The sequence below is a fragment of the Scyliorhinus torazame genome, chromosome 17 (genome assembly GCF_047496885.1).
Source record: "Scyliorhinus torazame isolate Kashiwa2021f chromosome 17, sScyTor2.1, whole genome shotgun sequence".
Taxonomy (NCBI): domain Eukaryota; kingdom Metazoa; phylum Chordata; class Chondrichthyes; order Carcharhiniformes; family Scyliorhinidae; genus Scyliorhinus; species Scyliorhinus torazame.
This window is the reverse complement of record NC_092723.1, coordinates 124,956,769-125,100,947: the sequence shown is the minus strand read 5'-3', so window position 1 is coordinate 125,100,947 and position 144,179 is coordinate 124,956,769. Positions and strand designations below refer to the sequence as shown.

General features: G+C 46.4%; 1 protein-coding gene across 4 annotated transcripts; it reads right to left on the bottom strand.

Moving 5' to 3' along the window:
* Positions 1-29,312: 29,312 nt before the first annotated feature.
* On the bottom strand, positions 29,313-136,866 carry LOC140394127 (lipase maturation factor 1-like). Of its 4 annotated transcripts, none has more exons than XM_072481004.1 (3): positions 136,649-136,866; positions 90,735-91,044; positions 29,313-29,575 (listed from the first exon to the last, which is right to left on the bottom strand). In XM_072481004.1, the coding sequence occupies exons 1-3, from the start codon at positions 136,857-136,859 to the stop codon at positions 29,545-29,547; spliced, it is 552 nt and encodes a 183-aa protein (XP_072337105.1). In that variant the 5' UTR covers positions 136,860-136,866; the 3' UTR covers positions 29,313-29,544. The 4 variants fall into 4 exon arrangements, 3 of the variants coding, with proteins under 3 accessions (XP_072337105.1, XP_072337104.1, XP_072337103.1); XR_011935822.1 differs by lacking the exon at positions 29,313-29,575 and adding an exon at positions 34,418-35,461; XM_072481003.1 differs by lacking the exon at positions 29,313-29,575 and adding an exon at positions 45,873-47,512.
* Between the last annotated feature and the right edge of the window lie 7,313 nt (positions 136,867-144,179).

Below are 144,179 nucleotides of genomic sequence, written 5' to 3'. Positions count from 1 at the left end.
AAGACGACCCTCACCAATTTGGTTAATCCAGTCTCTATGCAAATTAAAATTACCCATGATTATTGCCATACCTTTCTTACAAGTCCCCAGTATTTCCTGATTATATACTGAGCCCTACTGTGGAGCTACTATTTGGTAACCTATAGATTACTCCCAACAGGGACTTATTTCCCTTGCTATTTCTTGTTTTTACCCAGACTGATTCCACGTCTTGATCTCCAGTGCCTGTATCATTTCTTACTGCAACACTGATCCCTTTCTTTACTAGCAAAGCTGTACCACCTCCTTTTTCTTTCTGTCTATCCTTCCGAAATACGGAGTACTCTTGGATATTCAACTCCCAGACCTGGTCTCCTTGTAATCATGTCTCAGTATTCACCTCCAAATCAGACCCCTTTGTCTCTATTTGCGCTGTTAACTCATGGATTTTATTCCAAATGCTTTCTGTATTCAGATACAAAGCCTCTAAGTTTGTTCTATTATCATGTTTACAAACTCTTGTATGATTCCTTAGGTGCAATATGACGTTCACACGTTCTGTCCCTTCGTTTTATTTTCTGGTAACAATCAGCCTCATTGGTAACCTGCACTCCAGCTTCTCCTTTAACTTTGATTTTCTAATTTTCCACGCAACTGAGCCCTCCCCCTTATCTATAAAACAAAGGACTTATTTTAGCTTGGTGGCCTTTTGTCCACCTAAGAAAATTATTCACAACCAGTAATGTCCTGTTGTAGGAATCACGTATTTGTACCTTTCAGTCAATCTGAACATTTTTTCTGCCTCTGCACAGCCTGGAATTTTAACAAGGCTCTCTTGGAAACCATTCATCTTCATCCTTCACCAATCATCACCTCCTCCACACATATATACATAACTAAATAACTTGAAGGAAAAATATAAAATATTGATCTTGTATGAAGGTCCTTTTAAGAAAGTGTTTGTCACTGACATTTAATTTAAAAAAATTAAAACTGCATGATCATAATCTAAGAAAACTAATATTGCTACACTTGGTTCATTATTTTGGAATTACTATTGCCGACAAATCTCATCCAGGATGCCAGATAAGTAAATGCATGGAAACAATAACCAAACCATTTGAATAAATCAAAAACATACCAAACCTGACAAGACGACAAATGGGATGCACATTTTATGCATTAAATCTGATGGGGTTGACTTTCTCGTGTATAAATCAACATGTACTAACTAGGACTGGGATAAATCAGAGCCTCCAAGGAGGAGACTTTATCAAAAACGTACCATGTGCTTTGGGAGGTGCAGGAGGAGTGATAACATTCAGCAGTAATACACAGGCATTATAAATATAAAGTACTGTACAAGAACGTATCAATGATTTCTTGAGAAAATGCATCGGATTATTAATGCAGAACATAGCCACAATTGCTAGTTAACATGAAAGTTTTTACACCACTGGTCACATGTCAACAATCGCCTTGCAATTATGGATTAAGAACTGGACTAAGAAACCAGAGGTCATGAGATCAAATCTCACCATCATGAATTGAGAAACTGAAATCAATAAAATGGATAATTTGTGGGTTTGAATCAGAAAGGTGCCAAGAAAACTTCTAATCACTCCCAACCTGCTGTCTGGCACCTGATTCCAGTCCCACAATTCCCTCAGGACTGTTCAGGATCATAAACAATACAGTACCTTGTTGGTGTCATCCGCATCCCAAGAACAAAATGTAAATAACTAAGCAGCTGAGCAGGAGGCCAGCATTCCTGTCGTATTCGTGCAGTGCAAACCTGGAAATTTCAGGTGTAACAATGTTGTAGTTAGGTAGGATATTCTGTATATTTTCGCTTCTGACTACAGATTACATGAGATTGAATAGTTCCTTATCATAAGCCAAAATATCAAGTGTTGTACCCTCAATAACGACGCTTAGAGAGTAAACGGTAAAAAAGACTTTAATAAGCTAAGAACTAGCCTGGTGCCGAGACGGGTGCTGACTGAGTGCCGCCCACAAGGCGGCCCCTTATATACGACTCCCAGGTGGGTGGAGCCGGAGGCGGAGTCCCCCAGGGTTCCAAGCCCGGTCTTAAAGGGGACATCACCTTACATGATGATAAGGGTACAGTAATACAGTAACCGTTCATCGCATTCACCCCCTATTTTTTTTTTAAAAGTCCGGCGGGGGTGAAGTGCCATCATAAGTCCATTCGTTTCGGCGGCCTGATCGTCCTCATCGACCTCCTCAGCTCGGCCGGTGGTGTGGCGGACACGGACGTCTTAGTTGAGAGTACGTCCAGGAGCACGGCGGTCCGAGCCTTGGTCCGGGTCGGGGTAGGGGATCGGGGCGCAGGGGAAATAGTTGGGGCTAGGGGTAGCGGTGCCGGCACTGGCGGGGTGTGTAGAAGAGGGGGGGCGCGCAGTCGGTGTCCACCGACGGGAAGTGGGACCGGGGGGGGGGGGAGGGGTTGTGGGTGCTGGATCCCGCAGGGGAGCTGTGAGGGAGGGGGCTTCTGGAAGGGGGGAACCAGATCCCGGAGGGAAACCGCATCTTGCCTGCCGTTGGGGTACTCGACATAGACGTATCTGGGGTTCGTGTGTAGTAATCAGACCCTCTCGACCAGGAGGTCCATTTTATGGCTCCTCGCGTGCCTCCGGAGAAGAACAGGTCCCGCAGCCGTCAGCCAAGGTGGAAGCGAGACCTGGAGGTGGACTTCCTGGGGAAGACAAACAATCGGTTGTGAGGGGTCTCATTCGTGGCCGTGAAGAGGAGCGACCTAATGGAGTGTAGGGCGTCGAGTAGGACCTCCTGCCAACGGGTGGTTGGGAGACTTCTCAACCGTAGGGCCAGAAAGACAGCCTTCCAAACTGTCAAGTCCTCCCTCGCCACCTGCCCGTTTCCCCGCGTGTTATAACTGGTCATTCTGCTCGAGGCGATGCCTTTGCTGAGCAGTTCATCGTCCATGAACGATGTACCCCGGTCGCTGTGGATACAAGCGGGGAAACCAAACAGGGTGAAGATGCTGTGCAGTGCCTTTATCACGGTGGCTAAGGTGATGTTGGGGCAGGGGATGGTGAATGGGAAGCGGGAGAATTCATCGATAACGGTGAGGAAATAGGCATTGCGGTTGGTGGACGGGAGGGGCCCATGAAGTCCACACTTAGTCGCTCAAAGGGCCCCCGAGGCCTTCACGAGATGAGCCTTGTCTGGCCGGTAGAAGTGTGGTTTGCATTCCGCACAAATCTGGCAAGCCCTGGTCATGGCCTTGACCTTCTTGGTTGAGTAAGGTAGGTTGCGGGACTTGATAAAGTGGACGAGCCGTGAAACCCCGGGTGACAGAGGTACGTGTAGGTGGAGAGTTCGATCCTCCACCTCAAAATTTTATCGTTTTTCATTTTGCCCCGTTGTGCATTATCGAACATAAAGGCTACCGACCGTTGGTCGGTGACGAGGGTGAACCTGCAACCGGCTAGGTAGTGCCTCTAGTACCGCACAGCCTCCACAATGGATTGTGCCTCCTTCTCGACTGCAGAGTGCCGAATCTCGGAGGCGGTGAGGGTCCGGGAGAAGAACGCTACTGGTCTGCCTGGTTGAGGATAGCAGCCAGGGCGATGTCTGACGCATTGCTCTCTACCTGGAAGGGGATAGTTTCGTCCACCGCGTGCATAGAGGCCTTGATGATGTCGGCCTTGATGCGGCTGAAGGCCGATCGGGCCTCAGCCTACAGGGGAAATATCGTGGTCTTTATGAGTGGGCAGGCTTTGTCCGCATATTTTGGGACCCACTGGACGTAATAGGAGAAGAGCCCTAAGCATCGTTTGAGGGCCTTGAGGCTGCGGGGGAGGGGAGGCATGCGGTCGGGACCTAGGACCCCGTTTTCCACGACATAGCCAAGGATGGCTAGCCGGGTTGTGTGGAAAACGCATTTTTCCTTGTTATAGTTCGGTTGAGGGCTCAGGCGGTCTGGAGGAACTTTGAGGTTCGCGTCATGATCCTTTTGGTCATGGCCGCAGATGGTGACATTGTCCAAGTACGGGTATGTAGCCCGCAAACCGTACTGGTTCAGCATTTGGTCCATCGCCCTTTGGAAGACGGAGACCCCATTTGTGACCCCGAAGGGGACCCCGAGGAATTGGAAGAGCCAGCCGGCTGCTTTGAAGGCAGTATAGGGGCGGTCTTTAGGTCGGGGAGCTGGTGGTAGGCGGATTTGAGATCGACCGTGGAAAATATCCGGTATTGGGCAATCCGATTTACCATTTCTGCTATGCGAAGAAGGGGGTACGCATCGAGCTGCGTGAAGTGATTTATGGTCTGGCTATAATCCACGACCATCCGTTTCTTTTCCCGGGACCGGACTACCACCACTTGTGCTCTCCAGGGGCTGTTGCTAGCCTCGATGACCGCCTCTCCCAGTAAACGCTGGACCTCTGACTTAATAAAAGTCATGTCTTGGGCACTGTACCGCCGGCTCCTGGTGGCGACGGGCTTACAGTCGGGAGTGAGGTTCGCAAAAAGAGAGGGGGGTGCGACTTTCAGTGTCGCAAGACTGCATACCGTGAGGGGGGGAAAGGGTCCGCCGAACTTCAATGTCAGGCTTAGGTGGCTGCACTGGAAATCCAGTCAGAGCAGCAGGGGGGCGCAGAGGTGAGGGAGGATATACAGTTTGAAACGGGTGTATTCGGCGCCCTGGATCGAGAGATCCGCAATACAATACCCCTTGATTTGTACCGAGTGGGACCCGGATGCGAGGGCTATGGTTTGGGACACGGGATGGGTGCGCAAGGAGCAAAGCCTTACCGTCTCAGGATGAATAAAGCTCTCCGTGTTCCCGGAGTCGAAAAGGTATGGAGTGTCGTGCACGTTGACCTGGACGTTCATCATAGAGTTCTGCAGATGCTTTGGCCTAGGGTGATCGCTCCCAGTTGCGGGTAGTCCGAGTCCTCAGTCGAGTCGGTCTCATAAAATGGCCGCCGCCATCGGCCGCACGTGTCGGGTCGAGAAGATGGCCGCCACCAAGATGGCCACCCCCATGATTTGCACGAGGCACATGACGCGTCAGAAGGGGCCATGTCGGTCCGATGCACAGCCGCATTTCGAGGCCTGCGGGCCTACGAGTCTGATTTTCGGGCCTGCTGTTCTGTGTTTCTCTGGCCCTTGGGCCTGGCCAGGCAGACCCTCGCAAAATGCCCCTTTTTCCCGCAGTTGCTGCAGATGGCACAGCGGGCTGGGCAGCGTGGGCGTGGATGCTGGCCCTGCCTACAAGTAGCACGGTGTGCCCCCGGTCTGGGCGGGTCGCCGCGCGGCGCAGGCCCGTAATGTCTGGGAACTCCAAGGGGGCTCACAAGGTCCGCGGGGTACGTGCCCAAATTATGTTGGGCCACTTTCAGCGAGGAGGCGAGCGTGTCCTGGAGGTCTTTTGTAGTCAGCGTGTCCTGGAGGTCTTTTGGCCTGTTTTCGAGTAGCGGCTGCCGGATGTAGGTCGAGCGGATGCTGGACACAAAAGTGTCTCTGATGTGCAGGTTCATATGGATTTCCCCTGTCACATGCTGATGGTCGTAGTCCCTGGCGAGCGCGTTAAGTTTTTCTACAAATTCGTCTAGCGATTCCCCAGAGCGTTGCCGGCAGGTAGAGAGCAGATGCCGGGCATGTACCTTGTTGATGGGTTTGACAAACCGCTTGCGTAGTAACTTGACCACCTCTTCGTAGGTAGTTGCCTTTTCGAGCGTGGCTGAGATTCTGTGACTCACCCGGGTGTGGAGTAGGCGCAGCTTGCTTGGCCCCAGGATGGGAGTCTCTGAGGAGTTCAGGTAGGCCTCGAAGCATCGGAGCCAGTATTTAAAAATTTCCTTTGCCTCCGGTGTCCGTGCTTCCAGATTGAGCTTCTCTGATTTTAGGCCTGCGACCATCCTGATGTAGTTTAGCTTATTTAATTGTTGTACCCTCAATAATGACGCTTAGAGAGTAAACGATAAAGAAGGCTTTAATAAGCTAAGAACTAGCCTGGTGCCGAGACAGGTGCTTACTGAGTGCCGCCCACAAGGCGGCCCCTTATATACGGCTACCAGATGGGCGGAGACGGAGTCCCCCAGGTTCCAAGCCCGGTCTTAAAGGGGACATCACCTTACATGATGATAAGGGTACAGTAATACAGTAACCGTTCATCACACCAAGTCAAATACCTTTGACCTGGAAACAGTATAGTAAGGAACATTTGTAACTTTTTTGAAAATGTCTAGGGAATCTGTAGTGGCTTCAAGGACGTTTGAAAAGGGCTTGAAGAGTTTGCGTCAGTTGGAAAGAGATCAATTGTAATTTTCTCAAATAGTAAGAAACACTTGTTTGTGTGACCTAGCAATCCTTGACCTGGAAGCAGTACCAACAGGAAGGCAATTAAGATTTAGAAAACATGTGGACGGAGGCAAAGAAGAGGGGAAGAACAGAGAAGGCACATTTACCAGGAGCTCTTTGTGTGATACACCAAAAAAGAACAGATAGGGATGGAGCAGAGAATGTGAATTAGACAATTCTATGGCTCTGCTTCAGTTTTCTTCAGCTGACCGTACTGTTCAACGAGGTTTATTAAAGGAGTCAGATGAAGGAGTCTCTCGGGAATCTATGCGGTCAAGACCGTTGTGCATCTAGTCAAAGAGGTTCTGCAGAAATGTGCTATTTGGAGCATAGGAATATAAGAGCATGCCCCTTAAACCAACTCCACCGTTTAGCTAGATCATGGCTGATTGTCTACCTCAAAGCCATTTCCTGCATTTTCCCTTTATCCTTTAATGTCATTGCTCTCTGGAATACTTAGTTGTCAGAGTAGAGCTACTGTGGCAAGGGACTCAAGGACCAAATCCATTGAGTGGGTGATTCTGCATTCTGGAAGACCAGCTAGAAAGGCTGCAAGATTGCATATAGTGTGATAGCTCTGCGAGGAGTGATACAAATACTTGGAAATTTATTAGAGTCTTTATTGTGTTGTGAAAATGTATCATTTTATGATTCATATGCTATCGGAATATAACTTTTAGTTTAAGGATTGAAATTTTTAAACGTAAGATAATGGAAGCAACAGGCGAGAAGCTGGTAAACAAACCTAAAGTAATTGCAATTCAAAGGGTGGCCACAGAGTGGCAAGTACAACTCCAGACATTAACATGAACATTCAATAAATCATTGTTTCACCTACAATGATGGTCACTCCCCTGTAACCATCAATGTTTGCCAACTATGAAGTATACCAGTACATTTAGCTCTCTGATAAGCCAGTCTCAAGAAATAATGATGATGAACATAGGCATAAAGTTAAGCTAATATAATATGAAATATTTACACATGAAATTTAAATTTGAAAATACCTGAGCCACCTTTGTGCTCTCAATAAGTCTAATATGTTAATACAACGAGCTTGGCAGGAAAGTTGTGGCAGAAAAGAGCCTCCCTATTTTCCAGGAGGCTTTTTTATAGCCCAGCTGAAACCTGCTGCACTGTCAACTAGCAATGGGTTTCACCACTGAAAAGCTTTCTCCACTGCATGGTCACATACGTCTCCCATGCATGCCACCAGCACTTTTAATTTTTACCTGTAATTGGGTGGAAACCAGTAAAAAATAAAGAAAGCAAAAGTGACACCCTCCTGCTATCAGAATGGTGCACCGCAGATAACTTTTCACCCCTGCAGTGCTCAAGAGAGTTGGAGGATCATCTATCCAGATGCTGGTGGAAGGCTCCCAACAAATCTCATGGCTCAGAGAATAGCAGGAAAACCAAGGAGAATTAAGTGAATTTCTGAGAGCTGTGGCACAGCTTGGTTTGGTTCCAAGAGAAGTGAAGGAACCCTCAAGGTCCTGTACGTTATAAGGGAGCTCTTGGGTGAAGAATAAAAGTAGTAAAGGGAGTGTTCTGTTGAGATTTTCAGGTTTAAAGAATAAGTGTTTATGAAATATAGTAGTACTTACTTTGCTTAACTCTTGTACACTTTTGTTTAAAACGTGAACCCTTGTGGCATAATTCTTTCAGTTAATAACCGGAAGTTGGAATTTCTTTTCAAAAGTTAATCATCTCCCTCAAGATCATAACAGTTGTATCTGCTACTCCACGTGTAATTTGTTGTTAATACCAACCATCATTTGCCTATTAATTCATGTTTAATTTATGTTGATTCTGATTAGGGTTAAAAAAAAAAGTCGAATCTTGTTGGTAATTTCTTCATTTGTGGGTCATTCATTAAATTTGGTAATTTTGGTTTGCTTCCCCATAGGGATTGTAACAAACCTATCTGTCAGAGTTGAGTTGGGAACATAACCATTCAACATCCATACCAGTTAGGCTGCCTTTGCACTGAAATTACCAAATGCCACATACTAAAATGCTGTAGCAGGATTGTCCAAAGGTTTTATCTTTGGAGGCTGCCTACTTGCCTTGGTTCCTCAACCTCATTTAAAGCTGGAATCAATGTTCCCATTGATTTGCATTTACAGTATTTCAAAATGCCGATGCTTTGATGATCATATATCATCCAATAGGATAAGTACAGACCTCTACGATAATTGAACAGCAGTCCACCCAAAACTGCTGTGACGTAGCATTCTCTGACCTGCACTGCACTCAAAAGTGATCTGGGTGCATGGTTCGGAATTCTTTCTGCTTTGTTGATTCCCGAATGCTGGATTACTGTCACAAATCTGTCCGTCTCCTGTAGTCAGAATCTGATGGGTTACATTGAGCTCTGAATCCAAGTCACTTGTGCAAATTAGTAATATTGGGTATACAAACACCAATCTTTGGGGCACTCCCCTCAGTTTTGTCCCCTCTCCAAGTACGATATCGCTCCTCAACTAGGACATTGCTGCTTCCATCCCTTTAGCCATTTTTTATTGATAGCTCAGATTTTCTTTGAATTCCAACTGCCTTATAAATTGACAAAAGCACAGCATGAAATATTTATATGACTGAAAATTTGACAGAAAACATGGTTAAAAAGTATCGTTTAGTGCCTGGTCTATTATTTATGAAGACTGATAATCAGTGTCCATAATTTTTAATCCAACAGTTTCTATCAATATTAACTGGCATATATCCAATTTGGTTATTGTTCCTGAAGAGTGGTGGGTCTCGAATCAGAAAAGATTGTGTTTAAACCTTGGATTAGGTTACAGTGGTCATAGGTACATGTCTGTAGCTTTGAGTCCAATGTTGAAGCTAGAGTTCAATCTCAGTGCATAAAACAGTGCCAAATGTATCAGTTTGGTACTCCAGTTACTAAAACACCAATGCTCAAGAGTGCATCTTTGTATATAGAGTTCGCAGAGAAAGCATTTACAGCAGAATAGTGGGAGTGCAAGAGTTAAATAACCAGTCTGGAAACATTTAATGGGAATGTCCATTACCTAGGCCAGCACCAAGCTGGGTTTCTTTTAGTAATTGCTTCCTTAAGGCACAACTTTTAGCACTAATAGGTTTTATTAAAACTTCCAATTGGGTCAGTAAACCCCTCATTATGCTGTTTTTACAGCATGAAATTAAAGAAGAAGAGGCGAAAGGTCGAAACTAAAATTTGACACACAACTATTCTCCAAAGGTGATGTTATGATTAGAAACATAAGGGTTCAACTGGCCAGGCCACATAAACATCCGACTCCATCACTGCAACGCAAAAAAAAAAGTGACAGCGTGAAATATTAACCTACGCTTCCTTCTGACATGCTGCTGCAAAAGAAAACACTATGACCTGCTCCATAAAATGGAAATAAATTCAAAATAATTGAAATGAACATATCCGTTATGTTGATTTCAATAAAGAGCACTTTTCTTCAAATTTATTAGCAATATACCTCGACTCTAACATGTTGGTCAATATGCAAGCCATTCTGATAACAAGTTAATTGTAAAAAAACGAGATCTGACATAAATCCAGAGAATGTTGAAGCTCCAAACCAAGCCAGAGAGAGTTGGGACACAAGGTCATGCCCATACTTCCTCAACAGGGAAAGCCAATAAATAATCTTGGCTCTGCCACCGTAAGGTAGTACTCATGGAAGGTAGATCGTAGATAGCACTACAAACCCCTGCCCAGAAAAGGACTGAAATGTGTGTTTAAAACACACAAGCGCAGACACGCTTTTAAAAAAAACAATCCAATGAAATACTTCATGAAAATCTACAATTAATGCATGAAATGTGTTTCCCCGCTTGCACTTCAGCAAAAAAGTATGAGGACTTGCTTCCGTAGCAGTGGAGCTACCTTCTTCAATTGTACTAGAGACATAGTCTCATTCATTCTCTGCAGCTTTAAAGGACTAACATGGTTATGGGGTCACTTTTGTCAGCAATGCTTCTCCCAAAGTTCATGAGCAAGAATACAATCTATGTCAGATTGCCAACCTATAGTTTCCTAAGACAGGTGACAAAAGTCAGAAGCAAGATTTATATTGGCACAGAAAAGGTAATTGCCCATCATTTTCCTTCAGCTGTCTCATGAATCTGACATAAATTGCTTTGGACAGTAGAAACACAGGAGCAGAAATACGCTTTCCAACAGTTAATTAGATTGTCTCTGATCTATACCTCAACTCCACTTACCCATCTTTGCTCCATATGCCTTCAAGTGATTACCGAACAAAACAAAAATCAGGCTTGAAAATTTCAGTGGATCCAACAGCAACTGCCTCTTGGAGGACAAGTGTCCCAGATTCCCAATAACCTTTGGAAAATGCACTTCTTGGCCTGGGTCTCATTTTAGGATGGTGTCCCCTTGTTCTCAATTCCTCACTGGAGGAAACAGTTTCCAGCACCTATTTGTGAATTATTTAACCTGAATTCACACCTTAAAATCAATTGCAGAGCCTAATTTGAAGATTAGAGGAAGTTAATGTAATTAGATGATCTTGATCTAAAACTCCCAGCCAAGGATCAGTCTGTTGACAAATTAACCAAAACAGAAAATACTGGACAATCTCAGCAGGTCTGACAGCATCTGTGGAGAGAAAAGGGAGTTAATGGCCGGGATTCTCCGCCGGTGGGATTCTCCATTTTGCTGGCGCTCGGGGGTTTCCCAACGGCGTGGGGCTGCCCCACAATGGGAAATCCCGTAATGGAGAAACCCGCCGGCCGGTCAGGGTAGAAATGTGGCGAGGCGGGGTGGAGAATCCCGGCCAATGTTTCGAGTCTGGGTGACTCTTGCCAAATTAATGATATGCATGTCCTTAGTATGTAAATAAACCATCGCATTCATCCAGATTTTAACAACTCAGTTGATGTGCCCAATAAAACACCAATCTCAAAGGCCTCAGGAACAAATAAAGAACACAACTTCAAAACGTGGTGGTCATGAATATTATGTAGGTCACTGTATTAATGCAATGGTCAATTTCAAAATTAGACTTCCATGGCTAAGACAGCAGCACAGAATGCCAAACAAATAACTAAGTAATAATTATGCAGGTTATTCCTATTAAGGGTGGAACGGTGGCGCAGTGGTTATTTAGCACTGCTGCATCACAGCGGCAGGGATCCGGGCCCGATTCTGATTTTGACCTCGGGTGACTGACTGTGTGGACTTTACACATTCCCCCCATGCCTGCGTAGATTTCCTCCCACAGTCCAAAGATGTGCAGGTTAGGGACTTCCGGGTGCGGCGATGACCAGCTGAGTCGCACGTTTCGGCAGCTCCCTGTGAAACGGACTTTTGGGCTCTTGATAGGAGCCCCAACGGCAATTTTAACGGCTGAAAACACCGTGCGGTAAACCAGAAGGGTGTTCCCCCTGGACACGGATGGAAAAAGGAGAGGAAAGTGGCCGGATTGCAGCGGATCCTTTGGAACAACGGCAAGGAAGGCAAGCAGAAACCAAGATGGCGTCGGAAGGTGGCAGTTTCATATGGGGCCCTGAACAACAAGAGTTTTTGAAACGCTGCGTGGAGGAGATAAAAAAGGAAATGAAGAAAGAGTTGTTGGCCCCGATATTACAGGCGATTGAAGGGCTGAAAGAGGAACAAAAGACCCAGGAGCAGGAGCTTCGGGTCGTGAAGGCGAAAGCAGCAGAGAATGAAAACGATATACAGGGCCTGGTGGTGAAGTCGGAGATACAGGAGGCACACCAGAAACGATCTGTGGAGAGGTTGGAGGCACTGGAAAATAACGCAAGGAGGAACAACTTGAGGATTCTTGGCCTTCCTGAAGGTGTGGAGGGGGCGGACGTCGGGGCATATGTGAGCACGATGCTGCACTCGTTAATGGGAGTGGAGGCCCCGACGGGTCCGTTGGAGGTGGAGGGAGCATACCGAGTTATGGTGCGAGGATCGAGAGCAGGAGAAGCTCCCAGAGCCATAGTGGTGAGATTTCTCCGTTTTAAGGATAGAGAAATGGTCCTTAGATGGGCGAAGAAAACTCGGTGTAGTAAATGGGAGAACGCGGTGATCCGCGTCTATCAAGATTGGAGTGCGGAGGTGGCGAGAAGGAGGGCGAGCTTTAATCGGGCCAAAGCGGTACTTCACAAAAAAAAGATAAAGTTTGGAATGCTGCAACCGGCAAGACTGTGGGTCACATATCAAGGGAGGCACCACTACTTTGAGACGGCGGATGAAGCGTGGACTTTTATTGTAGAAGAAAAATTGGAATGATTGGACTACGAAAATGAATGTTTGGACAAAGTGGTGGGACGAGTGGGGGGGGGGGGGGCGAAGAGGGATTGTATGATTAATCCTGCGGTATGGTAACTTTTCTTTCTCCCACAGGTGGTGATGGGGGGAGGTGGGGAGGGAGAGGAGATGGGGCGTTGGCCATGGGAGGCGGGGCCGAGGGAGAGGCGCGGGCTTGGTTCCCGCGCTATGATAATTATGGCAGGAATAGAGAAGCAGGAAGGAGGGGGCGCCGCACGGGGCGAGCCATGATCACGGGGGGAAGCCGAGGTCAGCCAGAGTTTGCTGACTTCTGGGAGCAACATGGGGGGAGTAATTACGCTAGCGGGGGGTCTAGCGGGGGGGGGGGGGGGGAGGGGGGAATTACTGGGTTGCTGCTGCTGGGGAAAGGGGGGAGTGGGTACGGGAAAGGATGGGTGGGGGGGCACCGTCTGGGAGAAATACAGCTGCGTGGGAACTGGGCGAGAAGCTGGAAAAAGATGATGGCTAACCGGCAAGGGGGGGGGGGGGTGGGAAGCCCCCCAACTCGGCTGATCACGTGGAACGTGAGGGGGCTTAACGGGCCGATAAAGAGGGCACGAGTACTTGCACACCTTAAGAAACTTAAAGCAGATGTGGTCATGTTACAGGAAACGCACCTGAAACTGATAGATCAGGTTAGGTTGCGCAAAGGATGGGTAGGGCAGGTGTTCCATTCGGGGCTGGATGCGAAAAACAGGGGGGTGGTTATATTAGTGGGGAAGCGGGTAATGTTCGAGGCAAAGACTATAGTGGCGGATAACGGGGGCAGATACGTGATGGTGAGTGGCAAATTACAGGGAGAGATGGTGGTGTTGGTAAACGTGTATGCCCCGAATTGGGACGATGCCAATTTTATGAGGCGAATGCTAGGACGCATCCCAGACCTAGAGACCGGAAAGCTGATAATGGGGGGAGACTTTAACACGGTGTTGGAACCAAGGCTGGATAGGTCGAAGTCCAGGACTGGTAGGAGGCCGGCAGCAGCCAAGGTGCTTAAGGATTTTATGGAGCAGGTGGGAGGGGTGGACCCGTGGAGATTCAGTAGACCTAGGAGTAAGGAGCTCTCGTTTTTCTCCTATGTCCATAAAGTCTATTCACGCATAGACTTTTTTGTGTTGGGTAGGGCATTGATCCCGAGGGTGAGGGGAACGGAATATACGGCTATAGCCATTTCGGATCATGCCCCACACTGGGTAGACTTGGAGATAGGAGAGGAAACAAGAGGGCGTCCACCCTGGAGAATGGACATGGGACTAATGGCGGATGAGGGGGTGTGCTTAAGGGTGAGGGGATGCATTGAAAAGTACTTGGAACTCAATGACAATGGGGAGGTTCAGGTGGGAGTGGTCTGGGAGGCGTTGAAGGCGGTGGTTAGGGGGGAGCTGATATCAATAAGGACACATAAAGGGAAGCAGGAGAGTAAGGAACGGGAGCGGTTGTTGCAAGAACTTTTGAGGGTGGACAGACAGTATGCGGAAGCACCGGAGGAGGGACTGTACAGGGAAAGGCAAAGGCTGCATGTGGAATTTGACTTGCTGACCACAGGCACTGCAGAGGCACAATGGAGGAAGGCGCAGGGTGTACAGTATGAATATGGAGAGAAGGCGAGCAGATTGCTGGCACACCAATTGAGGAAAAGGGGAGCAGCGAGGGAAATAGGGGGGGTGAGAGACGAAGATGGAGAGACGGAGCGGGGAGCGGAGAGAGTGAATGAAGTGTTTAAGACATTTTATAAAAAATTGTATGAAGCTCAACCCCCGGATGGGAGGGAGAGAATGATGGAGTTTTTGGATCGGCTGGAAATTCCCAAGGTGGAAGAGCAGGAAAGGATGGGATTGGGAGCACAGATCACGGTAGAAGAAGTGGTGAAAGGAATTAGGAACATGCAGACGGGAAAGGCTCCGGGACCGGGCGGATTCCCAGTTGAATTTTACAGAAAATATTTGGACTTGCTCGCCCCGCTACTGACGAGGACCTTTAACGAGGCAAAGGAAAGGGGACAACTGCCCCCGACTATGTCAGAAGCAACGATATCGCTTCTTTTAAAGAAGGAAAAGGATCCGCTACAATGCGGGTCCTACAGACCAATCTTCCTCCTCAATGTAGATGCCAAGGTCTTGGCCAAGGTAATGGCAATGAGACTAGAGGAATGGGTCCCGGGGGTGGTTCATGAGGACCAAACTGGGTTTGTGAAGGGGAGACAGCTGAACACGAACATACGGAGGTTGTTAGGGGTAATGATGATGGCCCCACCAGAGGGTGAAACGGAGATAGTAGTGGCGATGGATGCCGAGAAAGCATTTGATAGAGTGGAGTGGGATTATCTGTGGGAGGTGTTGAGGAGATTTGGGTTCGGAGAGGGGTATGTTAGATGGGTGCAGCTGTTGTATAGGGCCCCAGTGGCGAGTGTGGTCACGAATGGACGGGGATCGGCATATTTTCGGCTCCATAGAGGGACAAGGCAGGGATGTCCTCTGTCCCCATTACTGTTTGCACTGGCGATTGAGCCCCTGGCGATAGCGCTGAGAGGTTCCAAGGGATGGAGGGGAATACTTAGGGGAGGAGAAGAACACCGGGTATCTTTATATGCGGATGATCTGCTACTATATGTGGCGGATCCAGCGGAGGGGATGCCAGAAATAATGCGGATACTTGGGGAGTTTGGGGATTTTTCAGGGTATAAATTGAACATGGGGAAGAGTGAGCTGTTTGTGGTGCATCCAGGGGAGCAGAGTAGGGAAATAGAAGACCTACCGTTGAGGAAGGTAACAAGAGACTTTCGTTACCTGGGGATCCAGATAGCTAAGAATTGGGGCACATTGCACAGGCTAAATTTGACGCGGTTGGTGGAACAGTTGGAGGAAGATTTCAAGAGATGGGATATGGTAGCATTGTCAATGGCAGGGAGGGTGCAGGCGGTTAAGATGGTGGTCCTCCCGAGATTCCTCTTTGTGTTTCAGTGTCTCCCGGTGGTGATCACGAAGGCTTTTTTCAAAAGGATAGAAAAGAGTATCATGGGTTTTGTTTGGGCCGGGAAGACTCCGAGAGTGAGGAAGGGATTCTTACAGCGTAGTAGGGATAGGGGGGGGCTGGCACTACCGAGCCTAAATGAGTATTATTGGGCCGCTAATATTTCAATGGTGAGTAAGTGGATGGGAGAGGAGGAAGGAGCGGCGTGGAAGAGATTAGAGAGGGCGTCCTGTAGGGGGACCAGCCTGCAGGCTATGGTGACAGCCCCATTGCCGTTCTCACCAAGGAACTATACCACGAGTCCGGTGGTGGTAGCTACACTGAAGATTTGGGGACAGTGGAGACGACATAGGGGAAAGACCGGAGCACTGGGGGGGTCCCCGATAAGAAACAACCATAGGTTTGCCCCGGGGGGAATGGATGGGGGATATGGAATGTGGCAAAGAGCAGGTATAACGCAATTGAAAGATCTATTTGTGGATGGGAAGTTTGCGAGTCTGGGAGCGCTGACCGAGAAATATGGGTTGCCCCAAGGGAATGCATTCAGGTACATGCAATTGAGGGCTTTTGCGAGGCAACAGGTGAGGGAATTCCCGCAGCTCCCGACACAAGAGGTGCAGGACAGAGTCATCACAAAGAAATGGGTGGGGGACGGTAAGGTGTCGGATATATATAGGGAAATGAGAGACGAAGGGGAGACTATGATGGACGAACTAAAAGGGAAATGGGAAGAAGAGCTAGGGGAGGAGATTGAGGAGCGGATGTGGGCAGATGCCCTAAACAGGGTAAACTCGTCGTCCTTGTGCGCCAGGCTAAGCCTGATTCAGTTCAAGGTATTACACAGGGCACATATGACTGGAACACGGCTCAGTAAATTTTTTGGGGTGGAGGATAGGTGTGCGAGGTGCTCGAGAAGCCCAGCGAATCATACCCATATGTTTTGGTCATGCCCGGCACTACAGGGGTTTTGGATGGGGGTGACAAAGGTGCTTTCGAAAGTAGTAGGAGTCCGGGTCGAACCAAGCTGGGGGTTGGCTATATTTGGGGTTGCACAAGAGCCGGGAGTGCAGGAGGCGAAAGAGGCCGATGTTTTGGCCTTTGCGTCCCTAGTAGCCCGGCGCAGAATATTGCTAATGTGGAAAGAAGCCAAGCCCCCGGGGGTGGAGACCTGGATAAATGATATGGCGGGGTTCATAAAGTTGGAGCGGATTAAGTTCGTCCTAAGGGGGTCGGCTCAAGGGTTTACTAGGCGGTGGCAACCGTTCGTCGAATATCTTGCGGAAAGATAGATAGGGGAGAACAAAGAAGGCAGCAGCAGCGGCCCAGGACTTGGGGGGGGGGGGGGGGGGCTGAGACAAGGCAGTTGCCAATTAGGGCTAGCTTTTATTTTTTATTTTTTTATTTTTTTGTTATTTAATATTTATTTATTTGTTGTTGTTTTTGTTTAAATTTAAAAAGGTCATTATTATCTGTATTGTTACAATGTTGTGTAAAAGATGCACAATGTACTGTGTTGGTTGACCAAAAATTTTCAATAAAATATTATTTAAAAAAAAAAAAGATGTGCAGGTTAGGTAGGTTGATCATGCTAAATTGTCCCTAAGAGTCTAAAGGTTAGGTGGGATTATGGGGTTGCGGGTATGCAAATGGCCTCCTTCTGCACTGCAGAGATCCTATGATTCTAAAATGAAAATAACATCCCAGCACACACAATATGAAACACAATTATTTTCTGCTGGTTGTACACATCAATCAACTTTCCACTTGAATACTGCCAAAGAAAAGAGACATATTGCCGTAAGCTTTTCATCTTGCACTCATCAGGACAAATGCAAGAATGCCAAATTTCATAAAATCATATAAATTTTCACCATACGAGAAAATAGTGCTAACTGGTTTGGAAGCCAACTCTGATTAGCTGAGGTGTTGCAATGGAGAAAGCACTTGCTGAACAATTGTAAGTGTGCTAATAGCTACACTAACAACCATCTTAAGATAAACAGTTGGGCTCGTAACATGTATCAGTGGATTGCTAGAAGCGACATGCATTCATATATGATTTCACGCCATCTGCAAGCAAAGCCTTGCACCTCTTTTGAATTACCTAGGAGCTTGCAGAGCCAAAATTTCTAGGTTTGTTTTCTCCATGGCAATGCCTCAGCCAGTCACCTTTGCCAAACAATCTGTACCCTTTTTTTCCTGTCGTATAAATCGTTTTAACCTTTTGAAATTTGGCATTCTTGAGTTTGTTTTGGTGAATGCAAGATGAAAAGCTTCAATGTGTTATCTCTTTTCAGCAATATAAATGTTTTCCACTGCACCAAATTCAAATCAACGTGCTCTATCAAGTACTCCAGAATTAAGCATTACGATTCTGTGATCCTGAGGCTAACTGTTGACACCATTGAAGATGCTGTTGCGTTTCTCGACAGCGACAACACGCCCTCAGGATCAGCAATACTGGCCCCTACAGGGAGCCAGCACGGCACTGGAGCGGTTCACGCCACTCCAGCTGCTGATCCCGGTGTCAACTGGGCGCCACGGGATCCGCGCATGCGCAGTGGTACCGGAGCCAACATGCGCTTGAGCAGTGGCTTCCTTCAACGCTCCGGCCCCGACGCAACATGGCGCAGGGCTACAGGGGCCGGCAGGGAAGAAAGGAGGCCCCCAGCCAGAGAGGCTGGCCCGCCGATCGGTAGGCCCCGATCGCGGGCCAGGCCACATCGGAGGGCCCCCCCGCCCCTCCCCCAGGGTCGGACCCCCCCTCACCCCCCACAGGCCGCCCCCCCCGGCCCTTCCACGCCGAGGTCCCGCCAGCTGAAAGCAGGTGTGGACAGCGCCGGCGGGACTAGGCTTTTTTACGACGGCCGCTCGGCCTATCCCGGGCCGAGAATCGGCAGGCCGGCCGGGTAGAGCGGCCCCCGACCGGCGCTGCGCCAACCACGCTGGCGCCAATGCCGCCGATTCTCTGCTCTGCGGAGAATCGCGTGCCGGCATCGGGGTGGCCTGGCGCGATTCGCGCTGGTCACGTGGATTCTCCAGCCGTACCCCGGGCTGAGAGAATCCCTCCCAGTATATATATTGTTATGCCCTAAAAGTGTGACATTAGACAAGAGCAACTCATGGAGTAAAATAAAAATATGATAAGAGCAAACTATTTCTGAAAGCTATATCATGGACCCAACACCTTTGTGTACTTAGTGTACTAATATTCTGTAGTAGTGGGATCAATCTCGCACACAGTTCTGTTCTCAAACTCAAATCCACTCCCTGTTGAATAAAAATTAAAAGGAGAATAGTTTCTCATGTGCTCTCATACAGTTCTATGGCTCAGGCTCCGAGCAGCACTGGTAGTGTCACAGCAGGCAGGCCAGTTACTTGTCTGCCACATGATCTGAGGAAATCAAGAGCATTAGGTAGGAAGTAGAACAAATTCCATATCACTGAAGGAAACAAAAAAGTATTGCTGAAGGGGATACATTATTGTGACATCAATACTGTAGCATTGTCACTTCAGTCGATGTGCTAACGTCATAGAAGAATTAAGGCAATTTATAGTATTTTTGAAAATAATGCAAAAGCAGCAATAAATACAACTTATTGAATTAGCTGTTAAAGCCATACCACAGAAGACATTGCAACCGTCAGCCCCCGTGCGGGTCAGCGCACAGTACAAAAGCTACACTTATGTTCATAATGTAAATACTGCAAAATACAAATTCATAGCTGTGAAAACAATTAATCCTTTCATCAATTAGTGTTGTTACTAATTAAAGTAACACTGAAGTATCCTACTTTCTTTGCTATAATCAGAATGGAATAGGAAGTAATATACATGTTCCCTTTATCCTTTACTTGTAAAAGTAACATGAATATATAATTTCCTAAGGCCTACACACCTTCACCTTGGGTTTGGGTTTTATTCCTCCCAGTACAAATACCAAAGAAAATTAATTATGAACATAAATCGTCTGTTGGTTCTAAATTACTTGACAATTAGCCCAGCAATGTTTCAAGCTGGAGGATCCGCCTGGGAATAGGCCTGATTGATTGTGGTGCTGATGGCAAAATTTGTCAGAGCCAGCAGAACTAATAATTAGACAGTTATTGATTTCAGAGGTGATGGTAGGAGTGGTGAGCTGACAGTAAACAGAACCAGATAACAGGCTGAGGACAAAAATCTCCCACTGACAGACCATTCATCAGACTGTTCAATGGGGCATAAACCCATTATGCATGTGGTTATGAGTACAGAATGTAGGCAAGGTTAATTTCATTCAAAGAAAAGCACTACTGGTGCATTCTTCTAACACATATTGTTGACAGTTTCAAATATGGCTGTTTCTGAAGTTACCGTGTAACAAATATTCTTGAACATTACCATATTTTGATTCCCAGATGAGCACAACCCACAGCCAACTCATTGCTAGACAAATCTAAAACTTGCTTCATTGTGCTGTGATTTTCCTGTAGCTTTCATTTTATTTTGTGAGGGAATGAAGACCTCATATTGCATATTTGTATTATATGTCCGTGACCCTTGAACAAAAAAGCTGGCTGGTAGTATCAATGGAACTTGCGCCTCTCTATCCCTGAAGATACACTAACAATCCCTTGTGGGCTGCAGAGACCAAATTCAAAGAAAACTATACTAAGGCCATGTGCATTTCATAACCCAGGTTGCCCAAATGGAGTCTACTCATCTGTTAGCACAGAGGGCCCCAACAACATTCCTTTTGAATCTTAATGGTTGAGACATGTATCTATCTCAGGGACCTGAGAGGTGGGAGTCATGTGACATGGACTTCTGGCTTGTGAAACCAGTAATATTGCCTTGTGATACTGCAAGCTTAGTCTGCTGATTACCATTCTACAAGCAGCCCCAGAGAAAAGGGGCGCTGCGCAGAAATGAATATCTGGCCCCATTTACTCGGTTTCTGCTACAACTTCTGCACCATCGCTAACAAGACAGAATTGTTTCAGCATGCTATCTCATCATCTGAAGTCAACTCCATCTGAAAAGTGATCAATGCAACATTGATTTTCAACCTCCCAACCTCCATGAAGCAATACACCATTGAACTTTGATTCTGCACTCTGGAACCCACGTGAAACACCATTTATTTTCTCTGTGCTCTCTGCACTATAAGTCTTTCTGTTCTCTATCGCTCTTTATCTGTATGAATGCAAAGGGGACAACGCTGAAACTCTCCTCCGCATTGAGTGCACACGAACAAACAAACCCCTTGAGTTCATTCTATCTCAGGTTTGCTGTGGGGTTGATAATAGAAATTGGATCGCACCAAAGCTGAGGGGTTGGGATATACACCACGGCTTATAATGGGGGAAGCAAATCAAAAACAACTTTCTGCTGAGGGACGGGTGAGTAAAGGAGAAATTAGTGCTGTTTAAATAAATGTCCTCCTGCTTGTAACACTTTGCTTCAAAATTTATGACATTTCGTCTTGAAAGATGCAATGATTGCTTCCCCAACCACCGCCTGTGACAAAGCATTCCATCCCCAACTAAAGATAATTTTCCCCAAGCTCCCGCCTCTTTTCTTCGTCCACAGAATCCCTGCAGAGCAGAAAGAGGTCAATCAGCCCATCGAGTCTGCACCGACCCTCTGAACGAGCACCCTGCCTAGGCCCACTCCCGCGCCCTATCCCCGTAACCCCACCTTACATGCACATCTTTGGACACTAAGGGGCAATTTAGCATGGCTAATCAACCCAGCCAGCACATCTTTGGACTGTGGAAGGAAACCGGAGCATCTGGAGGAAACCAACGCAAAAACGCGGAGAAAGTACAAACTCCACATGGTCACCCAAAACCGAGAATGAACCCAGGTCCCTGGCATAATCTTAAATTGATGACAATCACCCTCAACCAAAAAAAGTGTTTCTTCCTGTTATCACCATCAATTCTCATTATGACGTTAAATGTCTCCAAAACATTTCCTCTTAAGCTTCCCCGATGCTGTGAAAATAATCCTAGTATCACATTTATCCTCATAATTGTATATTTCATGCGTTATGCTGCTGAATCGACAAAGTGCATCTTAGGCTTAAATATCCTTGTCTAAATGGGAACAGATACAATCAATCTTCAAATACAATCTTCCAATATGAATAATCCATTTTTCCAACATATTAATCTACAAATTCAATTTTAATACACGTTTCAGGTAAAAATGCAATTATTTAGCCCAAGGACTAATTTCTTGAGATCCTTGAACCTAAATCTTTGAGCACAGAAATTGTTCCCCTTTCACATTTGGAGCTTGATTTATACCAAGAGCAATAAGTGTTCTTTGAGTCAGGTGATTTATCAAATAGGGAAAAAATGAGAATTTGCAACAAAGAACATTCTAGTGGCATTATTCCACACAGTGGTCAGCACCTATTAATCTAAAGCAAGCTTAGTTTCTATCATTCATATGAGAAATACAAATTGCCTTGAACAAATATTCTGGTGTAACAGATAAGGTTAGTCAAGGCCAACAGATACCTCATTGATAGTCTCCCCCACCTCTCCATTGTTGGTATCTGAAGTAATCAAAAATAGTCTCAATTCAGTATACCTCACATCACTGGTACCTCGTAGAATCACCTCTTGATGAAAAACTGAGATAAGCAATAACTTAGCAATCTCCCCTTGGGCAGAAAATTTATATGATAGATCTTTGACGAATGTTGCTGATAGATCTACATACAATGTTAGCCACCAGTCGCATTTGAAGACTGGCCAGTTAACTTGGAATTTTATTGGAAATATGAAATAATGGAGATGCAAAGTATAATTTAATTGCCTCACCATGTGGCATACTGGGGGGGGATGAAGAGAAAGTGAAGGAAAGAGGAAGTTGGAAGAGAATAGTCTGGAGACAAAAGACATCACAAGAAAGAATGGAAGCATCTGTGTCGGCATGCAGCAAAGCCTGGACAACATTCAGGTTTGAGCTGATAAATAGCAAGTGATGTTTGCGTCGAGATAAGCACGAGATAATGACCATCTCCAATAAGAGAGAGTCTACCCTCCACACTCAACAGCATTACCATCCCCACTATCAACATCCAGGGGGTTATCATTGACCAGACACTGAACTGTAACAACCATATAAATATGATGAACCAAAAAAGACCAAAGGCTCGGAATTCTGCAACGGCTAACTCACTTCCTGACTCCCCAAAACCTACCCACCATCTACAAGGCACAAGTTAGGAGTGTGATGCACTCACCCACATGCCTGGACACTCACCTAGAAGGACAAGGGCAGCAAATGAATGGGAACACCACAAAGTTCCCCTTCAAGCCACACATTAACCAGACTTGGAAATATACCGCCATTCCTTCATTGTCGCTGGATCGAAACCCTGGCACTCCCTAACTGGATGTTGGGTGTACCTACACCACATGACTACAGCGGTTCAAGAAGGCTGCTCATCACCACTTTCTCAAGGGCAATTAAGAATGGGCAACATCCACATCCTTTCAAATAATTTAAAAATGCAGTTCGAAAAAACATTTCACATCACATTTTCTGGTTACAAAAAATAACTACACTGTGAAGGAACACAACATAATCAGGGATTAAAATATGTTATTGGTCTCAAAACAGCCTTTAAACAAAGACATCAATCCAGCACTTATAATTAATTCGAAGTCATTTTGGAACCAAGGCTACCCAGATTATATTCAGAATCCATTTTCCTTTTTACTGCTTTTACTACTTCATATATTTTAAATGCTTTTTTCCCCACTGGCTCTTTGTATCAATAGTTATTGATCTTAGTCACAAATGAATGTTTTCTTTAAATTTGCCACCTATCAACTGGGCAAAAGGACTTAAAAGGAATGCATTCTGGAATACACAACCTAAAAATAGCAGGTCCCAGACCTCAGATCAGTGGAAATTCTTGACCCTTGATAGTGGAGTATTCAGTTCAAGTTGTGTGTTAGTACAGCTGCTCCTCACTTGCAGATAATCAGTCCACCTTTTTTGTTTCAAGTGATTTGATTATATAATTATATCCTGATGGGCAATTTATATTATCTGCAACAGATTCATCAAGATAGAAGATAGAACTTACAAAGGATTTCTCTAAATTATAACATTTACCAAGTTTGCTCCAACAGCTTTCAAAGATTCGCTTTCAATATTCACAGGAACATCCATAAATACCAGTAATTTGGAGGCAATTGGGAGCACAAGATTATTTTATGAAGAAAAAGTCCAGCAAGATCGTTCCATTTGGATGTTAAGTGCACACAATCACCTTCTCATCATAGTCTCGCTCCAGTAGTACATATAATTGGTTTTTTTTAAATCCACTGAAATGATTGGCTTCATTGACAGTTTTGCAAAATTCTTATGAAACTATATCCCTTTGAGGAAAGTGAAGTTCTTGCACCTAATTTAGTGATTCATAACTTTTAACGTGACATTGAATCATTCAACATTGGGAATTGGAACAGATCAATAGTGACATCCTCACAATTCTTGAACTTCGTCAAAACCAGGTACGAATCTCACGTTAAAAAAAATACCATGGCTGCTGCAAAACTGAAATAAAAACTGAAGATGTTGGAAATACTGAGCAAGTCAGGAAACAACTATGGAGGGACACAGTTCATGTTTCAGCTCGATAATCTTTCAACAAGTTGGGCAAAGAGACTCTCTCTTCATTCGCATAATTTGTGGTAGAACTAAATAGATGTACACATATGCATAGGATTAGTTTAGGATGCTACAATTTAGCATCTTTCTTCATTTGTTCATGGGATGTGGGCATCACTGGCAAGACCAACATTTATTGCCCATCCCCAATTGCTCGGGTAGGTGGTAAGTCACCTTCTTGAACCACTGTGGGCCATGTGGTGTAGACACACCCATGGTGTGTAATTGATAATATGGAAAGTTGTGTCATTTGGAACATGGAAGTCTGGCAATATCTGGTTTGAGAGAAACACGAGAGGATATAGGGAAAGATCCCACAAAGGGTTAACAGCAGCTGCAAAGAGCAGGATTGTAAAATGCAGATATCTTGGTCAAGCAGGCTTAGCAAACACACAGGATTTTGAATGAAGCCAAAAACAATGGCTCACACCTTCATTGAAAGTAACTATCTTAGTAAGCATCTGGAAAAGCATGGATGATAGTTTCAGTTGAGCTAGGTGATAAATGTAAACCTTTGAAGTTATAACAGTGGATTTTTAGCATACAGCTAAAAGCAATGTTTCACACCTTCGTTGAAATTAACGATCTTAGTAAGCAGCTGGAAAGGAAAGGATGAGGTTCAGTTGAATGTGGTGACAATTCTAGGTGTGATATTTTGCTAATACCAGGTAAATTAAAGAAAACTGGAGACTATCAGTCTACGAGAAACATAATTCAAAGCCAAAATCAAAGTCAAAATTATGAGCTGAGGACACAATTGGAAAATAAAACTATAGAAATGACAGGAACCAAACTAAAATTCACACCTCTTGAATCCAAAGCATTTTTGAATATCACAAAGGAACTTTGAACATCACAAAGGAAACAATGTAATCAGAGACCCGAGAGGTGATGTCATGTCAAAATGAATACTTTGTTGTATTAGAATGTTTAGATCAAAGATACTTTTTACAATTAAAGTGAAATAAGAGTTACTTTACAATAAAGTCATAAAAATTAGCTAACTGTTAGAAAAATATATAAACCTGAAGAAAGGGGACAGCACCAGAACCAGAACTCAGGGGAAAGCAGAGAAGGAACAAACAGCTCAGAGTCATATCACGGTCAGCTCGGCCATGGGAAAGGGACAGGGCAAAGCAGCAGAGCTAAAACAGCTAATACATCTAAAGAAGACGAGAATTTAAAGAGGAGGCAAAGTCAGCTCAGAGTCAGCTCAGAGACAGCCAGCAGAGCCAGCTCTCACAGCTCGGTACATGGGAAAGATAGGACACAGCAACCGAGCTCATCAGCGAATACATCTAAAGAAGACCAGATTTTTAAAAGATTGATTGTCAAGTTGGGCCTGAAGGTCCCTTCAACCAACCAGAAGGATCCAGAAGCAAGATCTTTTTACTTTTCTGTAAAGACAGTAATTGCAGCTTTTAAAAGAAAAAATAAAATAATAAAATAACTTAATTTAACCTGAAAAAGTGGTTATTCCAAAGTCTACTTTACTTACTTAGCAATGCGGGACCCAGGATCGATGCTACTAAATGGTAAGTAGATGAAATCTTTGGTGAAGGTATGGGTTATACCGGGGGATAACTTTAAAATATAGTTTGACCTGAATAGCACCCACTGAAGCCTGTATCGGTGTCGGGGAGTAAGAATCCCTGTTCACCATTTAGAATGTCGGCCCTTTTTGGTATAGGGGGACTTCTAAGAATAGTGGTGAGTTTTCAACAACATGTGTCAATGTATCAGCAATTGCATCGTTAAACTAATTGCATTGTTACAGATAGGTGATGACCATTGCCTCAACAATGAATGGACACAGCTGGAACAGTTGGGTGTGGGGAAACAGCCAAGCACTTGGCTGAGCTGTTGCAAGAATAATCTGGCTTAAGGTAAAAGACAAGCTTCAGACTTCACCATAGACTATTACTGGATTTAACATATAGTTCTGTTTAAAAAAAAGGGAGTTCCAGGATTTTGACCCAGTGACACTCAAGAAATGGGGATACATTTCCACATGAGAATGGTGTGCGACTTGGATGAGACTTATTTCTATGTGCCTGCTTGATCTTGGTTGTAGAGATGGTGGGTTTGGAAGGTGCTGATTAAGGAGCCTTAGTGAGTTACTGCAATGCATTTTGTAGATAGTACACATTGCTGCCACTGTGTGCCAGTGTGAAGGGAGCGAATATTTCAGCTGGTGGATTGCATGCCATTTAAGCAGATTGCTTTCGACTGGATGTTGTTGAGCTTCTTGCGTGTTGTGGAACTGCACTCACCCGGGCAAGTGGAGAGTCAACCATCACACTCCAAGGACAAGATTGTTAGGTCATGCCCACCCCCAAGGCTGGAAATTCGTGCCCAAGATCAATGGACCTTTAAATGGTCCGTCAAATTTTACATCCTGCCCATGATGATTCTGTAGCGGGTAGGACCGGAAAACTTGCCCTTGGTTTGTGCCTTGCAGTAGTTAAGAGCTGCATGCTGTAATATGACTTTAAGTGCAAACTTGCATTCTCCAAGTGAATGGTGCCGCTGGCAAAGCAAACTATATACTGTTAATGATAAAACATAAAATTGCTCTTCTGGTGTACATTTACACTTTGTCAAAACCTGCATCTTCAATTTTTCATAATCCAGCATCAACTTTAGATATTTTTGTGACCGTTCTGCTTGGCACCCAGGGCTTCTCCTGTTAGGTGCTACTGGCAAGAACTCAAAACACGTCAAAGCAACCAATCATTACAATACCTTTACAGCCCAATTTAAACTGGAGATACATTTAGAATCTCCAGAAGGGAGGTTTACGAGACCTGTCACTTCTGACATTGTGGTCTTTAGCTCACAGCCAAATTTTTAATCCCAATTCCTCGTGGTTTATCCATGATAGGTAAGCAAAAAAGAATTGGGACTAAAAGTTTGCCTGCGCATTCTAACGAGACATAGATTTTTTTTAAACATTTAATTCATTTATTCAAATAAATTTAAGCCTGGACTTTCTATAGGTAGTCGGTGGCAGAAAGTTTGTGGAATTGCTGAATGAAAAGTCGATTTAAAACACTTCAATTCTCCAGTTCTTCTGCTGGTTTATTACTGAATATGGAGCAGAAGATCAGGACGATCCTGCAGAAAATCTTCCAATTGTTTCTACGAATGTATAGTGTAGTACTATGCTTTGAACCAATCGTTTGGCAGTCGTACTCTTGACGACACTTAGGGAGCCGGAACCTACATTCTGTCAATATTTGTCTGAACTCCCAATTCCATAACCAACAATCAGCTCAGCAATCCTGCCACATCTAGTCGTGAGAATTCTCCACAAAATTACCCATCCTCAATGAGTCCAGCACATCAGTGCAAAAGATAAGAGTGATGCATTTGAAACAATCTTCAGCCAGAAATGCTGAGTGGATGATCCATCTTGGCATCCTCTGGAGGTCCCCAGCATCACAATTGCCAGTCTTCAGTCAATTGGCAGGATTACTGAGCTGATTGTTGGTTATGGAATTGCTTATTGCTATTGTCTAATCGCTTACTGCTTATGCTGTTTTGCAGGCAAGTGGTCCTGTGTCGTAGCTTCAACAGGTTGACATTTCATTCTTAATTCTGCTTGGTGCTGCTCCTGGCACATCTTCCTGCACTCTTCCTTGAACCAGGGTTGATGCTTGCCTTGTAGGTAATGGAAAAGGGGGGGATATGCAGAGCCATGAGGTTACAGAATATGGTTGAGCAGAATTCTGCTACTAATGGCCCACACAGCACCTTAAGGATGGGTTGCTATCAAAATCTATCCCATCACCACACAACACGATGGAGGGTATCCTCAATGTGAAGACCCGATTTCAATTCCAAGGACTGTGCAGTGAAGTCCCTCACCCAAAGTAATTTCTGTGCCCTTGCCAACCTCAACTGATTTGTCAGCTGAGAGGGAAACAGTACCTGGTTAGCAGGAGGTTTCCTTGCCCATGTTTTACCTGATGCCAGGTGATCCAGAGTTGATGTTGAGGACTCCCAGAGCAATTCCCTCCAAACTGTATATCATTATGCCGCCACCTCTGCTGGGTGAGACCGGACATACCCAGGGGTGCTGTCTGGACCATTTGCTGTAAAATTCCATGAGTATGACTGTCAGTTTGTTGCTTGACTGGTCTGATCCAGATCTCTCAATTTTGGCACAAGCCCCTAAATGTAAGTAGGGACTATTTTTCAGGGTCAACAAGGCTTGAGTTGTTTCCTTAATGAACCAGATGGGGTTTTTCAACAATAGTTTCATGGTCATCTTCTGCCGTGGTGGGATTCAAACCTGGATCCCCGGAGCATTGCTCTGGATTACTAGTCCAGTGACAATACCACTATGCCACCGCCTCCGCTTGGTGTGGATTTCCCAGTAACTTGGTTTGGACATGTTGCTACATGCTGATGTAATGTTCATATCTCATAGTCCTGTACCATCCTGCATAATTTCTCATGACTATGATAAAAACATTAAGATTTTATTTGGAGAGTCTTCCTTCTGCATTTGCAGGACACAAAAATGGTCATAAGAAACTACAGAAGATCTTTGATCCTTGATAATGAATATTGCAAATATATAAATACCATTAATAGCAAGGCACTCACCCCCTCAAGGAACAGACACCATAAATATCATGGAAGGAAGCGAACACAAGTAATTCATTCTTTGGATGTGCATCATTTCAATAATCTTTTTAATTTTTTTTTCACAATTAAGGGTCAATTTAGCATGGTCAATCCACCTACCCAGCGCATCTCTGGGTTGTGGGGGTGAGACCCACGCAGACACGGGGAGAATGTGCAAACTCCATACGGACAGTGACCCAGGGCCGGGATCAAACCCGAGTCCTCGGCCTCGTGAGGGAGCAGTGCTAACCACTGCGCCACCTAAGCTTTAACACATAACGTGCAACGGTTAGAACGTAACTGAAACAGATAATTTTATCACTTTATAATCAAGTTTCCTTTCAGCATCCTAGACCTCAAACAAAATGAATGGACATGTTTCACCAAGTGTAAGCTGGTCATTAAGGAAATGGTGTTTATGAATCATTCACATTAATTGCAGTGTTTTTACAACCACTGAAATGACAGATCGATATTATTAACACACAATGTGGATTACTCTATCACTCACCATTATTGCAACTGATATTCTTCATCAAGGTCATTAAGTGTTGATTTACAAATTGTGAACTAAAACCATGCTCTTTCTACTGTATCAGTACCATATAAATCTTCAAAATGTCTAAAATTTCATCCACTTACCAAACGAATACCTGGAAAACAAAAACAGACAATAGTATGTGTAACAAAATCATTAAAAACTTGTTTTATGCATTGAAATTTGATTTTAAGGGTTATTATTTGTCATTTCAACTATCCTGATAAAATGAAAATAACTAGCAATAGTCGATTACATAATCTCATTGCTAACGGGGACAACGGTTTGCAAAATATAATGGATGTGATGGGTTGAAGGCTCACATCCACAACACAATAGCTTTTGCAAACTCGAGTCCGGCACAGTGGGGTTAGAAAATGAGCAAAGTCAAGTCTTCTGTCCATACGTTGGGAGGGAAAATCCGTAACCAGTTTACTTTTTGGGGCAACTGTAATGCAGAGGTAATGGCGCAAAATTCTAGTCCACCATCTGAGGCAAGGAGGCTGTATGGCTTCAAGAGCAAACTGTACGTTAAAAGGTGTAATGACATCTGGGGAGAATTGAGGAAAATTAAGATTAAAAAATGAAATTGGAATAAAATAAAATTTGAAAAGGGAGTTGATAATGGCAGCTGTCTGAACAGGTTTTGATTTACGAATTAGCATACCAGTGGGAAAAGCAAGTGTTTACCTATATAACGAGGGGAAAACAATGGGGTATAGAAGAGGTAACTTCAAAGTGGAGCGATAAGGAAATTGGCATATAGATACTAAAAACCAGATCCACAAGGTGGGTAACATCAAAAGGAGAGAATAATATATCTACAGCTCAGTTACTGGAGAAAGGGGCACAGCAGCAGCTGCTACCATCACAGCCACACCCAGCAACAGAAAGTCTCCCAAACACAAGTAATTGCTAATCAGCAGCCGGTTAAGATGTGAAACTGAAAGGGAAAAGATTTTGCCTTTGCTGAAACTGAAGGCGGTTTTCCCAAACATGGACAAATAACCTGCGTAGAAATTATCTGCTGGTTATATAATATTGGATGTTGTTTGGGAACAAAGGGGTGTCTTGGAGTTCACTAAACGTAGGTAGTTATAAATCAAGGGATAATTTCATGTAATACTGTGTATAAAGCCATCAGTTTAGTTAGGTGTACTGTTGTCGTATATTATAGTCCTCCTTGCCTTGTGTTTTTCTTTTAAATTAATAAATATTCTTTATTAATTGATTATACAACAACTGGACATATAGATACTAAAAACCAGATCCACAAGGTGGGTAACATCAAACACTCCCTGGTTTGCATATCTTTTCTCACATCATGCCAAATTGAACATATACACCAGTAAAAGTTTGTGTTCCAAGTACCCTGAAACATGCGTTCAGAACTTCGAGAATTTTGTGACTCAATTACTGCCTTGTGGTATTTTTGTAGACTGGGCATGTGGAATAAATCTAATAGCTTAAACATCAAGCTGCTAATTCCGACATAAGTTTTTAAAATAAATTTAGAGTATCCAATTATTTTTTTCCAATTAAGGGGCAATTCAGCACGGCCAATTAACCTACCCTGAACATCTTTGGGTTGTGGGGGTGAGACCCACGCAGACACAGGGAGAATGTACAAACTCCACACAGACAGTGACCCGGGGCCAGGATCGAACCCGGGTCCTCAGCTCCGTGAGGCAGCAGTGATAACCACTGTGGAACGGTGCTGCCCTCGACATAAGTTAAAGATGAATTTTCACCACTATTAAAATAAAGAGAACACATCACTTTAGCCAAATGAAATTTTAGGAGGCAGGCTATATCAGCGTTAAAGCCATGAGGAGTCTGTTACAATTTGAAAATGCTCTAGATACTTACATTCACAGCACAAAAGTTCATAGTCACTTCTAGCCCATGCTTCCAGCAAAATGTGACCTTATGCACAATGTTACAGAGGACAGTGAGCCAAACAGTGAGCAGCACACCATTTTACTGACACAGAAAATAGTATAGGTTATGATTTTACTGCAGGCTTTGCATCTCTATCACTGTTAAGCTCTCACAGACCACACTCTTCTGATTCGTACTGACTACAACTAGGAATTAAATGTGTCAAATAAAGTTACCAGAGAAAACATTAAATTGGAAAACTTTACTCAAAAAAACTTTTCAAAATAGCAAATATCTCAAAACTCCAGATGAGCTTGGAGAAATCAAGATCTTCATTTAGACCAGGTGTCCATGAGATTAAATACACATGAAGTCAGACTAGTACATCATGTTCCAGAATCTCCAGCTCATTAGCTGCCTAGAAAAGCAGAGATTTTCTGAAGAAATCTTGCTGTGAAAATAATTATACCTCCTTTTTCCTTTTAAAGTCCTAACTGGGACAAATAAATGGGACACAATATGAACTTTCTAATTATTAACAGTTCAGATAACTAAATCAATGTTCAAAAGAAGAACTACCTAGCAGATTTTCCTGCAGAAAGGATCTCTGAAACAATAGGTAAATAACCTTTCCCCGACTAAACTGGCCAGCATGTCAGAATCAGGCAAGCCCATTTGAAATGACATTAGCCACTGTGTACTTTCCCCCAGAGGAACAAAAGGCAGCCTCCAGAGCATAAAGGAGAATGCCTGTTGCAATACTACCAATTGACAAATTCTCCAAACAAATATTAAAAGTCAATATAATTCGAAGAATGTAAAAACCACTAATTCTTTACAAGTCTTTCATTACCCATCAGGACACGAAGGAAATGCAGCTATCCATTTTTGTTGAATGGTACAGAGCATAATTTACTTTGAAAAATAACTGTTCAAACTTTATTGGCATATTACAGTGCATCATGAAGCAACAATAATTTCTATCTGTATCCCACAGACAACACTGCCACTTTGATCAACAGATCCAAATCAGCCAAGTATAGCAAGGCAGCACGGTAGCCTTGTGGATAGCACAATTGCTTCACAGCTCCAGGGTCCCAGGTTCGATTCCGGCTTGGGTCACTGTCTGTGCGGAGTCTGCACATCCTCCCCGTGTGTGCGTGGGTTTCCTCCGGGTGCTCCGGTTTCCTCCCACAGTCCAAAGATGTGCAGGTTAGGTGGATTGGCCATAATAAATTGCCCTTAGTGTCCAAAATTGCCCTTAGTGTTGGGTGGGGTTACTGGGTTATGGGGATAGGGTGGCGGTGTTGACCTTGGGTAGGGTGCTCTTTCCAAGAGCCGGTGCAGACTCGATGGGCCGAATGGCCTCCTTCTGCACTGTAAATTCTATGATGAAAGTCTTCTCAAAAGATTGTTAGAAGTATCCAACTGTATTCTGTATCGTTTTCTAATGGAGAAAGTAACTAATATCTTTCAATTTATAAAAACCAAGACACCTTCTACGCTGAAACATTAACACAGCTCGATTTTGAGATTAAAATATAGCAATATGCAGCGTGAAATTTCAGACTTTTTAAGCATATGCTGGAAGGTGGTGTAGAGAAAAGAAGCAGCAAATATAGGACTGAGAATACAGAGAATGAAAAGTGGCAATCAATAAAGACGAGGGGCTGGATTCTCTGAGCATCCGTGCCGAAATCCGGTTTGACGCCGCTCCCGCGATTCTCCAGTCGCCGGAGAATCGCTCGGGAGTCTCTCGCGCTCGAACTACGCCATTGACAGAGGCACCCCCCACGATTCTCCGAGGAAAACTGGCCATGTTCCCGACGGTGTGGTTCTAACCACCTATCGGCCGTTGGGAATGGCCAGTGGCGGCTGCGGACTCGTTCCGCGGCCGCTCTGGTGGGGGGGGGGGGGCGGGAGGATCGATCACCGGGGGGGGGGGGGGGGGACACCTCATGGACGGCCAGGGGGGCAAGCGGGCATCATGGACCTGCGGGTGCGCGCGATCTCGGGGGGGGGGGCTACATTTCAGGTGCGGCTCCGTGGTCCGAGTCTGCCGTGTCCCACAGGGCGGCCGCTGCAGGACCCGACCGTATGTAGGGGGCCCCATTATCCGTAGCCAGAGCTGCGAGAAGCACTCCGGGGCCCTGCCAGCCCCCTGCAGGTAGGAGAATCACTCAGGACTTTCTTAAGGAAAGTCCAGAGTGATTCACCAGCGTTATTAAGCGGGCGTGGGAACATAGCCCCATTATTGGAGAATCCCGCCCATGATATTTGCCTGGGAAATGGATGTTAATGAGGTGAACATATTCATTCACTCCCCAACAGCCAGAAAATATAGGTGATTGTAGTTACTTAAACCCCTCTCATGTTAATCAGAGAGCAGTTATAAAACTTGTTGACCACTGACTCCATTTCCTTCTCTAGTCACTGTCTCGTGTCGAGGCAGCGTACTTGAACAAGGTATCCGACATAATCCAGAGCTGGTGTTCACCCCACACCAGCTCTCCCCCACCCTCTCCAGAACCGCTATTATAAAACAGCCTAACTCCACCTCTGTAACATCACCAACCTTTGGCCACACCTTGGCCCATCCACTGTTGAACCCTTCATCCAGGCCTTTCGTCCTTCAGTCTTCATAAACTTGGGAGGCTCAGCACACACACAACTCTGCTGTCCACCAAATAGTCTGCAAGGTCCTGTTTGTCCATTACTGCTGTTGCATATGGGTCCTAAAATAGCTTGGAATAAACTGAGGAATGGTGTTGTGGTCACCATCAAAGCCAAAATCAAGGCCCCACCTCATGGCGACACTCACTCCCAGGTATGATTCCAGCAGAAGTCGGCCACTACCTGTCTGATGAAATTAAACCTTCGAAAATATATTTATTTTTTCGAGGTAGGTATGTCTGGGCCAGTGCAAGCAATGGGATAAGAGTAGACAGCCTCTGCTGCAAGCTAACCTGTCCCAATATCAATTTCTCATCCTCTTCTTCCACATTTCCAAAAAGCAAATTTCAAGTAGAGAAACACGCAAATCAATACACATTCAGAAATTAGATTGCAACAAAGGTTTCAGCAATATGGCCTTTTTATTGCCTTATTTTAAACTGACAGTTGAGCATGCACAGCACATTCTTCATAAGAAATTAACAGCACTACATGCAGTCTGTTTTAAATACCATTTATATTTTAAAATGATGCTCCCCAGAATGTACATGAGTATTATTTTTTGAGGGCAAGAAAATTAAGCCACACCTGATTCGAATGGGAATCCAGCGGGATGGACCCCTACCCACATTGCACTGGCACAACAATCCTGCCAACCAGAAAAATAAATCACACTTTAAAAATGGAAATCTCAAACATCACTACTGCAAATTTACTTCGGAAACGTTTGCAGCTGATCATAATGTGATGGGTTGACTACTTCCGAAAGTATGATCTGTTGGTATCCTAACGTCCACTAAAATTGTTTACAGTAAGGCTATAGACATAAAGAATCAACCCACCCAACAATATCATTCTGCCACCGAAAGTGATGGACATCTCTTTTCACTTCCTCCTTTTCTTCACTCCTTCTTTCCACAAGGTGTTGACTTCTTGGTGTGATGTAGTTCTAATAGCGTCATATGCCCTGCAACCCCACATTCATGCGGCCATTTGTTCTTGCATCTTCCTGATCTGTATGGTCACTAAACTATAATGGGGCCAATGAACTACATTTTTTAAAAAAGTTTGCATTCTCCAAATGGTGGACTTGTGGTCATTCATCAACAGTTTTACATTTTAGATTGTTCTTAATTACATTTTTGTTCTTTTTGAGTCCTGATCATAGTTAGATTTTAACTGCACATTACTTAACAGTTTATTTACCCAGTTTGTTTTTTTCTTATCTGGAGTCAACAACCTAACTTTGTACTGTTTTCAGTTAAAACTTAGTAACTGAAAAATTATTAATTCCACAATTGTTGCCGATTTTGCTGCTCGGTCAGATTGGCATTCTGAATTTGATCAGACTAAACAGACATTAGCTCCACATAACCTCTCTGTTCCCGAGGTTTCAGCAGATACTGCAATGACTGAAATGATAGGTTTGTGACCACGTCTGACTGATCTGAAGAGGAAAACAAACAACAGGGTTTAGATCTGTGAGTGGCATTATTTTGAAATAAATTAAAGAACTATTTCACTAAATGACAGAAAATGCCATCTCAACAACAAGCTAAATTACATATTATAATACCATCCCTTCACACAGTCAAATCTGCAATGGCTAAAATGTCACTGTTAAGAAAGATAGTCATGTAAACGTCTTGTAACTTTGAATTAACTGAACCAATTTCTCCAGAGTATATCATCACCAAATCACAGAACAAAAAATAACTACCAGCTTTAATGTACATCATTCAACTCAAGATTTGATTTCAGCAAACCATGGCGAAAATTCGAAGTGATCAATACTGTTTGCATTGCAATTTCCATTAATTCTTGAAATTATTTGGTTCTGTTTTACCAAGTAACAGACCAACTCTTCAGACCTCCACACTGCTAAACTTGTGAAAATATCCTGTAATTACTTTACTTTGGCAGGTTTATATGAAGTGACTATGGTTCTTGTTTATAAAAACAGCATGTACACTGCAAGGTAATATTTCTCCAATTACCAGGGCCCTGGAGTTCTTCAGCAAGACCCTTCCTTCCGTCTCTATAATCAAATACCCTAGAGGAGAAAGCTTCCTCTGCATTTCTTTTTCCTTCCTAGCAATATGGACAGTGTAATTACAGAGTTTAGGAACCCAGTTTGGAGAACTGCAACCACAACAAAGAGAATGCTGAAACCAGACAAGTGGTTTCATTTACCACCATTCCAGCTTATTTCCTCCCCTACGACTGTTGCAGAATATTTAGGTTTGGCACCAACTAAAAACAGCTGTCGAAGATGTAAATTATTTTTTCTTTGTCTAATGATGGTCTTCAGTTACATGCTTTACATGAAGCAAAAGTTTTTTTTCTAATTTTCCTTAAAAATCACCTTTTAATCCACTTGCATAGCTTGTTTAATGACCTTCTGTGAGCCATTCCAACACACACAGGGTGATTATTTTCACAACTTTTTGTTTTTAACAAGGGCATTGAGGCTTGTAATAATTACAAGGCATCCTAAATAGCTTTAACCTTTTGCCCTTACCCCCTAATAAGTGCTTCAAATGTCAATCTGTTTGTGACAGAGAGTACCCTGAAGAGGGCAAATGGTTAAATGTTCAAAAGCCATTTAAACCCTGCTCCACCCCTACCCCACCAGTTATTGTGCCAATTTAAGCAAGAATATGCAGAGAACCAGGTCAATTATTGTGCACAGTGCTTATGTGGTGCAGGCATCGCAATCAAACTTTTACATATAGATTCAAATTCAAATCAACATGATCTCAAATAAGATGGCAAACAAGCCTAGAAGCAAGAAATTTAGTTTTTTTTTCCACATTTAACTGGTGTCATTTTACAATTGAATATTGGACAATTCAAACTGAAGGAAGTTTCACAGCAGCAAATCTTTGTAGTTGCAATAGAGCAGAGGGAGGGTTAAGTTCCATATGGTGAATTCTTTGCCCTTTTGCTTTTAACAGACAACACAACAGGTGGGCACTGAAGGAACCCAACTTTGAAAGGGGAAGAACCCAAAGGTGCTGGCATAGCTGCTGAGAATTGACCACTGGAAATAGGCTCAGATTAACATCAGGATGTTTAATCCATGACTGCTCCAGGTGCAAGGAGTCAGCTACTTCACGAATAACTACATCTTGGTCATGACATTCCTTCTACATCCGGCACTGGAACAATCATACAATTCGCCAAAATCCTCAAAAGCTACATCAGAAATGTCTGCCAATTTGAAACAGAGATAGCATAACATCATTGAAATGTCTAGCACTGACGTTGGGTCTTGTTGTTTCAACGCTAATCCATAAACCATGCCTAAAACTCAATATGTTATCTACATAGTAAGAAAAGCCAGTGGGGAAAGAACATAAAATTTTGTTGTGTAGATTCCAGATTTTAAAAACAAGTCTTTTATATTTCTGTATTCCAACAGAAAATAAAAATACATTGATATTAGTGCATGGTTCACATTGCTACAAGATTCAACTACTCTTTACTCATCACAATGTCCATGTTCCACTGAACAGGTCCTCGCTGACAATTTATGCACAATCATGCACAATGAGAATAAATAACAGGCATAATGCAAACAAATGAAAACCCCCATGTATTAAAGTTTAAGCTTTAAGAGCAAGTTTAAGGAATGCTGTCTCTTAATTCTAGCGGATTACTCTTCATTTGTCAACTAAAGTGAATATAGGAATGCTCACAATACTTTCATAACTACTGAAAAATATTTAATAACACTTGTCTCTATTTCAAATCAGATCCATTATTATATTTTCCTTAGAACTATAGAATAGTATGGCACAGAAACAGATTACTAGGCCAATCAACTCCATACCAATGCTTGGCTAATCTCACTTCCCTACTGAAACATTAACTCTGTTTCTGTCCACAGATACTGCCAGACCTGTTGCGTGGCTTCAACATTTTCTGGGGGGGTTTTCAAGTTTTTTGTGAATATGAAAATGAAATGAAATGAAAATCGCTTATTGTCACGAGTAGGCTTCAATGAAGTTACTGTGAAAAGCCCCTAGTCGCCACATTCCAGCGCCTGTTCGGGGAGGCTGGTACGGGAATTGAACCGTGCTGCTGGCCTGCCTTGGTCTGCTTTAAAAGCCAGCGATTTAGCCCAGTGAGCTAAACCAGCCCCCTGGTTATGATGACAACCCTCTAAAATCTTAGCAAATGTATTTTTTTCTTTACCGAAAGTCATCTGTCTAGTGCTAGATATATTCCATTCTATCGAATTTGAGAGTCCTCTATTGTTTTTCAGTTGGTCAGACAATGGTTACGAATCAACAATCCACCTGACAGTGGCTATGCACCTCATAACTGCCTTCCGGTTTGAGTATTAAGTACCATCCAGATGGAAAACTCTTCAACCTCAGTTGCCTCTATGTCAAAACGAAATGAACTGACCACCATAGGCACACATGATCTGCAATTTGTAGGTGGCTGTAGCATCTTTGCCCACTTTGCAACCAATTTGCAAGTATTCTGCATATAAGAAATTCATGTTGCCAAACCAAAACACCCATCAAACCACATCTGGTCAGCCAAATATTCCATTCCCCAATATATGTTGAAGAGGAGACTGGAATAAGTTGAGCAATTCCCGGCAGCCACCTCTCTCAAAAGGCCACCAGTGACTAGGAAATCCTTACCAGATAAGCTATGCCAGCTCAGGCTTCTGTGGACTCCGGCAGTGGGTATTTGTCTGACAGCAAAGCCATCCCCAAGTCAACAAAACTCCAAGTGTACAGAGCAGTTGTAGTCGCCACACTCCTGTACTACAGTGAGACATGTGCATCAGCAACACAAAAGACCACTGGAGAAACTCCATCAGCAGTGCCTCTGTCACATCCTTTTGGTTGAATGGAAGGACAACTGAGCAAAAGCGAATGCCCTTCTTGAAGTCAGATCCACTAACATTCAGGATAAACTCCAGCAAAATCAACTTCAATGGACTGGACATTGTGTCTGGATGGTCAAAACCTATCTCCCCTGCCAAGTCCTGTTTTCGTAATTCAAATGACGAACATTTCGGGGGAAGACAAAGAAAACACCTCAAAGACACAGTGAATATCTTCTTGAAGTGCAGCAGGAGCTTACTACCAATCATTCGGAATGGTGACAGTTTGTCCATCAAGCTGCATTACACTTTTGAGTCACAACTCTGTAATGATGAGGCAGAGTGGTGACAAACATCGAAAGAGCATGGCCTCACGACGCGAGATAACTTATTCAATATATTTGGTTTTTTTTTACATTAATCATATTCTCAGACATTTAGTTTACAATATCAACATAAACTGTAACTAAATTTGATTCAATTGACAATCTTCATAATTTAAAATCAACTTATTTTACAAATGTCTTTATCCATTAATGATCCCATGAAAAGGTTCACAATAATACATCGCAGTGGAGGCCAAAAATGCAACTGAACTTTGGACAAACTTGAAGCCCATTCTAAAACAGATACCTTTCTCCTGCATTTCAAACAGGAGACAGACAAACCCACATCCTCTGTGGCGATAGAATGAACCCACAAAGCTGTTTTTTTTTATTACTAGGTTTAAGGCTATAGCCAGCTGCTCAATTTTTGAAACAACTCGTGCACTTTTTGTGCAATGAGACAGGACAATGCCATGGAATGAAACTTCCCCTCCCCATCCCTTTGAACTTTACATCTGGTGACTATACAAAATACTTCTACCGCAGGCATGATACAAAACAGCGAAGACATTAGGGGAAGCACTGTTATAGCCTGGGAGGGCAATTAATTTAAACTTGACATGAATATTTTCCAGAACGCAGACAGCAGTTGTTACCTGATTAACACCTCATCACTAGAGTTAGAAGATTAAATTAAGTTGATGTTGTGGAACATACTGTGTCAATTAAATGAGTTTTTTCTATATTTACAAATTAGTTTGGCTGTAGTTAGAACACTGTTGTCCAATATATTACCCGCTGCCCACATGTGGCTAATTAGGACTCCAGATGTGGCTAGTTGCATTGCTAATCAGTAAATACAAAATGCGTAATAGACACGTTATTGGGCATTTGATCTCAATATATTCACACAGCATTTGAAGTGCTTTTTTGCTCATTTGTTGATAAAATGGGAAGATGAAAAGCAGAGCTTACATGGGTTGTTTTTATTTTTTGTGTTTTACACTTCCTTGGATATTGAATGGTGATAGGCGTTCAAGTAAATCCTCGCATGAAAATTATCTGCCGGTATTGTGTGAATGTACACAAGGCAATTTAACTAAAATAGTTGCATGGGGCTAAAATAGTGTCACTGCAGCCACACCTTTGCCCAGTCAGCAATTTCTACACTGACTTAGAATTATAGCCATGATGTGGAGATGCCGGCGTTGGACTGGTGGTACTAGAATTATAGGTTCTAGGTGCCTACTTTAGGAAGGGTGGTTAGGGCATGAAAAGGACAATTCGCCAAGGGAGAATAATATTCTTTATGAAGAGAGATAAAGGAAAGAAAGAATTTCAATTTAGATAACACCTTTCACACAGTCAGGATATTCCAAATTGCTTCATAGACAAGTACTTTGCAAATACTGATCTTCCATCAGCAAACATGACAACGCATTTGAACACAGCATGGTCCCAATGACAGCAAAAACCAGTCACTGCAATATGTTTCAGCAATGTTGGTTGAAGGTCATGCTTTGGTCAAAAAACTGGGGAAAGAAATTCCCCTGCTCTTCTTCAAATACTTACTTTTTTAAAAAAATTATCCCATCCTTAAAGTTACAAAGCCAATGCTCAGATTGGACAGGGCAAACCCTCAATCCAACTCATTGCTTGCTCCAAAAACCAATTCAAATTCAAATTGAACCCATTTCATGGTTGCCACAAGAGAGACATACAAGGTACAAGCTGACAAGAAAGGTCTTGCACCTCATCTTGGGCTTAATCTGACACTTGATCATAGCCAAAACGGCGAGAAGTGATTTCTTCAAATATTTACTGAACATCACGCTGAGTAATTAGATAATTGCCTTTTCAGCTTTGCCCATATCCTGAGAACAAATAAAAAGCACCATGGTATTTTTTATTTTTTTTTATTTTTTTTTAAATTTAGAGTACCCAATTCGTCTTTTCCACTTAAGGGGCAATTTCGCGTGGCCAATCCACCTAGCCTGCACATCTTTGGGTTGTGGGGGAAAAACCCACGCAACACGGGGAGAATATGCAAACTCCACACGGACAGTGACCCAGAGCCGGGGTCGAACCTGGGACCTCGGTGCCGTGAGGCAGCAGTGCTAACCACTGTACCACTGTGCTGCCCAGGAATTTTCTTTTTAGTCCTACTGACAAGCAGACAAGGCGGACCAGGTGCAACGTATCATCCAAAAGACGGCACCTCCACCAATGAAGCCTCAGGGTACTGCAGTCAGTGAGCTTTACAAGTCCTCAAACAGGGCTTGAACCCACAACCTTCTGACCAAGAGGCAACAGTGCGACTTCTGAGCCAAAGTGAGAATGGGGAAAGCTAGAACTCGTGCCGTTACAGCAGAGATAAAGTTCAGGAAAATCCATTCAAAGTATTAAAAATTATGAGGAGGAAAAGCTACCATTGCTTGGGGCGTTGGAAATTGGAAGCAGAAATTTATGATTGCCATCAAAAAACAGAAACATGAGGATGAATCTCTTTACATAGAAAGTTACTCAAACACAGAGTAACCTACCAGAATCAATGATGGAAGCACAATTTGCAATATTATTTTAAAATACTTGGAGTAAAGGACAGGCTACAAAAATAAGTACAGGTAGATAGATCAGAAAGCTAGCACTGATAGGCAAGCCAAACAATCTCCCCCCAGAACCGTAACATTTTGTAATTCTGATCATACAGTATGGCTTTCGTCAACCATTCACGGAGCAAGTCAGGTCCTGACCTTTTACAAAGACCTCCTCAGAGATTAAAGATTTAGTCACTTCTTCCCCTCCATGGGTTAAATAGGACAATGTTTTAGTGATTAAGAATCCATGATTGCAGAAGAACAAGACTATATATTGCCACATACAGAATACATAAGGCAGACAGATTATTGGACTTTTACTCAAATCATAATTAGATCTGAAGAAACCCAGAAATTACCATTAGTTATAACATCAATCCGTACAATTAAGCTTCAATAAACATGTCTTTTTACTACTTTGTGATTTTATTTTCCAAAACAGTTCTGCCACACGGTAATCAATCAATCAAATCAAACAGAATTTGGGCATTACCTTTTAAAGACATTTTAAGATACCATTCATTTATACCAATTCTGTTTGTGCTGTCTTTTATTAAAAACATATTGAGAACATGTGTCCTTAGCTCATCCGTGGCAGAAATTCAGACTTTTCTGTGTCTGCGTACCTCATAATCACATTTTCATCTAGTCTGTTTGCAATCTGATGTATACTGTGTATGGAATTTTCCTGTAATTTACAGCTAATTATTTTCCAATAAACTGGCAGTTAAAAAAAAAAAAACAGCATAGCAGGGGCTTTAAAATGCTTGGGGGGTGCTGGAGTAGTCACTTAAAAATGAGCGAAAATAATTCAATTTTATGTTCGGAGGAGAGGAAAATATTTATAAAACAACAACAGAAATGAACCAAACATACCTTGGAATTCAGCTAACATTAGCAAGCTTCTGGATTGAACACCATTCCTTGAGCAATTAGATCATTTCATTATTTTCAATGTTGCCCATATCCTGAGAACAAATAAAAAGTGCCAAGAGATTTCGTTTTTAAAGTCCACCTGAAAGTGAGGGGAGGCCTTGGTGCAACATAAACCCACAATCTGCTAACTGACAGGCAACAGTGCTACTTCCGAGCCAAAGTGAGAAAGGGGAAAGATAGAACTCATTGCATTACAGCAGAAAAAGTCAAGGGAAATCCAGTCCAAGTATTCAAAATGATGCGAGGAGAAGCTGCGGAGAGTGGATGGCTTAGCAATAATGTTACTGCAATCGTAACCCAGAGGCCCTGGCTAATGTCCTCAGGGTTTTGATCCTACCATGGCATCTGGTTGAATTTAAATTCAATTAATAAAATCTGTAACTGAAAGGTGATCTCAGCAATGGTGACCATGACAACTATCATCAATTATTGTAAATGCCCATTTGGTTCATTAACGTCCATCGTTTTGGGAAGGAAATCTGCCCACCTTCCCTGGTCTGGCCTACATGGGACTCCAGACACACCGCAGTAAGCCACTTAGCGCACAGGCAATTAGGGATGGGCAATAAATACTGGCCTTGCCAGTGATGTCCATATCCCATAAAATAAGAAAAAAAGATTACGTCACATCGCATTTTAAAATCGCAGTCTGGGTCAAAGGTCAGACTGGAGTACATAATAAAGGTTTTTTAGAAAGTGGGACGAGGGTGAGATAAATCAACTTGTTTTTAAACGCCTTTAACATTAGAGCATGGAAACCTAAGAGAGGTAAAGAGTTCTGAAGTTCAGGTGTGTTGCAAATAAATAACATTCAAGTGACTCCAGCCTGAATTGGAGATCAAAATTCAAACCCCCAATGTGTTATTATTAAAAAATTCTAAATCGTAAGCTGTTGATTATTTGGCCCACAAGAATGCTCTGCCATTCAAGACCATCATGGCTAATCTGACTGTGGCCTTAACTCCACTTTCCTGTTGCCCACAACCCTAGACTCACTTATAGATCAAAAGATTTGTGCCAACTCAGCCATGAATATATTCAATGACTCAACCTCCTGTGCTCTCTGGAGGAGTAAACGCCAAAGGCTAGCTGCTCTCAGAAGGAATTCCTCCTCATCTCATTGAAGTTTAATAACATCCAACCATTTATGACTACAATGCTTATTTCAGTGATCATCATTTTGACATAATCTCAACCACTTGATTAGAGTCAGCGTACCTCGAAAGGAATAACTGGCCAACTGAAATGAAATGAAATGAAAATCGCTTATTGTCACAAGTAGGCTTCAAATGAAGTTACTGTGAAAAGCCCCGAGTCGCCACATTCCGGCGCCTGTTCGGGGAGGCTGGTACGGGAATTGAACCGTGCTGCTGGCCTGCCTTGGTCTGCTTTAAAAGCCAGCTATTTAGCCCAGTGTGCTAAATCAGCCCCAGATCCATTCTTAGCAATCTGATTGCATGTAAAACAAAAATCACAAGAGTGAATTTTGAATAGTTCATAATGATCACCAGGACCTTGAGATCAGACAACAGCTCTGAACTTTCCCCAAAGTATTGGAAGAAGAATCTGTGTTCAACATTGTAGGCTGCTGGTCATTTTTGTTCCATAAAGCAGCAACACCAACTAGCTGTTGATCTTAAATCTTCATTGGACTCAGGGTTTGATTTGGCCCTCTTAAGAGCGTATGTGTCTTGCACTTCTGGTGACGATGTAACCATTCTGAAAATTTGAGGACTTCTTACGATATACATCTCTCAAGGTCAGGTCAGTGGCTGATCTCTATTCAGATGGCGCATTTGATCTTGGCCTCCTTTGTTCTTCAGTTCTTCCATTCCTGCACCAGTTTTTCACTAATACGAAATTCCCTCGCTGCAGAGGTTATGGATGAGTTATCAAATGTTATGACTTTTAGCTTGAAAACAGCTTCGTATTTTGTTCTTTTTGCTTGAGAATTCATTTCTGTTCATCACTTGCCATGTCGTGTGCGGTGTACTGTGTATGGATGTGTTTTCAACTCCCATGCATCTTCTTTGCAACACAATCAAAATCGCCTCAGTCCAATGCACTGATTTACAGTATAAGCTGACAAAAGCATGTATTTCTAGGGTGAAAAATTGAGACTGACAACAAATGCAAGTATAGCATGTCATGACTGAAAAGAGGGGTCAACTTATACGCCTCGTTTATGCAAAAGCATGAATTTTGGTGCCCAAAAATTGCATAATCTCATACCCTGGGTTGTGTTTTGCATAGCGAACATAAAAATTGTACATTTGTATGTTGACAAATCGTCTTGCTTCCTTTTGCCATGACCCAAGACATGATGAGGTATGTCATATCCAGTAACCCATGTCTTGTACCATGTGTCAACACTCAACATCACAACTGCACACCATAATATCTGCCAGGATCAATTACAGGGTCTGACCTGAAGAAGTTTAATTTTTTCAAGACAGAACTGCCAAACATTTCAAACAACAACCACAGCAATGTGTTACCAATGACAACAATGAGTCTGGAAGGATCATACTGTACTGAAAAAAGATTTCTTCTTAAAGCAAAGAAAATGAAACACTTGGTTCAAATTTAGATATGGTAAAAGGTTGTTTCACAGAATTTAAAAAATAAAGTCGCATAGTCCCAGATGACCATGGGCTGCTTTCTCCTTTGAGGGGGGAAAGAGCTGACTGGTGGTGATTTAACCTGAGGACCACCACAGCACTGAAATAGGTCACTCCGCCCAACTGGTCCATGCATGTGTTTATGTTCCACACGAGCCTCTTCCATCCTATTTTGTCCACTCCCAGAATATCTCCTGCTGCCCCTTTCCCCCTTAGGAACTTATCCAGCTTCTCCCCAAAGTGCATCAATGCTATTTGCCTCAACAATGCCATGTAATAGCGAATTTCAGTTTCACAGGCGTGATATAAACTTCCACAACACGTGATGTGAATACTGAATGAAGACGCTGAACTGAACACTCACTGAAGTTTGGACAACCAGCTACCTTGAGCAATAGAGGTCCATCCCAGAGCAAATTCAAACAATAAATAATTTGAGATTCATTATTGAGTTCCTGAGATACACAAAAGCTCTGAAGTGCACAAATTGTAATTGTTACATCGCATACTTTTGCACATAATGTACAGAATGCATAGGTCATTTCCTCCTGCCAGTTGGAATTGCTAGTAAGGGACCTGAACCAGTGAGCATATTAACACTGATTACTTTTATTATCCAGGGATCTACAACAGACTAAACTCCTGTAATATCGCAGAAATACGCATGACATTTGTAGCGTGAAAGGGGTGTGCTGGCTGGTGCCAACCAAGGCAATATCCAGTCCCAGCCACATCATTTACATATTTTAAAATAACATTCATACATTTGTTACAGATTATTTTTTTTAAATGAATGGTGGAACTAATCACAGGCTGAAACAATAAGCCCACAAAGCCTCACTTTTATGGGTTATAATGTCATTGGAACCACTTGTAGTAGCTTTCATTAGCACATTGTTTCCTATTTGTTGTGGCTGGTTGAAGACGAGGAAAAGTTCCACATACTTGGTTGAACATGAAATATATGGTGTGTACAATAGACTGTTTATGACTTCAAGTTCTTTGTTTAATTTCCAAGCTACATGTAAATAAAGAGAAAATCCATTTACTAGCAAAAATAAATTCTAACACTCCTTCACACATAGAAACCTGAAGACTTAAAAGTTCTAGCTTTTTAAGGAGTAACAAGTTAAATACCCTCCTCTGTTGGTTTCAACTGTGCTTCTGAATCAGAATATTATGGATTGAACTCCACTCCAGGACCTGAGCACATAATTCGAGCTCAGTGCATTACTAAAAGAGGGCTGCAATATCATAGTGTGATTTGCCCGTACTGATCATTAAGGAGGCAATAAAAGTTCCCACAGCACCATTCAGAGATTTACGATCAGGAAGTCTACCAGTGTGAAAACGAACATTTCAAATCTCACAAAACAAAATTAATATGCTATTTATTTTGTTCTCCGAGGCAAACAAGTGCTCATGTTTGGCAACATAACAGCAGTGGTCCACACACAGTAATTCACTGCCAAGCACTTACAGATCTCGGGCATGCAATATAGCATCAAACAAATGTAAGATTATCTTTCTTTGTGACAAAAAAAATTCCCATTGAAAGCTTTTTTGTTTAATGGTTCATGGAGTGCGAGGGTCAGAAGTCGTGGCAAGTCACCTTCGTGAAGCACTGAAGTCAGTGTGGTGTAGATATACCACAGTGCTGTTAGAGAGGGTGTTCCAGGGTTTAGACCAGTCAGGATGGTGTGTGGCTTGGAGGGCAATTTGCAGGTGGTGGTGTACCAATGTACCTGCTGCTCTTGTTCCTCTGGTGGTAGAGGATGCGGATTGGAAGTTGGTGTCGAAGGAGCCTTGGCAAATTGCTGCAATATATCCTGTATAGTCCACAATGCAGCCACTGAATGCCGATGGTTGAGGGAGTGAATGTTTCTGTTGGTGAATAGGGTGCAAATCAAATCAGCTGCTTAGTCCTTGATGGTGGAAAGCTTCTTAAGTTTTGTTGGAGCTACATTCATCGAGGCAAGTGGTGAATATTCCATCACATTCTGGACGTGCGCTTCGTCAATGGTGGACATGTTTTGGGGTCAGGAGGTGAGTTACTCACTGCACAACTCCCAGTTTCTGACTTGCGTTTGTAGTCACAGCGTTTATATTGTTGGACTAGTTTCTGGTCAACAGTATTCACCAGGATGTTGATTGAGGATTTGGTGATGGCTGCATTGAATTCAAAGGAAAGATGTTAGGACCTCTCATTGTCTGGCACTTGCATGGTGCATAGGTTACTTGTCACGTCTCAGCCCAAAGCTGAATGCTGTCCACGACTTGCTACATGTGGGTCAGGACCACTTCAGTATCTGAAGTTTCAAATGGAACTGAACACTGCAATCATCAGCAAACATTCTCATTTCTGACAATATGTTGGAGGGAAGGTCATTGAAGAAGCTGCTGAAGATGTGTGGACCTAGGACAATGTCCTTGGGCTGAGACAATTGACTTCTAACAACTATAACCATAATCCTTTGTACTAGGTGTGACTCCAGCAAGTGGAGAGCTTTTTATCTCATTCAAATTGACTTTAAATTTTAATCGGACTCTGAAATGCCACATGCTACCTTCAAGTCAAGGGCAGTCACTCTCACCTCGCCTCTGGACTTCAGCTCTTTTGTCCAAAGGCCACAAAGGGACCTGGAGCTGAGTAATCTTGATGGAACCCAAACTAAGCATCAGTGAGCGAGTGCTACTCAACAGATCTGTTAATGACACGTTCCCTCACTTTGCTGATGTATAAAAGCAGACTAATGGTGTAGTAACTGGCTGGATTAAATTTGTCCTTTTTGTGGACAGGACACACTTGGACAATTTTCTGCATTGTCAGATAGATGCCAGTGTTGTACTGCACTGGGACAGCTCAGCTAGTTCAGAGGTGCGGCTGGTTCTGGAGCAAAGGTCTTCAGCAGATGTAAGTGAGGTATGTAGCCTTTGCTATGTCAGCGATTTCTGGATATCATATGGAGTGAATGGAACAGGGATGGGGACCTCAGGAGGGGGCCAAGATGCATCATCCACTTGGCATTTATAGCTGAAGATGGTTGCAAAAGTTTCAGTGTTGTCTTTTGTACTGAAGTACTGGGCTACATTGAGGTTAGGGATGTTTAACTGTCTATTGCCATTTAGATTTAAATGTTGCAGGACAGCAGAGTTTTTGATCTAATCTGTTTTACATGGGATCACTTAGCTCTCTGTCGACAGCATAATGCTTCCGCTGTTTGGCATATACATCATCCTGTGATATAGTTTCACCAGGTTGGCATCTCATTTAGGTATGCCTGGTTCTTTGGCCTAATGGTAATCAAAGAATGGGAGATATGCAAGACCATGACATTGCAGACTGTAGCGGAATACAATTCTGACCCACAGCATATCACGGATTCCCAGTTTTGATCTGCCAACTATGATCTGAATCTATCCCATTTAGCGATATCAGACAACATGATGGATGGATCCTTAGTGGGAAGACGAAAGATCATCTTCACAAGGACTGGACGGTGGTCAATACTGCCATCGACAGATGCATTTGAAATAGTTAGATTGGAGAGGACGAGATCAAGTCAGTTTTCCCTCATGTTTTTCTCTCAACACCTGCCACAGGCCCAGCCGGCAGAAATGTCTTCCAGGGCATGGTCACCTCAGTCAGTAGCGGTGTTACCATGCCACTTTTGCTGGTGGATATTGAAGTCTCTCATTCAGAGTACATTGTGCCCTTACTATTCTCAGTATTTCTCCTAAGTGGTGGCCAACATGAAGATGTACTGATTCACACGCTAAGCGAGGGCGGTAGACAGTAATCAGCAAGATCTTGCCCTTTTTTTTTAACCTGATGCTATGAAACTTTGTGAGGTCTGGAGTCACCGGGGAGTGGAAGTAGACTGGACCCAGAGGGGCGCAGCATTGGAGCAGCGAGTATAAATAAGTTACCTTGGGGATTTTATCATAATCATAATAATAATCTTTATTAGTGTCACAAGTAGGCTTACAGTAATTACTGCAATGACGTTACTGTGCAAAACCCCTAGTCGCCACATTCCAACACCTGTTCGAGTGCACTGAAGGAGAATTCAGAATGTCCAATTCACCTAACAAGCACATCTTTTGGGACTTGTGGGAGGAAACCGGAGCACCCGGAGGAAGCCGTGGGTGGTCAAGAGCAAAGTAGGCCCACTAAAACCTGAAAATTAAGATAATGCCGTGTTTTGTGGCCACGTTGATCACGAGCGAGAGCGCAACACAGCCGGAAGATCCCGGGAGTGGCCTCTCGCGGGCTTTCCAGCAGCTTTCACACCTCGCGGGATCTACCCAAGTCCCGCGAGGCATCGGAACCTGAAGCAAGCCCAAAAGGGCATGACCAAACTTCACATGCCGAAATTGGTTTTAAACCTACTTAGACGAACTTACCTGTGTAGCCATCTGGGATGGTCACTTCCACAATACAAAATGGATGTTTGCAAAGACTGTAGGGAACTATGGACAATGTTAAGAAAGCAGGCAGGCACAGAACCTTTATGCATATTGGAACCGCAGCTCCCAGACGAAACTGAAACTGTAGGTCTATTAGCATATTGATGGCCCATCTCCGGGAACAAAGACAAGACACTCAAGCAGCCGATCTAGCTCCAGACCTCGCGGCGCCAGTTTCCCAAACCGAAAGCATAAACAAAGCCAGGCCAACGGCCACCTAGGACACGCCCAGCCATCAGGGCACCCACCCCTTTAATGGTCAAGATCAAAACGAGTGCTCAAGATACGGCCCAATTAATTGGGGCCAAGTTCAAGGCCCGCCCAAAAGCGCGCGAAACCCCTTCGGGTACAAGAAGGCCCCAAGAGAGAATCGCTCTCTTGGAATCGGCTCTCAAAGCGGAGAGATCCTTCCACCAGCTACACCAGAAGCAAGTAAGTCCAAGGTCAACGCTTGCTACCAGACGGACGACCTTAGCTGTTCTCTTGTACCACTTCGACCCCAGCAGCCTCAGATCCGAACAACGGCCATTGTTCCTCTGAGTGAGTGGCACCCGAAGCTAAGTATAGGCGTTAGTGTTAGAGCTAGTTTAGTTTGTAGTATTTTGTGCATGTGTAGATCTTACTGTGTGTGTGTATAAATAAATAGTATTGACTTTGAACTAACTAACTGGTGTATTGGCTCTTTGATCAGTATTCGGGTTTGAACCTTGTGGCAGTATCGAAAGATACTTGGCGACTCTAAAGCAAACGTAATTAGGATTAAGGAAGGCAACCATATTGACCGCCAGATTTAGAACCAAATAAAGATAGCAATACCTGGTATATAACGGCCTCCCGGGATCTACCAGCCTCCCCATGGAAGCTGCAGCCGGGTGCCGTTCAGTACTGGTCCACACAAACATGGACCAGGCTGAATGGCACCTGGAGAGGGGGAGGGGGGTCTTCCGTTTAATTGGGGACACCTGGGTGGATAGCGTAGGGTACCTCCCTTGCCCTCCCCATGGAATGCAGACGCCTTGGCACTAAGGTGCACAGATGGCACTGCCAAGCAGGGAGGAACACTGCCTAGATGCCAGGGAGGCAGTGCAAGGCTGTCTGTCTGCCAGAGTGTCACTGCGAAGGGTCAGAGCCTGAAGGGGGCCATGCCCATGAAAGGAGGGTGAAGGGGATTTTGAAAGTTGGGGGGTGCATAGCAGGTAAGAATGGCCCTCTGGGAGGTTGGGTGGGGTGACTGGAGGGCATCCTGCAGGGTTCTCTTTAAGGGGGCCTGTAGAGGGGGGAGGTAACAGGGACCCCATAGCAGGGTGTCCTCACATAGGGGGTGTGGGGTAATGCCCATGTGTGTGTGGGGGGGTGACATTGCCCATGGGTGGGGGTGAAGCTCACCACAATGGTGGCTTAACATCTGAGTTCAACTCCCCAGAAATGAAAAAAATTCTAAGTCTGTGCTAAACCAGTGATAAATTCCCCAGGGCCCCCAAAAAGTGACAGGGGCTCGATTCAGCCAAATGTGAACAAAAAATGCCATAGCGAGCGTGTTTCGCCGTGTGTCTCCAGGCGCTCGCAGTGCCGTGAAACACATGGCTATACAACGGAACTCGCATTGTACAAGGGGCTTCAGTGGGGAACACGTATCCTCGGCTGCACATAACCCCGTTTTGTACACTGAGGAGCTCCGCTTGCCTGAACTACCCACTGCAGCAAGTGATCAGGACGCCATTTCTCCGAGGGCCCCGAAGCAAATTCCCAACCCCCCCCCCCCCCACACATTCAGCCCAAACGCACTATATGAGGGTCCCCGTTCCGACCCTGCGCCCCACCAACACCCACGCAGGCATATCCAGCCCGATTGCACACGCACGCAGAAAATACCAGCTTGGCATCTTGGCAGTGCCAACCTGGCACCCTTAAGAAGGGTGAAATGGTGGAACCAGGGAATTACAGACCAATGAGCCTAACATCTGTGGTGAGGATATTGCTGGAGTCTACATCAGGGATGGGGTAACTGAACACCTTGAAAACTTTGGTCGATCAGGGAGAGCCAGCATAGATTTGTGAAAGGCTGGTCATGCCTGACAAATCTCATTGAATTTTTGGAAGAGGTGACGAAGGCAGTGGACAGGGGAATGTCTATGGATGTTATTTATATGGACTTACAGAAGGCATTTGATAAAGTCCCACATAAGAGACTGTTAACTAAGGTGGACACCCACGGAGTTGAGGGCAAATTATTGACATGGTTAGGAAACTGGTTGGGTGGCAGGCGACAGAGTGGAGATAATGGGCTGGTTTAGCACACTGGGCTAAATCGCTGGCTTTGAAAGCAGACCAAGGCAGGCCAGCAGCACGGTTCAATTCCTGTACCAGCCTCCCCGAACAGGCGCCGGAATGTGGCGACTAGGGGCTTTTCACAGTAACTTCATTTGAAGCCTACTTGTGACAATAAGCGATTTTCATTTTCATAATCGGTAATTACTCTAATTGGCAGGATGTGACTAGTGGTGTACCACAGGGATCTGTGTTAGGACCTCAATTAGTCACAGTACTCATTAACGGCTTGGATGATGGCATAGAAAGTTGTATATCCAAATCTGCTGATGATACAAAGTTAGGAGACATTGTCTACAGTCCAGATGATAGCATAAAATTGCAAGGAGGTATTGAGAGACTAGGTGAATGGACAAAATTGTGGCAGATGGAATTTAATGTAAGCAAGTGTGAGGTTATCCATTTTAGACCAAAAAAGGATAGAGTTTGAAATTTACTAAACGGAAAGAGGTTAAGGACAGTGGATGTCCAAAGGATTCCGATACATAGATCTTTAAAATGCCATGGACAAGTGCAGAACACAGCCAAAACAAGAATGAGAAATCAGAAGAAAAATACGGTTTCTACAAAAACAAAATCATGGATTATTATAAAACAGCGGGAGGCCATTTGGCCCATTGTACCTGTGCTAGCTCTTTGATAGTTATTCCATCAGTCCCATTTTCCTGAGCTTCCCCAACAGCCCATTCACAGAAGGAAATATGAAATTTAGCAGCAATAAAGTATCGATATTCGGATGCACCTTGAAACCTAAAGTCAACTTTAAACTTCATGGTGACTGGTTTGTCAATTTCCCACACGCTGTTCCAGGAAACCTCTCAAGGAAGATGCATAACATATGTTCCTGTATTTTCCACTCACCATCTCCCATTTCCAGTTATTGTCTTAACAATTAGAGAAAAATAACTGGATCCTGCTGTCACTCAATGCAATAAAGTACTCATTTCCAATTTGTGAAAAGAATCCCCTCTACCGTCCCGCCACCATGAACATGAAATGAGAACCAAGAAATGCTCAACTAATTTGATTACCAAGTGCAACAACTCATCTTGTGGTTGATCAATTGACATTTTTTGGCCTTAAATGTTCAAAATGTTGAATCACAACATGAAGCTGAAGCATCCAACAATTGAAATATCTGCATGGGATAATCTAAGGAACATAATTTGGAGCAGTGTGTGCAGTCAGCCAGTATTTGAGGTTTCTAAATCAATTATGACTTAATCTATACATCTCGGTCTTGAAATTTTTACTTGGCTGTTCTGTGCTGTTCCAACAGGCATCCTCTTTTATGACAAAAGAAGTTGCCAGAAATACTTAATTTCAAAAAAATCTGTGGTTTGGGGGAAAAAAAGTCATGAAGAGGCAAGTTCAATGGCAATTTTTTTCAAACAATTCTTTCAATGATGAATAATTTTTTGATATCTGTCCCAAAATGCCTAATACTAGCATGTGCCTGATTCCAACAGTTCAATTTCAACCAATATTTCAACTTAAAATTGTCCTCTACATTCCCCTTTGTTTTTATAAAATCACCTAATGCCTCTTTCCTATTCTGAAAAACGCACACTTTTCCGGTCTTTCTTCAGAACTCAAATCCCAGACCATGTTGTTTTTTTCCTCCCTCTGCAGTGCTTCCAGTGCTCATTCACATCCTATAGAGCTCACTGGCTTGCTGTCAAGATCATTTGGACTTGACGATATCAAAGTGAACTTCCTTTCAATTTTTTTTTTTGGTCTACAAAATAGGGAAACGTTCTATTTGAGAGCTACATATTCTTCATCAGCGATATATATAAGTGTAATTACTACCCAGAACGATTGTCTCAAAGTGTGGAGTAATGTAAAAAGCTATACACGGTCCAGCAACATGAGTTTGCAAATATGGTCGTCTGGAGAATATGGTTGGGAATGCACTAATAACAGGAAATTTGAACATTCATCAAAACTCAATTGAGATATGTTCAATCATCGTCTGAATCTAATGCAATGTAATTTTCAACGCTGACAATAATGAAGAATGAATGCTATAGCCTAGTCGGAAAAGCAACCCAGAAATCAAGAGTTTACATCGAACATGAAAAATTGTGATATTGAACTCAATAAATCTGATAATTTGTAGGCTAGCATATTAGAAAAAGCTAACTGGCTCAATAATGTTCTTTTGTGAAGAAAACATGCATCCCTGTCATGTGGATTAGCCTATATGTTACTCCAGTCGCACACTACGAGCACGATTTACTGGTCACATCGTGCCCCAATGGAACTACCCAAGTCCTGTGAAGCGTCGGGATCGGGAACCCGCCCACAATGGATGGCACCAAGCCATGCTCACGTAAGTAAGCCTGAAATCTACTCAAGGCCGACTTACCTGGTACCTATCAGCTTCCTAGGATCTACCGGTGTCCCCAGAGAGGTCGCAGCCGGGCGCCATTCAGTACTGGTCCACAGAACGTGAACCAGGCGGATCAGCGATCGGGGATGGTCTCCCAGGCTTTCGGAGGCCCCTGGGTGGTTAGGAATAATGCAGGGTGTCCCCTTGGAATTCCCCCAGAACATGGGCACCTTCGCACTGCCACCAGGGCAGTGCCTGGGGGGCACTGCCAAGCCACCTGGAGCACTGCTAGGGTGACAGTGCAAGAGTGCCAGGGTGGCACTGTCAAGGCTCAGAGCCAGAGGGGGGCCATACCCATGAAAGGAGGGTGCGGGGGTTATGGAGGGTGGGGGTATGCAGGACAGGTAAGAAGCGTCCTTTGGGAGGTTGGGGGATGTCAGAAGGGGGTCCTGGAAGGGGGAACCTGTAAGAGAGTGTGTTGGGGGGCGGGGCCTGAAGACGGGGACACCCAGGGACCCCATAGTGGGGTTTCCTCACTTGTGGGGGTAATGCCCATGTGTGTGAGGGGTGACATTGCCAATGGGTGGGGGTGGATCCACACACTCACTTGGGGCACCTTTTCAAAATGGCGGCCCGATCTTGATGTTTAACTACCCCGTGATGAAAAAAATTCTAAGTGTGGGCTAAACTGGTGAGAAACTCCCCAGGGCCCAAATATGTGACTACATGTGGTTACATAGCAGTGGGAAACCCGTCGGCAAAGCTGGCAGGAAACGCCCAGCAAAACCTGCCACAAATGACACTTAGAAAAATTTCCATTAAATCCTGCCCTACGTGTTTGACTTTTAATATCCTCCGGTTAACTGGGAATGAGCAACAAATATTAACTTGTCAGCATGGCCCACAACTGAAAAGCAAGTAAAAAAATGAGAAAAACATATACAGAATGAGCATTTTTTGAAACCACTGATTTTTCCAACACTGAGATATGGTGCCTTATGACAATGTTTTCTTTTTCTCCTCTTGCAGACTTGGTGGTTCAAGAATGCTTCAAATCTTTGCAAGAAAGATTTCAATGTACAGATTAATTTAAAAAAGGGTCTCCAGATTTTCCTGGGCTTATTCTTTAATAATTAGAAATTGTGCTTCCTAATGCATAAAAGCACTCAAATGACTCAGGTGACTGCCATATCCTTCCCATCTAAAGATGTACTTTTTGGACGGTTACATATGATCCAATTCACTCTCACGGGAACAAGGCCAGTGCTAAGTTTGTCATTGGTAGCAGAACCCAGATGTTGGAACTGCAGCGTTCAAAGAACAGAAATATATCTGAACAACATGAAGTGCAGAGACTGCACTCTCATTCTGCACAAATATTGCCCATTTTTTGTGAACAATCTGAAATGAAGGACGACTGCGAGATCCCAACTGAAGTCAAAACAGAGCAGAACGGAAAAGGAGGCAAGTCGGGGACTGATCATAAAATTCTAAATCTTGTTTTTTGAAGACATGGAGATCGTTAAGAGGAATTGAAAACTGAAGAACCACAGGATTGCATGTATTCAAAAAGACCAGTAAAGATGCTGTCAGAACTACCCTAGCTCTGGCAATGCCAAACTTTAAACACATATACTGTACAAGTCGGAATTTCAGACAAGTATCTGTGCATTTTGCTATTTCCTAGACGATAAAAGAAACATAATTAAAGGCAACTGATCTCAATTGTTCATTTCAAGATTTTTTTTTGTGGCACAACTACAAAGATCACACTGGCACTATTTCAGTTTTAAAATAAAAATTGGATTGACAATTAAACAGAAAGCACCCACAAGATAAAAAGCTTACAGTTCAATCCCATACCCTTCAGTTGCCGTCAGCAACTTCTGACCCACAGACTTCAGCACATTATCTGACCTTATTATCCCCTTCCCAATAAAACTCTTCTTTTCCAATACGCAGGAATGGAAAAGCTCCAATTAACCTAGCATCCGCAGCTTTTGGGGGGTGAAGATAGTTCCAAACTTTTACCACGTTTGTGTGAAAAGGTGCTTTCTGATTTTACCCTTGATGGACCAAGATCTAATTTCGCTAAGCATTTGCAGCACTGAAATATGCCTTTCACACCATCAGGTCCACCTTGGTATTTATGCGCGACATGAGCCTCCTTCCACCATTTTTCCCATCAACATATCCTTCTATTTCTCTCTCCCCTATGAGCTAAATCTAGCTTTGTCTTGGGTGCATGCATGCTACAGCTACTCCCTGTGGTAGCAAGTTCTACCGTCTATCCACTTTCCACATAAGAAGTTTCTCCTGAATTCCTTATTGGGTTTATTACTATCTTAATTTTCTGGCTGCTAGTTTGTGTACTGCCCACAGCTGGAAACATCTCTACATCTACCATGTCAAAATCCTTCATAATCTATCAGATCACCCCTCAGATCTCTCTTTTCCAGAGGAAGAGTCCCAGCCTGTTCAATCTTTTCCAGTGTTCTTGATTCCTCCACCACAGGAAATACTTTCTCCGTGTCCATCCTATCAAATTATTTTATTAAGGGCTAAACGATATGGAAAGCAAACACACTGAATCTGAACAAACAACATACACGGTGGGGCTCATTGCAATGTAGATGGCAGCAATTATAGCAGCAACAGGCAAAGACAATTCATTTGTGCATCATTTTCGCCTGAGACAGTAAATAGCACGCTAACTCAACATAGTGCATAATGGGAGATCAAATAAAACCTGGAAAATTACGATTTAACTGAAATCAAGCAGTGTCTGTCCTTTGTGTGATAGTGTTTAAAAATAATTATAATGTACTCAAATGGGTTAACGGTAAGTCCCTGGACGTAGAACATGGTAATGTGTTATTTGACCATGCAGTGACCTATATCAGAATGACTGATGAATAAAATAATTATGCTTGAGTGAACTGTAGCACGGATGCACAGTGCACAATTGTTTCCTTAACAGATTTTGATTACCGTTATATAGGTGTAATAAATGCTAAAGTGTGTGTGTAACTGACAATATTCATTAATTGCAAGCAATGGCACATAGCAAGTTGCATACAGAAAGGAAGCATGGCGCATTAGAATTACCCTTTTTCGAAGCGGTAGCAGCGATTTTCCATTTTCTAAAAAGTCACTAAAAATAAAAACCAAAATCTGTACAGGGTCTGTTTTCAGGATGAGTAATAATGAACAAAATCAAGTATGATGAAAGCCATAATCTTTCAGCTCATTCAGGAATTACACAGTGACAAGCATGACTTTTCACATTGAAACCATTCAGAATATTGTGCATGCACTTCAACACGATGTAATTGGTGTTTTAATCTGATAAGAATTTGTTTCGTCATGGAATAAAGTGCAACATGATGTGGGTTGCATATTTTAACTAGGGAAATCATTCCTCAGTTTTGCTCAAGAAAGCAGCTACAGATCTAGATGTCTTTAAAATAGATGTGTCTTGTAAAAAATATTTCCAGTGAGAGTTGTGCAGCAAATCAGTTTTCATGGCTACATTTACCACAGCATTATATGCAAGCAAAATCTTTAATGGCATTAAACCATGAAAGTCACTAAAATCAAAGAATAAACTGAAGCATTTAGGATTTTCATACGCTTTAGTTACCTTACAGCAAGACTTCCAATGGGTGAAGGGCATTTGCAAACATTAAATACTCTTGCACTACACTTGTGTGTACGTTATTTTACAAACCTGTCAAATCACCTGTAATTTCCTCTACTCTAACAAAAATTCCCTGTATTTTTCTGGTAGTATTTAGAATATAGACTGGTTTATCCAAACACTCTGTTTGTGTGCTGTCATTTCTAATTCTAAATAAAACACACAAGCATTGTTTCTCAAACCACCAACGCGCTCCTCACCTCCAACACTCAAAACTTTTGAAATCTTTTCGGCCACTAATTGTACTATAAGAGTCTGCCACATATAGAACATAGAACATAGAAAATACAGCACAGAACAGGCCCTTCGGCCCACGATGTTGTGCCGAACCTTTGTCCTAGATTAATCATAGATTATCATTGAATTTACAGTGCAGAAGGAGGCCATTCGGCCCTTTGAGTCTGCACCAGCTCTTGGAAAGAGCACCCTACCCAAACTCAACACCTCCACCCAACACCAAGGGCAATTTGGACATTAAGGGCAATTTATCATTAGCCAATTCACCTAACCCGCACATCTTTGGACTGTGGGAGGAAACCGGAGCACCCGGAGGAAACCCACGCAGACACGGGGAGGACGTGCAGACTCCGCACAGACAATGACCCAAGCCGGAATCGAACCTGGGACCATGGATCTGTGAAGCAATTGTGCTATCCACAATGCTACCGTGCTGCCCTTAAGAACAAATAAATCTACACTATATCATTTTCCCGTAATCCATGTACCTATCCAACAGCTGCTTGAAGGTCCCTAATGTTTCCGACTCAACTACTTCCACAGGCAGTGCATTCCATGCCCCCACTACTCTCTGGGTAAAGAGATAAATGGAGATAACATGGGAATAAGTACTGTACTGCCTTTACAGTGATATAAGAGAACACATGACGCACACCTAGGGGTCGGTCTAATGTTGCGTAGAGCCATGAACACAAGCAAGTATTAGACAGCGCCTAGTTTGAACGTTTTACTATATACATGTGCATAGTTCTTGTACTTAATACATATAGTTAACATAAAGACTACAAAGACTTCATTGAGACTTACAGAATGCTATCCAACAACACAATGTCCGGGTCCCCCAGCGTCGCATTTAGGGGATACCCCTATGATGCGCTGGGAATCTCCTTGGAGGTTCCAACGCAAGGGTCTACCCAGTAATTGCCCAGAAGAGCTAACTTCTTCTGGATAATTGCACTGGGCTGAGAACCATCTAACAGAAGCAATTTAAATCGCTAATTTTAGAATGGTTCCAGCAGTTCCCCTGACCGGACTGAGCCCCATCCTTTTCTCATAGATCTGCCTCCCCTCCCGGATCCCTCCGCACCCATGAAAAGAGGGAATGACTTGGGATTGACTGACCTGTCTGCACCCCAGTTACTCCACAACGATCCTGCTGGGGTTCAACTTCCCTGCTCCTGTCTACCCCAGCCTGAGTGAGGAAGGTAGAGCGAGACAGGAGGTAGGAATCCCAGCACAGGCAAGTCTGACGAGATTGCCACTCTGTAGAAGTTACGGACCATAGTATCAGTGAATTGAAAAACACAAAACCTCACAAAAATGCAGAGACAAACTAAAGTCCTGCAAGACTAAAGAAAAATTTGACAAATCATTCTGACCTTAAGAAAAGTTCAAGAAACAGACGTTGCGGATAAAAAGCGCCAGAGAAAAGCTCCAAAGAAAGGTTTGGAAGCTGAAGGCAAAAATTTAAAATTTCTCACTGCAGCAGAAGGCTCTGTGGGATCTCTTGGAGTTCTAGCTTCAATTCCCAATGTGCAGAGTCAATGAACCTGGCATGGGTGGGCTAAGGCATTTAAATTCCAGGATACAGCAAGTCTTGAGAAACTTTTAAATAGCTCAGTGCTTACAAGTTGCCATTTAAAAACTCCTCTGGTGAAAACAGATTCACGAGTTCTTCCAAAAAGAAAATATCAATTAATTTGGAAGAATCGAAACTAAAGAACCAACTTTAAAGACTGGCAATGGCCAGGATGCAATGTTTACGTAACCCTAAAGAACAGCATTGAAATGCAAAAGCTTGGCGCTAGTCAATCCAATCTGCCACTGTTTAAAATATTTTCAAAGCTGAGCATGAGCGTCTTTTCAGCGGGAACTCTCCAAAACCAGCAAGCACGGGTAAACCCTGCCACTTCAAACGAATAGTGGTGCCATCATGAATTTCAACGGCTTCTTAAAAGCTGAACTAAGATGAAAATCTTTTAACCATGGGTCTGAAATCCACTCTTCCAAATCAATTTGGACTTATCCAAGGCTTACGTCATTCAGGTAATGAGGGACATTGGAGAAAAAGACTCCTTAGATACAGAATTGCTTCAGATCTGGATAAAAGGGCAGAACGTAAGCACGTTAACATGCGGCTTTATTCAGTAGGGCCGAAGGTAATAACATTATTGACAGACAAGGAATTTATAATTTAAGAAGTACTAAAATCATTCAATGTTTACTTTAAACCAGCAAGTAACAAGATCTTCAAAAGAGCTAAATTTATTAAGCATGCCCAGCAGTCAGGAAAACCTACTGATTTCTAAAGAATGACTGAATGCTGCAAATATGGAGACTTAAATTCTGAACTTATCAGTGACAGAATAGTTGTAGCAGTGTACAACACACTCTCGGACATGCTGAATGTGAAAGGTGAGCAAACCCTTGAGAAAGATATCCAGATTGTTAGGCAGTTTGAACTCCATGTGCAGCACAGGAACAGGGCGACTCCAGGCTAAGGGCAGCAATATACCCTGACCAGTAGAGCGGCCATGACAACACCGTGGAGCAAAGCACACCCACAGACAAGATCAGTGTCCTCCAGTTTCAGCCCAATGATTCCAATATAACAGAATTTAACACTTTGGCAAACTGCACAAGCCCAAATGATCTAAATGCGCAGAAGACCAAACACAGGACACAGCCAGGCTTCTTGGATGACATCAAAGATACAAGATTTTTTGTATTGGATGTGGACGTTTTCGTTAATGACCATCTCACAAACTTTAAATTGGACATTGGAGCCAGTGCTACTATCTAACAGACAAAGAACCAATACTGTGGGGCCTCTGGCTTCAAACAACAGACTCGCCACTCTATGGGCCTGTGGGAATCGATTTCAGGCCACAGATATGATTGAACTGCTACGGTATGATGGTAAAGAAATTTTTGAGCTGATGTAGGTTACCCGTAAACTGTCTTTTTCTCTCTTGGGCAGATGCCTGTGTAGCTCTGAATCTTCTGAAAATGGCAGATGTCAACACAACCACAGTCATAAATTATACAGAATTGCAAGTTCCCAACAGCTCAAATAGGAAAGACTATTGTGATTGGAACTTTGGCTCTGAACTGTCTTCTCTCTTTGCAGAGCAGGTTTGTCCATTTCAGTACAGGTGCCAGAAGTCTCTCATTTAGCATTCTATAAGAACCTTTGTGAATAAGGCAAATGCAGACAGGTAAGGCCAGACGGGTTCCCAGTAGAAAAAAAGGATAAAGACCGGTGGAATGTGGGTCGTACCACGTTAATTCTTTACTTAATGTATACGGCAAGATATTGGTTAAGGTGCAGCACTGAGGCTGGAACCAGGTCTCCCTCAAGTTATTGGGGGTGATCAGACGTGTTTTGTTGAAGACTGGCGTGCGGCGATTGCTAAATATGGTGCTTTCCCTGTCTGAGGGGCGGATTCCGAGGTAATCGTTGCATTTGATGCCAAAAAGACATTCGATAGAGTAGAATGGGGGTATAATTTTGTGGTTTTGAAGAATTTTGGGTTGGGGCCCAAGTTTATGCCTTGGATACAACTGGTGTACAAAGCCCCATGAACTAGCGTCCGCACCAATAACATGACCTCAGGGTATTTCCAATTAAATAGGAGAATGTCGGTGTTTATCAATCTTCTTTTCCGGGGACCCAATTTTACCAACCAGCCAACCTTCGGGACCCACGCCAGCTGACCTTCGCAACCCACCATTTTATCTTACCTTTAATGCGAGAGGTGAAACTGCTTGGTCCTCATGATCTCACTGCAATCAGGTTCACAGGAGGAGAGGTAAGACATAGTTAGCATCCAAGTTTCATCAGCAAACGAATCAGCCAGAGAGGGCAATTTCTCGAGGAGGAAAGCGTGGATTTTGTACCTCAATTCGTAAACTCTGAGCAGCTCCCCTTTAGACTGATCATTACAGTAACTCTTCAAGCGGATGAAATTCATCATTGGGATTGACTGGACACTGTTTTGATTCAATGTTTTAATGTAGTCGAAAAGGTCAGCAAAAAACTTATAGCCACCCTTCAGTACACAGAGGACGAGATGTGATGATTTCCGCTGGTTTTCATTATATCCCTTGCCAAACATTCAGTTGTGTCCATGATTAAACCATGAGGAATATATACCCTCTCCAGGTCATTGGAGTAATGTTTAGGGATGCAAAACAGATCAAGGTCATAGCCTTGTTCATTATTGGTGATCACCACGCAGTCAGCCACCGCCATGTTGCTCTCGCACTTTTGACCCTGGGTTCAGGTCCCAACACTCCCGGGCCGCATGTACACTGATAGGCGGGCACGCATGCGCAGTGCACCCGCATTTGTTTAGCTGGTCGCAGCTGTCAATTCAAAGTCGCTTGCAGCCGGCTGTGCGCGTGAATTCCCGCGATCGGGAAGGCCGCGATGGGCGGCTCCGCGGCCCTCGCGACACCCGCCCGTAACCCACCCATGGGTCACAACCACCACTTTTTAAATGCCTGCCCTATGTCCCTCCTCTTGTTTGCATTGGTAATATAGGGCCTTTGGCCATCGCCTTGGGGGCATCAGATATGTGGAGGGGAATAGCGAGGGGACGGGTGGAGCACTGGGTGTCCCTGCATGCTGATGAACTCCTTATAAGATGTACCCGGTCCGCACCATGTTCGATATATTGGAGCTGCTGAGGCACTTTGGCTCTTTTTCCGGGTACAGGCTAAACTTGAAAAAAAGTGAGTGCTTTCCTGTTAATCCCCGGGTAAGGGAGTTAATCTAGGGGTGCTACTTTTCGTATGGCTGGTTCCAGCGTTAGGTATCTGGGGGGTTCAGGTAGCCCAGGATTGAGCCCAATTCCATAAACTGAACTATATGAACTTAGTAGGCAAGGTTAGGACCGGTCTGCAAAGGTGGGATAATCCTCCCCTGTCCATAGCGAGCAGGTTTAGTCAGTCAAGATGGACATTTTGCCAAGAGTTTTGTTTTTGTTCCAATGTTTGTCGGTCTTCTTCCGTATATCCTGTGGGGAGTCGAAAAGTTGATTAAGTCCTTTTTATGGGCAGGCAAGATCACGAGAATTCAGAGGACAGTCCTTCAAAGGGATAGGCAGTCAGGGGCTTTGCGTTGCCGAACTTGAAATTTTATTACTGGGCAGCGAATGCCGAGAAGGTGTTGGGTTGGTATAGTGATCCGGGAGTTACGTGGGTGCAGATGGAATCGAAGTCGGGTAGAGGGTCTGGGTTGGTGGCATTAGCGACGACCTCGCTCCCATTCTCACCGGCAAAGTATTCGGCAAATCCAGTGTTTGTCCCTCTTTGGAGATATGGAGACAATTTCAACAGCATTTTAAATTGGAGTCAGTGTCAAAGCTGGATCTCATTTGTGTGAATCATCTGCTCGACCCTGCGAGATTGGATGTCACTTTCTGGGGTGGGAGGGGAAGGGGTTGGAGCAAATGGGTGATCTTCTCCTGGAGGGACGGCTTGCCAGTTTAGAGGAACTGTCGGAGAAGTTTGGGCTCTCTCAACCTGACTTATTCAGATATTTACAAATTCGCACCTTTGCGAAACAGGTTTTTCTGAGATTCCCCATCGTAATGGAGAGGGTTCTTTCGCTCGCAGGGTTGGTGGAAGGGAGCACCTCCGGTATTTATGGGCGGATAATATCGGAGGTGTCAGTGTTGGTGGAAGAGGTTACATCCAGGTGGGAGGAGGAATTTGGGCCCATTTTAGATAACGTGGTGTGGAGCGAGGCCCTGAGGAGAGTGAACTCCACGTCCTCGTGTGCGAGCCTTGGTTCAAACCAACTCTAAGTAGTTTATAGGGCGCACCCGATTAGGTCTAGAATGAGTTGTTTCTTTGCAATGGTGGAATATAAATGCAAGTGCTGTTCAGGGGATCCGGCCAACCATATGCACAGATTCTGATCTTGCCCCAAGCTTGTGGGTTTCTGGGTCTCCTTCTTTCGCACCAAGTCAAGGATTGTGAAAATTGAACTGGAGCCCTGTCCTTCAGTGGCCATATTTGGAGTGTCAGACTCGCAGGAGCTACAGACAGGCGTGGGGGCCAACATCCTGGCCTTCACCTCACTGATTGTCTGGAGATGGGCACTGCTGGGGTGGAAATCTGCTGCTATGCCCAGTGCCTCAGAGTGACTCGGAGATCTGATAAGAGTTCCCATACCTCAGGAAAGTCAAGTACACCGCAAGGGGAGCAATTGAGGGGAGATGGCAGACATTTGTGTATTTCAAGGAGCTGGTCACCGTTAGTTGCTAAGTGGGGGAGGACGGAGAGGGGTTGGGACGAGAGGTTAAGGTTTGGGAGGGGTTAGGTTCTCTTGTGGGAGTTGTGTGTATTGGTGTTTTATTGTTTCGTTGTTTTGTATTATTTTGTTTCATGTGGAAGATGGAAACATTTGACCAATGAACCACTCAGATATTTATCCAGTAGAGGATAGACAAGAGAGCAACCAACAACCAGAGGAGCCTCAACCTTCTACTCTGATGGCTGTTGATGAGGTCAACACAGCAACCACAGAGCAAATGCTGCAACTCCCGGCCAGCATGGTAGTGCCACAGATGATGCTGGAACAAAGTAGCAGCCCTCCATTGAAGTCAGCGCACCACACAGCCAAATGCAAAGGGGAGCTTACCACAACACTACATCCGCACAGAGAACCCACACGACGAAGGAAGAGGAGGAAAAACTGACATAGAGATGATACAGGATGGAACAACAATCATCTCTCACCGCAGCTGCTGAATGCTGAATCAACAAAGAGCAATTCACTACCAAGGAATGGAAGACAATAAAAAAAATACCCAGATGCCAGAACAACCTCCATATCAATAAGAGTTTAACTGTAACAACACAGCTGAGTATGCCTCCAAACATAGTGCGAACTAAATATGAAAGGGGTACAAGGCCTGAACTTATGAACTCAGAAGCTTGAGTGGGGCGGGGGGGGGATTGTAATAGTGAGGTAAATACATGGGGTAAACTAGAATAACTTGAAGTACATTGGCTAAACACTTTGGTGGGGCACGGTCGTAGTTTGACGGTCTGGAACATTTAAGGTTAATGTGGAACTGAGTACAGTACCATCCACACAGTGATGTGAAAGAACACATGATCCACATGGAGGGATCAGTCTCATGATGGGCAGAGCCACGTGCACAAGCAAGCTTGTAGACAGCTCCGAGCTCAAATCCTTTATTATATATGTACATAGTTCTTGTAGTTAATAAATATATTAACCTACTTAAGACTATGGAGATTTCATTATGATCTACTATGATATCCAACACCCTACAACACTAATTGCAGGCAGCAGTATCGGAGTATTTTATTTGGCCCCCGTCACCACCAGGATCAGCTACTCCAATACTTTCTTGGCTAACATGCCATGTTCCAGCCACTGCATCTGTCCTGCAGTAAGTTCCACTTGACCAGCCTCTGTTCTCAATGACTTACACTAGCTCCCCCAATACTTCAATTTCAAAATTCCACCCTGGTGTTCAAATCCTTCCCACTCACCTCCTCCAGCCCTAAAACCCCACCCTTAAGAGATTTTAACAGCACAGCAAGAGGCCCATTAGTCCATCGTGTCCATGCCGGCCATCAAGCACCTATCTTTTCTAATCACATTTCCCAGCACTTGGTCTACAGTATTATATGCTATGGCGTCTCAACTGTGCATCTAAATGTTGTGAGGGTTCTTGCCTCTACCACCCTTTCAGGCAGTGAGTTCCAGATTCCTACAACCCTCTGGGTGAAAAAGTATTTCCTCAAATCCCCTCAATCTCCTGCTCCTTACCTTAAATCTATGCCCCCTGGTTACTGACCCCTGTACTAAGGGGAAAGGTTTCTTCCTATCTACCTATGTCCCTCATAATTTTGTACACCTCAATCAGGTCCCCCCTCAGCTTCCTCTGCTCAAAGAAAAACAACCCCAGCCTAACCAGCCCCTCTTCATAGCTGAAATGCTCCATTGTGAGCAACATCCTGGTGAATCCCCCTCTGCACCCTTTCTGGTGCAATCGCATCCTTCCTATAGTGTGGAGACCAGAACTGCACGCAATACTCTAGCTGTGGCCTAATTTGCATTTTATTCAGCTCCATCTTAACCTCCCTGCTTTTATATTCTACGCCTCGGTTAATAAAGGCAAGTATCCCATATGCCTTCATAACCATACCTGTTCTGCTGCCTTCAGGGATGTTTGGACATGCAGACCAAGCTGCCTCTGGTCCTCCTAGCATCCCACTGTTCGTTGTGTATGCCGTTCCCTCATTAGACCAAGCCTGCGCTTCTTAGGACGCCTGCCTCTTGTGCATTTCTCCTCCCTGTACATCTCCAGTTACCCTACTCCTTTAAGGCCCATCTTCAAACCAACTGCTTTGACCAGTGGTGAAATTTTTAATTTTGGCAGGGGTGCAAAACAGTCAATCAAGCCACACATCATACAACCAACCTACCAGAGTTTCGTTGTTGAAATAAATTGAGAGGAAATTGGGGTTGCAGCATATAATGGGCAACCAATCTGATACTGTCGGATGACAGTCTACCCCAAGTCTTTGGTCATCCCTTGATTTTTCCTTCTTTAGCTCTGCATCCATTTAGTTCCCTCTTACGTCAGTGAAGCATCTGAGAGCATTTTTCTATATTAGAAAGTAGTTTATAAATGCAAACTTTGTGTTTATAGAAATAAGGTTCTAAATTCCCTCAGAGGTCAAGGCAAACTAGATCATAGAATTTTACAGTGCAGAAGGAGACCATTCGGCCCATCGAGTCTGCACTGGCTCTTGGAAAGAGCACCCTACCCAAGGTCAACACCTCCACCCTATCCCCATACCCAGTAACCCCACACAACACTAAGGGCAATTTTGGACACTAAGGCCAATCCACCTAACCTGCAAATCTTTGGACTGTGGGAGGAAACCGGAGCACCCGGAGGAAACCCACGCACACACGGGGAGGATGTGCAGACTCCGCACAGTGACCCAAGCCAGAATCGAACCTGGGACCCTGGAGCTGTGATGCAATTGTGCTATCCACAATGCTACCGTGCTGCCCGGTTTAGGTTGCTGATTAGGTTATTGAGGCAGGTGGGGGGGGGGTGGGGGTGGAGAAAATTGCAAGTTCTCCAGCTAGGATGATATTTGTTCAATTGCGCACTCTTTTATTTAAATTGTCTGATCCCAGGAAATTCAATGGCGCCATTCCCATAGGTTCCTAATGGAGAAGCTGCATTGCATGAAAAGGATTATTAGGGAGGCCAGATTATTAATTACCCACCATGAAAACGGAAAGTAAATTACAGCATTTGTTTCATAGGTCGCGGATGTGCTGCAGCTGGTGATAGTTTCCAATATCGAGGTCCAGTAAGTCAGTTTTAGTTTGTGCAACAAAGGTTTATCATCAGACAGTAGCACGAGAGTGGAGAAGAATTTGGAGTTGTTCTCCTTAAGAAAGGATAAAGTTGAGACAAAGTTTGAAAAAGAAAAAAAAAACTCTGGAGACAATCTTTTAGTGGTAATATCATTGGCCCAGTAATCCAGAGGTCCAGCCTAATACTTTTTTTTATCTGAAAAGGAAGAATGTGCACGGTTACCAAGGAAAAGTAGGAGAATGGCATAAGTGATTCAGAGAGCTAATGCAGATTTGATGGGCCGAATGGTCTCCTTCTGTGCTGGAACAATTCTATGATTATGAATCTGTTTTCAGATTAAAATAATACACCACCCTAGATCCTTGCATTCAACTACTTAGTATTTCAACATTTAGGCCAAAACATGTGTACATGTATATTGCAATAAAACTACAAACATCTAGAGCTCCTCAACAGACACAATGATCCACTATCCAGTCTGAGAAGTGCTACAGATGGGGAGAGATGGCAGGATAACTTTACTCCTTTTTCCTTGTCTCTTGATTGTTTACAACAAGATATACATTTAGAAGGAATGTTTTAATCACTTTGAGTGCTGCGATTTTGAAGAATAGACACAAACAGGCTTTCTGGTAAGTTTGAATCAAACAAAAAAATCAATGTTTATTCACACAATACCCAAAACATGAGCGCAATGAAACTCCCTCTAACAACAGAAACGCACACACAAGATGAGTTCTAGAAATTTCACACGCACTTAGATGAGCAGAATTACAAAGATGAGCAGAAACAAATAAGGATAAAAAAACTTAGGAGCAGGATTAGGCCATTCGGCCCGCAGAGCCTGCTCCGCCATTTTATAAGATCATGGCTGGTTGTAGTTGTGGTCTCAACTCCAGTTTCCTGTCTGCCTCCAGTAACTCTGCACTCCCTTTCTATCAAAAATCTGCCTAACCCAGCCTTCAGTAAATTCAATGACCCAGCCTCCATTGCTTTCTGGGAAAGAGAGGTCCAGACCAACAACTCTGCGGTGAGGAAACAATTCTCCTCATCTCCATCTTAAAAGGGAGATCTCTTAATTTTAAACTGTGTCCCCTAGTTCGCTCCTCCCCCACAAGAGGAAATGTCCTCTGGATATTTACCCTATCAATTCCCCTCAAGATCTTACATATTTAAATTCTGATGAAGAGTCAGAGTGGGCTCAAAGTATTAACTCTGTTTCTCTCTCTACAGATGCTGCCAGACCTGCCAGCATTTTCTTTTTTTTAAATTTCCAATAAGATCACCTCTCAGTCTTCTAAACCATAATGGGTATAGGCCCAACCTGTTCAATCTTTCTTCAGAAGGTAATCCATTCATCCCACGTGAACCTTCTTTGAACTGCTTCTCGCACAATCACATCCTTTTTCAAATGAGGAGGCCAAAACTGAACACAGTACTCTAGATGTGGCATCACCAAGGCGCTTGAGAGCTGCAATAAAATATCCCTCCTTTTACATTCCATTCCCCTTGCAATAAACGCCAACCCAACATGCCATTTGCCTTGCTTATCATGAGTTCTTAATCAGTCCTTTAAGATAAAAACATTGCAGGGCTAAAGGGTTTCTCTTCCCTGGAGGTTTCTCGCTTTTCAGGCAAAGTTGTGGCTGAGCTTCATTTTGCAGGTGAAAACAAATTAACTCCTCTGCTCACTGCCTGAGTTGATTGCCCGTTTAGGCAGGATTCCTTCCTTCTACCTGGGGAGGTGATGGTCCCTTTGTCCTAAGTTGTCCCAGATTGACTTGCTCTGGCCTGTTTTTGGAACAACAAAATTTGTTATCTCAAGCCAATTTTGATATTGTGACCATAGAATCAACACTTCCAGTATCCACTCAAGTGATCCATTGCCACACAATGGGGATTGAACGGTGGCCATTCACATTTGCTTGCGATAAAATGGTTTCCCCACAACTCCCTATTGGGGATGGGCAATAAATGCTGGCCGAGCCAGTGACACCCACATCCCATAAATGAACTTTAAAAGCCTCTCTTTGTTAGAATTTGAGTTTGCAGATACCAAGTCTGGGGTATCTATTATATTTGAGGTTCTGCATATATCCAGCCAACAAGAGCTGTACATTCACCAAGTGATCCTGCATCATGAATGTCTTTTCATGGGAAGGTCCTCCACACAGACATATACATTTTAATGACTTCCCAGAGAGATGCACCATAGAAAAGTTATGGTGCAGAAAGAGGCCATTCAGCCCATCGTGTCTGCACAGTCAAAAAAGAAAAAAGTAAACTAGACGCTCATTTTAATCCCATTTTCTAGCACCTGGTCCATGGCCTTGCAGGTTACAGCACTTCAGGTGCAGATCCTGGTATCTTTTAATGAGTTGGGCATTTCAGCCTCAACCACCAACTTAGGCAGTGAATTCCAGATGGCTAAACAATTTCCTCATAGTCCTCTCTTATCCTTCTATCAATCACCTTAAATCTATGCCCTCTGGTGATTGATCCCTCAGCTCGGAGAAACAAGTCTTTCCTGTCTACCGCGTCTAGACCCCTCATCATTTCATACATCTCAATTAGATCACTCCTTAGTCTCCCCTGTTCTAAGGAAAACAATCCTAGCCTATTCAATGTCTCCACAGACCTGCAACATTCTTGTAAATCTCCTCTACACTCTCTCCAAAGTAATTATGTTGTTCCTGTAATGGGGTGACCAAAACTGTACACAAAACTCCAGCTGTGGCCTAACCAGATTTTTACACAATTCCATTATCACATCCCTGCTTTTTGTATTCAATGCCTCATCCAATAAAGACAAGCATTCGATACGCTTCTTGACCACCTTGTCCATCTGTCCTGCCACATTCAAGGACCTGTGTACATGCACTCCCAGGTTCTCTCACTTCCTCAACCCCTCTCAATATCTTCCCATTTATTGAGTATTGCCTTGCTTTGTTTGCCCTCCCTAAATGCATCACCCTGTACTTTACTGGGCTGAATTCCATTTGCCATTTCTCTGCCCACTCAACCAAACCTTTCTGATATAATTCTGGAATCAACAGCTATCCCTCTCCCCTATCAACTACAAATTACAACTACCATTTTATCGCACACAAATGCCAATTTTTGTGTCATCTACAAATCTCCCAATCATGCCACCCACATTTAAGTCTACATCATTAATATACAAGAAATAGCAAGGGTCCCAACACTGAGCCCTGTGGAACACCACTGGAAACTGTTTTCCATTTGCAAAAACATCAACCCTTTGTTTCCTGACACTGAGCCTGTTTTGGATCCAACCTGCTACCTGCCCCGTAACCCATGAGATCGCACTTTTCTGGAGAATTGCCGGGTCCGTGGCCACTCATGCGCTCATACCCCAGACTGTGGCGCCGCTGGACTGAGTCCGCAGCTGCTACGCCGAGTTCCCGACGAATGAGACCACATGCGACCGACGCGTCAGGAATTCGACCAGTCAGAGACGAGCATTGGGGGACGGGCCTCAGGCAATGTCCTGAGGCTGTCGATACATCGCGGCTTTGGATGGTGCGGAGCATCGCGAAAGTGGCGCCGCCCCCAATTTGGTCGGAAACTTTTGATTCTCCAGCCGATCGCCAATCGCGATTTTGGCATCAGGGACTGGAGAATCCCATCCAAGATCTAACAAACCATGCTGACGATCACTAATCAATCCGTGTCTTTCGCAGTGACAGTTTGTCCTGCCTGTACAGAAATCATAGAAGTCACCTGACCGCCAGACTGAACCTTGGGTCAAAGTAAATTGCCCATATTCCATGTTTTTTAAGAGGGTAAAAGTGTCCATCATGTTTATAGGTTCTTAGTTAGTGTGATAGTGTGACAGAAGAGAATATACTAGCCGAGATTTTCCCCAAACCAAACATCATAAAGATTTGGTCCCTTTCTCAATCTATTGAAACAATGGTAATTCAAATTGCAAAAGCATCCAAAAAAGAGCAACGAGAGATTAGAAAATTATAATTCATAGTTCAACATCTGAAACATGAAATGTGGACATTTGGGTTCACGAATTGATTTGCATACTGCAACCCTGTATCTCAGACTCAAAAGTCATCAACTTCCAGAGCTGCTGCATGGTCATACCTTCTAAACCAGGCATTTTCAAACTGAGGGTCACCACCCGCAAGTGAGTTGTGGAGCCATCCATCGCGGCGTTCCTGATCGCGTGAATTCAGGCACAACGGCTGCAGCAGCCGGTTTTTTAAAACGCCATCTGCGAGCGGCTTTAAAAATGATGGCCGCGATCAGCTAAAAAAATGCGGGTGCACTGCGTGTGCCTGCCGGCTCATCGGTGTCCATGCCCGGAGCCCAGGGAGAAACGGCGCCTCCTCCTGACATCAGCGTGCTGATCCAGGAGAAATTTTTTTTGAAATTCAATTCAGTCTTCCTGCATCTGTCTTGAATATGCTCAACGACTGAGCCTGCAGAACTCTCTTCGATATTGAATTTTAGAGATTAAAAAGATTCACAATACTTCGAGTTCAGTAATTCCCCCTCATCTATGTCTAAAATCGTCACATTGCAATTTACAGACTATATCCCCAGGCTGTAAACCACCCATCTGAGGAAACCTTACATTCTGCATCTGCTCTGTAGAGTCCAGAGAGAATAATGCCTGTTTCAATGAGATCATTTTTCATTCGTCACTACTTTAGACTGTAGAATATAAGCCCAGGCTCACCTCTTGCATTAAAGGTAAGAGAAAATGGTGGGTCCCGAATGTTGGCTAATGTGAGTCACGAAGGACAGCCGGCGTGGGTCGCGAAGGTCGGTAAAAATGGGTCCTGGGCAAAAATAGTTTGAAAAACACTGTTCGAAACTGCCCGCTTTGGCTTTTGTTGTAATGAAAAAGATTAATTTGTAACTCATTTGTTATATCTTTTTCTTTTTATCCCCACTCACTCCAAAATATCAAAATGTCCCAAAGCTTCATTGAAAAACTACACTGATAAGTGGGTAAGGGAATAGGGTGCGGAATACGGTAGGGTGGATAAGCAAGTGGGTAAGCGAGTAGGATGCGGAATAGGATAGGGTGGATAAGGTGGTAAGAGATAGGGCGGATAAGTAGGTAAGGGATTGGGTGGATAACTGGGCAAGGGTAGCAAGGAGGGTAAGAGCAGGTGGGTGGGTAAGGCAAAAAGGTGACAGACGGGTGTGGGTAGGTGCTTGAGGTGGGGTACAGTGGCAAAATAGCAGGATGGTAGGTGGCTGGCTCTCAACACTTCCACCAATGAGAACAGATTCTCTCAATCTACTTTGTCCCAACCAATCTTGATCTGATACACTTTCACCAAGTCTCCTCTGAATCTTCTCTTCTCTCAGGAGAACAATGTCAGCTTCTTCAATCTAACTGAAGTCAATCATCCCTGGAACCATTTTCATAAAGCTTTTCTGCACCCTCGCTCATGTCTTCCTATCCTTTTTCAAGTGTTTTCTAGAATTGGACACAATACTCCAGTCAAACTAGTCTTTTTATACAGGTTCATCAAAATGTCTTATTTTTATACTCTGCTTCTATGTATAATGTCCATGATCTTGTTTGCCTTATTACCAATTTTCTCAACCTGCCCCGCCATATCAATGATTTGTGCACATGTACCCCAAGTTTCTGTCCCTGCACCACTTTTATATTTGTTTTATATTACCTCTCCTAATTTTTTCGACCAAAACGTAACAATTCGCACTTATCTGCATTAAATTTCTTCTGCCACTTAACTGCCGTTCCACCAGCCTGCCCATTTTCTCTTGAAATCTATTACTATCCTCCACACAGTTTACAATACTTCCAAGTTCTGTCATCTGCAAATTTAGAAATTCTACCCTGTACAACAAAGTCCAAGTCATTAATACAGATTAAGAAAAGCAGTGGTCCTTGTGCTAGCCCCCTGGAGAAGCCCACTGTACATTTTCCTCTGGTCAGAAAAACAACTGTTTTTTTTGTTTCCTTTGACACAGCCAACTTTGTATCCATGCTGCCACACTCCCTTTTATTTCATGGGCTTCAACTTTGCTGACAACCTATTATTTGGCACTTTATCAACCACCTTTTTAAAATCTAGGTACGTCACATCAAATACATTACCTTCATCAAATCTCACTAACACCTCATCAAAAAACTCAATCAAGTTACTTAAACACGGTTTGCCTTTCACAACTCCGTGCTGACTTTACTTAATTAATCCACACTTGCTCATCAAAGTGACTGTTAACTCTTGGAAAATATAGGGCGTAAAATGCTCAGGCATGTGGTCTGAGTAAGCATCCAGCCTTCAGAGGTCAGCAGGAGTCAGAACTGTCCATTAAAGCCATGCCCAGGTGCAAGGACAAAGGAAAGTAATTGGGGAAAATTTTTATAAACAGCTCTAAAAGCAGCAGCAAGCCTCCATTTGCCAAATGTTGGCAAGAATCACCACAGGTAGGTGGAAGAGACGAACTCCAGTATGTTAATAACTCCAAAGAGATATACCCCCAACTGGAAAATCCAGTTTTGAATGCAACATGGGTGCCAAGGCCCAGGCAGATTTTAATGCAAAGTGAAATTAGACAACTTTTTCCAGCGAGTCTCATACAGCTTCAAGTCAAGTTCTGATGCCAAATTTAGGTAGACACTGCTAATGCATTACAATGCGAATCTACCCTTCAATAACAAAAAAAGCCAAGTGTGTTCATGGGCACTTTGGCCATATTCTGATAACATTTTAATGTATTCATTTACAGGATGTGGGCATCAATTGCCCTTGAGGTTTTTCAGGTTTTTTGGGTCGGTCTTCACAGTGGAAGACACAAATAACATGCCAGTGACTGATGGAAATGAGGCTATGACAGGTGAGGACCTTGAGATGATTGTTATCACTAAGGAAGTAGTGATGAGCAAGCTAATGGAGCTAAAGGTAGACAAGTCTCCTGGCCCTGATGGAATGCATCCCAGAGTGCTAAAAGAGATGGCTAGGGAAATTGCAAATGCACTAGCGATAATTTACCAAAATTCATTAGACTCTGAGGTGGTCCCGGCGGATTGGAAATTAGCAAACGTGACACCACTGTTTAAAAAAGGAGGTAGGCAGAAAGCGGATAATTATAGGCCAGTTAGCTTAACTTCGATAGCAGGGAAGATGCTGGTGTCTATCATCAAGGAAGAAATAGCGACGCATCTGGATGGAAATTGTCCCATTGGGTAGACAGCATGGGTTCACAAAGGGCAGGTCGTGCCTAACTAATTTAGTGGAATTTTTTGAGGGCATTACCAGTGCGGTAGATAACGGGGAGCCAATGGATGTAGTATATCTGGATTTCCAGAAAGCTTTTTTTTTAAATAATATTTTATTGAAAATTTTTTGTCAACCAACACAGTACATTGTGCATCCTTTACACAACATTATAACAATAGATAATAATGACCTTTTTTATTTAAACAAGAACAAAAAAAAAAAAAAACAACAACAAATAAATAAATATTAAATAACAAAAATAAAAACTAGCCCTAATTGGCAACTGCCTTGTCTCAGGCCACCCCCCCCCCACCCACCCCATCCCTCCCCCCCCCCCCCCCCCACCCACCCCATCCCTCCCCCCCCCCCCCCCCCCCCAAGTCCTGGGCTGCTGCTGCTGCCTTCTTTTTTCCCCCATCTATCTTTCCGCAAGATATTCGACGAACGGTTGCCACCGCCTGGTAAACCCTTGAGCCGACCCCCTTAGGACGAACTTAATCCGCTCTAACTTTATGAACCCCGCCATATCATTTATCCACGTCTCCACCCCCGGGGGCTTGGCTTCTTTCCACATTAGCAATATCCTGCGCCGGGCTACTAGGGACGCAAAGGCCAAAACATCGGCCTCTCTCGCCTCCTGCACTCCCGGCTCTTGTGCAACCCCAAATATAGCCAACCCCCAGCTTGGTTCGACCCGGACTCCTACTACTTTCGAAAGCACCTTTGTCACCCCCATCCAAAACCCCTGTAGTGCCGGGCATGACCAAAACATATGGGTATGATTCGCTGGGCTTCTCGAGCACCTCGCACACCAATCCTCCACCCCAAAAAATTTACTGAGCCGTGTTCCAGTCATATGTGCCCTGTGTAATACCTTAAATTGAATCAGGCTTAGCCTGGCGCACGAGGACGACGAGTTTACCCTGTTTAGGGCATCTGCCCACAGCCCCTCCTCGATCTCCTCCCCTCGCTCTTCTTCCCATTTCCCTTTTAGTTCGTCCACCATAGTCTCCCCTTCATCCCTCATTTCCCTATATATATCCGACACCTTACCATCCCCCACCCATTTCTTTGAGATTACTCTGTCCTGCACCTCTTGTGTCGGGAGCTGCGGGAATTCCCTCACCTGTTGCCTCGCAAAAGCCCTCAATTGCATGTACCTGAATGCATTCCCTTGGGGCAACCCATATTTCTCGGTCAGCGCTCCCAGACTCGCGAACTTCCCATCCACAAATAGATCTTTCAATTGCGTTATACCTGCTCTTTGCCACATTCCATATCCTCCATCCATTCCCCCCGGGGCAAACCTATGGTTGTTTCTTATCGGGGACCCCCCCAATGCTCCGGTCTTTCCCCTATGTCGTCTCCACTGTCCCCAAATCTTCAGTGTAGCTACCACCACCGGACTCGTGGTATAGTTCCTTGGTGAGAACGGCAATGGGGCTGTCACCATAGCCTGCAGGCTGGTCCCCCTACAGGACGCCCTCTCTAATCTCTTCCACGCCGCTCCTTCCTCCTCTCCCATCCACTTACTCACCATTGAAATATTAGCAGCCCAATAATACTCACTTAGGCTCGGTAGTGCCAGCCCCCCCCTATCCCTACTACGCTGTAAGAATCCCTTCCTCACTCTCGGAGTCTTCCCGGCCCAAACAAAACCCATGATACTCTTTTCTATCCTTTTGAAAAAAGCCTTCGTGATCACCACCGGGAGGCACTGAAACACAAAGAGGAATCTCGGGAGGACCACCATCTTAACCGCCTGCACCCTCCCTGCCATTGACAATGCTACCATATCCCATCTCTTGAAATCTTCCTCCATCTGTTCCACCAACCGCGTCAAATTTAGCCTGTGCAATGTGCCCCAATTCTTAGCTATCTGGATCCCCAGGTAACGAAAGTCTCTTGTTACCTTCCTCAACGGTAGGTCTTCTATTTCTCTACTCTGCTCCCCTGGATGCACCACAAACAGCTCACTCTTCCCCATGTTCAATTTATACCCTGAAAAATCCCCAAACTCCCCAAGTATCCGCATTATTTCTGGCATCCCCTCCGCTGGATCCGCCACATATCGTAGCAGATCATCCGCATATAAAGATACCCGGTGTTCTTCTCCTCCCCTAAGTATTCCTCTCCATCTCTTGGAACCTCTCAGCGCTATCGCCAGGGGCTCAATCGCCAGTGCAAACAGTAATGGGGACAGAGGACATCCCTGCCTTGTCCCTCTATGGAGCCGAAAATATGCCGATCCCCGTCCATTCGTGACCACACTCGCCACTGGGGCCCTATACAACAGCTGCACCCATCTAACATACCCCTCTCCAAACCCAAATCTCCTCAACACCTCCCACAGATAATCCCATTCCACTCTATCAAATGCTTTCTCGGCATCCATCGCCACTACTATCTCCGTTTCACCCTCTGGTGGGGCCATCATCATTACCCCCAACAGCCTCCGTATATTCGTGTTCAGCTGTCTCCCCTTCACAAACCCAGTTTGGTCCTCATGAACCACCCCCGGGACACATTCCTCTATTCTCATTGCCATTACCTTGGCCAGGACCTTGGCATCCACATTGAGGAGGGAAATTGGTCTGTAGGACCCGCATTGTAGCGGATCCTTTTCCTTCTTTAAGAGAAGCTATATCGTTGCTTCTGACATAGTCGGGGGCAGTTGTCCCCTTTCCTTTGCCTCGTTAAAGGTCCTCGTCAGTAGCGGGGCGAGCAAGTCCAAATATTTTCTGTAAAATTCAACTGGGAATCCGTCCGGTCCCGGGGCCTTTCCCGTCTGCATGTTCCTAATTCCTTTCACCACTTCTTCTACCGTGATCTGTGCTCCCAGTCCCACCCTTTCCTGCTCTTCCACCTTGGGAATTTCCAGCCGATCCAAAAAATCCATCATTCTCTCCCTCCCATCCGGGGGTTGAGCTTCATACAATTTTTTATAAAATGTCTTGAACACTTCATTCACTCTCTCCGCTCCCCGCTCCGTCTCTCCTTCCTCGTCCCTCACCCCCCCTATTTCCCTCGCTGCTCCCCTTTTCCTCAATTGGTGTGCCAGCAATCTGCTCGCCTTTTCTCCATATTCATACTGTACACCCTGCGCCTTCCTCCATTGTGCCTCTGCAGTGCCTGTAGTCAGCAAGTCAAATTCCACATGCAGCCTTTGCCTTTCCCTGTACAGTCCCTCCTCCGGTGCTTCCGCATATTGTCTGTCCACCCTCAAAAGTTCTTGCAGCAACCGCTCCCGTTCCTTACTCTCCTGCTTCCCTTTATGTGTCCTTATTGATATCAGCTCCCCCCTAACCACCGCCTTCAACGCCTCCCAGACCACTCCCACCTGAACCTCCCCATTGTCATTGAGTTCCAAGTACTTTTCAATGCATCCCCTCACCCTTAGGCACACCCCCTCATCCGCCATTAGTCCCATGTCCATTCTCCAGGGTGGGCGCCCTCTTGTTTCCTCCCCTATCTCCAAGTCTACCCAGTGTGGGGCATGATCCGAAATGGCTATAGCCGTATATTCCGTTCCCCTCACCCTCAGGATCAATGCCCTACCCAACACAAAAAAGTCTATGCGTGAATAGACTTTATGGACATAGGAGAAAAACGAGAACTCCTTACTCCTAGGTCTACTGAATCTCCACGGGTCCACCCCTCCCATCTGCTCCATAAAATCCTTAAGCACCTTGGCTGCTGCCAGCCTCCTACCAGTCCTGGACTTCGACCTATCCAGCCTTGGTTCCAACACCGTGTTAAAGTCTCCCCCCATTATCAGCTTTCCGGTCTCTAGGTCTGGGATGCGTCCTAGCATTCGCCTCATAAAGTTGGCATCGTCCCAGTTCGGGGCATACACGTTTACCAAAACCACCATCTCTCCCTGTAATTTGCCACTCACCATCACGTATCTGCCCCCGTTATCCGCCACTATAGTCTTTGCCTCGAACATTACCCGCTTCCCCACTAATATAGCCACCCCCCTGTTTTTCGCATCCAGCCCCGAATGGAACACCTGCCCCACCCATCCTTTGCGCAACCTAACCTGGTCTATCAGTTTCAGGTGCGTTTCCTGTAACATAACCACATCTGCTTTAAGTTTCTTAAGGTGTGCGAGTACTCGTGCCCTCTTTATCGGCCCGTTAAGCCCCCTCACGTTCCACGTGATCAGCCGAGTTGGGGGGCTTCCCACCCCCCCCCCCTTGCCGGTTAGCCATCATCTTTTTCCAGCTTCTCACCCAGTTCCCACGCAGCTGTATCTCTCCCAGACGGTGCCCCCCCGCCCATCCGTTCCCGGACCCACTCCCCCCTTTCCCCAGCAGCAGCAACCCAGTAATTCCCCCCTCCCCCCCCCCCCCCCGCTAGACCCCCCGCTAGCGTAATTACTCCCCCCATGTTGCTCCCAGAAGTCAGCAAACTCTGGCTGACCTCGGCTTCCCCCCGTGATCACGGCTCGCACCGTGCGACGCCCCCTCCTTCCTGCTTCTCTATTCCCGCCATAATTATCATAGCGTGGGAACCAAGCCCGCGCCTCTCCCTCGGCCCCGCCTCCCATGGCCAACGCCCCATCTCCTCTCCCTCCCCACCTCCCCCCATCACCACCTGTGGGAGAAAGAAAAGTTACCATACCGCAGGATTAAAACATAAAACCCCTCTTCGCCCCCCCCCCATTCGCCCCACCACTTTGTCCAAACGTTCATTTTCATAATCCAATCATTCCAATTTTTCTTCTACAATAAAAGTCCACGCTTCATCCGCCGTCTCAAAGTAGTGGTGCCTCCCTTGATATGTGACCCACAGTCTTGCCGGTTGCAGCATTCCAAATTTTATCTTCTTTTTGTGAAGTACCGCTTTGGCCCGATTAAAGCTCGCCCTCCTTCTCGCCACCTCCGCACTCCAATCTTGATAAACGCGGATCACCGCGTTCTCCCATTTACTACACCGAGTTTTCTTCGCCCATCTAAGGACCATTTCTCTATCCTTAAAACGGAAGAATCTCACCACTATGGCTCTGGGAGTTTCTCCTGCTCTCGATCCTCGCACCATAACTCGGTATGCTCCCTCCACCTCCAACGGACCCGTCGGGGCCTCCACTCCCATTAACGAGTGCAGCATCGTGCTCACATATGCCCCGACGTCCGCCCCCTCCACACCTTCAGGAAGGCCAAGAATCCTCAAGTTGTTCCTCCTTGCGTTGTTTCCAGTGCCTCCAACCTCTCCACAGATCGTTTCTGGTGTGCCTCCTGTATCTCCGACTTCACCACCAGGCCCTGTATATCGTTCTCATTCTCTGCTGCTTTCGCCTTCACGACCCGAAGCTCCTGCTCCTGGGTCTTTTGTTCCTCTTTTAGCCCTTCAATCGCCTGTAATATCGGGGCCAACAACTCTTTCTTCATTTCCTTTTTTATCTCCTCCACGCAGCGTTTCAAGAACTCTTGCTGCTCAGGGCCCCATATGAAACTGCCACCTTCCGACGCCATCTTGGTTTCTGCTTGCCTTCCTTGCCGTTGTTCCAAAGGATCCGCTGCAATCCGGCCACTTTCCTCTCCTTTTTCCATCCGTGTCCAGGGAGAACACCCTTCTGGTTTACCGCACGGTGTTTTTAGCCGTTAAAATTGCCGTTGGGGCTCCTATCAAGAGCCCAAAAGTCCGTTCCACCGGGAGCTGCCGAAACGTGCGACTTAGCTGGTCATCACCGCACCCGGAAGTCCTTCCAGAAAGCTTTTGACAAGGTGCCACACAAAAGATTGTTGCATAAGATAAAGATGCATGGCATTAAGGGTAATGTAGTAGCATGGATAGAGGATTGGTTAATTAATAGAAAGCAAAGAGTGGGGATTAATGGGTGTTTCTCTGGTTAGCAATCAGTAACTAGTGGTGTCCCTCAGGGTTCAGTGCTGGGCCCACAATTGTTCACAATTTACATAGATGATTTGGAGTTGGGGACCAAGTGCAATTTGTCCAAGTTTGCAGACAACACTAACATGAGTGGTAAAGCAAAAAGTGCAGAGGATACCGGAAGTCTGCAGAGGGATTTGGATAGGTTAAGTGAATGGGCTAGGGTCTGGCAGATGGAATACAATGTTGACAAATGTGAGGTTATCCATTTTGGTAGCAATAATAGCAAAAGGGATTATTATTTAAATGATAAAATATTAAAACATGCTGCTGTGCAGAGAGACCTGGGTGTGCTAGTGCATGAGTCGCAAAAAGTTGGTTTACAGGTGCAACAGGTGATTAAGAAGGCAAATGGGATTTTGTCCTTCGTTGCTCGAGGGATGGAATTTAAGACTAGGGAGGTTATGCTGCAATTGTATACGGTGTTAGTGAGGCCACACCTGGAGTAATATGTTCAGTTTTGGTCTCCATATCTGAGAAAGGACGTACTGGCGCTGGAGGGTGTGCAGAGGAGATTCACTAGGTTAATCCCAGAGCTGAAGGGGTTGGATTACGAGGAGAGGTTGAGTAGACTGGGACTGTACTCATTGGAATTTAGAAGGATGTGGGGGGATCTTATAGAAACATATAAAATTATGAAGGGAATAGATAGGATAGATGCGGGCAGGTTGTTTCCACTGGCGGGTGAAGGCAGAACTAGGGGGCATAGCTTCAAAATAAGGGGAAGTAAATTTAGGACTGAGTTTAGGAGGAACTTCTTCACCCAAAGGGTTGTGAATCTACAGAATTCCTTGCCCAGTGAAGCAGTTGAGGCTCCTTCATTAAATGTTTTTAAGATAAAGATAGATAGTTTTTTGAAGAATAAAGGGATTAAGGGTTATGCTGTTCGGGCCGGAAAGTGGAGCTGGGTCCAAAAAAGATCAGCCATGATCTCACTGAATGACGGAGCAGGCTCGAGGGGCCAGATGGGCTACGCCTGCTCCTAGTTCTTATGTTCTTATTGAGAAGATGGTGGCGAGCTGTCTTCTTGAACCACTGCAGTCCCTGCAGTGTAGCTACACCCATATTACTGTAAGGGAGAGAGTTTCAGGGTTTTGATTCAGCGACAGTGAAGAAACGGTGATATATTTCCAAGTTAGGATGCTGAGCGACTTGTGGGGGGACTTCCAGGTGGTGGGAAGTATTCCGGGGGTCTGTTGCCTGTGGTCCTTCTAAGTAGTAGTGGTCATGGCTTTGGTAGGTGCTGCCTAAGGAGTCTTGGTGAGTTCCTGCAGTGCATCTTGTAGATGGAGCACACTGCTGCCACTGTGCATCTGCAGTGCAAAGAGCAAGAATGTTTGTGGAAGGGATGCCAATCAAGCAGGTTGCTTTGTCCTGGATGGTATTGAACTTCTTGAGTGTTGTTGGAGCAGCACTCATCCTGGCAAGTGACTCCTGCTTTGTAGATGGTGGACAGGCTTTGGGGAGTCAGGAAATTAGTTACTTGCTGGAAGATTCCCAGCCTTTGGCCTGCTCTTATAGCCAAAGTATTTACATAGCTAGTCCAGTTCAGTTTCTGGTCAATGGTATCCCTCAGGATGATGATAGTGGGGGATTCAGCAATGCTATTACCATTGAATGTCAAGGAGCAATGGTTAGATTGTCTCTTGTTGGAGATGGTCATTGCCTGGCACTTGTGTGGCACAAATGTTATTTGCCATTTGTCAGCCCAAGCCTGGATATTGTCCAGGTTTTGCTGCATTTGGACAAGGACTGCTTTAGTGTCTAAGGGGTCGCAAATGCTGCTGAACATTGTGCAGTTATCAGCAAACATCTCCACTTCTGACCTTATGATGGAAGGAAGGTCATTGATGAAGCAACTGAAAATGACTGGGCCTAGGATTCTACTTTGAAGAACTCCTACAGTGATGCCCTAGCACTAAGATGATTTGACCTTCAACAACCACAATCATCTTCCTTTGAGCCTGGTATGACTCTAACGAGGGGAGAGTTTTCTTCCTGATTTCTATTGACTCCAGTTTTGCTCAGATTCCTTGATGCCACACTGGGTCAAATGCTGCTTCACCTCACTCTTACCTCACCTCTGGAATTCAATTATTTTGTCCATGTTTGAACCAAGGCTGTAACGAGGTCAAGAGTTGAGTGGCCCTGGTGGAACCCAAGCTGAGCATCAGTGAGCAGGTTATTGTTCAGCAAGTGAACTTCATAGCGCTGTTGATGACCCCTTCCATCATTTTGCTGATGATCGAGAGTAGACTGATGGGGCGGTAATTGGCTGGATTGGATTTTTCCTGCTTTGCGTGTACATGACATACCTGGGCAATTTTCTACATTGTCGGGTTGATGCCAGTGTTGTAGCTGTCCTGGAACAGCTTGACAAAGGGTGCTGCAAATTCTGGAGCACAACTCTTCAGTACTATTGCTAGAATATTGTCAGGGCCCACATGCTTTGCAGTATCCAGAGCATTTAGGCGTTTCTTGACATCACGTGGAATGAATCGAATTAGCTACAGACTGGCATCTGCGATACTGGGGACCTCCGGAGGAGATCGTGATGGATCATCCACTCGGCACTTCTGGCTGAAGATTGTTGCAAATGCTTCAGCCTTAGCTTTTGCACTGATGTGTTGGGCTCCTCCATCATTGAGGATGCAGATATTTGTGGAGCCTCCTCCTCCAGTGAGTTGTTTAATTGTGCACCACCATTCATGGCTGGATGTTGCAGGACTGCAGAGCTTAGACCTGATCTGTTGGTTGCAGAATTGCTTAGTTCTATTACTTGCTGTGTATGTTGTTTGGCACGCAAGTAGTCCTGTGTTGCAGCTTCACCAGGTTGACACCTCATTTTGTGCTATGTCTGATGCTGCTCCTGAAATGCCCCCCTGTACTCTTCATTCAACCAGACTGGCTGGTAATGGTAGAGTGGGGGATCTACTGGGCCATGAGGTTACAGATTAAGGTTAAATACATTTCTGCTGCTGTTAATGGTCCACAGTGCTGCATGGTTGACCAATCTCAAGTTGCTAGATCTGTTTTGAATCTATCCCATTTAACACGATGATAGGACCACTCAACACTATGGAGGTTGGGACAGGACATAAGCAGGGATGGTGATGGTGGTGCCTGAGACATTATCTATAAAGAATTATTTTGTGAGTATGACAATGTCAGACTGTTGCTTGACTAGTTTGTGAGGCAGCTCTCCCAATTTTGGCACAAAGCCCCAGATGTCAGTAAGGAGCACATTGCAGGGTCAACAGGCTGGGGGTTTGCTGTTTCGGGTGCCTAAGTTGATGCCAGTTGGTCCGTTCGGTTTCATTCCTTTTTATTGTCTTTGTGGAGTATAGAAATCCATTATTTCCTTCTTAAATATATTGAGTGATTTGGAGAATTCCACAGGTTCACCCAACCTCAAGTGAAGGGGTTTCTACTCATCTCAGGCCTAAACGGCCTACTCCTCGTCCTGAGAGTGTGACCCATGTGTTAGATCCTCCAGTCAGTGGAAATGACATCCCTACAACCAGTCTGTCCAGTCCTGTCAGAATTTTGTACCTTGCATAGAATCATAAAATTTATAGTGCAGAAGGAGGCAATTCAGCCCATCGAGTCCGCACCGGCTCTTGGAAAAAGCACCCCACTTAAGCCCACGCATCCACCCTATCCCCGTAACCCCACCTAACCTTTTTGGTCATTGAGGGCAGTTTATCTTGGCCAATCCACCTAACCTGCACATCTTTCGACTGTGGGAGGGAACGGAGCACCTGGAGGAAACCCACACAGACACGGGGAGAACGTGCAGACTCCGCAGACAGTGACCCAAGGAGGGAATCAAACCTGGGACCCTGGAGCTGTGAAGCCACTGTGCTACCGTGCTGCCCTTTCAATTAGATCCCCTCTCATTCTTCTAAATTCCAGGGAATACAGGCTCAACCAACCCAATCTCTCCTCAAACAACTATCCTGCCATCCCAGGAACCAGTCTGGTGAACCTTCACTGTACTTCCTCTATGGCAAGTATATCTTTGCTTAGATAAGGAGACCAAAACTGCACACAATACTCCAGGTGTGGTCTCATCAAGGCACTGCTGTAGTACAATATCCTCAAGTCTTCTTGCAATGAAGGTCAACATACCTTTTGCCTTCCTAACTACTTACTGTACCTGCTTGTTTGCAATGGCTGATGTATTAGGATACTCAAGTACCTTTGTCGGTCAATATTTCCTAATCTATCACCATTTAAATACTCTGCCATTCTGTTTTGCCATCTGAAGTGTATCACTTCACATTTATCCACATTATACTGCATCTGCCATGTATTTGTCCACTCACTCAACTTGTCCAAATTACTTTTAAGCCTCTTAACATCCTCCACACCGCTCACATTCCCATTAAGTTTCTGTGGTAGTATGCATTAGGGGTCATGTGGGACTGTGAAGCCGTGATGTCATTGGCTGACAGATCCCGGGTCCTGGTTGGCTGTTGACCTCTAGCTCCGCCCTGAAGGCGGAGTATAAGAACCAGGAGTTCTTCCCCCGCAGGCCAGTCTGTTGCTGAACTGCGGGGAACAAGTCACGCTTAATAAAGCCTCATCGACTTCATCTCTATTCGTCTCTCGTGAGTCTTTGTGCGCTACAATTTATTAAGCGTGCTTAAAGGACTATGGAGCTCAGGATCATCCCGGAATGCCTGAGGATCAGCCCCCACGCAGTGAACTCAGCAGCAGTTTTTAAACACTGGCAGACTTGTTTCGAAGCATACCTCCGAACGGCCCCCGGCCGGGTCACAGAAGACCAGAAACTACAGGTCCTGCACTCGAGGGTAAGCCCGGAAATTTTCCCTCTCATAGAAGACGCAGAGGATTTCCAGACGGCGTTCGCAGCACTAAAGAGCGTCTATGTTCGCCCAGTGAACCAGATCTACGCACACTACCAACTCGCAACGAGACGGCAAAGTCCCAGAGAATCGTTAGACGAATTCTACGCCGCGCTGCTAATTTTGGGACGGGCCTGCAGCTGCCCGCCGGTAAACGCGATTGAACACACGGACATGTTAATTCGCGCTGCGTTTGTGGCTGGTATGAACTCTCCCCAAATCCGCCAAAGACTTTTAGAAAAAGAGTCGCTAGGACTCTGAGGCTGGGCCCTTGCAGCCTCACTAGATGCGGCCGCGCGAAACGCCCGCGCCTACGGCCCCGACCGCGCGGCAGCCCCTTGGGCTCCGTGGACCCCCGTCGAGACAAACCCCCCCCCCACAGGCTTGCGCGGTTCAGACGCCAAGTTGTCCCGGAGGAGCCCGCTGCTATTTCTGCGGCCAGGCGAAACACCCCCGGCAGCGCTGCCCGGCCCGCGCAGCGATTTGCAAGACCTGCGGAAAAAAGGGCCATTTCGCGGCTGTGTGCCGGTCCCGGGAGGTCGCCGCTGTCCCCGGAGAACAAGGAGTCCTGCGCGTTTCTAGCGCTCCCCAACCCCCCCAGCGCCCCATGTACGACCCGCAGGCGCAACCATTTTGGGTCCCGGCCACCGCTGTCCCCGGAGAACAAGGAGTCCTGCGCGTTTCAAACGCTCCCCAACCCCCCCAGTGCCCCATGTGCGACCCGCAGGCGGCGCTATTTTGGGTCCCGGCCACCACAAGGGGAGGAGGGGCGCCGTCATCTTGGGACCCCCCAGCCCTGTGCGACGCATGGGGGCGGCCATTTTGTCCACCCCCGCCACCATCTTGTGACCCCCCAGCCATGTGCGATGCATGGGGGTGGCCATTTTGTTCACCCCCGCCGCCATCTTGGACGGCAACAATTGACCCCAGCATCGACGGCTCCACGGGGTTCGAGGAAGACGCTGAAGCACTACGACCACGTCTGGCCTCAATGACGCTGGACCAAGCACGGCCCCGGACGCTCCAGACGACGACAACAACGGTGCTGATCAACGGCCACGAGACACCATGCCTGGTCGACTCCGGGAGCACAGAAAGCTTCATCCACCCCGACACGGTAAGACGCTGTTTTTTGACCATCCGTCCCAGTGCGCAAAAGATTTCCCTAGCTGCAGGATCCTACTCCGTACAGATCAAAGGCTTCTGCATAGTGACCCTAACGGTGCAAGGGAGGGAGTTTAAAAACTACAGGCTCCACGTCCTTCCCCAACTCTGCGCGCCCACATTACTGGGATTAGACTTCCAGTGCAATCTGCAGAGCCTAACCTTCCAATTCGGCGGCCCAATACCCCCACTCACTATCTGCGGCCTCGCAACCCTCAAGGTTGAGCCCCCATCCTTGTTTGCAAACCCGTCGCCACTAGGAGCAGACGGTACAGCGCCCAGGACCGGACATTCATTCGGTCCGAAGTCCAGCGGCTACTGAAGGAAGGCATAATCCAGGCCAGCAATAGTCCCTGGAGAGCACAGGTGGTAGTAGTAAAGACAGGGGAGAAGCAAAGGATGGTCATAGACTATAGCCAGACCATCAACAGGTACACACAGCTAGATGCGTACCCTCTCCCCCGCATATCCGACATGGTCAATCGGATTGCCCAATATAAAGTTTTCTCCACCGTGGACCTCAAGTCCGCCTACCATCAGCTCCCCATCCGCCCAAGTGACCGCAAGTACAAGCCTTCGAGGCAGACGGGCGATTGTACCACTTCCTAAGGGTCCCTTTTGGCGTCACAAACGGGGTCTCGGTCTTCCAACGAGAGATGGACCGAATGGTTGATCAACACGGGTTGCAGGCCACGTTCCCGTATCTCGACAACGTAACCATCTGCGGCCACAACCAGCAGGACCACGACGCCAACCTCCAAAAATTCCTCCAGACCGCTAAAGCCTTGAAACCTCACATCCAACGAGGACAAGTGCGCTTTTAGCACAAACCGGCTAGCCACCTTGGGATATGTAGTGCGCAATGGGATAATAGGCCCCGACCCCGAACGTATGCGCCCCCTCATGGAATTTCCCCTCCCTCACTGCTCAAAAGCCCTAAAACGCTGCCTGGGGTTCTTTTCATATTACGCCCAGTGGGTCCCCCAGTACGCAGACAAGGCCCGCCCCCTAATACAGACCACGACCTTCCCTCTGTCGACAGAGGCTTGCCAGGCCTTCAGCCGCATCAAAGCGGATATCGCAAAGGCCACGATGCGCGCCATCGACGAGTCCCTCCCCTTCCAGGTCGAGAGCGACGCCTCCGATGTAGCTCTAGCGGCCACCCTTAACCAAGCGGGCAGACCGTGGCCTTTTTCTCCCGAACCCTCCACGCCTCAGAAATCCGCCACTCCTCAGTGGAAAAGGAAGCCCAAGCCATAGTGGAAGCTGTGCGACATTGGAGGCATTACCTGGCCGGCAGGAGATTCACTCTCCTCACTGACCAACGGTCGGTAGCTTTCATGTTCGATAATGCACAGCGGGGCAAAATTAAAAATGACAAGATCTTAAGGTGGAGGATCGAGCTCTCCACCTTCAACTATGAGATCTTGTACCGTCCCGGAAAGCTGAACGAGCCGTCCGATGCCCTATCCCGCGGCACATGTGCCAACGCACAAATTAACCGTCTCCAAACCCTCCACGAGGACCTCTGCCACCCGGGGGTCACTCGGTTCTACCATTTTATAAAGTCCCGCAACCTCCCCTACTCCGTGGAGGAGGTCCGTACAGTCACAAGGAACTGCCTCATCTGCGCAGAGTGCAAACCGCATTTTTTCAGGCCGGATAGTGCGCACCTGATCAAGGCCTCCCGTCCCTTTGAACGCCTCAGTCTGGATTTCAAAGGGCCCCTCCCCTCCACCGACCGCAACACATACTTCCTGAACGTGGTGGACGAGTACTCCCATTTCCCCTTCGCCATCCCCTGCTCTGACATGACAGCGGCCACAGTCATTAAAGCCCTGAACAGCACCTTCACACTGTTCGGTTGCCCCGCATACGTCCATAGCGACAGGGGGTCCTCCTTCATGAGTGACGAGCTGCGCCAGTTCCTGCTCAGCAAGGGTATAGCCTCGAGCAGGACGACCAGCTACAACCCCCGGGGGAACTGGCAAGTAGAGAGAGAGAACGGGACGGTCTGGAAGACCGTCCTACTGGCCCTACGGTCCAGGGATCTCCCAGTTTCACGGTGGCAGGAGGTCCTCCCGGACGCCCTCCACTCCATCCGGTCGCTACTGTGTACCACTATTAACCAAACGCCTCATGAGCGCCTCCTTGTCTTCCCCAGGAAGTCCTCCTCTGGAACGTCGCTGCCGACCTGGCTGGCGGCCCCAGGACCCATCTTGCTCCGGAAACATGTGCGGGCGCACAAGTCGGACCCGTTGGTCGAGAGGGTTCACCTCCTCCACGCGAACCCACCGTACGCCTACGTGGAGTACCCCGACAGCCGACAGGACACGGTCTCCCAGCGAGATCTGGCGCCCGCCAGCAACACGCACACCCCCCCCCGACACCAATCACCCCCTCCCTCCCACCGGCTCACCCCGCGACCGCCCCCTTCCCGGGAGGATCGGTCCTCCTCCCAGGTCCGACCAGAAGTGAAGCGGAAGCAGAAACCGTAAAGCTCCCGGAGACGACAACACTGGAACAAGCACCACCACCAACGAGGCGATCGACAAGGACGACCAGACCGCCCGACCGACTTGTGGCATCGGTGTAACACTAGAATGTTGTGGACTTTAACGAGAATTTTTTTTCCCTTTTTCCCTCTTACGAATACTGTAAATAGTTCAAAACAAAAAAAACCCTGTACATACTGTGATGACATGCAAAGGTTTTTCCTCCCAGGACCAGCCTTGTAAACCCCTATCACCATGCGAAGCACCACCCCGCCGGGTTCATTTTTAACAAGGGGTGAATGTGGTAGTATGCATTAGGGGTCATGTGGGACTGTGAAGCCGTGATGTCATTGGCTGACAGATCCCGGGTCCTGGTTGGCTGTTGACCTCTAGCTCTGCCCTGAAGGCGGAGTATAAGAACCAGGAGTTCTCCCCCGCAGGCCAGTCTGTTGCTGAACTGCGGGGAACAAGTCACGCTTAATAAAGCCTCATCGACTTCATCTCTATTCGTCTCTCGTGAGTCTTTGTGCGCTACAGTTTTGTGTCATTAGCAAACTTGGAAATATTACTTTTGGTTCCCTCATCCAAATCATAGATGTGTATTGTGAATGGTTGGGCCTCAAGCACTGATCCCTGCGGGGCCCCAATTGTCACTCCTGCCACTTCTAAAAAGGCTCATTTATTCCTACTCTTTTTCCTGTCTGCTAACTAATTCTGAAGTTAATCAAATACAATGTTGCCAAACTGTGCCTGTATCTAATGGTAGTTTTTAGACAGTCACCGTACCAGAACTACACCTATTGCCACATTCTCATGTTTTATTTCAAGACCTACAGGGAAAATCCAACTAAATCAGTGCATTTTTGGCAACATAATCTATTCTTAAGACACAATTTATTTTTCAATGACCTGGGTATTGTACAGTTGTTACAATTGTCTGTCTTTATATGGAATATTATGGTTCCATATAAAATTATATTGAATGTTGCAGTATCAAAACCGAAAACAAGGGCCTTGTGAAGTTTTTCTTATGACATAAATATGTCTTCTTGCCAAATCAAAGAAAATAAAACACAAAAATTATTTTCTATTAATGATAAAACTTTTTTAAAATTTCCTATGATGCTGTTCATACTAGATCATAGCATACACCATCTTATAAGATAAGAGCATTTTCCCATGCAACAGTACTATTCAACCAACTAATCGCGATAAAATATATTTTTTACTCTAACTATACAATATTATAGTCACTCCACTCACCAGATTTGGCCAATGTTCACCAACGAGTGATAGAGGATCCACAAAATAAGCATGATAATCATGTTGGCGCACCCTGTGAGTAGTATAAACACTGAAAGGCCCATTCCCAACAAGGCAATATTGTCAAGGTGTGCATCCATGTTAGGCCAATCCAGGAACCACAGAATGGTTGGTGCATAGCTAAAAGCCTCAAAACCAACTCTGCCCCCAGCATAACGTTGAATCTTCTGTAAATACAGTTTTCCTGGTAGCAGCCCCTTCTCTCCAAACAACTGTCTGTTTTGATGGTAGCCAACAGAGAAGGCCACAACTGCAAAGGAGAGAGACAACACTGAAAATAACATTATGAATGAAACATAACAAAATAACAAAAAAGCAATGTCTTTCACTATGAAGAGATAATTCAACATTGAAAGCAACAAATGCTGTGCATGAATTGTCATGAAACTGACAATTGTAGCAACTGTACAATACCCAGGTCACCAAAAAGATTTTGTCCAAGAATAAATGCTGCCAAAAATGCCAGCCCTACAGCAACAAATTTAAGACATGGTAATTTCTCTTTCATAATCCATTGTGTTTCTAGAGGTACTTAATAATGAACATTATAATTGTAAAGAACAAGCTGATCCTAGTTAGATCAGTGTCATTTATTTTGAAACAGAAGGCAACATGTACATTCGCAAATATGTCAGTACTGTATCAGGATCGTGAAACAAGTTAAGACTCTGAAATATTGTTCATTGTGTTTACAGATGGCACAAAACTTGAAGACTTAGTGTGTTTTCTATCTAACATGCATGTTTATCAAAACAAGAAGTCTGTCTCTCTTCAATAATCAGCTTACCTCAAGCAAATCCCAAGGGCTGTTGCACCACAAAACAAGATAGGATTTGAACATAGTTGATGACTAATTTTGCCAATCATATCCTTCCTTTATCTTGGAAATTTATGCACATGATAATTCAACAAAGTTTTGAATGGTCTGAATATAAATTGTTGTAAAACCTAGAGTATAATTCTACGCTCCACAGCTCAAGAGCTGTGTGCGAGTCAAAAAACCTTAAAATTCATACTCACTATAAAAATGTAATTACAATGTGCATTATGATCATATTCCTATACTAAAAATCAAATATCTCTGAAAACATACCATTTTAAATTGAAATGTACGATATCAAGTTTCTTTAAATAGAAAATAATCAAACAACCATTTAGCTCAGCATTCTAGAAAGAATTTAAAGGCTAACAGGATCCCCATTCATAAATTGTACAAATAAGATTAATTTAGAATATTAGTTCATGGTATATCAAGCCAGTGGTACAAAATTACATACATTTTAGTTTGCCCAAGGTAAATTCTAAACTGACCTCGGAAAAAGATCATGAGTGATGGAATGATAACAAATTGGAACATTCCAACAGTTAAGAGAGGGAACTCAGAAGCATTGGAGGAGTTTGAAAAGCAGCTGAATGCTATGCTGGGCAAGCTGAAGTGCTCATCGGATGAAACAATCTTTTTTCATCTTTGGCTTTTTCGCATGAACACAGGATTCACAATTTTGCGGAGAGGATTACCTCACTACAGGACGTAAGTTCCTGATACCAACACATAAAACATTAAATTTAAAAAGCACATATGCTTCAGCCACCTTTGAATGCCAATTTATTTTAAGAGTTTAAACTTTAAAAAAAAGCACCATAAAGCATTTATAGTGAAAAATTAACACTAAGGTCGCAACTTGGGGCATTCCACATTCTAGTTTGATCAAACATTAGTTTGCTTGCCTTACATTCATCTGAAAAATTGGAAGTCCAGTTGTGCTCATGCTTCCCTTAAAAAAAAACTCCGAACAAGTAAGTCATGGTGATATTTGCAATGGCCTGGAAACAATTTGCCTGCCTCTCTCAAGGTGACAGCTTGGTCCTAAGAGAGTAAAAGATTAGATTGAGAAGGGAGGGTGTCATACAATACAAACAGTTTAAATTGATCGCACAGTTTAATTGACAAACACAAACAATACATGAAAAGCTCACAAAAAAAAAACATGTTTGCGCTGATCAACCTTCAGGTCCACGTTTGACAGGAAGCTACAGGCACCAGTTTTTTTTAGAATTTAGAATTTACAGTGCAGACGAAGGCCATTCGGCCCATCAAGTCTGCACCGGCCCTAGGAAAGAGCACCCCACCCAAGCCCACAGCTCCATCCTCTCCCCGTAACCCCAACCTAACCTTTATGGATACTGAGGGCAATTTAGCATGACCAATCCACCTGACCTGCACATCTTTGGACTGTGGGAGGAAACCGGAGAACCCGGAGGAAACCCAAGCAGACACGGGGAGAACGTGAAACTCCACACAGACAGCGATCCAAGCTTGGAATCGAATCTGGGACCCTGAAGCTGTGAAGCAACTGTGCTAACTACTGTACTACTGTGCTGCCCCAGTAAACACAGAGGATGCCAGTTTACAAACTATCTCTTAATTTGCTGAGTTTCTGGCAACATCTAAACCCTGAATTACATTATGACACAGTAACGCACTTCAAGCCAATTTTTAAAAACAGAAACAAAATATAGTTGACAACTGTTTAAACAATGGATAGGTAGAACTGCAGGACCTTTCCCCACCTAACACTTCAATATGATGAGAATGACTGAGTCATAAAAGGAGTAACCCCAAGGAAAGCTGTCAGAACGTTTGGTACACACTTTCTCAGATCATGACAGTAATTCAAATAACCTTTGCACTGATCTCCTGGAGTAACATATGTCCCAACTGTCAAAACTACTTTCAGTTCAAGACAGAAACCACACCTGGCCATATATAATCAGTTTTTTGCCTGTCACCTGTTTGCTACATGTTAGTCATACTTGGTTTAAAATTAAAAAGGAAATTTCCATAATAAATACAATGTTATGGAGTGAGCTGTAAGAATTTTGATGTCAGATCTTTTAAATATCTGGTAAATAATGGACAAATGATCAACTGGGCATATGGACTTTTCTGCACAAACTGGGTGATTTTCCTGACGTGCATCATACAAAATAAAGAAAATAATCAAACTTTACTGTGCTCTGCACCTAGATCGTGAACTGGATGGGAAAGAAACAGGGTTCTTAAAACCAAGTTTTCTGTGTAAAACTACATGATGAAGTCTGTGGCCAAGTTACCATCAAAGGGTGGCACGGTGGCACAGTGATTAGCACTGCTGCCTATGCATTGAGGACCCGGGTTCGAATCCGGCTCCGGGTCACTGCCTGTGTGGGGTTTGCACATTCTCCCCATGTTTCACCTCCACAATCCAAAGATTTAGGTGGATAGGCCACACTAAATTGCCCCTTAATTGGAAAAAAACAATTGGGTACTCTATAATTATAATTTTTTTTAAAGTTACCATCAGATCGGGACTTCCGGTGGCAGCCACGGAGCGAGTGATTGCACATTTGGTGGCTCCCACTCAAGGTGGACTTTTTTTGGTCCTTCACCACCCGAATAGTGTGGTATTTGAGGGCAAAAGGTGTACGAGTGCCAGGGAAGGTAATACTCCTCTGACGAGGTCAGTGTATGGATCAATGGACGAGAAGTGGCACGAGAAAGAGAGAGCAGTTGGTGCAGGAAAGTTTTTGAGGTGCGGCACAGGTGGGGATGGCGGAGGGCAAGGTGGCAACACTGCCCACCCAGTGGTCGACGGAGGAGCTGAGAGTTTTTAAATGGCAAATTCCAGCAGGAGAGGAAAGAGGCCTTGGAGGATTTGGCCAAAGTGGTGGAGCCTCTTAAGGCGGCGATCGAGCGGGTAGAGCAGAGGCAGGAGGCTCAGGGTCTGGCGTTCCAGAAGGTGGTGGAGTCGATGGTGGAGCATGAGGACTGGCTGACCTCGCTGGAGGCAAAGATGATGATGAGCAGCCAGAAGAGGCTGAGGGAGAAGCTGGAGGACCTAGAAAAGCGCTCCAGAAGGCAGAAATTGAGGATTGTTTGGATGCCTGAAGGCATTGAGGGAGCAGAAGCCGGCAAGTATGTGGCGAGCATGCTAGTGAGGCCAATAGGGGAGGGGGCCTTTGACCAGCCCCTCGAGATGAATCGGGCGCACAGGGCACTGAGGAGGAGGCCCAGGTGGGAGAACTGCTGAAGGCGATGGTGGTGAGGCTACACCAGTTCCTGGATTCAGAAAAGGTTCTAAGGTGGGCAAGGCAGACCAAGAAATGCACCTGGGAAAGGAGTGAGCTGCGGATTTACCAGGATCTGGGTGTGGAGCTGGCGAAGCAGAGAGCCGGGTACAACGGACAAAGACGGCCCTCTTCAAGAAGGTAGGTGAAGTTCGCGGTTTTGTACCCTGTCCTCCTGTGGGTGATGCATCAAAAACAGGAATTTTATTTTGATTCGCCGGAGGAGGCGATGGACTTTATGAGAGACCATGGACTGGGAGGAGTGTGAGGATATTAAACTTTGGAGAGATATTTTGTGTAAATTGTGGGGCACATTGGGTGGGTAGATTGGGTAGATTTCGATGGAGGAGCAGTGATGGTGAGTGTGCCTTTTGTTTCTCTTTGTTTGTTGGTGGTTTGGAGGATTGGGGCGGGGGAGAGGGATTGACTGGATTGGTGAGGGAAGTCAGAGGCCTTGGGCAGAGGCCACCATGCAAGCTGGGCGGTCGAGTTAATGGAAGTGAAGTGGGGGGTTGCCAGGAGGAATGTGTGGGTGGGGGGATTGGGTTGTTTTTTTGTTTGGTTGTGAGGTTGGGGATGTGGGGAAGGATGCTGACGTGGATCTGGTTGGTGTGGAGCAGTTGGGAAGGGAGAGATGGTGGCGGACATCCGAGGGCGGGTCTGGAGGGGCACGTGACGTGGGCCGGGGCTGGCTTAAAACGGAATATGGCTGATCAGCAGGGGAGCGTGCGGAGGGCCTCCTGACTAGGCTGGTCACATGGAAAGTACGAGGGTTGAATGGGCCGGTTCAATGGTCGCATGTTTTCTTGCATCTGAGGAGCCTGAAGGCGACGTGGTGTTCTTGCAGGAGACACACCTGAAGTTGGGGGATCAAACGGGGCTGAGGAAGGGATGAATGGGGCAGGTGTTGGACATGAAGATGAGGGGGAAGGCGGTGTTGGTTAATAAGAGTGGCTTTTGAGATGGGGTGCATTGTGGCCGGTCCGGGGGATAGATATGTGATGGTCAGTGGGAAGTTGGAGGGGATGCCGGTAGTCCTGGTGAATGTTTATGCCCCGAACTGGGACTACCTGGACTTGATGAGGCGAGTATGAGGGAGGATCCCGGACCTAGACACGCATCGGCTGATTATGTGGAGCAATGTCAATTCAGTCGTAGATCAGAGTTTGGACTGGTCGAGTCCAAAGTCATCGAAGGTGTCGGCAGTGGTGAGAGAGTTAAGGGGGTAGGGCAGCACGGTGGGGCAGTGGTTAGCACTGCTGCCTCACGGCTTCGAGGGCCCAGGTTTGATCCCGGCCCCAGGTCACTGTCCGTATAAAGTTTGCACATTCTCCCCGTGTCTACATGGGTCACATCCCCACAACCCAAAAAGATGTGCAGGGTAGATGGATTGGCCACGCTAAATTGGCCACAGTTTTTTGAGGGGATGGAGGATAGGTGTGGGCAGTGTGCGTGTGGGACGGCGAATCATATCCACATGTTTTGAGCCTGTCCGAAGCTTGGGGTATTCTGGCAGGGGTTTGCCGACATTATGTCAGAGGTCTTGAAGGTGAAGGTGGTCCCGAGTCCAGAAGTGGCGATCTTTAGAGTATCATAAGACCCGGGAGTCCAGGGGGCAAGAGAGGCTGATGTCTTGGCCTTTGCCTCCCTGGTAGCTCGGAGACGGATCTTATTAGAATGGAGGGACTCGCGGCCACCAAAACCGGGGGTCTGGGTGAGTGACCTGGCAGAGTTTCTTAGACTGGATAAGATAAAGTTCGCCTTCAGAGGGTCTGTGGAGAGGTTTGCCCGGAGATGGCAGCCGTTCATTGACTTCTTTGAGAACAGTTAAGATGTCAGCAGTTGGGGTGGTTGAGGGGAGGATAAAATAGGGAAGTTGGAAAGCGGGATGGTGGGGTGTTAGTTATTTAGTTGGTTTGAATATTTGCAGTTGTCGGTGAATGTGCGTAGGCCACTTAATGTCACTATGATGCCCTCGGACGGACAGGAGGTAGAAGTAGTGGTGGCAATGGATGCGGAGAAGGCCTTTGATCGGATGGAGTGGGCATATTTGTTGCAGGAGCTGGGGCAATTTGAGTTTGGGCAGGGTTTGTGAATTGGGTTCAGCTAATTTACAGGTCACCGGTGGCGAGTGTCCGGACAAACCGGATGAGTTCTGGGTACTTTGAGTTGCATTGTGGGATGAGACAGGGCTGCCTCATCTCCCCGTTACTTTTTGCCTTGGCGATAGAGTCATTGGCAATGGCACAAAGGGCGTGGGGGGATTGGTATGGGATTGCAGAACATTATACTGTCTGGTTCTTGCAAGTTCTTTCATACTCCAATTTCTCCCGCGATCATTTTTTAGTCACTTTTTGCTGTTCGCAATCCTCAGGGCTACCACTAATCTTTGCAGCATTGTACATCTTTTCTTTCCTTACTTAGCCACAGAAGTTGCCACGTTCTCCAACAGTCTTTCTTCCTCAATGGAATATATCTTTGTTGAGAGTTTGAAGTATCTCCTTAAATGTCTGCCAATGCTTCTCTACTGACTTATCTTTCAATCAATTTTCCCATACCACTTTAGCAACTCCTTCTTCAACCCCTTGTAATCACCTTTATTTAGGTTTACCACATAATTCTATCATATTATGATCACTCCAACCTGGAGGATCCTTTACTGTAAGAATATGAATTAATCCTACCTCATTACATATTTTCTCTTGCTTCAGATACCATAGCCTAAGTGGGTTTGGGTAACCATGGGCCTCCACGCTAGCCATCATACATTACCAGCTCGAAAATAGCCTGATCCCCAGTTGGCTCCAGAAAGCAATATTCTAGGAAACTATCCCCAACCCACTATGAACTCAACCTCCATGTTATCTTTGCCAAATTAATTTGTCCAATCTATATGAAGATTAAAATTGTCCATGATTATTGCAATACCTTTCTAACAAACCCCCAGTATTTCTTGATTTATGCTCTATCTAACAACAGAGCTACTGTTGGGGGGGAGGCTTTAATTCTGTCATTTTACTATTTTGCCCTACTCTCACGTTATTTGCTGGTGCACTCTTACATTTGTTCACTCTGTCCCTTCTTGTCAAACTCTAGGTACATCACCCGCATCACTAGCATGCACTACTACCTTGTCATTTATCTTTAACTTTCTAAGTCTCTCATGTGAACCCAACTCAAACTACGCCCCCACTATTTGAATTCCTCTCTCCAGTCCTGGTCATAAAATTCAACATGACACTGGTCCCAGTTCAGTGAGGGCTATCCCAACAGTTCAGCTTCCTCTTTCCCAGGACTGAAGTCACACCAATCTTTCAGCATGCATTCAACTCTTTGACTTGCTTTACCCTATGCTAATTTGTTCATGACTCAGCTAGTAATCCAGAGATTTTGGGGATTTTAATTTTGCTCTCACACACTCAGCAGATCCCCTTTCTTAGTCCTACCAATGTCATTGGTACCCAATTGGACCACAACAACTGGATTCTTCTCCTCCCACGTCAAGCTCCTCTTCAGCCACAAGGAAATGTCCTTAGCCCTGGCATCAGGCAAGCACACAGCCTTTGGAACTCATGCTTTTGGCTAGAGAACAGTACCTACCTACCCCTAACTGGACTACATCCTACTACACGTACATTCCTTTTTACTTCTCCCATTTTAATACCTCCTGCACCATCGTGTTGTGGTCAGTTTGCCCATCTAAAGGCCTGTCTTCTCAACCTTTCCCCTCACCCGAGGTGTGGTGATCCTCAGGTTAAATCACCACCAGTTAACTCCCCCTCGAAGGGGAAAGCTTACGGTCATTTGGGACTATGGTGACTTTATCTTACCCATCCTCCCTGCAGTCACTTCTCTCATCCACACAAACATCAAGAACATCAAACTGCGAAAGTGATTCAAAATGCCAAGGCTCCTCTATTACTATTTTATGGATCCCCATACCTGCCTCTCTTAAAGTCATACAATGCGTTCCCTGACCACAGACCAAACCAAAGTAACTAACCTAAGGTGTCTGACTCCCCCGATCAATTGTGATACTGAAGCTCAGATTTCAGCTTGACAACTCGAGTTGAAGTCCCTACAATTGTAGACACTTAATGCTGCTGTGGTTGCCATGAAGCACACAAGTGTCCATCAGCTGCCACCTGCTACAGCTCCAACACATCACCTGCCCTGCCATCTTTATTGTGCATTATTTAAATAATTAGATTTCAAGTTTAGAAATATCACTCAAAGATTATCCATAGTTACATCATGGAGTTTAGTAACACAATAAACTGAATATAATGTTTATATTTCCACAATACCAGTTTAAACTACTGCCACAGTTTAGAGAACACAAAACATTAAACGCACCAATCACCTAGCTGCTCACCTAATTAATGCCTCAAAGCTTTAGCTCTCGCATCTCGCTGTCTCCTTCTTCCTCTCTTGAACCACTCCATTTTTATACCTTCACCCTCACTGCACCAAATCAGCTCTCTTATCAAGATTCTAGAGTAAAGCACTCGGCCTTGCTGCACCCAGACAAAGCTGCAAATTTGTGCCAGAACAAAAATGTATACACACACATGCACATTAGGTATGCTGATTTGCAAAAACACAGTAGCCTCAGATCTAATATTCTAACATACCTATAATGAAACAAAGCATTTTCAATACATACATTTGTGTTAAATGGATTGAGGGATAAAACAATTGGTAGCGGTGTCAACAGCAGAACTGAAATCCTTTTGCAATTAGTGCTCGAGGATAAACAGCAGCATGCAGCAATTATAACAAAAATCAGAGGCAGTCAACTGTGCAAAGCTGAGACAGGCAGGCTCCAGTTCCGCATACAGTCAGTTCTCACTTTCAACATGATAGCAAAGGACAAGTGGGTGGAATCTAGATGATGTGCCTCAGCAGAGGAATAGGGTGGGGAAAAAATAGATTAAAGGGATATTCTCTGTGGGCTGTGCTTGCTCATTTCCTTGCAACTTCAGTAAGCTTCTTAGTCAGAATGTTGTGGGTTAAAGCCCTATTGCAGTGCAACAACAAGAGGGTAATATATTGTGCGAGGTGCTGTCTTTCTGATAAATCATAGTCTGATTTGCATAAGCAGGGATATAAAGGATTTGATGGCACAATGCAAAGAGCAGGAAAGTTCCTGTGTCTTGGCCAACAAATAGCACCTCCAAAAAAAGGCTAACTGGTCATGTATTTAATTGCTTTTTGTTGGACCCTCCTGTTTGAAAATTGCCTGTAGCATTTATCTATGAAACAAAAGTGACTACAGTTCAACAGTGATTAATTGCCTGTGAAACATTTTGCAATGACCCGAGAACTCCGAATATAGTACATAAAGAAAAGTTCTTTCTTTAAATTGGTCACCAGTGAGAAACCAAAAAGTTGCAAGTATGCCTACCTGCTCTCTCACGCAAAGTATAATACATGCCAAGGACAGGTTAGTAAAGAGGAATTAGAGAAACAGAAAATAACTTACAAAGAACATAATCACAGCGACATTGTCCTGGCTTATTGTGCTGCGTGCTGCACACAAGCAATTTCCAAGCCTTTCAATAATTTCTGATTTTTTCTTCAACACCAAGTTTAAGCAGCAATTTGTTGCTCAGTCTTTCAACTTCATTCTCTTCTTCTAACTCTTATAAAAACATAGTTTTGAATACTGAATCCAGATTTATAAACATACATATCATTTAATTTTCAACTTAACTGGACTTTGAACAGGAAATTGAGCATCAAATACAATCTCCAAAATGAGATCAAACTAATCCGCAACAGTTCCTCTGAAAGTTACGTTCAAATTGCCGAAAGTAATGCAAAATGCAACGGTATTTGACAATTTGAAACTAATTTTCACTTGACTGTATTAACAGCTACTTAATGGCTGAAATACTTAATAGTCATGCTGCTTAAGACATTGCCCGACTTCAAACAGTCGTTGGTCTGTGCGGCGCAGAGCTTAACCACAGGTCACAATATTAACTGCATGGATTGTGAACAAAGGGGAAGATTAGGACAGGGCAAGAGCACCGTGGTACAGAAATTACCTTCAGTATTTGTGGATCATGGAAGCTTGATTCAGCATTCAGCACAAGTAAGCTTGTGAAAAACAATACAAAATAACTCTCAAAACCGACAGAAGGGGAATCACCTAGATAGGAGGATCAAACATGAAGAACTAAGAATAATCCTAAAACCGGGAACACCAGCTGTCAAGGACATTCAGCCTCCGATCTTCAGGTAAACATTCTCCAAGGCAGCTTTCAAGACACACGGCAACGCAGAATCGCTGAGCACAAACTGGTAGCCAAGTTCCGCACGCATGAGGACGGTCTCAACCGGGACCTTGGGTTCCTAAGACCATAAGACATAGGAGCAGAAGTAAGGCCATTTGGCCCATCGAGTCCACTCCACCATTCAATCATGGCTGATTTCAACTCCATTTACCCGCTCTCTCTCCATAGCCCTTAATTCCTCGAGAAATCAAGAATTTATCAACTTCTGTCTTAAAGACACTCAACGTCCCGGCCTCCACCGCCCTCTGTGGCAATGAATTCCACAGACCCACCACTCTCTGGCTGAAAAAATTTCTCCTCATCTCTGTTCTAAAGTGACTCCCTTTATTCTAAGGCTGTGCCCCCGGGTCCTAGTCTCCCCTGCTAATGGAAACAACTTCCCTACGTCCACCCTATCTAAGCCATTTATTATCTTGTAATTTTCTATTAGATCTCCCCTCAACCTCCTAAACTCCAATGAATATAATCCCAGGATCCTCAGACGTTCATCGTATGTTAGGCCTACCATTCCTGGGATCATCCGTGTGAATCTCCGCTGGATCCGCTCCAGTGCCAGTATGTCCTTCCTGAGGTGTGGGGCCCAAAATTGCTCACAGTATTCTAAATGGGGCCTAACTAGTGCTTTATAAAGCTTCAGAAGTACATCCCTGCTTTTATATTCCAAGCCTCTTGAGATAAATGACAACATTGCATTTGCTTTCTTAATTACGGACTCAACCTTCAAGTTTACCTTTAGAGAATCCTGGACAAGGACTCCCAAGTCCCTTTGCACTTCAGCATTATGAATTTTGTCACCGTTTAGAAAATAGTCCATGCCTCTATTCTTTTTTCCAAAGTGCAAGACCTCGCACTTGCCCACGTTGAATTTCATCAGCCATTTCTTGGACCACTCTCCTAAACTGTCTAAATCTTTCTGCAGCCTCCCCACCTCCTCCATACTACCTGCCCCTCCACCTATCTTTGTATCATCGGCAAACTTAGCCAGAATGCCCCCAGTCCCGTCATCTAGATCGTTAATATATAAAGAGAACAGCTGTGGCCCCAACACTGAACCCTGCGGGACACCACCCGTCACCGGTTGCCATTTCGAAAAAGAACCTATTATCCCAACTCTCTGCCTTCTGCCTGACAGCCAATCGTCAATCCATGTTAGTACCTTGCCTCGAATACCATGAGCCCTTTACTCAGCAGTCTCCCGTGAGGCACCTTATCAAACCTTATCAAAGGCCTTTTGGAAGTCAAGATAGATAACATCCATTGGCTCTCCTTGGTCTAACCTATTTGTTATCTCTTCAAAGAACGCTAACAGGTTTGTCAGGCACGACCTCCCCTTACTAAATCCATGCTGACTTGTCCTAATCCGACCCTGCACTTCCAAGAATTTAGAACTCTCATCCTTAACGATGGATTCTAGAATCTTGCCAACAACCGAGGTTAGGCTAATTGGCCTATAATTTTCCATCTTTTTTCTTGTTCCCTTCTTGAACAGGGGGGTTACAACAGCGATTTTCCAATCCTCTGGGACTTTCCCTGACTCCAGTGACTTTTGAAAGATCATAACTAACGCCTCCACTATTTCTTCAGCTATCTCCTTTAGAACTCTAGGATGTAGCCCATCTGGGCCCGGAGATTTATCAATTTTTAGACCTCTTAGTTTCTCTAGCACTTTCTCCTTTGTGATGGCTACCATATTCATCTCTGCCCCCTGACTCTCCTGAATTGTTGGCATATTACTCATGTCTTCTACTGTGAAGACTGACGCAAAGTACTTATTTAGTTCCTCAGCTATTTCCTCGTCTCCCATCACGAGATTACCAGCATCATTTTGGCGCGGCCCAATGTCTACTTTTGCCTCCCGTTTGTTCTTAATGTATTTAAATAAACTTTTACTACCACTCCTACTGTTACTGGCTAGCCTACCTTCATATTTGATCCTCTCTTTCCTTATTTCTCTCTTTGTTATCCTGTTTGTTTTTGTAGCCTTCCCAATCTTCTGACTTCCCACTACTCTTTGACACATTATAGGCTTTCTCTTTTGCTTTGATGCATTCCTTGACTTCCTTTGTCAGCCATGGCTGCCTAATCCCCCCTCTGATAACCTTTCTTTCCTTTGGGATGAACCTCTGTACTGTGTCCTCAATTACTCCCAGAAACTCCTGCCGTTGCTGTTCTACAGTATGCGGCATACAGTATACAGAATTGCGTACAGTTCCGATCACCTCATTATAAGAAGGACGTGGAAGCTTTGGAGCGGGTGCAGAGGAGATTTACCAGGATGTTACCTGGTATGGAGGGAAAATCTTATGAGGAAAGGCTGATGGACTTGAGGTTGTTTTTGTTACAGAGAAGAAGGTTAAGAGGAGACTTAATAGAGGCATACAAAATGATCAGGGGGATAGATAGGGTGGACAGTGAGAGCCTTCTCCCGCGGATGGAAATGGCTAGCACGAGGGGACATAGCCTTAAACTGAGGGGTAATGGATATAGGACAGAGGTCAGAGGTAGGTTCTTTACGCAAAGAGTGGTGAGGCCGTGGAATGCCCTACCTGCAACAGTAGTGAACTCGCCTACATTGAGGGCATTTAAAAGTTTATTGGATAAGCATATGGCTGATAATGGCATAGTGTAGGTTAGATGGCTTTTGTTTTCTGACTTCCCATGTCGGTGCAACATCGTGGGTCGAACGGCCTGTACTGCGCTGTATCGTTCTATGTTCTATGTACTGTCTTTCCCACTAGGCTCTGCTCCCAGTCGATTTTCGTCAGTTCCTCCCCCATGCCCCTGTAGTTACCTTTATTTAACTGTAATACCTTTACATTTGATTCTACCTTCTTTCTTTGAAATTGCAGACTGAATTCTACCATATTATGATCACTGCCTCCTAAGTGTTCCCTTACTTTAAGATCTTTTATCAAGTCTGGCTCATTACATAACACCAAGTCCAGAATAGCCTGTTCCCTCGTGGGCTCCATCACAAGCTGTTCCAAAAAGCTCTCCTGTAAACATTCAATGAATTCCCTTTCTTTGGGTCCACTGGCAACATTATTTACCCAGTCCACCTGCATATTGAAGTCCCCCATGATCACTGTGACCTTGCCTTTCTGACATGCCCTTTCTATTTCGTGGTGCATTTTGTGCCCCTGGTCCTGACCACTGTTAGGAGGCCTGTACATAACCCCATTATGTTTTTTTTGCCTTTGTGGTTCCTCAACTCTACCCACACAGACTCCACATCATCTGACCCTATGTTGTTTAATGCTATTGATTTAATTTCATTCCTAATTAACAAGGCAACCCCGCCCCCTCTGCCTTTTCGATAGGTTGTGAATCCCTGGATGTTTAAATGCCAGTCCTGAACCCCCTGCAACCACGTCTCTGTGATGCCTACCACATCATACCTGCCAGTCACAATCTGGGCCACAAGCTCATCTACCTTGTTCCGTACACTGCGCGCATTTAAATATAGCACCTTTAATTCTCTATTGACCGTCCCTTTTTGTTTTCTTAGTGTGGTGGACCTTGGTTTACTGAGCCTTTCCATACACTGTCATATTTTGTGAGATGGGGACGATCGTAACCTCTCCTGAGTTCTGTCTTTTCATGCTTTTTTGTATTCCTAAGCAGCTACGCTTCCCACTGATTACTTCACCTCTTGGTTCCCTGACTTTCCCTTCCTCCTGTCGCATTACATGTAACCCCCACCATACTGCCCGGGTTTGCAGAATCCTACTAACTGTCCTGGCTTGAGACTATTCACACCTCGATTACCTGTGATTATCACTCACTCCACTCACATGGTTTGTACCTTGTAATAATCTACAGGAGGCAGGGTTCCGTCACCACACCAGTATTTATTTGCAATAACTTATATACAAGAGCAGCTCCAAACAGTGCTGCTAGCATTCCAGTCAACTTAAGACTGCCTCACAAAGCCTACACAGGTGTTTATATGGGCCCCCTCAATGAGCTATCATTGAGGGAGCGCATACTCCAATTGGCCAACCAATAAAGCCAATTGGAGGTCATTACACCCCCCCCCCCCCCCCCCCCCCCCCCCCACACACACACACACACAAGGTCCGAGGAATTCCTGCCAGCTGGCAAATCTCTGAGCTTCTTCTTGCTTCTCATGTCCGGGTCTGTCACCTCTGTGTCGTCCGCTGGGTCGTTCTCCGACGTGGGTGGGGTGTACCTTATAGGTGCCCGTCTTTTCCTTGACGACCTCCTTGGAAGTTGTACTTCCTCCTCCTCGGGGAGAGGTGTCCCGGCGGCCTCGTCGAACGTGTCCATCTCCGACTCGGACGACTGGATGACGGGGTCTGGAGAAATTGCTCGGGGCTGGGGTGTGGGTATCTTTCCCGTCTGAGCTATCCCAGCTTGAGGCGGTCCTGCTTCGACTGCCTCCAGGTGTGGTTCCGCTGCCCTGATTTGGTCTAGGTGTTTCTTCAGCACCTTACCTCCTTTCGAAACTTTATATCATATGGGCCCTGTTTGGGACTCTACCGTGCCTTTGACCCACGTTGGTCCATTCCCATAATTCTTGACCCAAACCGGTGCCCCCACCTGGAAATGTCTCTGCTGCCGACTATTATCATGCCCCCTGTGTTGGACCTCCTGTTGTCTCTCCACTTTCCCCGTTAAATTTGGGAAAAGGAGACTCAGCCTCGTTCGCAGCCGCCTTCCCATTAAGAGTTCAGCTGGCGGTATGCCCATTGTGGAATGCGGTGTGGTCCTGTAATCAAACAGCCAGCGGGAGAGCTTTGTGTCCATTGAGTCCCGCTTTTAGTGTCTGGACCGCTCTCTCTGCCAGGCCGTTGGACGCTGGATGGGAAGGGGCTGTTTTGATGTGGCGGACTCAGTTTCCCTTTAGGAATTTTCCAAATTCCCCACTTGTGAATGCCGTTCCGTTGTCCGACACCAATACCTCCGGAAGTCCATGTGTTGCAAACGAGGCCCTGAGCTTTTCAATTGTCGATGCTGTGCTTGCCGCGTTTATCCGGTGGACATCCAACCATTTGGAATGGGCGTCCACTATCACCAAAAACATTGAGCCCATGAAAGGGCCGGCGTGGTCAATATGCAGGCGGGTCCACGGTCTGCCTGGCCATTCCCACGGATGCAATGGCGCAGCTGGTGGCACTCTTTGCCCCTGTTGGCACTCCTGGCACCGACGTACCAAGGCTGCTATGTCTATGTCCAATCCTGGCCACCAAACGTAGCTTCGAGCTAGCATCTTCATTTTAGACACCCCTGGGTGTCCGTGATGTAACTCGGTTAAGATTGCCCGGCGGCCCTGAGCTGGGACTATTACCCGGGCTCCCCATAATAGGATACCGTCTTCTACGGTTATTTGGTCCCTTCTGCTCCAGTATGGGTGCATCTGGGACTCCACTGGTCTCTCCAGTTCCCCTGTTAGCAGTAAATGCTTCATCTTGGCTAAAACTGGGTCTTTTTGCGTCCACAATCGATTATGTTGTGCGTCCACTGGTAGGGTGTCCAAAAAATTTAGAGTCATTACTGTCTCCTCTACTTTCGGTATTAGCGGCGGGGTGTCTGGGAGGGGAAGTCTGCTCAAAGCATCTGCATTTGCTACTCGCATTCCCGGTCTGTGCTCCAGAACGTATCTATACGCCGCCAGTAGCAACACCCAGCGTTGGATTCTAGCTGATGCAATCGGGGGTATTGACTGGTCTTCTTTTAATAACCCTAATAACGGCTTATGGTCCGTCACTATGGTGAATTTCCACCCGTACAGATACTGAAGTTTTCTTACTGCAAATATTACCGCCAGTCCTTCCTTCTCGATTTGGGCGTACTTTCTCTCAGCCATCGCCAAGGTCCTCGAAGCATAGGCTATTGGCCGTTCTTCCCCATTCCTTCCTCTATGGGCTAAGACGGCTCCTACCCCGTAAGGTGATGTGTCACACGTGACCACCAACTCCTTCCTTGGGTCATAATGCTCTAGGACATTTTCGGATGACAGCTGTTCCTTAATGTCCCTAAATGCTCGGTTTTGGCGGGCGGACCATTTCCATTCTTGGCCCTTCTTTAGTAGCTGGTGGAGGGGTTCTTGAATGGACGCCCTATTTTCAATAAATTTGCCATAATATGTTACCAATCCTAGAAATGATCGTAGCTCCTGGACCGTGGTGGGAGCTGGGGCTTCTTTTATTGCCCTTACTCGGTCTTCCAATGGGTGTAAGCCCGACTCGTCTACTTTATATCCCAGGTACGTCACGTGTGGGGACAGAAAAACACATTTTTCTCTTTTCAGTCGGACGCCTGCCTTTGCGAAACGCCTGAGCACTTCCTCCAGGTTCCTTAAGTGTTCCCGGTTTGTCCTACCCGTGATTAAGACATCATCCAAATAAATCGCCACCTGCGGTAGTCCCTGCAGAATATTTTCCATCGTATGCTGGAATATAGCGCAGGCTGATGACACTCCGATGGGTTGCCTAGTATAACGAAAAAGTCCCTTCAGGGTGTTGATCGTACTCCTAACTTGTTCCCTTTAAATGCTGAGCAGCTCCTGAATAGCTAAAGGGATCAAGGGATATGGGGGGGGGGGAGAGGCGGGATCAGAGTATTCAACTTAATGATCAGCCTTGATCATAATGAATGGCAGAGCAAGCTTGAAGGGCTGAATGGCCTTCTTCTGCTTCTATTTTTTAAATGTTTCTATGAACAGGCTTTGGGGGGTCAGGAGGTGAGTTACTCACCAGAGTTCCCAGCCTCTCTTGGAGCCACAATGCTTTTGGACCAGTTCAGTTTCTAGTCAATGGTAACCACCCCCCCATCCCACCCCCCCGCCACCACAATATTGATCATGGGGGTTCAAAGTAATAATCTTTATTTGTGTATCAAGTTGGCTCACATTAACACTGCAATGATGTTACTATGAAAATCAGTGATTGAAATATCATTGAAGTTAATGGCTAGATTTTCTCTTGAAAATGGTCATTGTCTGACTTGTGTGATGCGAATGTTACTTGCCACTGAACAGCCCAAGCCTGAATATCATACAGGCCTTGCTGCAGAGACACAGACTGCTTCAGTATCTGAGCAGTCAGGAATGGCGCTGAAGATTGTTCAATCATCAGCAAGCATCCCCACTTCTTGGTTTTATTTTTAAACACAGTTTATCTAATCCTAATTCAGGCTATTAATAAATTAATTAATAAAGAATTCTAGCGATGACAGGCCAAGTGTCAGGATTGCAGCATGTGAGAGCATATGAACAATTAAACTATTCTTCCGAAAAAAATGACTCGGTCTTCAGTCACTCTGGTTCATTGGGAAGGGCACGAATTCTGGAAACAAAAAACAAGCAACCCCCAGAGAAAAGCACAAGTTCAGGAGGGAAAAAATATGATTGTTAAGGGACCAGGTACCTGGGAATTTAGAACGGTCAGGAAGAAATGCCACTTCTGCCTAGCAGGTATGATGTACTTGCTCCTGTAAGGGCAAACAGAATGAATGTGGCGAGGACAATCAGTGCTCAGGTGCCATGGCTCAGAACACTGCCACGGGCAGAATAAAAACGTAGGTATGAGGGGGTTTTATAATAAGGGGACAGAAAGCACAGTCTACAGCCTTGAACAGGAATCCAAATAGTGTCTACCCAGGGCCAAAATAAGGGATAGCTAGAACCGGCCAGAGGAGAATTTGAAAAGGGAGAGGGAAAACTGGTTATCATGGTCCATGTTGGAACAAACAACATAGGCAGGTAAAGGGAGAAGGTTGCGCCAAGGGAATAACAGGAGTTAGGAGCTACGTTTAAAAAGTAAGATCTCAAGGGTAATAATATCTGGATTACTGCCCGAGTCACATGTCACAGACATAAAGTCAGACAGATCTAGAGAATTAATATCTGGCTAAAGGGGCAACATGGGAAAGAGGGGTTCTTTTACATTGGACACTTGCACCCCTGGTTAACTGTATATTTAATTGATCACAAATGGTGAACATTAACTGTTGATTCACTTGAGCCCCGATAAATAAACATAGATCGGTTAGGAGGTATATGTTTATAATTATCATAGAATTTACAGTGCAGAAGGAGGCCATTTGGCCCATCGAGTCTGCACCGGCTCTTGGAAAGAGCACCCTACCCAAGGTCAACACCTCCACCCTATCCCCATAACCCAGCAACCCCACCCAACACTAAGGGCAATTTTGGACACCAAGGGCAATTTAACATGGCCAATCCACCTAACCTGCACATCTTTGGACTGTGGGAGGAAACCGGAGCACCCGGAGGAAACCCACGCACACGGGGAGAATGTGCAGACTCCGCACAGATAGTGACCCAAGCCGGAATCGAACCTGGGACCCTGGAGCTGTGAAGCATTTGTGCTATCCACAATGCTACCGTGCTGCCCACAGCATAATGTGTAACTGCAAACAAATATAAAAGTTGACTCAAGTTCTATCCTTCACCAATAGGCTTTCTGAAGTACAGGAAGGAGCTTCAACGAAGTGTATAGAGTAAATAGGGTGGTTGCAAAGACTTTAAAGTAGTAAAGAGGAGTTTGGGGAGGTGATGGGGGCATCTGCAAGGGCAAGTCTAAATATACTCAAATCAGGAATGGGAAGCAAAGGACAGACAAAACTAAGACGGAACATTAATTTTCAGAGAATAAAAAGTGTAAAAAGATGATTAAAAATATAGAGAGAAATACTTTTATTGAAAACAATGCTAAACTGTCTGTACAGCAATGCATAGTGTCCGTACTGGAACTGGAGTCAATAATACAGAGTTCATGGTCAGCAGTGAAGTAAGGATGCCCTTGATATCTCACAAAGATTTAGTTATCTCTGTGGAACAATTTAACCTCTATCACTGCGCAGTAGGAGTGTAACTGATTGCAGTATTCTTTAATGGGAATTTCCCAGAATGGAGTGATGTCATCAAGCTGTCCAAGAAGTCATTTGTATAGTCATGGAGCCATTACAGCACTTGAGGTCATTCAGTTAAACGAACATATGAAATAGGGGCAGACATAAGCCATTCAGTCCCTCGGGCCTGCTCTGCCATTCAATAAGATCTTGGCTGATGGGTTTGTGTTTCAAATTCTACACTCCCATCTACCCCCAATAACCTTTGATTCCTTTACCTCTGCCTTAAAAATATTCACTGACCCTGCCTCCACCACCTTTTGAGGCAGAGTTCCAAAATCGCTCAACCCTCAGAAAACATTTCTCCTCATCTCTGCCCTAAAAGAGTGGTCCCTAATTTTAAAACAGTCCCCATAGTTCGGGACTTACCCACGAGGACAGGTCCACCTTGTCGATACCGTTCAGGATCTTGTACACTTATATATCTATATATATTTATTTATATATTTATGGGCAGCACGGTAGCACAAGTGGATAGCACTGTGGCTTCACAGCGCCAGGGTCCCAGCTTTGATTCCCCACTGGGTCACTGTCTGTGCGGAGTCTGCACGTTCTCCCCATGTCTGCGTGGGTTTCCTCCGGGTGCTCCGGTTTCCTCCCACAGTCCAAAGATGTGCAGGTTAGGTGGATTGGCCATGATAAATTGCCCTTAGTGTCCAAAATTGCCCTTAGTGTTGGGTGGAGGTGTTGACTTTGGGTAGGGTGCTCTTTCCAAGAGCTGGTGCAGACTCAATGGGCCGAATGGCCTCCTTCTGCACTGTAAATTCAATGATAATCTATGATTAATCTAGGACAAAGGTTCGGCACAACATCGTGGGCCGAAGGGCCTGTTCTGTGCTGTATTTTTCTATGTTCTACGTCTGCGTGGGTTTCCTCCGGGTGCTCCGGTTTCCTCCCACAGTCCAAAGACGGCAGGTTAGGTGGATTGGCCATGATAAATTGCCCTTGGTGATCAAAAAGGTTAGGACGGGTTATTGGGTTACGGGGATAGGGTGGAAGTGAGGGCTTAAGTGGGTCGGTGCAGACTCGATGGGCTGAATGGCCTCCTTCTGCACTGTATGTTCTATGTTCTAAGGTGTAGATGGGCTTTAGAGTGGTTTCACAGGTCGGCGCAACATCGAGGGCCGAAGGGCCTGTACTGCGCTGTTATGTTCTATGTTCATATCAATCAAGTCACCCTTCACTCCATCAACCCATGCCAGATCTTTGCAGGGCAATCCAATCACGCCTTTCCCTTGCTCTATTCCATTTGTTCTGCAAGTATATTTCCCTCAAATTCACATCCAACTTCCTTTTGAAATCATTCTTCGTCACTTCCACCACCCTTATGACTAAGAATTCCAGGTCATTCCCATTTACTGTATGAAACAGATCTTCCTTACACCCCCTGCATTGCTTTCCTTAAACCTTAACTATATGTCACTAGTCCTTATACCATCATCTAATTGGAACGTCTTGCCTCTGTCTGACTATCTAAACCAGTCATATTCTTGTACACCTGTATCAAATTACCCCTCAATCGCCTTTGCTCTTAACCACCCCAACTTCTCCAATTTAACCTCAGAGCTAAAATCCCTCATCCCTGGAACCATTCGGGCGAATCTCCTCACCAAAATCTCTAGGACACGTGTAACCTTTCTCAAGTGTGGTGGCCAGAATTGGGCACAATACTCTAGTTGTGGCCTAACCAGAGCTTTGTAAAAACTCAGCATAACTTCCCTGTTTTAAGGCCGTATGCCATATTCTCAGTATGTCCTGCAACCTTCAAATGCACATAACCCACCCCAGAACCCTCTGCCCTATAGTTTTGAGAACTATGCCATTAAGTCGATATTGCCTCTTCCTGTCCTCGCTGTTAAAATGCATTACCTCACACTTCTGTGTATCAAATTCCATCTGCCATTCGTCTGCCCATTCTGACCTATGCCCTGCTGCAGTCAACTGGTATCATCTTCACTGTCTTCACACCTCCAAGCTTGCTTTCTTCAGCAAATTGTGAAATATTATTCTGCATTCCAATATCCAATTCATTTATGTATATTTCAAAAGCAGCGTTCCTACCACTGAACCTTGGGAAACATCACTTCTTACCATCTGCCAATCTGAAAAAAGAGTATTTACCAAGTCAGTTCTTACGCCAATTTTTTAAAATCCAAATTGACATTGACTCTCCTAATCCATGAGCCTCAATTTTGTACAAAATTTGTCAAACACTTTGCTTTAAAAAAAAAATACATATAGACAACTATTGCTTTCCCTTCATCAGCGTTCTGTTACTTCACCAAAATAAATAAATTAAATTAGTCAAGCATAATCTACTTTTTATAAATTTGTGCTGACTCTCCTTAATTAACTCAAATTAATCCAAGTGCCTGATTATTTTTCCCTGATCATTGTTTCTAAAATCTTCCCCACCAGTGATATTAAACTGGCCATCCTGCAGTTACTCTGAACATCCGTGCATCCTTTTTCGAATAAGGGTGTCATATTTGTCACTTTCCAATATTCTGGCACCACCCACATATCTGGGGAAGACTGGAGGATTATGGCGAGCCCTTCTCTAGCCCCATTTTCTTTCGCAACGTGGGAGACAAGGTGATTTATTCACTCGAAGCACAGTCAGCCTTTCCAGCATATCCTTCCTTCCCATCAATTTTCCCTCCATCCACTACCTCGATCATCTTTGCTTCTACCAATATTTTAATCAACTTTCTCTTCTTTCGTAAATACCAATACAAAGTTCACATCAATGTTGCTAACCTTACCATCCGCATATATCACCTTCTTTGTCCCGAATAGAATGCACCCTGTTTCTTATTATCCAATAATCAATCACATTAAAGGATTTCACAGGAGATCCAAACAGAAAACAAAAAGTAGTAAAATAAAAATCACTTAACATATAACAAATTAAAGATTGGGACATACACAGAGTGAAGGTAGGGAAGCTAAAATATTCTCGCAAAATATGCGAATTGTTTTTAATTAGCTCATAAATCTGCTAATTAATCATTAACAGCACTTCACAAATGCAAAATTAGTTTTCAGGACAAGTTCTGTTGTCCCATATTTTATTAACCATATTGCTGTTAAAAGCCCAGCTACACCTAATTAACCATGTTGGATTTTTTTTAATGGGAGCTCTAACAGTAAAGTGGGAGCAGGAAAATTTAAGTTCCCATTGATTTTATGATCATTGGCTCCGGGGCAGGGTCGGAGTTTGGACAATCACACCTGTTCGAACCCTAAGTGACAAACTGCAAATTCAGGATTTCCACACTAATCTGCACACGGTGAACACCCTGATGTTAGTCAGTTTCAGAGGGTAATGAGAGCCAACAGTGACAGTATACTGTCACCACCTACTCCCCTACAAAATGCTGGCAAATGTCTCATGTTAACGGCATGTTAATTGTATTATTAATGTTAAGGACATGCGGATGGATGACTTTGATTAATTAAGTGCCTTTAGCACATATGAAGAGAGTACCCCCTTTGAAGGGCTGTTAATGTGTTTAATTAATTAGTGTTATAGGTGTACTCTAAAGAGTAGAGTGTACCTATGGGGCCAGTCGGCAACCCAGAAACATTATTAATTTAATTTCATAAGTTTTCTTTAGAGTTCCGTCTCTTTGTTACAGTGCTCCTTTAGGGGATTGTTAATTATTTAATTTGTTATTGTTCATTAGTTCAATTATTCAATATACTCAATAGAGTTTAAAGAGACACTTGTATTGAGAGTCCTTTGGGGGGGAAGGGGGGGGGGGGGGATGTCAATTAGTTAATAAGGTTTTTTGTTTTCTGAAAAGAGTATAAAGAGAGTGGCCTTTCACTTACATGGTAATGGTTTCATCATTACGGAGTTTCAAAAAGAAGTATAGAGATCTCTAGTACACTGGTGGTTGGTTGGGGAGGAGGCAGACATTTGTAATGTTACATTCTGTACATAAATCATCTAGTATGAAGTAAAACATTTGCGTTGTTTCCTACTTCACCATCAAATGTTTGACATCTCAGTCATAAAGGATGCCACAATTAATTTTGTGGTACAAGCAAGTTGAAACGAGGAGCAATCCATACAGAGAATGATAGAACAGGAAAATATAGGATGGCTAATTATAACACATTTGAGATCCTTTACATGAAAGGAGGATTCAAGAGGGGCGGCATTGCGAATGGTCCATCTTGGTGTATTGTATATTAGTTAGGAACCAGTTTTAGATCACATCTAATGCAGATTGCTTAATTACAAAGTTCCCAATAATATTAATAAGTCAAGTTTCATACTTGGTTTTGAATAACCACCCTGTAGAATTAGTTACAATGGAAGAGTTAGTCCAACACACGACAAGTATAATGCTGATCATAATACATTCTATTGTTACATGTCAAGTCAAAATAACCTTAGAGGATTACAATAAGGAAGTTTGCAATAAAGATCAAACATATTAATACATAGTTCAGCATGACCTAAGCTTGCTATAAAATATAATACAATATTAAATAGTTTTGAGGAAAAAAGGAGATGCTTTAGTGCAACATGTAAATCATCACTTCAGATATAATAACCTGTTCTTACCTATAGGAAAAGAGTTTGGTCTTCCAATAAATTTTCACCAATTTTCTTCTCAAACCAAAACCATCCGCTTATCCACAATTACAATCTCCAGGTTTACAGCTATTCTTCAAAACCAGCCAGAGCTTCCCAACACAAGCCGTCAGTTCAACTATTCTTTCCTGTCGCTCCACCTTTCCACTATCCTGATCTTTTTATACAGAACATCGGTCCGAATCAGCAAGAAAGGTGTCACGAAATAGGTTTTCGTCTGCAGAATCCTCTCCAACAATAAGGAGTGGCTGGCATTAGTAAAGTCCTTTAACTTGTCTGAAAGTGCTAAGTAAACAGCTCCTGTACGGTGCTGGTGAAAGGTCACTGTTAACTGACAAAACCTTTCATTTAAAAGTACAATAGTAAAAATAGCTCATTCATACTGTATACAGTATGTGTACCACCATTGTTCTAATATCTGATATAAACTAAGTATGAAGAGAGGGCTGTGTGTTTGATAGACCAACATTTAACCTATGCAATGCCTAGAAACAGGCGCATTATCACAGAAGGCTACAGTTTAAAATCAAGTAGCAGAAAATGCTCCAGCTACAATATGCAGAAGAATGGAAAAAAAAGAGATTGCATTCTTGTGCTGGCCATCCATTTTAATATATATACATCAGTCACAGTAGCTAATAACTCTGAGGTTTCCTTTTAGTAATACATTTGTAATGCTGATTGATGGACACATTCGCACCTCTTCATTTCTCCATATGTCTGCCTCTGATCAACTCCCTGTTTTACTTTGTTTTTTAATCATAGTTTTGCCCAATTCTCAACATGAATAATTACTCCCTTACTGTAGGAAGTGTGGAAATACTTTGTTCGAAAAACAATCTACCTTCTCTTTCAGTATTATGCAAAGCCAATGCACAGCTTAAAATCACTGTTTTTGAAGTTGTGGACAAATTTTGCAAAACTATATTTGAATGACAATTTTAGTTGTGTATACCTAGTTGTTCTTCAAAGCAACAATTTACATTTATACAGTGCCTTTAATGCAATAAAGGTGCTGAACCACTTCACAGGAACTACAATGGCCAAAAAACTTGGTCAAAGAGGTAGATTTTAATTAATATCTTAAAGCAGCAGAGAAGTTTCGGGAAGGAATTCCAGGGCATAGGGTCTTGGCAAATGAAGGCAAGTACACTAATAAGAGTGGTTAAATTCAAGGGTGCACAATGGCCAGTGTTGGAGGAATGCAGAGATCCCAAGGACAGGGCCTTCAGAGGTTACAAAGGTCAGGAGGGGCGACACTTTTCCACTCCCATTTTCGGGGGTGGGGGTGGGGGGACGGCGGCTGGGTTGGAAAATTCTGTGGGCATCCCAAAATGGCTTTTATGCCGACAGGATTTCCAGTTGGGATTCTCTTTTGTCAATGACATAACGGGAATCCCAGTTTTGAAAGTTGGAGCCCCAATTGAATACATTTAAAGATTATCAGGCCTTTACGCCTGATAGTTCCCCTCCCCCTCACGTTGGATTGTTGATTTACGTCAGTGTGCCCCGATGGCAATGTGAATCACGCCAGGTCCTCACAACATGCACCTGGCGAGCAGAACCCACCTGAGGAGCACAGGTGAGCACAGCCCCCAAGAGAGAGAGACATGCCTGAGCAGTACCCTGGCCCTGCTTGGATGTCGTGCCAGGGGGCAGTGCACAGAGAATGCTGCCAGGGAGAGTTCCGTGGGGAGGGAGGTCCCCTCCCGCTAGTGGTGGTTGGGGGTGTTTTTTTTTATATAAAGGGTGCTCTGATCTTTTGAAAACCTAAATTGGCAAGTGATGTTACGGTGCCCAGCCTTTAATTTTTTTTTGCCTTAAGAGGCTAAAAATATGGTGGTGGAAGTCATCTTGGGGCTGGTGGGTTCCACTCTGTTTTTCCCAACCTCTGCACCACGCTGCAGAAAATGAGAAAATTCCACCCATTTTCTCTTCTATCCCATTCTCCATTCAACCATCCTTTCCAACCAAATCCACCAATCCTAACCCTTTTCTTCCAAAAAAGAGAAACTATTTTTATCTTCTTCCTGGTTGTCCCACCACTTCAAGGAAAGAAGCAACTTCTAAATATTTGGAATTTCAAGCAGTTTTTTAATTCTTTCATGGAATGTGCACATCACTGGGAATGCCAGCATTATTGCCCTTGGGCTGATTGGCTCAGTTTGGTCGTTTCAAGGGACAATTAGGAATGAACCACATTGTCCTGGGTCTGGAGTTACATGCAAGCCAGACCCGGAAAGTACAACAGATTTCCTTCCCTAAAGAACATTCTATGATCTATGATCATTAGTGAACCAGATGGGTTTTGACAAGAATCGATCCCCATTACTGAGACTATCTTTATATTCCAAATTTATTCATTGAATTTACATTCCAACAGATGCTGTGGTGGGATTTGAACCCATACCCCCTACAGCATTAGCCTGGACTTCTGGATTACCAGGCCAGTGACATTACCACTACACCAGTGTTTCTTTCCCTCTCCACCCCCACTGCGAGTTCAAAAGGAAACGTTCCTACCCCACATAAAAAAAGGTTTGACAGGCATGGTCACATGTTAGGTAGATAAACACTGAACAATTTCAAATTGCTTCATCTATTTTCATTCTTAACAGCATGCACAACTCTCTAACCAAACTTGGTCCCACTGTTGCTATGCAACCAATATATGGGCCAGATCTGACAAACAGACAGAAAATACACATTTATCTTCCTCCAGTTTTTATAAGAAATCTTCCGATGGATGATCCTTCACACCTGACTAAATGCAGGGAATCTCGTAAGGAGCAATGCAGGGAGTCCATGCAGAAACGATTCCCCCCTTTCAAGGCAGCAGCCGCTGTTTTCCAGTAAGTAAAATGTGTAAATGTCCCAAAGTTGCTTTAAGATCAGCTGAAGAGAGAAGGAAAGCATGAAAGGGGGTAGGATCGGTAGGAGGATAAAGTGGCAGGTAGGCAGGGTGGGCGGAGTGGCAAGCAGATAAGATGGGTAAGGAATAGGTGGGTCAGGTGGGTAGTTGGGGGAATTGGATAGGGTGACAGGCAGGTGAATGGTAGGTGGGTCAGGGGATAGACAGGTCAAGTTTGGTTGGGGGGGGGGGGGGGAGGAGGAAAGAGTTATGAAGGCTAGACAGGTCAGGAGGGAGGGGTCAGCTGTATAGTTACCCAGGTTTTGAACTAGGTTCTTTCCGCCATTACAGTTCCCTGGGTAACTATCCAGGTAAGTAAGACAGAACGGTCCAAATCTGACTCTAACTTGGAGTTGGAGACATTTCCAGAGCATCCCGGGGAGCAGGGAAATTGTCCATCAGAAGATTAAACTTCCCAGGCAATTCCCACAGTGTCCTTGTGTTGGGACTTCAAAAGGGTCCTGCAGCACAACCTCCATGGTACGTCTGGTCTGACTATCTGGAGGCTGAAAGATCTGGCCCAATGTATAACGTCACTGCAAATGGAGTTTGCAGCATTTGTGGAGAGAAGAACAGTTAAACGTTTTAGTCCAATATCACTCTTCCGCAAGGAAGAGTGATATTGAACTTCAAACGTTGACTCCACTGATACTGCCAGGCCTGCTGAGTTTTTCTGCACTTTCAAATCTCCAGCACCTGCAGTATTTTGCTTTTTTTTTAAAAATAGCAAATGGAGCTTGTTTGCTTTCCAATTCTCCATTCCTCCTGCTGAAGAAATGCAAGTTCTCTGCATACTAGTTCCACTCAGAAACCTGTTGAGATGGAACTCATAGACTATTAAAACATTAAACATGCAAATCTCCACCTCATTACTCCACAATACAAAGAGCTATTCGGCCTGTCAGTACATTACTTCCATTCATGTCATTATTTAAGGTATGACATTTTTAGTTTTCCAAATATGCCCTTCAGGTAATTGCTTTCTTGGCACTGTCCACAGTTTATATAATGTAACTTCAGGTACAGTATTCATTAAGCAATATGAATAATTGAGAAAGGCAAATAGGTGTAAACTAAAACAAATATTGTTCTCAGCAGATCAAGGAGCATCTGTGGAGTGAACAAACCTTATCATTCATGTGGCTCTGTCACCAGAACTGGAAGATATTACAAATAGCATATAAAAAGCAATAAAACAAGTGGAAGGGGGAGGGGAACATATACACACACACAAATACATAGAAAAGTGTGAAGCATTCAACTGGAAAGCAAATGGTTAAAATGGGAGAAGTGATATTGGCATTAATTTTTGATGGTTTGTTTCAGAATTCCTGCAAAGTTAATATCTTATCTGCCAATGAACCATCTGTGCATATGTTTGCATGTGTTCCCATCCCTTCCCTTTGTGCTGTTCTTTTTCACGCTGTTCATCCATAATATCCTCCAGCTCTGATGAAAGGTCCACACTTGAAACATGAATGTGTTTGTTCTCATCACAGATGCTGTCTGACCTGCGGAGAGTTTCCAGCAATTTCTGTTTTCATGTCAGAATTCCAACAACCGCAGTATTTTGCTACTTGCTCATGTGCATGCTAAAGCCTCTCACCAATACTGCATCAATTTGTAAGTCAAACTGTTTGCGCAGAAATAAGGTTTGCATACATCAGGCAAACAGGCAAATCTATGTCGGCAAAGATTAGGTCTTGTGCTTTCATATCAAGCAAAGTTTTGTATGTGGGTGTAACAGAACAATGTCTGTTATACATGCCATTAGTCAAAGGTAGATGAACTCTGCACCTGTCCAAACCCAACCTCCACCTGTTAGTGAAATTAGGATTCTGCTCACTTATTTAGTTTTAACGTAAAAATATAGCCACTACTAGAAAAGCACTTTAATAAAAAAGACTTGTATTTATATAGCCAAACACCTTTCATGACTACCAGATGTCTCAAAGTGCTGCAGCCAAGGAAATACTTTTGAACTGCATTCACTTTTGCAGTGCAGGGATCGAGCCTGTCAACTTGCACACAACAAACCCCCACAAACAGCAATGTGATAATGACCAGGTAACCTGTTTCTGTGATGTACAGGAATAAACGTGTGCCAGCCCACCAGGGTTCATTTCCCCAGCTCTCCTTCAAAATAATGCTCTGGGATCTTTCCATCCACCCAAACATATAGGTGGGGGCTCTGTTTAATGCCACATTAGAAGAATAGCACCCCTGGCAGTGCAGTGCTCTCAATGCTGCATTGGAGTGTCAGCCCTGATTTTTGTGCCAGGTCCTGGACTGGGACTTGAAAAGGCCAATTGTGCACAGTTTGCATTGACATGTATTTCACAAAGTAACAAAATACTTAATTGCCGTCTTATGAAGCCAACACAACCAACATGTTTCCATTTTAGTGAGTTTTGTTTTACTATAAACCTGTTAAAACAATGTAAAAGACTGAAATGCAAATTGATCAGTTTCTTTGCACAGAATCAGGATTTGTTACTTCCTAACGCTGTTTATACAGTACACAGAAGGAAATAGCACTGTAGCATAGCACCAAAGGAAAAAATAGACTTGTATTTACATACATCTTCTGCATTTAAAAAAAAATTAATTCACTGTTTTTCTTAGGCAAATGCGGCAGCCAATTTGCACATCGCAAAGTCTCATAAACAGTACTGACGCATGTGATGTTGATTAAGGAATGAAGGACTGTTAATCAAGACACGGAGAACACCCTGGTCCTCTTTGAAAAAGTGCTGCAGGAGGCTTCACAGATACCCAAATTCTTGATCCCAGCCATGTAACTTTAAGGAGACTGCAAATTATTAGTTGGCACAGATGGGAGGATAAATGAGGAAACGTGCTTTTGTGCACTTCTCAACCACCAGTGCTAAATGACAATGGTGGGAAGCGGAAAATTGCCCAGCTTCTAAGTCATAGTGGATGCATAGCCCGAGGAATGCAAATTAAAAGGACAATAGTTAAATTTACTGAATCCAACATCTATTTGATTCTGTTCTCTGTGAAGATATAAACCTGATAAATTTTATGTTTGGTTTAAAATCACTGAGTTCGCAACATTGCAGCTAATCCAGAGGATTTATCTCAGCACAAGTCTTCCATTATATCAAGAATTACTGCTGATTGGAAGCCATTCTTTGCACAGGTGATAACTAGTCTGACTTATACTTCATACTGGCTGTGGTACAAATGCAATTGGGTATGAAACCTGCTTCCTTTTTCAAAAAAAAGAACAAAGTTTGGTTTATAGTTTCTAAGGTTAGGAAACAGGTGATGACAAAGCCTTTTCTTTCCTGACATTAGAAACCATGTCAGATTGTGAGCAGAAGTCAAGACACACCTGTGCTGAAGCAGAAGTGCGGAACCCCTGGCCCAAGGGCCGGATTAGGCCCATTGCACTTTTTTATTCAGCCCACGGGGATATTTCAAAATCCGTTTTTTCCCTCCGCTATGTTCGGGTGTCTGTCACCAGAGGCCCAGCTTGTGGGGAGAGAGCAAGGCCCGAGATCCAGGAGCAGGATCAGAAGGCAGGGACAGGAAGCTGCCAAGTGGGTGAGGAGGTGGTGAAGAGCGAGTAACCAAGAGCAGGGAAGAAAACGAGCAGGACCGCCCCCCCCCCCCCCCCTCCGCATAGGTGTCCCAGGGTAGGGGCTCAGCACCTGCAAATTGAGCAAGGGGCCCAGGCTCCAGGCCCAGATTCAGGCTCGTACTAGGAGTTAGCCAGAGCTTTGGCTTGTTGAGTCACTGTCCCCCGCTCGTTTGGGGGGTGAGACTTTTTGGGAAAAGAGAGAGAAAATGGGAAAGGAAATCAAGGAAAATTTTGAGCTGAATTTCAATACTGTAATTGAGACACAGAAGTTGTGCTACTCATTAAGCAAAAGCAAACTCGGGCATCGCATTGAAGCAGCGGGTGAGTTGAACATGTCTGTATTCTCTCTTTTAAAAATAATAAATTAAGTTGTTTTTTTGTGTGTGACCTGCGTCTGATTTTGTCTGTGTGTGAGTAGCTCTTGATAAGAAAAAGATTCCCCACTCCTCCATCTGTACACACATGCAATTAAGCATCATGTGCAAAACGTTGCCCTCTCTTGACATTACAGGAAAACCAGCAGTGAAGCTGGTTTCAATGCCAAAAATTTTACCCATCGCAAAGCAGGTACCGGTGCCTGTCTATTAATGCAATTTTAAAGTCAAAGCTATAAATAGAATATCTTAAACATAATTTCTACATTTTTCCCATTGCTATGAAACCAAAACCAACTCATCATAACATAAAGCATATAGTGTAAACACTGCAAGTATCCCACTCTGTGCTCCCCAAATCACTTGCTAACAACCTTTGTCCAAGTCTCTGGCAATACTGCTCTTGATCAGACGGCTGTAAAGTAGAGACATACAATTTTCTAATCAATTTTCGTAGTCATCCTCCCTTTGGGCAAATTCTTGGCTTCCTCTTCCTGAAACAGAAACAGAAACCGCTGAGCCACTCAGCAGGTCAGGCACCATCTGTCAAGAGAGCACAAGTCAACCTTTCGGGTGTTGAACAAATTCTCAAAACTGGGGAAGGATTCAATATCTAAAACATCAACTTGAATTCTCTCAAGGGATGCTGCCTGACCTGGTGAGTGTTTCTTGCTTTTGCATCAGATTTCCAGCATCATTGGTATTTGACTTTTTGCCTCCTCTTCCTGACAGGTTAAGGTTCACCTCCAATTGCTACACTGGGGAAGCACCATTTATTTGACATCTGCGTACTCACATTGAGAAATTAGAAGGCAAGAAAGAACTTGCATTTGTGTAGTACCTATCACAACATCAGAAAATCACAAAGCACTTTGCAGCAAATGATGCACCTCTGAAGTTTAGTCACTGTTGTAATGTGGAGAAATGTGCCAGATAATGTGCCACATAATGAGTTGATGACCTGATCATCTGTTTTGGGTATTGGCTGTTGGGTAACTATCAGTCAGGACACTGGGTGCCATAGAACCTTCGACATTCACTATAGGGCAGGCATTGGCAAACTCAGGAGCGCGACCCGCGGGTGGGTCGCGGGCGGGTGTCGGGAGGGTCGCCGGCGCTCCCGATCGCGCAGATCCGCGAGCAACAACCGCAGCAGCCGGCATTTAATAGTGCCTGATCGGGAGCTGATATCAATAAGGACACATAAAGGGAAGCAGGAGAGTAAGGAACGGGAGCGGTTGCTGCAAGAACTTTTGAGGGTGGACAGACAATATGCGGAAGCACCGGAGGAGGGACTGTACAGGGAAAGGCAAAGGCTGCATGTGGAATTTGACTTACTGACTACAGGCACTGCAGAGGCACAATGGAGGAAGGCGCAGGGTGTACAGTATGAATATGGAGAGAAGGCGAGCAGATTGCTGGCACACCAATTGAGGAAAAGGGGAGCAGCGAGGGAAATAGGGGGGGTGAGGGACGAGGAAGGAGAGACGGAGCGGGGAGCGGAGAGAGTGAATGAAGTGTTCAAGACATTTTATAAAAAATTGTATGAAGCTCAACCCCCGGATGGGAGGGAGAGAATGATGGATTTTTTGGATCGGCTGGAAATTCCCAAGGTGGAAGAGCAGGAAAGGGTGGGACTGGGAGCACAGATCACGGTAGAAGAAGTGGTGAAAGGAATTAGGAACATGCAGACGGGAAAGGCCCCGGGACCGGACGGATTCCCAGTTGAATTTTACAGAAAATATTTGGACTTGCTCGCCCTGCTACTGACGAGGACCTTTAACGAGGCAAAGGAAAGGGGACAACTGCCCCCGACTATGTCAGAAGCAACGATATCGCTTCTCTTAAAGAAGGAAAAGGATCCGCTACAATGCGGGTCCTATAGACCAATTTCCCTCCTAAATGTGGATGCCAAGGTCCTGGCCAAGGTAATGGCAATGAGAATAGAGGAATGTGTCCCGGGGGTGGTTCATGAGGACCAAACTGGGTTTGTGAAGGGGAGACAGCTGAACACGAATATACGGAGGCTGTTAGGGGTAATGATGATGGCCCCACCAGAGGGTGAAACGGAGATAGTAGTGGCGATGGATGCCGAGAAAGCATTTGATAGAGTGGAATGGGATTATCTGTGGGAGGTGTTGAGGAGATTTGGTTTTGGAGAGGGGTATGTTAGATGGGTGCAGCTGTTGTATAGGGCCCCAGTGGCGAGTGTGGTCACGAATGGACGGGGATCGGCATATTTTCGGCTCCATAGAGGGACAAGGCAGGGATGTCCTCTGTCCCCATTATTGTTTGCACTGGCGATTGAGCCCCTGGCGATAGCGCTGAGAGGTTCCAAGAGATGGAGGGGAATACTTAGGGGAGGAGAAGAACACCGGGTATCTTTATATGCGGATGATCTGCTACTATATGTGGCGGATCCAGCGGAGGGGATGCCAGAAATAATGCGGATACTTGGGGAGTTTGGGGATTTTTCAGGTATAAATTTAACATGGGGAAGAGTGAGCTGTTTATGGTGCATCCAGGGGAGCAGAGTAGAGAAATAGAAGACCTACCGTTGAGGAAGGTAACAAGAGACTTTCGTTACCTGGGGATCCAGATAGCTAAGAATTGGGGCACATTGCACAGGCTAAATTTGACGCGGTTGGTGGAACAGATGGAGGAAGATTTCAAGAGATGGGATATGGTAGCATTGTCAATGGCAGGGAGGGTGCAGGCGGTTAAGATGGTGGTCCTCCCGAGATTCCTCTTTGTGTTTCAGTGCCTCCCGGTGGTGATCACGAAGGCTTTTTTCAAAAGGATAGAAAAGAGTATCATGGGTTTTGTTTGGGCCGGGAAGACTCCGAGAGTGAGGAAGGGATTCTTACAGCGTAGTAGGGATAGGGGGGGGCTGGCACTACCGAGCCTAAGTGAGTATTATTGGGCCGCTAATATTTCAATGGTGAGTAAGTGGATGGGAGAGGAGGAAGGAGCGGCGTGGAAGAGATTAGAGAGGGCGTCCTGTAGGGGGACCAGCCTGCAGGCTATGGTGACAGCCCCATTGCCGTTCTCACCAAGGAACTATACCACGAGTCCGGTGGTGGTAGCTACACTGAAGATTTGGGGACAGTGGAGACGACATAGGGGAAAGACCGGAGCATTGGGGGGGTCCCCGATAAGAAACAACCATAGGTTTGCCCCGGGGGGAATGGATGGGGATATGGAATGTGGCAAAGAGCAGGAATAACGCAATTGAAAGATCTATTTGTGGATGGGAAGTTCGCGAGTCTGGGAGCGCTGACCGAAAAATATGGGTTGCCCCAAGGGAATGCATTCAGGTACATGCAATTGAGGGCTTTTGCGAGGCAACAGGTGAGGGAATTCCCGCAGCTCCCGACACAAGAGGTGCAGGACAGAGTCATCTCAAAGAAATGGGTGGGGGATGGTAAGGTGTCGGATATATATAGGGAAATGAGGGACGAAGGGGAGACTATGGTGGACGAACTAAAAGGGAAATGGGAAGAAGAACTAGGGGAGGAGATTGAGGAGGGGCTGTGGGCAGATGCCCTAAACAGGGTAAACTCGTCGTCCTCGTGCGCCAGGCTAAGCCTGATTCAGTTTAAGGTATTACACAGGGCACATATGACTGGAACACGGCTCAGTAAATTTTTTGGGGTGGAGGATAGGTGTGCGAGGTGCTCGAGAAGCCCAGCGAATCATACCCATATGTTTTGGTCATGCCCGGCACTACAGGGGTTTTGGATGGGGGTGACAAAGGTGCTTTCGAAAGTAGTAGGAGTCCGGGTCGAACCAAGCTGGGGGTTGGCTATATTTGGGGTTGCACAAGAGCCGGGAGTGCAGGAGGCAAGAGAGGCCGATGTTTTGGCCTTTGCGTCCCTAGTAGCCCGGCGCAGGATATTGCTAATGTGGAAAGAAGCCAAGCCCCCGGGGGTGGAGACCTGGATAAATGATATGGCGGGGTTCATAAAGTTAGAGCGGATTAAGTTCGTCCTAAGGGGGTCGGCTCAAGGGTTTACCAGGCGGTGGCAACCGTTCGTCGAATATCTTGCGGAAAGATAGATGGGGGAGAAAGAAGGCAGCAGCAGCAGCCCAGGACTTGGGGGGGGGGGGGGGGAGGGGGGAGGGATGGGGGTGGGTGGGTGGGGGGGGGGGTGGCCTGAGACAAGGCAGTTGCCAATTAGGGCTAGTTTTTATTTTTGTTATTTAATATTTATTTATTTGTTGTTGTTTTTTTTTTGTGTGTTCTTGTTTAAATAAAAAAGGGTCATTATTATCTGTATTGTTATAATGTTGTGTAAAGGATGCACAATGTACTGTGTTGGTTGACCAAAAATTTTCAATAAAATATTTATTAAAAAAAAAAATAGTGCCTCATCATCGGTGCGCATGCTCAAAACTATACGCATGCGCATCGATGATTGGGCACGCATGCGCAGTGCGGCTGCATTTTTTTTTAAACATGGTCGCAGCCTTTTTTTCCCCAGGTTCAGGGGATAATGGGACCATTGGGGGCCAAAGGGACCCAAAACCAGTTCCTCCATTTTTGTCAGCAACAAACAAGAGAAAATGGTGGGTCGCAGAGGTCGGCTGGTGTGGGCCACAAAGGTCGGCCGGCGTGGGCCGCAAAAGTCGACCGGCGATGGTCGCGAAGGTTGACAAAAATGGGTCCCCGGAAAAAAAGTTTGAAGAACACTAGTATAGAGAGCAGATAGGACCTTGGCTGAAAATCTCATCTGAGAGACACCACCTCAGAGTGTGCCGCGTTCTTCAGTACTGTACTGGAGCATCAGTAAATGCTGTACTCAATTCCATGGAGTGGGACTGGAACCCACAAGTTTTTGACTGAGGGGCGAGAGTGCCTCCTACTGAACCACAGTTGACAGAGAACACACCCAAACTGAAATCTTGGGAAAGACTCACACCACAACAGGTTTGTGCGCGAGCTCACTGTTCATCTGCTCTAACTGCAGCATGAACACTTCACCTATTTGGGGGGGGGGGGGGGGGGGCGGAGACGGGGGGGGGGGGGCGGAGACGGGGGGGGGGCGGAGACGGGGGGGGGGCGGAGACGGGGGGGGGGCGGAGACGGGGGGGGGCGGAGACGGGGGGGGCGGAGACGGGGGGGCGGAGACGGGGGGGGGCGGAGACGGGGGGGGCGGAGGAGACGGGGGGGGGTAGGAGACGGGGGGGGGGAGGAGACGGGGGGGGGGAGGAGACGGGGGGGGGGAGGAGACGGGGGGGGGGAGGAGACGGGGGGGGAGGAGACGGGGGGGGGAGGAGACGGGGGGGGGAGGAGACGGGGGGGGGGAGGAGACGGGGGGGGGGGGGAGGAGACGGGGGGGGAGGAGACGGGGGGGGGAGGAGACGGGGGGGGGAGGAGACGGGGGGGGCGGAGGCGGGGGGGCGGAGGCGGGGGGGGCGGAGACGGGGGGGGGGCGGAGACGGGGGGGGCGGAGACGGGGGGGAGGAGACGGGCGGAGGAGACGCGGGCGTGGGGGCGGAGACGCGGGCGTGGGGGCGGAGACGCGGGCGTGGGGGCGGAGACGCGGGCGTGGGGGCGGAGACGCGGGCGTGGGGGCGGAGACGCGGGCGAGGGGGCGGAGACGCGGGCGAGGGGTCGGAGACGCGGACGTGGGGTCGGAGACGCGGGCGTGGGGTCGGAGACGCGGGCGTGGGGTCGGAGACGCGGGCGTGGGGTCGGAGACGCGGGCGTGGGGTCGGAGACGCGGGCGTGGGGTCGGAGACGCGGGCGTGGGGTCGGAGACGCGGGCGTGGGGGCGGAGACGCGGGCGTGGGGGCGGAGACGCGGGCGTGGGGGCGGAGACGCGGGCGTGGGGGCGGAGACGCGGGCGTGGGGGCGGAGACGCGGGCGTGGGGGCGGAGACGCGGGCGTGGGGGCGGAGACGCGGGCGTGGGGGCGGAGACGCGGGCGTGGGGGCGGAGACGCGGGCGTGGGGGCGGAGACGCGGGCGTGGGGGCGGAGACGCGGGCGCGGAGACGCGGGCGCGGGGGCGGAGACGTCGGCGCGGGGGCGGAGACGCGGGCGCGGGGGCGGAGACGCGGGCGCGGGGGCGGAGACGCGGGCGCGGAGACGGAGACGCGGGCGCGGAGACGGAGACGCGGGCGCGGAGACGGGGGCGCGGAGACGGGGGCGCGGGGGCGGAGGCGCGGGCGCGGGGGCGGAGGCGCGGGCGCGGAGACGGGGGCGCGGAGACGGGGGCGGAGACGCGGGCGCGGGGACGGAGGCGCGGGGGCGCGGGCGCGGGGGCGGGGGCGCGGGGGCGGAGGCGCGGGCTCGGGGGCGGAGGCGCGGGCGCGGGGGCGGAGGCGCGGGCGCGGGGGCGCGGGCGCGGGGGCGGAGGCGCGGGCGGGGGGGCGGGGGCGCGGGCGCGGGGGCGGGGGCGCGGGGGCGGAGGCGGAGGCGCGGGGGCGGGGGCGGAGACGCGGGCGCGGGGGCGGAGGCGCGGGGGCGGAGACGCGGGCGCGGGGGCGGAGACGCGGGCGCGGGGGCGGAGACGCGGGCGCGGGGGCGGAGACGCGGGGGCGGAGACGCGGGCGCGGGGGCGGAGACGCGGGCGCGGGGGCGGAGACGCGGGCGCGGGGGCGGAGACGCGGGCGCGGGGGCGGAGACGCGGGCGCGGGGGCGGAGACGCGGGCGCGGGGACGCGGGCGCGGGCGCGGGGGCGCGGGCGCGGAGACGCGGGCGCGGGGGCGGAGACGCGGGCGCGGGGACGCGGGCGCGGGGGCGGGGGCGCGGAGACGCGGGCGCGGGGGCGGAGACGCGGGCGCGGGGGCGGAGACGCGGGCGCGGGGGCGGAGACCCGGGCGCGGGGGCGGAGACCCGGGCGCGGGGGCGGAGACCCGGGCGCGGGGGCGGAGACGCGGGCGCGGGGGCGGAGACGCGGGCGCGGGGGCGGAGACGCGGGCGCGGGGGCGGAGACGCGGGGGCGGGGGCGGAGACGCGGGGGCGGAGACGCGGGGGCGGAGACGCGGGCGCGGGGGCGGAGACGCGGGCCCGGGGGGACGGAGACGCGGGCGCGGGGGCGGAGACGCGGGCGCGGGGGCGGAGACGCGGGCGCGGGGGCGGAGACGCGGGCGCGGGGGCGGAGACGCGGGCGCGGGGGCGGAGACGCGGGCGCGGGGGCGGAGACGCGGGGGCGGAGACGCGGGCGCGGGGGCGGAGACGCGGGCGCGGGGGCGGAGACGCGGGCGCGGGGGCGGAGACGCGGGCGCGGGGGCGGAGACGCGGGCGCGGGGGCGGAGACGCGGGCGTGGGGGCGGAGACGCGGGCGTGGGGGCGGAGACGCGGGCGTGGGGGCGGAGACGCGGGCGTGGGGGCGGAGACGCGGGCGTGGGGGCGGAGACGCGGGCGTGGGGGCGGAGACGCGGGCGTGGGGGCGGAGACGCGGGCGTGGGGGCGGAGACGCGGGCGTGGGGGCGGAGACGCGGGCGTGGGGGCGGAGACGCGGGCGTGGGGGCGGAGACGCGGGCGTGGGGGCGGAGACGCGGGCGTGGGGGCGGAGACGCGGGCGTGGGGGCGGAGACGCGGGCGTGGGGGCGGAGACGCGGGCGTGGGGGCGGAGACGCGGGCGTGGGGGCGGAGACGCGGGCGTGGGGGCGGAGACGCGGGCGTGGGGGCGGAGACGCGGGCGTGGGGGCGGAGACGCGGGCGTGGGGGCGGAGACGCGGGCGTGGGGGCGGAGACGCGGGCGTGGGGGCGGAGACGCGGGCGTGGGGGCGGAGACGCGGGCGTGGGGGCGGAGACGCGGGCGTGGGGGCGGAGACGCGGGCGTGGGGGCGGAGACGCGGGCGTGGGGGCGGAGACGCGGGCGTGGGGGCGGAGACGCGGGCGTGGGGGCGGAGACGCGGGCGTGGGGGCGGAGACGCGGGCGTGGGGCGGAGACGCGGGCGTGGGGCGGAGACGCGGGCGTGGGGCGGAGACGCGGGCGTGGGGGCGGAGACGCGGGCGTGGGGGCGGAGACGCGGGCGTGGGGGCGGAGACGCGGGCGTGGGGGCGGAGACGCGGGCGTGGGGGCGGAGACGCGGGCGGAGATGCGGGCGTGGGGGCGGAGATGCGGGCGTGGGGGCGGAGATGCGGGCGTGGGGGCGGAGATGCGGGCGTGGGGGCGGAGATGCGGGCGTGGGGGCGGAGATGCGGGCGTGTGGGCGGAGATGCGGGCGTGGGGGCGGAGATGCGGGCGTGGGGGCGGAGATGCGGGCGTGGGGGCGGAGATGCGGGCGTGGGGGCGGAGATGCGGGCGTGGGGGCGGAGATGCGGGCGTGGGGGCGGAGATGCGGGCGTGGGGGCGGAGATGCGGGCGTGGGGGCGGAGATGCGGGCGTGGGGGCGGAGATGCGGGCGTGGGGGCGGAGATTATTATCCCGACAAGATTAATAACCAAACTCTGCAATCTTGGACTTGACCCCTCCCTGTGCAGTTGGATCCTTGACTTCCTCACCAACAGACCGCAATCTGTCAGGATAGGCAACAGCACCTCCTCCACAATAGTCCTCAATACCGGGGCCCCAGAAAGATGTGTGTTCAGTCCTCACTGTACTCCCTATACACACATGACTGTGGCAAGATTTAACTCCAACTTAATCTATGATGGGTCGTATCTCAAACAACGACGAATCAGACTGCAGATGGGAGATAAATCACTTGGTTGCATGGTGTACCGAAAACAACCTCTCTCTAAATGTCGGAAAGACCAAGGAACTGATCATCGACTTCAGGAAGCGTAGCACGACACACACTCCCGTTTGCATCAATGGTTCCGAAGTGGAGATGGTCGATAGCTTTAAGTTCCTGGGGGGTCACCATACCAACAATCTGTCCTGGTCCACTCATGTTGATGCAACAGTCAAGAAAGCCCAACAAGTCTACTTCCTACGGAAGCTAAAGAAATTTGGCATGCCTGCATCGACTCTCACAAACTTCTACAGATGTGCAATAGAGAACATCCTATCCAGCTGCATCACAGCCTATGGCAACTGCTCGGTTCAAGATCGCAAGAAGCTGCAGAGTGTGGTGAACTCAGCCCAACATATCACACAAGCTTGCCACCTGTTATGGGCCAGGGTTTAGAGAACCCCAAAGTGTGTCATGGAATTCACCTGACCCACAACTTTTAATAGATTGTGGTATGGGGAGTACACGGCCCACTCCAGGTACCGGACAGCAGAAATGGAAAAGTATTTTTTAAAGCAGAACAATGTTTATTCTATAAACTCAAGTTAACCTTTTAAAACATACAGTGAACATCTTAGCAACCATTAATTCAAATACAACCCCCAAAGACGAAGTAATCCTTTAAGCTTTCCTTAACATCCATACGACTTAAAAAACAAAACCTTTAAGCACATCAGGTTAAAGTCACTACTGAAAACATTTATAATTCTGAATTCACCAAATGATCAAGAGATAGTCTTTTCATGGCAGAGAGAACAACAGTACAGCTGCTCTGTCTGGCTTCAGCTCCAACACTGAAAACAAAACTAAAACACATCCTACAGCAAACAGCCCAAAACGAAAGTAAAAAGCTGACAGACAGCACAGCTCCACCCACTCTCTGACATCACTGCAGTACATAGAACATAGAAAATACAGCACAGAACAGGCCCTTCGGCCCACGATGTTGTGCCGAACCTTTGTCCTAGATTAATCATAGATTATCATTGAATTTACAGTGCAGAAGGAGGCCATTCGGCCCCTTGAGTCTGCACCGGCTCTTGGAAAGAGCACCCTACCCAAACTCAACACCTCCACCCAACACCAAGGGCAATTTTGGACATTAAGGGCAATTTATCATTGGCCAATTCACCTAACCTGCAAATCTTTGGACTGTGGGAGGAAACCGGAGCACCCGGAGGAAACCCACGCAGACACGGGCAGGACGTGCAGACTCCGCACAGACAGTGACCCAAGCCGGAATCGAACCTGGGACCCTGGAGCTGTGAAGCAATTGTGCTATCCACAATGCTACCGTGCTGCCCTTAAGAACTAATAAATCTACACTATATCATTTTACCGTAATCCATGTACCTATCCAATAGCTGCTTGAAGGTCCCTAATGTTTCCGACTCAACTACTTCCACAGGCAGTGCATTCCATGCCCCCACTACTCTCTGGGTAAAGAACCTACCTCTGATATCCCTCCTATATCTTCCACCTTTCACCTTAAATTTATGTCCCCTTGTAATGGTTTGTTCCACCCGGGGAAAAAGTCTCTGACTGTCTACTCTATCTATTCCCCTGATCATCTTATAAACCTCTATCAAGTCGCCCCTCATCCTTCTCCGTTCTAATGAGAAAAGGCCTAGCACCCTCAACCTTTCCTCGTAAGACCTACTCTCCATTCCAGGCAACATCCTGGTAAATCTTCTTTGCACCTTTTCCAAAGCTTCCACATCCTTCCTAAAATGAGGCGACCAGAACTGTACACAGTACTCCAAATGTGGCCTTACCAAAGTTTTGTACAGCTGCATCATCACCTCACGGCTCTTAAATTCAATCCCTCTGTTAATGAACGCGAGCACACCATAGGCCTTCTTCACAGCTCTATCCACTTGAGTGGCAACTTTCAAAGATGTATGAACATAGACCCCAAGATCTCTCTGCTCCTCCACATTGCCAAGAACTCTACCGTTAACCCTGTATTCCGCATTCATATTTGTCCTTCCAAAATGGACAACCTCACACTTTTCAGGGTTAAACTCCATCTGCCACTTCTCAGCCCAGCTCTGCATCCTATCTATGTCTCTTTGCAGCCGACAACAGCCCTCCTTACTATCCACAACTCCACCAATCTTCGTATCGTCTGCAAATTTACTGACCCACCCTTCAACTCCCTCATCCAAGTCATTAATGAAAATCACAAACAGCAGAGGACCCAGAACTGATCCCTGCGGTACGCCACTGGTAACTGGGATCCAGGCTGAATATTTGCCATCCACCACCACTCTCTGACTTCTATCGGTTAGCCAGTTCGTTATCCAACTGGCCAAATTTCCCACTATCCCATGCCTCCTTACTTTCTGCATAAGCCTACCATGGGGAACCTTATCAAATGCCTTACTAAAATCCATGTACACTACATCCACTGCTTTACCTTCATCCACATGCTTGGTCACCTCCTCAAAGAATTCAATAAGACTTGTAAGGCAAGACCTACCCCTCACAAATCCGTGCTGACTATCCCTAATCAAGCAGTGTCTTTCCAGATGCTCAGAAATCCTATCCTTCAGTACCCTTTCCATTACTTTGCCTACCACCGAAGTAAGACTAACTGGCCTGTAATTCCCAGGGTTATCCCTAGTCCCTTTTTTGAACAGGGGCACGACATTCGCCACTCTCCAATCCCCTGGTACCACCCCTGTTGACATTGAGGACGAAAAGATCATTGCCAACGGCTCTGCAATTTCATCTCTTGCTTCCCATAGAATCCTTGGATATATCCCGTCAGGCCCGGGGACTTGTCTATCCTCAAGTTTTTCAAAATGCCCAACACATCTTCCTTCCTAACAAGTATTTCCTCGAGCTTACCAATCTGTTTCATACTGTCCTCTCCAACAATATCGCCCCTCTCATTTGTAAATACAGAAGTACTCGTTCAAGACCTCTCCTATCTCTTCAGACTCAATACACAATCTCCCGCTACTGTCCTTGATCGGACCTACCCTCGCTCTAGTCATTCTCATATTTCTCACATATGTGTAAAAGGCCTTGGGGTTTTCCTTGATCCTACCCGCCAAAGATTGTTCATGCCCTCTCTTAGCTCTCCTAATCCCTTTCTTCAGTTCCCTCCTGGCTATCTTGTATCCCTCCAATGCCCTGTCTGAACCTTGTTTCCTCAGCCTTACATAAGTCTCTTTTTTCCTCTTAACAAGACATTCAACCTCTCTTGTCAACCATGGTTCCCTCACTCGACCATCTCTTCCCTGCCTGACATACAGATCAAGGACACGTAGCACCTGTTCCTTGAATAAGTTCCACATTTCACTTGTGTCCTTCCCTGCCAGCCTATGTTCCCAACTTATGCACTTCAATTCTTGTCTGACAACATCGTATTTACCCTTCCCCCAATTGTAAACCTTGCCCTGTTGCACATACCTATCCCTCTCCATTACTAAAGTGAAAGTCACAGAATTGTGGTCACTGTCTCCAAAATGCTCCCCCACTAACAAATCACTTGCCCTGGTTCATTACCAAGTACTAAATCCAATATTGCCCCTCCTCTGGTCGGACAAGCTACATACTGTGTTAGAAAAGCACAGTAGTAAACACCCATTTCTTAAAGGTACTCTCACATGACCCCCCCCCCCCCCCACACACACACACACACGCACTGATTCTGGATACGCCTCCCGCTCCCTCAGTATTATCAGAGACCCCTTCCACCCAGGCATTGCCTTCTTCCAGACTCTTCCATCAGGCAGAAGGTACAGAAGTCTGAAGGCCCGCACCTCCAGACATAGGAATAGCTTCTTTCCCACAGCTACAGGACTCCTCAACGACTCCCCCTCAGACTGATCTGTTCCCTGTAAGAACACTATTCATGATGCCCTATGCTGCTCTTAAGCATGTATTTGCTTTATTTGGTCCCTTGTTCCGCACAGTAACCAATCACTGTGTTCCGCACAGTAACCAATCAGATGGGGGGAGGGGGCCGGAGATGGGGGAGGGGGTGGAGAGTGGGGGAGGGGGGGGTGGAGATGGGGAGGAGGGGCGGAGATGGGGGAGGGGGGCGGAGATGGGGGAGGGGGGCGGAGATGGGGGAGGGGGCGGAGATGGGGGAGGGGGGCGGAGATGGGGGGAGGGGGGCGGAGATGGGGGAGGGGGGCGGAGATGGGGGAGGGGGGCGGAGATGGGGGAGGGGGCAGAGATGGGGGAGGGGGGCAGAGATGGGGGAGGGGGGCAGAGATGGGGGAGGGGGCAGAGATGGGGGAGGGGGGCAGAGATGGGGGAGGGGGCAGAGATGGGGAGGGGGGCAGAGATGGGGGGAGGGGGCGGATTTGGGGGGAGGGGGCGGATTTGGGGGGAGGAGATGGAGGAGAGGGGCGGAGATGGGGGAGGGGGTGCGGAGATGGGGGAGGGGGGCAGGAGATGGGGGAGGGGGCAGGAGATGGGGAGGGGGGCAGGAGATGGGGAGGGGGGCAGGAGATGGGGAGGGGGGCAGGAGATGGGGGAGGGGGGCAGGAGATGGGGAGGGGGGCAGGAGATGGGGGAGGGGGGCAGGAGATGGGGGGGGCCGAGATGGGGGGGCCGAGATGGGGGGGCCGAGATGAGGGGGGCCGAGATGGGGGGGGCCGAGATGGGGGGGGGCCGAGATGGGGGGGGGCCGAGATGGGGGGGGCCGAGATGGGGGGGGGCCGAGATGGGGGGGGGCCGAGATGGGGGGGGCCGAGATGGGGGGGCCGAGATGGGGGGGCCGAGATGGGGGGGCCGAGATGGGGGGGGCGGACATGGGGGGGGGGGGCGGAGATGGGGGGGGCGGAGATGGGGGGGGCGGAGATGGGGGGGGCGGAGATGGGGGGGCGGAGATGGGGGGGGCGGAGATGGGGGGGCGGAGATGGGGGGGCGGAGATGGGGGGGGCGGAGATGGGGGGGGCGGAGATGGGGGGGGCGGAGATGGGGGGGGCGGAGATGGGGGGGGCGGAGATGGGGGGGGCGGAGATGGGGGGGCCGGAGATGGGGGGGGGCGGAGATGGGGGGGGCGGAGATGGGGGGGGCGGAGATGGGGGGGGCGGAGATGGGGGGGGCGGAGATGGGGGGGGGCGGAGATGGGGGGGGCGGAGATGGGGGGGGGCGGAGATGGGAGGGGGCGGAGATGGGGGGGGCGGAGATGGGGGGGGCGGAGATGGGGGGGCGGAGATGGGGGGGGCGGAGATGGGGAGAGTGGGGGGGGCGGAGATGGGGAGAGTGGGGGGGGCGGAGATGGGGAGAGTGGGGGGGGCGGAGATGGGGAGAGTGGGGTGGGCGGAGATGGGGAGAGTGGGGGGGGCGGAGATGGGGAGAGTGGGGGGGGCGGAGATGGGGAGAGTGGGGGGGGCGGAGATGGGGTGAGTGGGGGGGCGGAGATGGGGAGAGTGGGGGACGGAGATGGGGAGAGTGGGGGGGCGGAGATGGGGAGAGTGGGGGGGCGGAGATGGGGAGAGTGGGGGGGCGGAGATGGGGAGGCGGAGATGGGGAGAGTGGGGGGGCGGAGATGGGGAGAGTGGGGGGGGGGCGGAGATGGGGAGAGTGGGGGGGGCGGAGATGGGAGAGTGGGGGGGGCGGAGATGGGGAGAGTGGGGGGGGCGGAGATGGGGAGAGTGGGGGGGGGCCGAGATGGGGAGAGTGGGGGGGGGCGGAGATGGGGAGTGTGGGGGGGGCGGAGATGGGGAGTGTGGGGGGGGGCGGAGATGGGGAGAGTGGGGGGGGCGGAGATGGGGAGAGTGGGGGGGGGCGGAGATGGGGAGAGTGGGGGGGTGGCGGAGATGGGGAGAGTGGGGGGGCGGAGATGGGGAGAGTGGGGGGGGCGGAGATGGGGAGAGGGGGGGGGCGGAGATGGGGAGAGGGGGGGGGCGGAGATGGGGAGGGGGGGGGCGGAGATGGGGGGGCGGAGATGGGGAGAGTGGGGGGGCGGAGATGGGGAGAGTGGGGGGGCGGAGATGGGGAGAGTGGGGGGAAGCGGAGATGGGGAGAGTGGGGGGGGCGGAGATGGGGAGAGTGGGGGGGGCGGAGATGGGGAGAGTGGGGGGGGCGGAGATGGGGAGAGTGGGGGGGGGCGGAGATGGGGAGAGTGGGGGGGGCGGAGATGGGGAGAGTGGGGGGGGGCGGAGATGGAGAGAGTGGGGGGGGGCGGAGATGGGGAGAGTGGGGGGGCGGAGATGGGGAGAGTGGGGGGGGGCGGAGATGGGGAGAGTGGGGGGGGCGGAGATGGGGAGAGTGGGGGGGCGGAGATGGGGAGAGTGGGGGGGCGGAGATGGGGAGAGTGGGGGGGCGGAGGTGCAACCAGTCGATTCAAATCGAAAGACCTGTTTATATCCCCATCCATTCCACTCACAGTAAATAAATGCTATGGAGCGCAGCAAAACTATCCTGGTCAGCCAGAAGGTGCCCGGCTGCACCTGCACGCCGCCAGCAGCAGCAGACCCCGCAGCGCTTCCCTGCTCCTGCTGGCCGCCTTTGGTGCCCTGGCTGAGGAGATCGTTCCAGCGGCTGCCGCCTGTCTGCGCTGGGCCCACACGCCGGCATCTCAGCTCTGCCGCCGCCATCTTCACTGGCCCCGCGCCTGCGCGCTGCCGGGCCCCGAGCAGCCACACTGTCTGGCTGATTGATGCAAAGTTGCTCGGTCCTCAATCTATCTGCTCACGTTAAAGACTCCACCATCTATCCTCACGCCGATATTTTTGTAGCAATGCGTTTACTTTGCACAAAACATTTTTGGACGAACATTTTGAGGGGCAGGTTATTGAACATGATAAATTCACACAAAACCGACACCAAGTGTCTTGGAAGCAGAAGGTGTGTATTGTTTTGGGTTAATGGAATTTACAAATCACACCGATCGGAATGAGTTCACTTGAGTTGAAAACATGCCCTAATTTCAATGCGTCTGTTCAAAACCACCACGACATTTATTGCAATCCGCGCCATTCTCCTTCCTCACTTTATGCCCCAAATATCCCGATGTTTACATGTTTTCTCCAGCTCTGCAGCAACTGTTTGTAAACAAATTAAAAATGTTGCTCAATGTAAATGCTCCTTTCAAGTTAAATATAATGACGAATTATTTATATTTTCCGTATTATTGAAGTAATTAGTATATTATTCTTTTATGTCTGCAGTAATCACTGTAAGGTTGTTTTCAAAATGTTCTAGTTCTTCGTTTATGTTGCGCATCTTTTGTTGATTTCGTTTGTTCTTTCTCGTTCTGGCAGTCGTTGGTTAGTAGGATAACAGGAAATAATGCAAAAAATATATAGTTCAATCTTATCTGAACATTAAAAAGTAGAATTAATATAATCCACGTTTTTATCTCCCTAAATTTGTGATACTTCCATGACACTAGATCTCTGTCACTTTTTGCCTCTAAACAAGTTTAAGTCTCAGCGATCGGAAATTCCCTCTCTTTCTCACAAGATGCAAATGTGCCGATCTACACGCTTCTCTGCACATCCTCTCCCTGTTCGATTCAAGAATCATGGCACAGCCTCAATCCAATGCACCGCTCCCCATGACTTCAAACCTGCCACACTCCTACCTCCGTCTCGCTGTCCTTTCTCCCTGCAGTCTTCAGACCTTTAACATTCATCCGCCTTGCACCTCCTCGCTACTGTTTGATTTAACTTATCTTCACGTTTTGTTTAATCCTTGTCTGCCCTACACTATCGGGTTTTTTTTTTTGCGTGGGCAAGTTTTTTTTTAAAATGCTGTTATGCATTTATATTTGATTCATGCCATAACACTACGTTTACAAAAGGGGGTGGGTGAGGTTTATCAAATACCTTCTCATGCAGACTCTGCCTTCATTGCATCTTTAGGCAGGTCGCCTTTTGGCGCCACGGTTTATAGTTTTCTATGTTCATTGGTTATTGGTTTATTAATCCTACCCAAATTCAAAATATTTTGACATAGACCTTACATAAGAACCGATGACTCTCTTGTCCAATTTACCTCCAAATTGCGGGGACAAATTCATTCGCAAACCTTTTAACGTGGATAAAACCACATGCTTCAAAGCCATGCTGCATAGTAATGCAATTTTCCGGCATTTGGCGTAGTCATCTCATTATATGATGCGGAGATGCCGGCGTTGGAAACCACTGTTGTAAGATTTCAGCAGTGCTCCGAAAGCTATTGATTTGAAACAAACCTGTTGGACTTTAACTTGGTGTTGTAAGAATTCTTACTGTGCTCATTATAATAAGCTTTATTGTCACAAGTAGGCTTACATTAACATTACAATGAAGTTACTGTGAAAATCTCCTGGTCGCCTGTTCGAGTAAACAGAGGGAAAATTCAGAATGTCCAAATTACCTAACAAGCACGTCTTTCGGGACTTGTGGGAGGAAACCTGAACACCCGGAGGAAACCCACGCAGACACGGGGAGAACATGCAGCTCCACACAGACAGTGACCCAAGCTGGGAGTCAAACCTAGGTCCCTGGAGCTGTGAAGCAACAGTGCAAACCACTGTCCTAGCGTGCTGAACTAGATTAAAAGCTGGATCGAGACAGTGGTCGAATAAGCACCTTTTCAATGTCACAAATAGTAACTTTCTGTCAGAAGTATACTATTGTAGCAAGCAAGAGAGGTGAATAAGCAAGCATATGGGGTGGGATTCTCCATTTCTGAGACTAAGTGTTGATACCAATGCAGAATTTGTCGACTTTCACGACAGAAAAACCAGCACCACACATGGACCAATTCCGCTACTATTAAGAGGCCAGCACCAGTGCCACGTGGAACACAATTGATTCCAATCAAAATCGGAGCGGGATTCGCCGGGTCCGTGATTGACACTCGGGAGGCTGACAAGCTGCAGCCGCACATACACATTACACTCCCCACACACACTCATCCCAGTCAACAAGATGGCATTGGTTGCACTGCAATGTGCCCATACAGCTGATGGGTCGGGACACCTATATGACCCGTGGCACTAAGTTCAAAGGGGGCTGTTAGTGGTGTGCGCAGCTGCATGGCTGCTTTGCCATCTGCGGCAATATGTTCTATGCTTGTCCATCCCGACCCCACAGCCCACCTCCTGGCCACCCCCGGTACCGATTCTCTGACCAATCGCTTTTCCCGATTTCAGCGTCGGCTAACAGATGTTTTAATGGATTACCACAATACACATGATTTGCCTGGATAGTTTTCAGTCTAGTTTAGTTGAATATAGTCCTTCATAGAGAAGTAAATATAGATCCCGTATAAGGGAATATTTATATATATATACAAAGCTACTCCAAAATTCAACTAAATAAAGTGCTGAAAAACACTTTTCTAGCATTGCATTCTCCAACCTCTCGCCCCATCACCCTCCCAAAAAATTCAAGTGACAGGTATATTGCCACTATTTTAGTCAAAATGTAGAACAAACACTGGTTTATGGTACAATCCTGGTGAAATTCCAACAGAAGATGTCATCTTCCTATAAAGTTTCAATTAACACAGAATCTATACAGTGCAGATGGAGGCCATTCAGCCCATCGAGTCTGCACCGACCCCGCAAAAGAGCACCCTGCCTCGGCCAACGCCCCAACCCTATCCCTGTAACCCCATCTAAGGGCAATTCAACATGGCCAGTCCACCTAACCCGCGCATCTATGGGCTGTGGAGCATCTGGGGAAAACCCACGCAAACACAGGGAGAAAGTGCAAACTCCATACAGACACTGACCCAAGGCCAGAATTGAACCCGGGTCCCTGGCACAATGAGGCAGCAGTGCTAACCACTGTGCCACCGTGCCGTCCAGCATTTTAGTTCCAAACCCAAGCGAGGTGGTCAAATTGTTGGAGCCTTCAATGCAAGAATGGAATCAAAATGGACCAAAGCCATTGCCGCATAGTCCATTAAAAAAATGTTACAAAGGAGGATTGCCAAGGGCCATCAAATGGAAAACAAAACGATCATCGTATCTCTGAAATATATGACATTTCTGATGCTATTCATTTGTGTTGCTCTGGATGTTTTTTTGTCTGTAACATCTCTGCCTCTAAGTTCCCTCTGCTAAATCCCTCGTTGTTTATGTGTGGATATCAGTGCAGATAATTTATAAGAGAATAATAACTTATATTTATATAGCCCCTTTCACCTAAGGGAACTTCCCAGGGGCATGAGAAATCAAAACATGAGGGCAATCCACACAGGGAGATATGAGGTCAGATGACCAAAAGCTTTGTCAATGAGTTATGATTTTAAGCAGTGTATTCAAATGGAAGAAAGTGAGGTGAGGCAGTGCAAAGGTGTAGGAAGGGGATTCCAGGCCTTGGGGCCCACACAGCTGAGGCACTGACATCAATGGCGGAGCGAATATAATTGGGAAATCACAAGAGTCCGGAATTAGAGGAATGCAGATATTGCCGTAGGGCCAGAGGAGGTTGCAGAGAGAGGGAGGGGTCAAGACCACAGAGGGTTTGAAAGGAAGAATGAGAATTCTAAAATCAAGGCAGAGCCAATATAAGTCAGTGAGCACATGGGTGATGGGGGAATGGAACTTGGTAGAAGTGTTAAAACTCAGGCAGCTGAGCTTTGCATTATCTCAGCTTTTTATTGGGTAGAACATGGGAGACAGCCAAGAGTACATTGGAATAATCGAGTCTCGAGGTAATGAAGGCACTAGTTGTGGATAGGCAGGTTTCATCTCAGACTGCTGCCAGGAGAGGGATGCAGTCAGTCGCTCTGGGGTGGAGTTTGCAGCAGGAACCAAAATAATAGTTTCAGTCTTCTCAATATGTAACTGGAAGAGATTTCTACTCATCCAGTACTGGATGTCGGTTCAGCAGTCTGATAGTTTAGTGACTGTGTAGGAGCTGAGAGAGGTGATGGTGAGGTAGAGCTGGGTGTCATCAACATACAGCTGGAAATTAACACTGTGCTTTCAGGTGATTTTGTCCAGGGGCAACAGGTCAATGAGAAAAAGGAGTTGGGGTCGGAAGAGAGCAAGAATGGATCCATGCCCTCTGGATACTGTGGCAGAGGGATTAGAGGGATGTAAATGTGGAGCTCAAGGTAAAATAGATACAGCCACAAGGAGTAGTTAAAGCCAATGGCATTGCTATGTTTAAGGGGAAGGTAGGAAGGGAGAAACAAATAGAAGGATATGCTGAGAGGGTTACCATAAGTTGTAAGAGCAGAAGTAGGCCACTTGGTCCATCGCGTCAGCTCCACCATTCAATGAGATCATGATTGATCTGATATGATAATCCTCAACACCACTTTCCTGCTTACCTTCATAACCTTTGATTCCCTTACTAATTAAAAATCTGTCTATCTCAGCCTTGAACATACTTAATGAATCAGCCTCTACAGCTCTCTGCAGTAAAGAATTCCACAGAGTCACTACCCTGTGATAGAAGAAATTCCTCCTCATCTCTGTCTAAAATAGGCAACTGCTTACTCTGAGATTATGCCCTCTGGTCCTAGACTCTCCCACCAGGGGAAACAGCCTCTCAGCATCTACCCTATCAAGGCCCCTTAAAATCCTATATGTCTCAATAAGGTCACCTCTCATTCTTCTGAACTCTAATGACTACAGGCCCAACCTACTCAACTTTGCTCATAAGACAGTCTATCCATACCCAGGATCACCCTAGTGAATCTTCTCTGGACTGCCTCCAATGCCAGCACATCTTTTCTTAGATAAGGGGATCAAACCTGTTCACAGTATTCCAGGTGTGGTCTAACTAGTGCCTTTTACAGATTGGGCAAGATTTCCTTAGTTTTATATACCAATCCCTTTCAAATAAAGTCCAACATTCCATTTGCCTTCCCAATTACCCGCTGAACTTACGTGTTAGCTTTTTGTGATTTATGCACGAGGACCGCTAACTCCATCTGAGCTGCATTTTACTGCAGACTTCTTGTATTTAGATAATATTCAGCTCCTTTAGTCTTGCTACCAAAGTGCATAACATGCACATTTTCCTACATCATATTCCATCTGTTAGACGAAGAAGGGTGGGAGCGCGATGCAGGAACAGTGGCAAAAAACTGATGGGCCAAATGTCCATTTTTGAAACATAGAATCCAACACCTAACCACTCCTTTCCATGCATTCCTTGTGTTTCTTCCCATTTTATTGGGATTTCAAATTGATTGCTCACTCATCTACTCAGAACACTGTGTCCTCACTCACTTAGGCCACCAGGACTTCGGTATCATATTACTCTGATCTACCAGTCATGGATGAATTGTGTCACGCAGTTACTTTCTGGCTGAATGACATGGTTATAATTTTTAAAATGTTGGAGCGAGATTCCACTGACATCAACAATTATGGAATGAGCAATAAGCAACAAAACCCTTTCTCTCCTTAACCGATCGAGGAAATTGTTGGCAAATAGGGTTCTTCCCGGCAATTCCACTTCTTCCATCGGGCAGGAGATACAGAAGTCTGAGAACATGCACAAACAGACTCAAAAACAGCTTCTTCCCCGCTGTTACCAGACTCCTAAATGACCCTATTATGGACTGACCTCATTAACACTACACCCCTGTGTGCTTCATCCGATGCCGGTTCTTATGTAGTTACATTGTATACCTTGTGTTGCCCTATTATGTATTTTCTTTTCTTCCCTTTTCTTCCCATGATCTTAATGATCTGTTGAGCTGCTCGCAGCAAAATACTTTTCACTGTACCTCGGTACACGTGACAATAAACAAATCCAATCCAATCCGGAGACACAATTCGTTTAAGACACTGTTATACTTTTTTAAAATGTTTTTATTCTCCATTTTCCTTCAAAATTTACACCCCACCAACAGGCAACAAACGGTAACAAATACAAAGTCAATACCCTTAACATCAACAACGATCCCATCCTCCACCACCCCACCCAACTGTCAATATATGCTTCAAATAAAACAAACCCTCCCACGGTGGAAAAAAAACCAAAAGGGGAAAAGAAAAAGGAGTCCGGAATCGCCCATGGCCACCATTAACCCCGCCCCCCACCCCCCTCCCCTCCCCCCCGCCCACGACAACACTCAATGCCATCCAACCTCCAAAAGAGTACCGTAAACGACACCCAAGAGTTGTAAACCCCCCCTCCCCAACTCCTCCCCCTCCACTTCCTCTTGTAAAACTCCTCCCCCCAACCTCGGTTCCTTCCCCCCAACATTCCACCCCGGCTAGACCACTCGGACCCTGTTCTGCCAGGCTCCGATGGCCGCAACCCCTCCTCCCACCTCACTCCCGTTCACTGGCCGGCTTAAATTGGCCAGCGTGGAGGCTCCCACCCGGGTCCCTTTCCCCCTTGCCCGGCCCCAGAAAAAACCCAGAAGTCCCCTTTTAGCACACAACCCCGCATATCCACCTACACTCCAAAGAGCCCTCATTTCGACTGAAAGTCCCATTTCTTCCCTTGTCCAAATATACACAACATTGGCTCCTATAGACCATACACCAGCACGCAGTGAAACAAAAAAGAAAAAAAAAATACAGTCATGAGGCTACATTGGTACATGACCATTTCTCAATTCTGCCACAGCCCTTCTGCCTTCACAAACTCCTCCGCTGCTTCTGCCGTCCCAAAATAAAAGTCCTTGAACTTGTAGGTCACCCTCAGCTTGGCTGGATATACTATGCCGCCCTGCACCCTGCTAACGTACAGTGCCCTCTTCACCCGGTTGAAGGCAGCCCGCCTCTTCGCCAGCTCCACCGTAAAGTCCTGGTATACGTGTATACCAGCTCCAGCCCACTGCACCACCCGCTTCTGCTTAGCCCAGCGCAGGACCTTCTCCTTCACACTGTACCTACGGAAGCACAGAGATCCTCCCCCTCCCCCAATAGTTTCGCCAACATCGCGGCAAAATACTCCGTCGGCCTCGGGCCTTCAACTCTTTCAGGCAGCCCCACAATCCTCAAA

What these genes read in the sequence shown, in the direction of transcription:
- LOC140394127 (XM_072481002.1), bottom strand. Translation starts at nt 136,859, where the DNA reads ATGGCGGCGGCAGAGCTGAGATGCCGGCGTGTGGGCCCAGCGCAGACA. An exon ending in CTCCATAGCATTTATTTACT is followed by an intron (nt 91,045 to 136,648) that starts GTGAGTGGAATG and finishes TCTCCTTTGCAG; the next exon opens with TTGTGGCCTTCTCTGTTGGC. An exon ending in GTGAACATTGGCCAAATCTG is followed by an intron (nt 69,594 to 90,734) that starts GTGAGTGGAGTG and finishes TTCCAAAAACAG; the next exon opens with GCCAGAGCAAGTCAATCTGG.